This window comes from Mercenaria mercenaria, chromosome 18 (assembly GCF_021730395.1).
Source record: "Mercenaria mercenaria strain notata chromosome 18, MADL_Memer_1, whole genome shotgun sequence".
NCBI lineage: Eukaryota > Metazoa > Mollusca > Bivalvia > Venerida > Veneridae > Mercenaria > Mercenaria mercenaria.
Window position 1 is genome coordinate 20,959,936 of NC_069378.1, and position 144,179 is coordinate 21,104,114.

Genomic DNA, 144,179 nt, shown 5'->3' on the forward strand with positions numbered 1-144,179 from the left:
TGTTGTTACAATTAATAGCTTGTATTACTGGCCATAGGGAAAAATCATGACTACTTTTCTGTAGTACAACATGCATGTTATATCTAATTTTTAGGTGTATTTTTACCTACCCTACCTGGTAAGCATTTTTGTGTGGATTTTTTTAAAGATTAACTTTCCTTTGTTGTAACTATAAATAACTTATATTGAGACTATTTTTATAGTTGACTGTAGGGATAAGCTAAGACCCTTTTCAGTGGTACAACATAAATGTTACTTTCAATTTTAGGTGTACATGTATTTTGTTACATTCTGGCACTCTTATATAGGAATATTACCTTTTGTTACCTATGTTACTAAGAAAATATAATCAGAGGTTCTGTCAAATTCATTGAATTTCAGTTTGCGACTGTTTGTGACTTTTTGTCACTAGTGTTATATAGGGATGTTACCTTTTGCTACCAACGTTACAAAGAAAATAGAGGTTCTGTCAAAAATCAATGAATTTCAGCTCCTAACTGTTTCTGACTTTTTTGTAACTAGAGTTATATAGGGATGTTGCCTATGTTACTTAGAAAATAGAATCAGAGATTTTGTCAAAAATCAATGAATTTCAGTTTGTGACTGTCTGTGACTTTTTTGTTACTAGAGTTGTATAGGGATGTTACCTATTGTTACCTATGTTACTAAGAAAATAGAATCAGAGGTCTTGTTAAAAATCAATGAATTTCAGTTTGTGACTGTTTGTGACTCTTTTGTTACTAGAGTTATATAGGGATGATACAGGGATGTTACCTTTTATTACTTATGTTACTAAGAAAATAGAATCAGAGGTTTTGACAAAAATCAATGAATTTCAGTTTGTGTCTTTTTGTTACTTGAGTTATATAGGGAAGTTACCTTTTGTTACCTAATAAGTATGTTACCAAGAAAATAGAATCAAAGGTTTTGTCAAAAATCAATGAATTTCAGTTTATGACCGTCTGTGACTTTTTTGTTACTAGAGTTATATAGGGTTGTTACCTTTTGTTACCTATGTTACCAAGAAAATAGAATCACAGGTCTTGTCACAAATCAATAATTTCATTTTGTGACTGTTTGTGATTTGTTTGTTACTAGGCTTATATAGGGATGTTACCGTTTGTTACTTATGTTACTAAGAAAATAAAATCAGAAGTTTTGTCAAATAAAGATAAATTTTAGTATGTGACAGTTTCTTACTTTTTTGTTACTAGAGTTACATAGGGATGTTACCTTTAGTTACCTGTGTTACCAAGAGAATAAAATCAGAGGTTTTGTCAAAAATCAATAAATTTCAGACAGTTTTTTTTTACTTTCTGTTACTAGAAAAATGAAGGTTTGTTACTGGTCAGAAAATGTAGTTGCTGTAGGAGAATTCAAAAACCTGCCATATATGAGGTTTTGTGGACTTAGAATATGTTCTATATATTTTTTTCACTTGACGAAGTAGTACAAATATCACTTTTTTCAGACATCTTCAGCGAAAATGACATACTAATAGTTCAAATTATCCAAAATAATACAATCAGAAACCACATCAAAATCTTGTAAACGCTTTGTAAACACTAAGGTCTTGATTCGATGACTGTATAATCCTTTTTCTTGCCAAACAAGGAACAGTTACCGATCATTTTGAAAAAATCGTCACTACAGCAGTAAATATCCATTAATCAAGATGAAAATTCATCATTTGCTTTTAACTCTTGTCAAAAATATTTCCAGATGTTTAGAACATGTTTTTTTTTCTCAACATTTTCTCTCCTGAAAATTGTTTTGGTTTCACCGCGATTTTCACCGGAAGACCAACTCCGGTTTTTTCCATCCTTTTCGTCTGCCTCTCTGACCGTCATATATTCACAAATGGTGGATTCTGTCAAAACTATAAAAGTACAGTAGAGTTTTATAAAATCTGGGACATAGAATTCTTGATACAAATTAATTTTGTCCCTTTATCTGTCCGTTCATCCGTCCATCCTCTGTCCATCACGAAAGATACAAATCTAGATCCTTTATTAGTTTTCAAAATAAAAGTGTGTGTTTTTTTTTGTGTCAAGAAACGTGACTTATAGATGGTATGTTATTAGGAGAATATGCAGGTTCTTCAATTAAATTACAATACAATACAAACAAGACGTGTGTCAATACGACACAGGTACCCCAACTTCCTGTCATTGAACATGGTTTCTCGACTCTAGATACAATATAATTAAGATATGTGCAACAAAACTTTTAAGCACTTGATGTGTATTAAGGACTATAACTCAGGTTTAGAGGGAGGAAATCCAAAAAGGAACACCAGGTGCACACCTGTATATGCAATATAACAATCCTACAGTATTTTGTGACTCCTACAATATTTTGTAAAAAAAAAACCCGAAAGTCGAAATCAGTTTCGTGGAACCTCGTTGTTTCGGGAGAAAAACACAAAAGCTATGCTCCAAACGGAACACGTACATTTTAACTTGTTGTGTTTTAAGTTATTATTTAAGTCAAGGACATCCCCTAGACAAAATTCGCAAAACAGTAAGAAATAACACCGTTAGATAATTTGCAGGTAAAGTAGAAGGAACATACAATGATTTTGTAAAAGTTGACTTAGGTCCGATCTTAAAATGATACGGTTGACATCTCACAAAAAGAATGATCGATAATCCTCCTTTTGTCTGAAATAAACATCATATTTACAAAAAAAGCAAAAGACGTTATCGCATCTTTACTGGTTCTGCACCTTTTTCTTTTTTTTTCTTTTTTTTTTTGGGTGGGTGAGTGGGGGTGGCGAGGGGGTTAATGGGTGGGGGGGTGGGGGTGCAAATAGTTTATTATTGTCTGTATGAAAAGCATTTTATCATAATTGTTTACTGACGGAAATTGTTTGTTCAGACATGTCACGTATTTGTTTTTTTTATATTTTCCTTCATAGCCTTTTTAATGTTAATGTTAATGTCGTGTTCCGCCGGTTTATATGAATGTCAGTTTTATGTAAACTTTACTCTGCTGGCGGAAAGTGATTTTGCCTTTGCGACGTCCGTGCAGGCCTATCATGGTTTGCCACTTTGCTGTTCAGTTAGTGAAGTGTCAGTAAACACCCCTTCGAATAATAAATGGTATTACCCAAATTAAAACTAACCAGTTTATTTCAGAAATTTAGCAGGGTAAAGGTTAATACCGCAAGACATGTTTGATACACGTTGTTCGGCTAAAACGACACTTCATGTTTTCATATCTAAAAGTATTTTTAGAAACATTTCAGTCTTTCACTTCTTGATATACTCTTGTCTTGAAGGTTTGTTCACATGACACTATAAAGTAGAAACATTACAATGCTGAACAAGGCAAGAAAACAATGATCACGTGACTAAGACACGTGATCCAACGTTAACATCACACTATGATTCGGTAAGTCACACTTGGCTGAGCTACTGATATCGAAAGCCGTTGTCATTACAAGCTGGCCAATCAAACTCTGTGACGTTAGAAATAACCTCTGACATTTAACTATTATTTCCTAATTGAGGCGACTCTCTAACTGAACGCGTTCCGTGGATTACATATTACTAAACCCGAGGATGGTTGATTGATTCTTTTATTTGCTCCATTCTTAAAGAACATAACATATGTACAAACAGACAGACATATATCAGCAAATTTACATGTAAACAACTAAATATTATCGTTACTTTCAAATGGTTACCTAAACAAAAAAAAGGCCTAATAAACACTGTCAATAAACGCCACTAAAACCATGATCCGCAAGCGAATTGTTAATCCAATAAACGCCATCAAAATCGTGTTCCAATTTCACACGCAAATGAGCTAATGGATCGCTAATTAACATAAATGTGTCATTTAACAACACGCTAATGGAGCACACAATAGATCGCTCAATGGAACGAATAATAGATCGTATAATGGATCGCTTAATGGATCTCATAATGGATCGCTTAACGGAACGCATATATAATAAATCGCTTAATAGAGCGCTCAATGGAATGCGTTTCATCAAATTGATACATTCCTAACTACAGGCAGTTTTATACAAATCATTTGATAAATGCATGAGCTAACAGATATTCCATTTCTGTGGAATATGGATAGACAAAAAAAAACATACATTTATTAACTAGTTTCCATATAAGTAAGTATACAGGTCATTTGAATCAACATTTCAAAAACATTATGTTATACATTTAATAAATCTTTGAATTCTAACATACACTTATTTTATTGAAATCTATAAAGAATCACAACATAAACATGCATTTATTTATACTAAATTATGCATTTATTTATACTGAATTGTAAGTACATGTATTCAGAAAATACTTTTAGTTGTAAATCATAGAAATTACATAATATAACCGTAGCAACTAGAAGATCTGCTGTTATGGTACGATGGATGGATTAAAACCATATGTTTCCTGATAAAAGAGGAGAAAGTCTTCTGAATGGCTCTGTAAAGTTAATAACTCGCTTCAAAATCGCGATCCATTTAATGGAACACGTTCCGTTAGCTATCCATTTCAACCATTTCTTGATTGTTTCAATGGATCACTAATGGAACGCACTAACAAACACCAAAAAAAGCGGTTTTGATAGTGTTTATATGATGTTTTTATAGTGTTTATTAGAATTTTTTTGTTTGGGTAAATGAGAAAACAAACCCCATTGCGACCCTCTAATTATGCGCAACAAATTCACGAATCGAATCGTAATGGATTGACCGGGTCAATGTCTTATTGCCGTATATACTCAACTGAAAGTGGTAACAGATTTAATTTGTTGTTGGATTTAACAATTTATGTTAAATAACTAGCGTAAATACTTACTTGAGATCTTTGGCATTATAAAACAGACATTGCAACCAAAATTTTACAAGACGATCATTATATATTTATATAGATGTGCCCTAGAATGAACTTTTGCTATACTTTAACTTGTTTTAACTAGAAATTCAGACACAAGCTTGGAAAGTTTTTTTTCTGTTGTTCAATGATACAGCATTGAAAATGGTTGTATAAAGGAACTAAAAAGTACTGACCTGTCGGAACCAGCTTCAACAAGCAATATCCATAGGATGTAACACATCGAAGACGTGACTTAACTTCTACGGTGGATGATGCCAGGAATAGGTAGTCTTTGTCCGTGATAAGCTTTTTTATAAACAATGAACTGTAAGTCCTATCGCAAAATGACCCGCAAATCACCCCTATGACACCACCCATATTGTCCGTATAAAATGTGAAAAGTATGAACTTAGCTTCTTATCCTGGAGCATTGAATAGGTAACATGTTTAGATTACGGACACTTTAAATTTTATATACAAACGAATCTAATTTTGTCTTTTTGAGTGAACATGGCAACGTAACCCTGAAACTTTTAAGCTTGAAGGATAGGAATCGATTTCGGTTACTGAATCTTTACGTGTAACTAATAAAAGAGGGCACGGGGAAATCTGTTTGTCATTTTTGACTCCTTAAAAGATAAAATACAGGTTATGGTTATTGACAGAAATGGATTAATATGGATAAAACGTCTGAAGACTTTCTTTGGAAATGATGACGAAATAATTTTTTGCGTTATGTACATCCCTCTAAATAACTCTGTTTATTTTCATTCTAACGAAAAGAAGTATTTTTGAACTGCTAGAAACAAATGTAAGAAAACTCTAGCAGGATACTTTTGGGATACTGGGAGACTTGAAATCGCGATGTGACGTTCTCTCGATCTGGGCGTTATCTCTCCTTCTTTTAGTTCCACCGCGGCGCAGTGAGCTAAATTGGTTTATTGTACCTTTTGATGTACTGACTGAAATGTCCGCTGAAGAATTATGTGTCCATATGTATCTTACAAAATTGATACTGCCGCCTAGTTGTTGTGGAAATAGATGTCTGCGCATGCGCCGATGTTAATTGTGCTATTTTTAAAAGTGCCGTGGAAAAATTCTTCTGTAACGAAATTAAAATTTTCAATGTAAAGTAGTTTTAAGCATTCAGACATACAAATAAGCGTAAATAATCATTTGTTAAACGTTCGACCAAATCCATTACTCGACCAGAATCTGCTTAACCACCTTGGAGTACCAAAACGAGCAATTTACCCCCTTGTATATTGTAGTATCTCTGTGTCAGTATCTTTTTATAGGCTCGATTAAAAAAAGGGATGTATTGTTTCCAGCCTTTACGGAAGGGCATGCGGAAAAGATCGTGTCCGCTCAATATCCAGAGTTTTTTATATCAACACTAAATTATACTTATACATTCTGTAAATCGTTATAAAATCTAGGCCACGTTCGATAACTAGCAAATTCGGACTAGAATCTCTAGAGTATTGACCCTTGAATTGGTCAAAATTGCTGAAATTACAGTGTCCGCTCGATAACTTGAATAATTTTTATTTCATGTCATCCATGCTTATGTCGAAAATGTATTCCTTTTATATCTAGGCCAGGTTCGATAACTAGCCAGTTCGGGCCAGTATCTCTACAGCTATGGCCCTTGAATTACTCAAAATTTCCAAATGTGACAGTGTCCGCTCTGTTATTTGAGTAGTTCTTATCCGATGTTTCTTAAACTTGGTCACAAATTTGATGGGTATAATATCTATGACAAGTTAATCGGAATCTGATTAACCACCTTTGAGTATCAAAACCAAATTTTAGTCCCCTTGCATATTGTAGTATCTCTATGTCACTATCTTTTTATATGCTCGTTTGAAAAACGGGATGTATTGTTTTCACTCTTTACGAAAGGGCATGCGGAAAAGATCGTGTCCGCTCAATATCCAGAGTATTTTATATCAACACTAAACTATACTTATACAATCTGTGTAACTCTGTAAAATCTAGGCCAAGTTCGATAACTAGCTAGAATCTCTAGAGTTATGGCTTTTGAATTTGTCAAAAATACCAAAGTTCGCTCGTTAACTAGAGTAGGGTTTTTTTGTTGTCAACCATACTTACGTCGAAACTTTATTCCTATAAAATCTAGGCCACAGTTCGGTCTAGTATCTCCATAGTTATCGCCCATGAAATCGTCAAAATTGCCAAATTTGTCGGTGTCCGTTCCATTACTAACGTAATTTTTGTTTAATGTCAAGTATACATATACAGAGGATGTATTACTATAAATTCTAGGCAAAAAACCTCATTTTCTTTACGATATGATACAAACTGTCAATCTAAAGATGTTGTATATTTACTGACGTGTTTGTAAAAGATGCAATATGCAATATGTTGGGCAGACTTTGCAGCCGGTTTCACGGCGTATGAATAGCCATAAATTTGACATATCTAACTTTAAAGATGTTGGTTGCTGGTCATTTTAATCAAGATGACCATCGTATTGAGAAGTTTGTACCAAATATGTCTTCGATTATTGAACGCATACATACAGTAATGTATCAAATATGTCTTCGATTATTGAACCCATATATACAGTAATGTATCAAATATGTCTTCGATTATTGAACGCATATATACAGTAATGTATCAAATATGTCTTCGATTATTGAACGCATACATACAGTAATGTATCAAATATGTCTTCGATTATTGGACATATAAATAGTTAAAAACACAGTCTGTGTGATAATCAAATACAGTATGTTTTTTTCATCGAACAAACGTAACATAAAAATAATTATTTGCATGCGAGTATCGAACAGAAATATTAACAACTAAACGCATAATATATGTGTCCGATTATTGAACATAATATAAAAATCGAACATAGACACAAATCTACTGCCATAATCGTCTGTCCTTTTGTTATGGCACTACTGTTTTTATCATCAATCAAACGTTACGTGAAAATAATTATTTGTATAAATCCCGCAAGATAACTCAAACGATAACATGTTTGATAATTATGATATTTCTTCATTTAAACGTTTCAATACAGAAAATATTTTTGTATAACATTACAGTATGCACTTAACTTCTATCATTGACAACCTTTTTGAGTTCAACGATGCATGAGAACCATAACAATCAAACGATAATATAAACATGCTGTCGTTAAAATTATCGTGCGGGCGTAGTATGCGATAATCGAACAGAAATATAAACAACTAAACGCATATTGTCCGATTATTGAACATAATATAAAAATCGAACATAGACACAAATCTACTGCCATATTTTGTTACTAATGTGAATAGCGGAAAGAACGTCTACAAAGGCGTGCATACAGTGCGCTGTAAACGGGTATGAAACAGAAAAAAATCGACACCTCTTGCACAAAACTTGCAACATGTGATGGTCGATTTTTCCTCGTCTGTGTTCGACAAAGGTTTTTGATGACATATTTATTGTGTTTGTGTTTGGTAAACAGTTTGACTTTTCTCAGTAAATTTTCTCTATGATATACATCTATGTATAATTATAATTTGTATATTATTCCTGGACCGACCATAAATATATCCATGACTGTTTATGTTATTCTATTCAAATAAAGTCATAAGTATGACCGATTTAAATTCAGACACCTACACCGATCCTTCCTTCTTACATAAAAATAAACGTCCTTGAACGTGCACTGATTGTCGGGCCTATTTATGTTAAGATACCTGGAAAAATGGTGCAGTTAAACGTTTTTCACAGAAGAACTTAAAAATGTTAACGTCTATTTATGTTTTGATACCTAGAAATATGATTTAACGAGACTCGGTTTCGTCATTTGACATTTCATTTGACATTTATTGCAGGTAATCAGATGCATTTTCTTGTTGAAATATGATTAACAGCAATACCTTAATTATATTTCTTATTCAAAAGATAGTCTTCGCTGATAGTTTGCCGGAATAAAGCATGAATGAAATATTTGTTAGAATTAAATTATCAGAACCACTTCCATTTATAGTTGTATCACAAGGGCATAATATATCAAATCGCGTTTAATTTGATATTTCACTAACGATTATGTTTATTTGACCTCTGTGACCTTGACCAACATCTTGACAGCAATAGTTTTAATGAGGAAAAAACTTTTCCAATGTTTATGCATGATAACACCATGATTCTACATTAAAATCACTTCTAATTATCAGGGCGGGTAATCACGTGACTTTTGTTTATGATCACACTGTGTCCACCTTAATGGCTGCCCCCATGTACTAGAAGTTTTTTTCTGCAATTTCTCATTACATTTTAATTATATTTTACTGACCATGTTCCAGCCAACAAATTTCCGGTTCCAACGATGTATCATGTTGCTAGGTGAGTGTTGCCGTTTTTCCATTTACCTTGCAGAGATTTTCGAAGCGGTGATTTTTCTCTTGAAAAAGTGTGGTCACATTGAGACCCAAATTCCAAAAAATACATTTTATGCATTTTAACAGGTTTGTTGTTGGTAGGATTCGACTGAAAATGCACCGCAATCATGTAGTTTGCTTCTCATGCGACTTGTAAATGTTTATGCGTGTTTTGTATAATGTTCTAAGGATTCATATCTGAATGGTCACATTGTGTCCAATAAATTTTGTAAATGGTGCATTTAGAAATTAATTCCAATCTTGTACATAATAATTAGTCTTTTCAAGTGTTTTAGTGTAGCAATTCATTAAAGTAATAAACGTTCGAGCTTGTCACATGATGGCTAAAAGAAATAAAGTCAATTTTCCCCCAAGATAAAGTGTCATTTTCAATTTTCTATAGCTAGTTCCTGTTTTTACATCATTCTGGACCTACATTTGACATTTCGTACCATTTTCAAGGAAACATTTTGCATTTATAGAAATGTAGATGAGCCTTATTACACTGATTCCACGTAAGAGTGTTAAAATTGCCTAATTTTTTGTCGCTAAACCTATTGTACGTTGTATTTAGAATCTTTTGGAATCATTCTCAAACTGTTTTCATTCATGACCTACCAAAATTCATCATTATTGGCACATCAAATATATATTGTCACCAAATTTTACATTAGATACGTTACCTTCATCTGTTAGATTATTATTAAGTGAAACAAATGCGAAAATCTTATCTTTATTAATAATGTCCATCTATTACAGACAACATTTATGATGTGGTTTTAAAGTTTGATAAACAGTATGTTACTATAACAAAAGCCACATACATTATTGAATTATTGATGCATGATTTCGCATTCAGCACTCAATTTTTTTTCTACTTTCCCTTACGTGAGCAGAAGAACACTGATCACTTACATGAAATGCTGTAACTTTACGTACTTGAAATTGAAAAGGAAGAAGAATTTAGATGAGTGAAACCAGATACGTGATGAACAGATACGTTACAGAGATTTTAATTTCAGAATGACACATGATTCTACTTTTAGAAATACATAAGTGATAGAATCAATATCATATAATATCATATAATCACAAAAGGTATGTGATAAATGTTTCATAAACGAGGAGTATAACTCAAACAAATTGTTACAATCTGAGTCTGATCTTTGTGAGACCTCCGTAAAACATAGTGTAATCACAGATGCCGATCAGCCTATATACCAACTGAGAGATCTTAGACATCACGTATGGCTGTAAATGCACAAATTGACACCATTTATAACGTTCTTAAAATAATCAGATACGTTTACATTGGATTTTATATCGAAACCAAAGCTTTGTGTAAATCAATCGTTGTGGCAATTAATTTTTATTTTTAGCGGTCATGAATTGTTTAGTTTTCAATTATCAACACTTTTATGCAGTAAGTAAATCTGTTGTAAATAGTGACAGATACGTTACAAAATACCTCAGGTATTGATGCGTGCATGCGTACTGCACATATTCACATTATGTATGACTGAATTTGAACTGTGATATTGATAATTCTATATAATGATGTTTAAGCTGCTACTTGTGTTTAGGATCCAGAATTTACGTTACTATACTAAATGCCCGGCTGTCAAACTTATCTAACTTGATGTGGGCTTCAATGTTATTTCTTCCTTTAACACAAGAACTAAGTAAACATAAGCTAAGCTAGAAATGAAAAAGTAAGGCATGCATCCGTAGTTTAGTTTAAGGAATCTAAATATAACAAATAAAATGTTTTATTTCATTTATAGATGAAACTCAAAATCAGTCATCAAAAAAAGCTTGATAATAACGCATTTAGTTTTGGAATTTTCAATGCCATTAAATGAATACGCTTTAAAATGTATTTTCAACTATCACAGTGTGACTATGTAGGCTTTTGTACTTTTAATACTACAAGTTGTATTAAACTAGAAAAAATATTTTTCACCAAATTGAAAGATTATAAAAGTGATAGTTGTTGTAAGATTTTGACCATTGTTGCATTTATATTTATCAAATTCTAATATTGCCTGTACAACTAAGAGATGCCGTTTTCGTGTAAACTTCACACTTTTGGCATTTATTGCATCTATTCAGTGAATATCTGATAGTAATTCCATCACTTTCGCATCCATAAAGCACAGAACACATTCCGAATTTAGTAACGTATCTTGTTTAAGTGTCTAAATTCTTCTTCCTTTGCCATTTCGTTTACTTAATAATTTCATGCTAGTGAAATACGTATGGGCATTTCTCCAGTTTCTGTAAGGGAAAATAAAAAAAAATGATTGCTGACGGTTAAATCATTCAGGCATCATTAAGTAATGTATATGGATTTTGTTGTCGTAAGATACGGTTTATCAAAATTTAAAAGCAAATCCAAATGTTGTTTGTTATGGGCCATGGTAATACTTTTTTTTCAAACTTCAATAGACTTAAATATCTATACAATGTCTTATAAAGATAAGATTTTCACGTTTGTTTCACCTCCTTGTAATTCAACAAATGATAGTAACGTATATGATTAATGATTTGGCAACAATACATATTTGAATGCACGGACAACAAAACAGTATATATCAATAAATGCAGTGTATTTTAACCATCGCTCAAGTCTTAAAAAGTGAAGTTAGTTGAAAATATCACAAGTAAGTATTGCAGTGATTGAAAAGTAAAAAATATTACTTGTTGGACTTTACAGTTGATGGCACAGTGATTTCACTATTTTCAGTACAGTTATGCTTATTAGATTGATAATTATGTAATGCACTGCATTCTTTATTATTAATTTTGGTAAGTCATGCATTAAGACAGTTAGAAAAATAATACCAAAAGATTCATAATACAATGTACAAGTTACAATGTACAAGTTTAGTCAAGATGTTGAGCAACACAAAATAAGAAAATTTTACACTCTTATGTGGAATAAGTGGAATAAGTTTACATGTCTATACAAAGCCTCCCTGAAAATGCTACAAAATGTTAAGTATAAGTCCACAATGATGTAAAACAGGAACTAGCTTACAGAAAAATAGTTAAAAAAAGGATTTTTTCCTTCAGCCGTTATGTGACAAGCTCAAAGTGCTTCTGGATTACCTATAACGTACGTTTATTCCTTTAATAAATTGCAACACTAAAACACTTGAAAAGGCTAATTATTATGTAGATGACTGGAATTAATTTCTAAATACACCATTTACTAAATTTAATGGACACAATGTGACCATGACACAATGTGACCATTCAGACATGAATCCCTAGAACATTGTAGAAAACAGGTATAAACATTTACAAGTCGCATGAGAAGCAACTACATGATTGCGGTGCATTTTCAGTCGATTCCTACCAATAACAAACCCGTTAAAATGCATAAAATGCATTTTTTTGAATTTGGGACTCAATGTGACAACACTTTTTCAAGAGATAAATCACCGCTTCGAAAATCTCTGCAAGGTAAATGGGAAAACGGCAACACTCACATAGCAACATGATACATCGTTGGAACTGGAAAGTTGTTGGCTAGAACATGGTCGGTAAAATATATTAAAATGTAATGAGAAATTGCAGAAAAATACAAAAAACCTTCTATTACATGGGGGCAGCCATTAAGGTGGACACAATGTGATCATAAACAAAAGTCACGTGATCACCCGCCCTGATTATAGGTTATGCTTTACTCCATAGAAAAAAAAGATTTTTGCGCTTTCATCACTTCAAAAGATGCACTCTGAGCGTCAGCCTAGTGGCAGATTTTTAATATACTTCCTGTTGTCTATATTTCTGAGTTATTTTAAGTATCATACAACTATCGTTTACTTGTATCTGAAGATACTTGTGCTACTGAAACTACAATTCACTATCGTTACCCATTTTTTGTAAGATCTAAGTCTATCAAATATCGCATTCTTTTCTTATCAGTTCCTTTAAAAAATTTCCATGTATGCTATTTTTTGAAATCTGTATAATATGATACAAGTTTTTTGTTCATATTTTAAATATCATCCAACACGATATTCAAGTCTGTACTCTCAAGCTAAAATCTCTTTCATTACAATATATAAACAAATCTACGATTAGCGGTTCATGACGAGTTCCCATTTGAATACCAATTATTTAAAATGTAATGGAAACTACATATCAATCAAATCTATAAGAAGATCCTTTGGATACATAAACCAAGAAAAGAAAAGATAAAAATAAAAATAAAAAACAGAAATCAGTTTAATCGAGTCTGTACATGAGAAACACCTAACACCCGCTAGCACCGATTTAAGGGGAAGTCTAGAATCCATAAACATTGAATGGACCTCACGATCCAAAACGACCAGACAATATAACAACACAGAATATAACTAAATGGTACTGTCATACCAGAGATTATAAAATCTTCATTAATGTTTTCAATAACAATGGATAGTCCTTTACTTCATGTAATCATGTATTCTCGAACATGTAAAAGAAAATTTGGAATTTTTATGATTTAAATGTACATAGGAATTTTATGGGGAAAATCACACACACACATACGCGCGCGCGCATGCACACGCACGCACGCACGCACGCACGCACGCACACGCACGCACGCACACACACACACACACGCACACACACACACACACACACACACATACACACCGAAGTAATCTCCTACTTTATGGGGTGGGGGAGGGTGAAAGAGCTATTGTAGCATGCCAACCTCACATTTACTTTCAGTTCAACTTATCTGAAAATAATTCATCGCTAAGCTCTACCATAAGTGTCCAATTATCCGACAGAATGAAATGAGTTCTATTGATCAGTTTGAGGTATCAGTTTTCTAATGTACTCAAAGTAATTTGACAAGGTTATACTGCACGCTATATTTGTACAAACGATCTGTCATTACCAACTTTTAGTAACATCGATCTATCGGAAAATCGATAAATTTGCCGATTTAGACAAAGAAGGAAAAAATTACTTAAACTTAAATAGAAAAAGTTCTATTTGGAAATCAAAAATTCGATACCCCACAAATCAAAGTTTAATTTATTCCAGATATTATGAATATTTTTTAAAAAAATTATTTTAATATTTGGTTGGTCCTTTTTTACTTTAAATAGACCCACCTCAGTTCATATAGACTATGTAGGAAACGGGTCAAAAAACTGACTTTTTCAAATATAACAGATAAAATGAGATATTTTCCGCAAATAATCAAAAATTCGATACCCCTAAAAATGTAGAAAAATTATTCAGTTTTCGTTATGTGTAATTTGTTTTAAATTTAATTATGGTTTGTTTGGTCCTTTTTGCATTTTAGTGTGTACAGTGAACATTTCTTAAAAAATCCGGCTTTTTCCGCCGTTATCCGTAAGTACTCGGAAGCTGTTACGGAAAATATTGTCGTCTGCTAGCCTGACTTTGTCGGTACAAGTTGTTATAGCTCAAAGCCTATGAATTGTAGGCAACTTCACATTGAAAAAAAAACTGAGATTGAATAAGGCAAATTAAACCAAATTAATTGTTGAACTCAGAAACGCCGAAACCTAGATCTGCTGTCGTTTAAAATAACGCTATGGAGGATTTAGTGTTCAATTCGCATTTATAGAATATACAAATGCTTTTAATTTTCATCGCAAAAATACTTAAAGCAACTAATTCTCATGTGTTTCCGTAAAATATAGTCTGTCAGTAATAGAGTTCCAAAGTATTCTTAAGAAATATAGCAATGATTAATTTCCAGATACCTATATTACCTATATTATTTTTTGCCGCTGGTGACTTTTTTATTGCCGCGGCGGTCCGGGTCCGATCTCCGACGTGGTCATCCTTTTTTCTTCATATGGGATTTTTTAATAATTTTGAAACAAACAAAAAATCATTTTCTATTATTCATAATATGACCAAACTTTAATTTGAAAGATAGCCTTGATGAACTGATAATTCTGCTTCTTTCCGAACCTCCTTTGTATATATTATTCTGTATTTTTAAACTAATGTATGTTTTTGGTACATTCTTTAATAATTCGTTTAAAAAATTGTGATATCTATTATTTGTTTTAGTCCCAAGATTGCACACAATCACATCAAGCATAAAATAATTTAATTGTAACAAATATCTTAAAATTACCCTTTGACTTTTATTGTGTATTACAATACTGCCTAGGGGTAAACAGTATTTGTTCAGTGTTGTTTCAAGCCGGGTCATAAAAGATATGTTACCCCACTTACTACAAGTGTTGTAATATATTTCACTTTCTTCTGTCTTTATATAGTCTTTTCCCTTTATTTCAGGAACTTTTACTCCTATTTCATGAATCGTATGACAGTAGGAAGAATCAGTACAAATTTAGAATTCACATCGTTAATAGAGTTGTTCCGTAAATATTTACTGAGTAAAGATCTTGGCCCAAATTTCACGAAAAAACTTAAGTTATTATTTAGTTAAGTCTGCTATTCTGAAATTGAGGCTGATCACTACCAAATAGAATGTAAGCCTCCGCTGGTCTAGTCACAAGTAGTCCAAATATAAATAGTACTAATCTTTTTTCCTTTCCTAGTGCATTTTCTCGGCAGCAACGTGCTTACTTTTACCCTACCGCGTTTCAGTATGTATCACTTTGCATTCTAATGAAATCGGCATGTTCCTATCGCATGCTAGATAAAAATGGCGGCGTAAGAATTTAATGTCACGAAAAGAGAAATTGAAAGAAGCGAAAAGTAGTAAATTCAGCGGATTGTATTTAACGAACTGTAGTTTTCTTATATAAAAGTTAACACCCCTTTTTCTTTTTGTTTTTCTAAAGTAGCGATCTAGTTCTTTATGGGAATATAAGTGTCTGAAAATCTGATATGCTAGAAAATGTCGAAACACCGTTATGAAGTGAGTGGATTTTATATGAAATAAAGAACAGCTGGATTTAGTGGTGTTCAGCCTATAAGGGGCAATACATGTTATTTTCTGGAACCCCTCGAAAATGAATGGAAATGCCATTAATCTATTCTTTATGATGTAAAACGGTAACAAATGGCTGAAAACGCTTAAATTTCTTGTGTTTTTGGAATTTAGATCGAATTTTCGACCAGGTGGCACTATTTTGGTTCGTTTTAGGACCTAGTAAATGTCTTTTCTCGCATTTTAGCACTTCAGTTGTCTAAATAATATTGAAATTAGCATGTTTCTGAATGAAAATGACAAACATCATAACGATTAAATGGATGTTAAATGTAAATTCCACGAATAAGGTAAAATTAATTGAAATATTGCTTGCACAGGGCTAAATTTTGCATATTTTTGGGGATGGGGGTGACCTGTAATGAATTGTCATTTCTCTATATTTTCTCAATATTTGGCACCAAAACAAAGCAGAATCATTGTGAAATAGGTGTACCTTGAGAATGAATGCAAATTCATGGAAAAATCAAACAAAAATTTTCTCTTATAGGCTGATCACTACCAAATAGAATGTAAGCCTCCGCTGGTCTAGTCACAAGTAGTCCAAATATAAATAGTACTAATCTTTTTTCCTTTCCTAGTGCATTTTCTCGGCAGCAACGTGCTTACTTTTACCCTACCGCGTTTCAGTATGTATCACTTTGCATTCTAATGAAATCGGCATGTTCCTATCGCATGCTAGATAAAAATGGCGGCGTAAGAATTTAATGTCACGAAAAGAGAAATTGAAAGAAGCGAAAAGTAGTAAATTCAGCGGATTGTATTTAACGAACTGTAGTTTTCTTATATAAAAGTTAACACCCCTTTTTCTTTTTGTTTTTCTAAAGTAGCGATCTAGTTCTTTATGGGAATATAAGTGTCTGAAAATCTGATATGCTAGAAAATGTCGAAACACCGTTATGAAGTGAGTGGATTTTATATGAAATAAAGAACAGCTGGATTTAGTGGTGTTCAGCCTTGAGATATTGATGAAGTTATTGTTATTTAATGTTGATTTTTTCCTGTAACGATATATTTATAGTTAAAGTATAAGTTATGGTAGTAGTATTTGTCAGCAGTACTTATTCAAGTCACGCAAATATGATATTTCTATTTAGGCTTAATCCTTACCATGATAAATTACAATAATAAACTTGTCTATCTTTCAATTTGGACAGTACAATTTATTATGAAAAGGGTGCATACCAAAAAGTTACTGGCTGAATGGCAGACAGTGCAGATGATGATCAGTCTGCACATCCGTGCAGACTGAGCATGATCTACACCGATCGCAAAGGAAGAACCAATCGTGTCCAGCATGGTAAGGGTTAAGTATTTCCTTTTAAAAGTATAAGTCTTATTTCTATACTTCTTTTTCTTTAAAGCGACCGGCCTCCAGATCGTTTGGCAACAAAAATACTTTTTAGATACCTTGAAAAAAATGCTATATTTCTTATGAAGGCTTCAAAACTTAATTACTGACAAACTTTATGTTAGGGAAATACATGAGAATTTGCTGTTTTTACTACCTTTTACGATAAAAATCGAAAAGCGTTAGTGATTTAGAATTTTGAAAATATTTTAGAAACAAAAGCTCATATTCTAATGTTCATAATATGTGAAAGAAAGCGCGTATAGAGGAAGTATATACGCTTTCTAAATATTTTAGATAACATATTCATATTAATGAATATTTATTTTATTTACAGACAGTTTCTTGTGCGTAAATATTTCTTTTCTGTACATAGATATATGTTAGCATGATGTTTCATGTATTAAAAAGAAAGTAAATTTATGTGCCCGATGTATAAAATGTAACGATTTCTAAATATTTTAGATAACATAATCATATTCTTAAATATTACTTTTATTTGACAATTAATACAGTATTATATAAATTTTCGACTTGTTCCAATTTTCACTTTAATAATTATTAAAACTTCATTCAGGTATATCGTTTAGCAAACCGCCCGCCTGTAAATGCATCAGATAATGACCAAAGCTGTTAATTATCGATTTTTGCCCCCGTGTTACTACAACAACAACAATTAGTACGGAAATCAACGAATCCGTCCGGTAGCGATGATATTGGATTATTGGTTTTATTGATTTTTATGATGGGTGTAGATCTGTCCCGCTTTATCGGTTTAGAGATGTTACTAAAAGTTGGTAATGTATGAACTACCTGGGACTACAAAAATGCAAAATTCCATACATTCAAAGAATAGTACTATGAATCAAAAATGAAACTTAAGTCTAGGTAAACATCTAAGTCAACAAGCTAGATATTAGTTGAATAACAATTCCCTGAATTCAGGGAGCAGTACTATGATTTGAAATTGAAACACAAGTATATTTAAATTTTGGTCAACAAAACAGTCATTTACTGAATAACAATCACATGAATTCAGGGAGCAGAGTAATGATTAAAATTGAAACTTAAATACAGGTAAATCTAGTTCAACAAGCAAGATATTGAACAACACTTCCATGAATTCAGAAAGTAGTACTATAAATCAAAATTGAAAATTACTTAAATATATATAATCTTAAAATACCAAGTATATTAAGGTTAAAAGGCGAAATATTTTAATGCATTGGATTTTGGAAGCAACAACAACTATATTTTTCAGTTCCAGTTGGTTTTTTGTTACCGGCCTACTTTGCGATGCATGGCTTCTATGGCTGTTTTGGGGGTTCTCTGTGCTTCCGGAAAATCTACCCTTACCTTCTATCATTTGAATCTTTAAAATTCTTATTTTGAATTAGTTGTTTCGGCGCGTATCCCTTAGTACATGCGTGTGACTGGATTTGTTCCGATTAGATTTATTAAAATAATATTACGTTGCTTTTTATACGGCATGTACTTCTTTCTTTGATATTACCCTGAATTGAGCTCATAAATAGCCATAATTTTAACGTATCAGGATGGTGAGCTGTAGCACAAGATCCGTTACTCAATCTTTCAGGTTTACTCTGATTTTGTTGAAATTAGTCCAGATCATATCATCTCTTCTTGATTGGTGAAATCGCAGTCTTTCGGTTTCGCCTTGCGGGGATAACTTTTATTTACACTGTCCTGTGACTTTGAAACATGGTGGAGGTAAAATTGAGGTTAGGTACACCATAAACCGGTTAAAGCTCCACAGTGGTGGTTCTGCCACTGACCGTTCAAAGGCGGTGCCCCACTGTATGCCTTTATTTGTTTGTTTTGTCCTTGTACGCGTGTGCGTGTGTATGTGTGTGTGTTGGTCGTGTGCGCGTCCGCGCGCTGGGTTTGCGTTTGTGGGGACTGTGTTTATAAAACGTGGCTTTCCCTGTTGGATATCCATCCTTGTTTTATTTAATAATTGAAGACATGTCACACAAAACGTTTCATTTTCTGTATTCTGGGTATTCTGTTGTATAACTGATACCATGCAAACACTGGAGTCTGTACTGGACATAAGCACTTCCAAAACGAGCGTTAACTGTATTTGATCATTTCTATCATCAATGGTCACAATGAAATATACGATCCTTTGCCACGTCATACCAAAGACGTGAAAAATGGTACCAGTAGCTCCCTTGCTTGGCGCTCAGCATTATAAAGGAAACTGGCCTCTTCCCTCATACACTCGTGGCGATGGATCTCATCAGGAATGAGGTGATAAGAGTGATAAATATAAGTTATAATTATAATAAAGTTCTATAAAAAACGAATACATGTTATGTCTGTTTTGTTTCATGTGTAAAAGAGGAAGGAACTGTGTGAGAATCTGACGAGGGATGGAAATGTTATATGTAAAAAAACATATAACACCAGCTGTCAGCGGGTCGTATTTAACTGAAATTTGTCGAAATTAAAGCAAATTAGTATATACTTATTGAGTCAATCGGACATTAACGTAGAGCGGACGCAGTGGTCCAGTGGCAACACTGTCTGACTAAGAAACCGCAGTCATGAGATCAAGACCCTACTCCTCAAAATATAAATTACTAATATTGGAATAAAAGTCCCGAGTATGGGCGCTTAACACTTGGAACGCTAACGAATAAGTACGCATTTTTGGAATGTTTCATGTATCATGCACTTTCCTCTATATCAGATCAATAACAGTCCTCTGGAAGAGATGCCGTGGGAGCTACGAATAAGATTACACGCACACGCACACACGCATGTGTACATATGGACAGTTCTGACAAACTTATACAAGTGTTTCTATTTGAATGAAATGTTCGACTGTTTTAACATCATTCATCCTTGGTAATGTTATCATTCAGATATGAAGATAAATATATCGGTCGTAGGGGCTCGAAATAGGGTAGACACTTCACAGATATTGTACAAAAGCTAATATAGTCTAAGTTCTGACTGGGAAGGTTCAATCTTGTGTACAAATTAGTTTTGTTTGATGTGTAATTGATAAAAAATACGGTCAGCAAAACAAACAAGAGCTCTAATTATGGCATTTCATCATGGAATGATGCATATATTCATCCGACCTGGACAGCTTTCAACCAGTCTCAAATATCATTAAAGTTGGCTACATTCCGATCATACAAGCACCAGCAAATGACATCGACACATTAAATACTGTTTTTCAGAAGTGTATGCATATATCAGAAAAACTTGGACAGGCATTTTCAGTTACAACTGTAGACCAGGCTCTTTACTTGAAACATATGGATTTGAAACGGGCAGTACCTGAAGAAAGGGACAAGCTTATACCTAGAATGGGCGGTTTACATATACCAATGAATTATTTGAAAATAATAGGCAAACTTATGAAAGGGTCGGCATAGTTTACATGAAATATGGATTGAATCCAAATTTTTGGGTCCTATAGCCGCAGATCAGATCTTGGCTGGAAAACACTACAACATGGGAATGGGGGCTCATAAGATAACAAAACAGGTTTCTGAACATTGTTTCTTCCACAATTACTGAATTACATTGAAGAGAGATACGTCAACTTACAGGGGACAATAATGGAAATGAGGTATTCTGAGAGCATTGACAATCTCGTTGCTGAATTGGGAAAATGGCAACTTTAGTGGCCACTTCGACAATTTTGTTAAGAATGATCAAATTCCTAACTTCTGGTTGACACACCTGAAAATGGCATCAGTGCTTCTGTTGTTCACACGAGCTATAAGGGATGGTCTTTGGGATCTATATCATCTGCCTAATGATTCAGAAGTGACAACACTTTGTGGTAACGAAGTCAAACACGAAAGTCAATCAGGTGGATCCTGATCAAAGCCAAAAATTGCTGAATTCAACTGGGAAGAAAGGTGTATGAATAATTAGTGTAACGAGAACCCCTACAGCTTTGACTAGATGGCCTTTTATACAACCTGAGGTCTCACAGAAGCCTTCTGACCGAGTGTATGCACAAAATCAATGAGGAAGAAATACCTGTGCACAAAGAAACATCATAGTGCAGGCAAGCTGTGGATAAAAAAAACAAGCTGATGAATCAGTTCTAAATATGTTACAAAGATATAATGTGGCTGATTCACATTTGCAAGGTGAAAGTTGTTTGCTGACTGTAGTAACTAGAGACATTGTCATTGAGACCGTAGAAAAGTCTTTATTTTCTGCCCCACAATTAGGCCAGGAACAAATCGATAATTTTGCATCGTTTAGTGACTGCACATAAGACAGACAGAAACGTTAATATGGAGGAACTACTAAAAGAAAAAGTTAGCTCGCAAAACTGGCAAGAAATCCATATTGTTAGATGCATTTGTCAAAGACACTAAGATGAGTGACCAAATAAACACACAAGGAAAACTTGCATATGTTGTGGATGGCCAAGCGTTTGTCTGAAAATAGAAGAAAACACAACATTTGGTCAGTATGCTGATTTATATGTTAATGCAGTTATGATTAAAGGAAAAAAAATATGAAAGAAACGATGTAGTATTTGGCCAAAAATGGGACTATGAAAGCATATCATAAGGTTCAAATATTTCTGTCTACATTACCTTCGGAGAATAATATGATAAACTGTTTATGGATTAAGCTTATGCTGTAAACTGATTCCAAAAATAAAATTGTAGTATTGTATACAACAATAGCTTTGCAGTTATAATCAACCTTATTTTAATAATAATTTGGCAAAAAATGTCATGTTACAGAAGTTTTAATTTTTGTTCCTCTTAAGTCACACGTTTAAATCAAAAACTATTTTACTTTGAAAATTGTTGTTTATTTAATCTATTTCTATGTTACAAACTACTTTGATAAAGAAACCCACATATTTTGGAGTAATTATGATACTGTTACATATTTATATTAAAATACCTTAATTTGGCGACCATTTTGTTTTCTGTCACTGTGACCTATAGAAAATTATTTGTCCGATATATACATTATATATACATATATTGTTGAACTCCGCTTACCCAAATCATATGAACAAGATACTAACAAAATACCTGCAGGTACCTCTCACATTTATTGAAATCCGGACTAGACTAAACATTGTAACATTGTTTAATATGCATGTTTTTCACATTTAAGTGATACTATAACAGGAATTGTATGAAACCAGTTCATAATGTAATGTAATGTAACAAAATGATCACTTCAAACTGAATGTATATAATAATTCATTAAAAATCACTCTTTATTGAATTTTCGGCCACCTGGCCTTTATCAAAACATGAAAAGTCATTGATACAGCTATGTAACATCCATTTTATAATACTTGTTTTGTCTCAATGAGATTGGATTGAGACAAAACAAGTATTATAAAATGGATGTTACATAGCTGTATCAATGACTTTTCATGTTTTGATAAAGGCCAGGTGGCCGAAAATTCAATAAAGAGTGATTTTTAATGAATTATTATATCTACTTCCCTATGGAAGATCTTTGAATGACTATACTGAATGTATATATTTTCAAATGGTTATTTTGGGCCTTATAAATTAGACATGATAATATAATTTCCACAAACTATATAGCTTACGAATAGGGATAAATGATTGTGTAAATGATTTGAAATTTATGGAATGAGTTAAATTTTAATCAATGTTTCAAACTATATGGTTCTGTACAGATCATTACCTCTAACTTATGTGAGTTTGTCTTATACAACACTGTCCTATGAATAGTATTCATTCATCTTTACTTTGGCATTGTTGCTACCCGTCCCTGTCCACCCTACGACAACCATAATGTACATGGTTCCGATACGGTAAAGCATGTATTGGACAGATAAGTTGTGTGTCAAGGTGCTGTTCGTTTTCTAAAAAAAATCTGTTATTTTATGATATACTGCTAAACCTTAAACGATTACCTATATTTCATCAATAAATGATATACTGGCAGTGTTTTCGGATGACAATAATTAAAACCCTCGTGCTTCGTACCCCTGATTTAATTATTACGCATCTAAACTCTTGCCTTTATTTTTTGCACTGAGAAAAAAATAGGTATCTAAATCAATTTATGGCCTTCTAAATGAAATTATCTAACTTGATACTCATCGATATATTTTATATAGTAATGACTATTATGTCAATATTTTGAAATAACGATACGTCACTACGTCTTTCGACACAAAATACCATTTTAAAGGTCGAGAGTTCGACAACCCGTTCCACAATTTATGTGATTAACATTTGGTAAGAGTCCCGTTCGTGGGTGCCAAAATACAACAGACATGCTCAAGAACCAGGAATGCTTCTGGAATCGGAGCTTCTGTTGTATATTGCGCTGTCCTTCAACAGAAATGTTACTAACAGTCTTCAGGAATCGCCCATATAGGTTACCGGTGGCGGCTAAAAATTTATTACAAACGAACTTTCTTCAGTTACGAGTGACATATTTTGCTTTAAGAATTGATAATCTAACGGAGCTAACTCATCGGAAGTCCTCAAGTAGAATTTTAAAGAGTTTGTTCCCCCTCCCCCACCATCCCCAAACCAAACTACCATTTGCCTTGAGTAATCATAAATTATTGTTAATATCACACAAGACATATATAGATAATATACATTAAGACATTAATATTTAGATGCATATATATACAACAGCAAATCAACAGTACATACTACAGTACATACATAAAAATACATTCGGTAACTTTGCAATGGTGTGATAATACAAAAGGGTTAAACCACAACAACATTACCAACATTAGAAATCGGTCCGTCCCATTGTGTCAAATTTATATTAGATTAAACTAAATGGCGGATTTTTGTTTGGACTAAAATAAAAAAAAAGTGCTATTAAACAAAATATAATTTTCAGATATCATTTTCCTGTGACATAGACCTCTGACCTGACTCGTGTGCGCGACATATCTCTCATCAAGCATAATATTTGCGAAAGGTTTCATTGGACGCCAATTAATTGCTGACTCACTAAGATTAAATCAAAATGCCTTTGAAATTGACGCTAGAGGTATAGGCCTGACACCTGCGCGTGACACTTACCATTATGCTTAAAATTTGTATGGTGAGTCGTATAGCTGAGACACGATGTATTTCAGACAGAAAAACTATCGAGCTAACTTAATACAACTTCCGGGAGCTTTTAGGAGGTCCAAGCTTGAATAAAAATTTTCGGGTACTACCAATATATGCTTATGTGTATTTTGTCTTACCCCAAGAGGATTTATTTAAGTTCGTAACTTTATAATAAAGACTCAAAATTTTGTCCGAAAGACCCAGCTTGAACAAATTTGGTAGAGAACTACTAATACGTGGTGAAAAGAAAAGATTTTTTTTCATTTGATAAATTGAATAACCTGATTTAATACAAAAAAAAGATTTCTTTTTAACGAACAAAGAATGCATAATTCACTAAAATTTTGTCATAACAGATCTAGATTTTTATTTTAATGAAATAACACTTCGTTGAAACGAATTAAAATCTTTCGTTAAAACAATGTTGGGTTATTGCTCGTGTGGATTCCAACATAATAAATGGTGGTGGTAATATAATCAAAAGTATAGGTCAAACTAACTTTGACACAAAGACGGATCAATGTTCAACACTTTGACACAAAGACGGATCAATGTACAATACGGACAAATGTATAAACGAGGAGGCTATGAATAAATACTTGCAATTCTTTGAAACAGTAATAGGTGTGGTTTTGTGCCAAATACTTGTTTGTATTTCTATATGACATATGCAGTTCCTATCTTCCAAAAATTTTCTTAAGCAAATCAAATAGAAACATTCGCCTGCAAGACTTTCTTCCTTTTCAGTTTAAAACATTATTGTTGTTTTTTTCTCTGCGTTGCCTGTAACGAAGTGACGAGACTTATGCCCTACAATTAAATACATGTACACACATATACAAACTACAACTGCGTTGATGTATAAAAGAATACATTTCCATACTTAAACTGAAACGTCATATTCATATTGAATAAATGTCAAAGATAAACAATACATGAGTGTCATTTTACTGTATTTGAAAAGGTATAAGGCTTATATCTACAACTGTGCTTGTACTTCATAAAATCGCATGTAAAACTCGATTATCAATCTGATTGTAAAACAATAAAATTTTGTTTGGTATTTGTCTTTGCAAGTACGAGTCATTTATCTATCTATACTAGCGGTAAGTCAATAATTTTCATTAACGTATTGATCTTATTAAACAGTAACTTTATGACATATTTGTCCTGTTTTATTTTAAGCTATCTCTCAAAACTATATGTGATACATGTTTGAATCAGGTTTGGTGTTTTTGTGTGTGTGCATAAAAGCAAATAAAGCATTACGAAAAATAGTTAAAATGTTCGATAATCGTTTAAAGTTTATAAAAAAAAATGTATTTTCGAAATATATCAGTCTAGAAATTCGACAAATATAGTTTCACATTAACGGCTGGATTAAGTTATATTTGCACCAGCAGTAAGGTATATTTTCAGATTTTTTATCAAGTTCAGAAATATCATTTTACAAACGGCAACATACTACAAGCTATTTCAAATTAATTATGTAAGACTTATTCATAACAATCTCTTCTAGATAGTTCATAGTTGTTTAAAGTGGCATTCTGCCACATTTTTATACTCTAATTAAACAATTCAATATATATATATAAATACTAACACTCCTTAGAAATCTGTATTCAGCAAAAGCTGTTTTTATATAAAATACATTTTCTTTTTATTGAAGAAAACTTTGATTTTCCAACACCTTTTGCTTAATTTTATCATTTCGTGTTAATTTATAACTTTAATGTTGTAATGTTATGTATGGTAATAAAATAGGACTTAACTAAAACAGAACCTCTAAAAGTACATGAACATGTGGATTATAGCAAAAACAGATAAAAATAAAAAACAAGATTCAGTTAATCATATTACAAACTTACTAAGTGATGTTCAATACTGTGTCGACTATGACATGGAACAAATAGCTTAAAGAATATGATACAAAATCTGTACTTTGCGTTCATTGATTATGTCTGTTCATTACTTTATCAAAACAACAGAACCAACACCACCACGACAGTCCAGATAGATACGGTTTCTGTACCTGTTTTGTGGGCGCCACTTACGCAAGCATTGTTATCTCCATTAACATCTCGTTTCTTTCTGATGTTGCAGTGAACACTTGATTGCCCGTCCAGGTAGTAAACATCATAAAATATACTTTCCTTCACTGGACCTTTCTTTATCAGAAATACATTTGTAGATTTAATAATCTTTTCACGCTCATGAGGCAAAGCCGAGTAGTTTTCAACATTCACTCCGTACACGTCTTCTATCGTAAACAGAAATCCACATTTGACAAAATTTTCGGCTATAGTTTTATCAAGACTGGTACTTGTAACCTGATTAAAACGATATTCCTTTCCCGCAATTGGACGTGTAGCATTAGGGCATCCCCTATATACTTTGTCATAAACTTTTTGTCCAAGAATGTCGAGGCCTCTGTTAATCAAGTCGCCGGCTTTTCTCCAATAATGCGTGTCTACTGGATAGTTATTTCTCATTTGTTCGTTCAGAGTGCGATAGAAATTTCCCCCTTGTGTGTATAAGTTTATGATAGCAATTGCGTATTTTTTGTCCCAGTTTTCGCTGCTAAATTTATCCATTTTTAGTTTTGCTTTATTTATACCGTTAACATCTTTGTAAAAAGTGTCCCCAAATAAACGCTTTACTTCACCTGAATAACCGTCCTCCTCTGAATCTGTAAAAATATATTGGTGTTATTTCTAAGACACGGAATCCGTTTTATTAGAAAAATGTTCTAATGCATATTTTATAATGTTTTTCATTCCATGAAACAACTTATTACTAAGCTACCGTGCTATTGGAATGCATTTATTCTATAGTATTAAAGATAAGAAGCAAAACGAAATACCAGATGTTACGCTATCGATTTAGTGCGATGATACGAAGGTTAAGACACGACAGTAAGATAGGACGATAGTGATAAAGCGTTGACACGATGATAATGGGGCGAAGACACGAAGACGAAGACGCGATATCGCGATGATACGTTAGTGATAGAACAATGCAGCAACAACATAATGATGAAGGCCTGATATTAGTTTACATAATTTCTTTCTGCTATTGCTCTGTCAACATCGGGTTATCGCACCATCATCTTCGGGTTGCCACGGCAAGAAAGATTTTGAGCACGGACGACGGAGGAATTCGAACTTTACAATCGTTGATTATAATTTTTATAATTAAGGCGGTTTACCGCCTGTACCCCGCTACACACGTTTTTCAATTATTGAATGAAAAAATAAGTAACAGCAACTAGTTTTTATGTATTTCCATATGTAAGTAACTAACTTTGAAAGACTCCATAGTAAATATAGCAATAATTTTCTAAAAAAATACATTTATTATTTTGGTTGCCGTACTATCTGGAAGACAGTGCCTTTAAACTAACATGCACGATGAGTCTCTAGTATTAAATGAAATAAGAGAACCAGAACTCTGCTAACAAGACTAGTTATTTTGGCTATTGTGTAATTTAATCCCTTTTTGTTGGTTTAAAAACATAGTTCAATACTACTGAACTGACCTAAATAGTTACCAAACTCATCTGAGATTCTTTGCGCATAACCAACTCGAGCTAAAAAATAAAGACTCTAATGTACGGTGTTCCGTTAGGGCAATCGCTTCCTCTCTAATAGTGGCCGTGTTTTAAGCGCGAAATAACTATGGTTTTACCATCGCAATCTCGCACTTCTCCGTCTTGGCTTAGCGCTTTGCAGTTTATACATCACTTTCTGTAGCAATGCGCGTTGTTCGAGATCATAACTGCGAAGCGCAAAACCACGATGGCGAAGCCCAAGAACACGATGGTGAAGCGTAAAATTATGAAATTTTAAGATTTTGCGCTTCGTCATCGTGAATTAACGTTTCACCATCGTGAGTTCGCACTTTGTTCATCCGAAGGCGATATGCGAAGCGCAAGATCACAATTGCTTAGCGTGAAATAATTCGTCGTAGTTATCTCGCGCTATACGTATTGCTAGTGTAAGCGATGCAATACGCGCCAAGAGCAAGACCCCGATTGCGAAGCGCATGATCAGGATGGCAAATTGCGAAATAGTTTTGCGCTTCGGAGTCATGATCTGAAACTTCGTCATCGTAGTTTCGCGCGCCGCTGTCATGATTTCGTGCTTCGAGCACGGCCACTATCAGAGAGGAGGCTACTGCCGTAATGGGACACCGTAGTAATGTGTTTATTGTGTTAATAATACAATGATCTCTTCAATTGTTTACTTTCCTTTTCGCATGTCAGACAGGAAGACGATGACACGATGGTGACCAAGTGATGGAGCGATAAAAAGACAGCATGATTATGATTGTACGCTAATACGATGGTCGTGGAGTTATGACTATATTACGCAAACTAGCATTGATCCATCACCATTGTGATATCACGCATGTATCATCCTGTCTTCGTTCCATCACCATAGTGCCACCGCTCCATTACCGTCAAGGTATCTAAGTAATAAAGTTCACTTCACTCTGACGTTATCTGCATCGTTTACTCCGGCCTTGCAAATAGAGTCCCGTTTTTATAAATATGTCAGATGTATATTTTTTGAAAACTTTAAAATATTTTTCTAAGAGCAGAAATGTAGTGAATTTTACAGTCAGAACTAAACTGTAGTATATACTTCAAAATGAGATCAGATGGGTTAATTTGATTAATAAATCACATTGGGTGTTATTGTTTTCTTTTCTACCATGTTCAAACTACTCCATTATGCAATCAATGTTTGGTAAGTTGCGGGCGGGGGCATTAAAATTATGTGAAATGAAAGTAACCTGTAATAAGAACTAACAAATATAAAAGAAATCGAATAACACCTGTGTTATGTAGTACATTGTTTCAATTATAAACGCAAATAGCGTAAGTATCGGTACATATTTTACCGTGGAAGCATGCTGACATATATAAGGAACCCAATTTCCTATAACAACAAGTGAATGAAGTATAGCCATGCAATACGAAGTACCCAACTGGAAAGCACATAATTTTCTCTACTGCAGTATAACATAATGAACTAATATCCGTCAATGATGTCTAAACAATATTGTACTATATATACAATATGTTATAACAAAACACTTAGATTAAAATTTGCATACACAAAAACCTGCAGTCTATATATATAAACGAGAGTGCCTGATTGTCACAATATACACCTGTCATAACAAATTTCTTTACACTAGCACCTGTATTTTCATATGGACTTTTTTGACAAATAATTAAAAAAAAAGTTATAATATAAGTTTTTATATTAACAACAAAGGAAAGTTAATCCTAATAAAAAAATTCTATATAATATAAGTCCACACAAAACTCTTTGTAAGAGAGATAGGTCAAAATACAACTAAAAATTGGATGTAACATGCATGTCGTACCACAGTAAAGTGGTCTCAATTTTTCCCTACGGCCAGTTATAAAAAAGTTATAATATTAGCTATTTATAGTAAAAACAAAGGGAAGTAATTCTAAAAATGAGGGTGTTTCGTGGTGGGGAACATTTGTGCCAAGTTACATCGAAATTCCTACATGCATGAAGAAGAAATGCTCCGAACAAAGACATTTTTGAATTTGACCTTTGCCCTCAAAGTGCGACCTTGACCTAAGACCTAAGGACCAGGTTATTGCGCATGACACTCCGTCTTATGGTTGTGAACATATACATCAAAATCCCTCCATACATGAAGATGAAATGCTCCGGACAAAGTTATTCTTGCATCTGACCTTTGACCTCTAAGTGTTACCTTGACCTTTGATCTAGGGACCTGGTTCTTGCGCATGGTACTCTGCTTCATGGTGTTGAACATTTGTACCAAGTAATATTAAAATCCCTTAAAGGATTGTTGAGTAACAGACCTGACAGGAAAAAAAGCCCTTTTGGCCTTTGACTTCCAAGTGTGACCTTGACCTGTTAGCTAAAGGCCCGGGATTTGCTTATGACACTTTGTCCCATTCAGGGGAATGTTGTGTCAACTGATATTTAAATCCTGTTTTGCATGACAAAGTTATAGACCGAATAGGAAAGAATTCTATTGACCTTTGATCTCCAAGTGTGACCTTGACCTAAACGCTAGGCTTCTGGGTGTTACCATTACACGCCATCTTATCATGGGGAACAGTAATGCCAAGTAATATTGTATATTTGTTATCCCTTGATGGATAACAGAGTTCTGGACAGGACACGAAACAGATCCTGTTCATGCCATGTTAACATTTGACTACCAAGTGTGACCTTGACCTTTAAGCTAGGGGTCTGAAAGTTGTGCATGGCATATTGTCCAATTATGAGGTACATTTGTGCAAGTAATATTAAAATCCCTTCATGGATGGCAGAGTTATGGACTGGACAGGGAAAAATCCTGTTGACATTTGACCTCCAATTGTGACCTTGACCTTTAAGCTAGGGGTCCAGGTTTTGCGCATGACACGTCGTCTCGTTATGAGAAACATTTTTGCCAAGTAATATTAAAATCCCTTGAAGAATGACAGAGGTATAGACCGGACGCGAAACAGACTCTGCTCATGCCATGTTGACATATGACTGCCAAGTTTGACCTTGACCTTTGAGCTAGGTGTCTGAAAGTTGTGAACATTGTCTTATTATGAGTTACATTTGTGCCAAGTAATATTAAAACCCCTTCATGAATGGCATAGTTATGGACCGGACAGGTAAATAGCCCTGTTGCCCTTTGATCTCCAATTGTGACCTTGATCTTTGAGCCAGGGTTCCGGGTTTTGCGCATGACATGTCGTCTCATCATGGGAAACATTTGTGCCAAGTAATATTAAAATCCCTTGATGAATGACAGAGTCATGGACCGGACACTAAATTGCGGACGGGCAGACAGACGGACGGGCGGAATGACGGAATGACGGATGGAAAAGCGCATTCCTATAGTCCCCGAAACTTGTTTTCAACCAGAAGGGGGCTAATAACAGATCGCTGAGGTCGAACAACTGATGTGTGTTTAAATATGTACATAATACAGTAATTATCAATCCCTGTGTCTATTGATTGTGTCCATCTGTTGAAATATTTTCTATTTAATTGAACTATCCTTTGCTTATTAATAAGCAGGTTACCAGAAACTTTTTGAGGACTGAATAGAAAGTAATGCCAATATAAAATGCTTTTAGTAGTATGTCATTTGCCAGCATAGTTTCCTCTCTCTCTCTCTCCCTCTCTCTCCCTCTCTCTCTCTCTCTCTCATTCATTTAAATGGAATGGCTTTTTTGCTGATATTTAAAACGGGTAAACAATTTAACACATTAGTTTCATTTAGTATTTAACGTTATGGCTCAGGTATTCGGAAGAGCATCACACTGGCTATGATCAATGAAGACTATCCTCCGGAAATATGGGCTCATGTTTATACAGATGGATCAGCAACATGCGCCATTAAAGATTGAGGAGCAGGAGTTTTCATTCAATACCCATCTGGCAAGAAACGCTACATGCAGCAACAGGAAAACACTGCAGCAATTACAAGGCGGAGTCTGAAACACTCATAAAGGCCGTCTCAATGGTTGAAGACTAGGCAGAAGAAAGATCGTCAGTCGTCTTTCTCACAGATGCACTGTCTGTCATGGAAGCTCTGATCAACAATAAAGCTCCGAAGCTAGCCAGGAGAATGCAGAGCCTGAGTATAACTTGCAAAGTAGCACTTCAGTGGATTCCATCCCATTGTGTACTTGCAGGCAACGAAGAAGCAGACCCACTGGCTAAGCTAGGAGCTCAGTCCGAACAACCAGCAACACCTGTAAGCTACAAGGAGAAAGTCACCATCATCAAGGCACTAACGAGACCAAGGATAGTGGAAGATGCTTTCCATCTCCTCGATCGGTCTGAACAAGTGTTGCTGGTCAGGCTTCGCTCAGGGCACAACAAGCTCAATGATCACATGTACAAGAAATACAGACTGGCACCTTCACCAACTTGTCCATGTGGTGAGGAAGATCAGACTACGGAGCATATATTTCAGAGATGTCAAAAGAATGACCAGGAGCGAGCTGCGACTTGGCCGATAGATACCTCAATCCGCCAGAAACTGCATGGAGGCAATGAGGATCTGCGGCAAACCACAAAGTTTCATCGAGGCTATTGGTCTGACAATGTTGTTGCGAACGAAGAAGAAGAAGAAGAAGGCTCAGATAATTAAATTCTATAAAGAAAGATAATTCAAAAAGTGAGCTAGATAGACTCATGATTTTTATACACTGCAGTCTTCTTCAATGGTCTTGATAACTGTGTGAAATTTCAACAAAATCGATTGGATGGTATTGGAGTTCTTCTTTGTATGAAGTTTGAATAAATTTCATTATCACTTGTAGATATCGTATTGATAGTATTTATAAACTGACATTGTCTCAACGAAGAGATAAATTTCATGACCTTAGACCCTTTATTTTAGTCATTTTTTCTATTTCACATGTTCTATTTTAGCTTTGCATAAACTCTAAATGACCAAAAATAGTTTGATAATACATCTGGTGTACAATTTTCAAGAAAAGATGCGAGTACATAATCATTAAAATAGAAGTTACACAGAAAATTTCATAGCATGATCTTTTGACCCCTCTAATTTACATGAAACATTGTTATATTTTTTTAGACAACTATCAAAGTAATCGAGAAGGTTCAAGCTTCATCCGGGCATTAACATACCAGCCCTCATTGGATGATTTCTAGGGCACTTTTATCGCTAAGACCACCTGACTATAATCTGTACTCAATAAAAAAGGCATTCAAGTTTAAGAGAATAAAGGAGAAACATACACTTAAGTTATGAAATATTAAAACTGTTGGAAATATCAAAAGAAAACTAAAAGCTAGGTGTCCAACTCATTATAGCATAATTTCACACAAACTGCTTAATCTTATAATACTATTTCAACAAGGTGTGTCTAGCAGAAAAGAACAGAAAATAGCTTTATTAACCAAAGCCTTTATGAATAACAAATAGTGTCATGGAATTGGAAGAAAATGTATTCCAACGATTTTGGTACCAGTTCTAATAAAATAAATTTCATAGTTGGAAAGAGAAACAGCAACAACAAGAATAAATCAATATAGCTTGTCAAAAAAACATATTCTGGAAAAATATTACAGGCAATCAGGTTTATTTGATTCGAAATAAATATTCATTGATATGCTTCATGCTTGACAACTTTCGTGTAAATGACAAGGCAAAAACGTACAACAAGTCCTTTTAACTAATTATTTAAATCCAGCATTACATTTAAATTGTAAAATCTGGTCTTCTATATTTCCAAGCACAACATTTTTCATTCTATATACATTATTGATCTCTATTGCTTCAAAAGAACTGTATCTCATGTCTGAATTATGACTTGAAACATGTTTCTTAAACCCCTTCTCTTTTTTATCATTTGTGTTGTTGCTTTTTCCTTTATGATAATTTAGCCGCTAAATAAAAATGTCAGAAGCACACCAGTGAAACAACTTAAATAAGTATATGCTCATGATGCTGTCCGTTTAAATAAACCTAACCTTAGCTGAGTTCATTACTGAGCCGGTTATCACACAGAACATATCAATATAAGAGAATATGATATTAACTGATCAGCGAAATTCAATATCTTTTCACTGACAGAACAAGAAAACCAACGCCACATTGGCAGCTCAGTGTAATACAATCCACTTTAAAAAAATCATCTCTTCCTACATATGATATGAACTGAGAAGTAATGTAAATTTTACCAGTTCTCACAAATCCAACATCACACAACAGAATGCACACTGCAATCAGCGACCGAGATAACATTTTTTACTCATAGAGCACAACAAGAAATTAGCAAAAAGTGAACTATCGCGTTTAATAGGAGGGCATTTACATTACTTCAACACGTCTGCACGATGCACTGGGATATTATCATCATGGCTAATAATAGGCGTTATTCACTACCTAAGGCCACACCAAATTGATAAGTTGTTCATCGGATTTTTTTCTGAAAAATTTGAGGCGGCGAGCGAAAAAATAATTTAAATATTTTTTTTGGTTTTTGAGAAAATCAGGAGCGAGCGAAGAGCGAAGAAATATATTTGTCTTCATTTGTTTCTCGACTGACTAATAAAAACCTTAAAATAGAATGTATAGCCCTTTTAAATTAAAAAATAAGTCCCCAGGGATTGAATATTTACTGCTATGAAAATGTAGCATTCTTAGCTAACTTTACACAGTTTTTGATACATCATATATCTATGTGAGTGTTACTAGATCTATTAAAGCTTCTGATTTGAAACTTAGAACAGTTATTTACTGTCAAAGTCTACACCAGGAGAAACAATACTCTTTATTCTGAATCTAGACAGAGTTATGCCCCTTTTTAACACAGAATGTTTTTAATTAAGTTTTATATAATGACCAATAGCTCTGTACTTTAATAGCTTCTGACTATTATGCCCCTTTTACTGGCAAAGCTCTGATTCAGAAAAGTCGAGCATGATATCTTATGTACAGCTCTTTTTCTAACTTTAAACTTTCATAACATATTAAATTTGTTGAAACAAAGTCTCAATTAAAGTCTGAAATGGAGATTAACGTGCATAAACATTAGTCCACTAAACGACTGGAAAATTTGAAAATCAAAACTGTTCTGAAAACAACTCGTAATGTAAATTCCTTACCCCACCAACTTTCGTATGCAAATGCTGATCATTTTGACATGAAAAAAACAGAAAACAGATAAGTGACATGCATCAATAAGTATTTACCCTTACCAAAATAATGTAGATTGATGTTATCAAACAAATTAGTACGCTTTTCTTCATCTAGATTTCAATGAAATAAATCGATTTTTGGAGAATGAAATTTGGTAAACATTTGAAGAAAATGGCGTAACTGCATAAAGGGGAAATAACTTTAATCCAACTAAATATAAGTGTAGACGATGTGACGTAGTATGTATTTATTATTTTGATTAAAATCCATTTGAGAACAATCTGGGACTGGAATTTTAAGCATTTATACACTTTTACGTCCGTAAAATGTAGCGCACCAAAAAAATTTGGATCGATTTTTTTCAATGGGGCGAGCGCAAGCCAAAAACAAAAAAAAATTTTTTTTTGTGTTTCTGAAAATATACGAGCGGCAAATCCGATGAACAACTTTTTAATTTGGTGAGGCCTAAAATAGAATGTATCGAAACTGGCCAAAAAAAGCTACTTTTGTAAAACTGCAATAAAGGAGCATTCTCGTATATTCTTTAGCCTGTTGGGTATGTATTGAATATTAATACAAGTTTCGATAATTTAATGGTGATTTACTTCAGCATACTCAAATGCAAAAATTGCTTTTGCCATATGATGATAGGTAAGTTTTATACAAATTAAGGTAAATAAAGTTTAACTTTCCAAACGTCCACCGTTCAACCAACCCTTAAGCATGTCACAACCTTTCCTCTCCAGACTACTGCCTTTGTTTTGCAGTATTCAGGTGTAAGTCATTCTAAATATGTCTAGGGGTTGTTTGATGTCAATTTCATGACTAAAATGTATTCCTTCCTTGAAAAAATATCGGTTTCTTCCAAATTACATGCAAGACATCCTGAAAGTTATATAAATAAAGCCAAATTGAATTTTGAAACTTTACATTGTCTAACATGGCTGAAATTTACTGTGTAATATAGCCTATGATAACCGTTTTGACGATAAATTCAAAGCTAGTCAAGATTTTTTGAAAATTTAAAAAGTTTCTATTGTTATCAAATAGGGGTTCGTTGAGTAAGTGATCTACTATATATAAACTATATTGTCTCAAATTAACAGAAAAAGTGCAGAAAATAATCTTGTTACGGAAATGTTAATTGGGACGTGTTATTCAAGCGTTCAAAGTCACCCGGATATAAATGATATATTTCAACTTAAAACACACATACATTTTTACCCAATGACACAACCGACACGTAAGAACTGAAACTAAAACTGATTAACTGAAACTGATTAAATTAAACTGAACCTGACTAATTTGATAAAACGCCTATCTTTATACAATGACATACTAGACAGCGTTGTACATTTAATTCAACAAACCTTACAAATATAAATGATGAAAATTAAAAACTCACAAAAATTTAAAAGCTAACACCTGCTGCTATCGCATATAAAACAATTATCAAAAACATTTTAAAATGCAATGAAGTCTCTAAAATACAGCGTCTTAAGATATTGTTTGAATATATCAAGTGGTTCACTTTCACGCAATGATAACGACGGTTCATTCCACAGTTTTGGACCAATAGTACAGAAACCACTATCATTAAATGTTTTGCACTTGTTGCATGGAACAACATAACGCCATTCAGAATTTTCTGACGATCGTAAACCTTGTCCACTAGGAACATGGTATGTAAGCAATTCTGTTAAATACATAGGTGCTCCGCCAATGTGACAGCTACACATTAAAGAAAGAATCTTCAACTCACTCCTTGCTTTCACCGGCAACCAATGTAAGTCATACAATGCTTGTTTGGAACTGTCAAATATCCTCCTGTTAATCACAAGTTTTGCACACATGTTTAGAATACTTGCATCTGACGCAATGGTCCAGTGGTCCAGTGGAAACACAGTCTGACTATGTAACAAAGGATCGTGAGTTCGAGTCCCCGCTTCTCGAACTAAAATAACTAGTTATGGGATAAGATTACAGTGTTTATACCTGACACGCCAAAGAACCAGGAAAGCTTCTAGAATTGGAGCGTAATCACCACCTTGCACTATCCTCCAAATTTAAAACTAGAAAGCCTTCTTGGGGAATTGCCCATATGGTTTTTCGGTGACGAATATAAATACGCTTGCAAACAAACTAATAAAGATGTTGAGTTAAGGAGTTACAGTTTCCGCTTTAAAAGTTAACTTTGTTTTTTTAATGCTGAAATTTTGACGTAAAATTTCATTGGTGCTTAAGGTCGAATCGCTAGTGGCCATTAAATATGATAAGCCAGAGAGGTACAAGTGATAATACGAAAAATGTATGCATATTTGCAAGCTCGAAAGTTGCAGCAAAAAACTTTGTTATCAGTTGCAAATTAAGGCAAGAAAAGGAGCGGTGCGATTGCATTCGTTGTAACCCGCTATCTACGTCCATGATCATACGAACATGCAACATACAATGTACTTATGTACCGCCTTTTTCTTTTATAGTTCCGATATGGTTTTGCCTAAGTTAAAAAAAAGAACAAATATAAAAGGACATTTGAATTTTAGTTCACAATATTTCTTCTTGAGTTCATTGAATTGTTATTTAAAGATAAATCACTTTCAGGGCCGACAAGCAGATAAAGAATTAGCATGTAGTATAACCTTGAGTGGTAATACAGATAGTGTATCATTTATCTTGCACTTTTGACAACGTGCAACGGTATACTATCAATTTGCCAATATAGTAACAAATAAAATGGTATAGTATGGTGGCATATTTCTGCCAATGGATAACTAGGTAGGTATCGCGATACTTGAAAAAAATTATCTTGATAAAGCGTTGAAGGTTCAACAGTCGAAGGTTTCCTTGATACATTATTGGGATAATTTACATTGTCATCTCGATTCCTTCTGCGTAAATGTCCACAGCAGCTGCCATTTATTAGCTGGATAGCTATTTCAATATTTTTCAGAAATTATCATAACATTTTGCACTTTTCTGAAAAGTCTCAATAGTATGGTGGCCGGTAGCGTCCATTTTAAAGCCGCGAGAAATTTTACCGTCAGTTTATAAAATGTCGCGGGCAACTTTCAAATCCGCGAGATTTTATGTCGAAATTGTATAAAATATCGCGGTCAAGAGAAACTTTCGAGTTTTTCTGTCCCACTTCTGTGGTAAAATGTCGCGAATTACGGACGAAACCGCGACATTTTCAGTCTATAAAGTAGATTAAGCCATGCAAACATATTCTTATTTTAGGTAAGTCGATTTTAAACATGTAAGCATCGAGATTTTATGCCGTAAAACGTCTCTTATCAAAAGTCGCGGCTTCTTTAAAAAAAAAAAGTCTCGGATTTCATACCCGCGACATTTTATAAAAATGCGAATGCAAAGCGTGATTCACCCGGAGTAAAACATAGTTACCCTCGACATTTTGTAGAATTTCTACTAAAATTGCAAGAAATGTCGTGGATTTTCTTTCTGTTTCTCGACTTTTTATAGACTGTCGGGGGATAAAATGTAGAGTCAAACAATGGACGCTGCCGGCCACCGGAATCAAATTTTTCCTTGCTGTTTCCAACCATTATTATAAAATATCGCGGTTTATATGTTCCACGCGACATTTTGTACGATTTTTACAGAAAATCTCGCGGACTTGTAAGTTGCCCGCGACATTTTATGCACAGACGATAAAATTTGTCGCGGGTTTAAAATGGCCGCAACCGGCCACCATACAATAGCCTAAGGTTTCCTGGAAATAAGAGCACGATTATCTAGAAAAAAATAGTTCGATCATTTTTTTTTTTTTTTCAGAAAAAAAATGCAGGAAATTTCCAAATACTATCGTGATAGCTACCAAGCTACTTGTGGCAGTTCCGAGAATTGACAGTAAGTTTTTAATTTTACTCCTTTATGTTATATCTGATAACATTAATTGCATATTTATGATAAAATAATTTTGCCATTTTTGTAAGCATCACCCTCACTGGAATGACATTTTTTATAATTATGACATTGATAGATATGGTTTAATAACAAAATCAAATTACCATGTGTTCACTATACTTACATTGTAAAGGGTTTAGGGTCGCATCGGCACATTTTTTGGCCATATGGCGACTTACTTTAATCAGTAACGTATTTTGGAAACATTGTTTCGTATGTATTTCCAAAACACAACAAAAATGGGCTATCACTTGTACATTATTAAAAATGTAAATACTGCTGTACTGTACACTATACCTTTGGAAGCATGGGCCGCAAGCAAGTAAAATAATCCAACCAAGTTTGATTTAATCTGTTCATAAAGGAACAAAACAGAACAGAACAGAACAAACATTTTATTAAGAGCACATCGACATAAACCAATATAAATAATAGCATGATCATGAAAATAATGGCAACAATGGTAATATGACAGTAACATAATGATAATCAAATTGATGAGAATGTTTAAAATTTAAAAGGATTACTTGCATAGAAAATAATACTTCAGTTACATAATTTTATAAACATTTTACACAATCATGTCAAAGGGTCAGTATGCTAAATCCTATATAATTTGTTAATTGTATACTCTATTCGTATTTCTTTATTTCTTACACTGAGTTGCACATTCTTCTTGTCAGATGCTTCTTTTTGAATTGTAAATGTTCATTCTTATTAGATTAATATTTAATTCTTCATTTCTATTTACTAATTCTAATCTGTAAGTTGTTTTGTGTTTATGCTAACTGATTCATCCCATTTGCTCTATACTACGCTATATTCTTAATGACTAAATGATGAAGTCAAAATCTTCAATACTGCTGAAATATGGTGTTCATGCTATCACAAATTACTTTAACCAATAAAAACCTGTCAAATTGTCGAGTAAATATTCTGATCTTTCTGATCGTATGTCAGAGCTGCTGGTGCACCATTCATTATATGTCTTTAGAATGTATAATTTCTACATACAACACAGCGTTCCAACAGGACATTCCAACTAAGCCAAGGCCTATAACGCCGATGGGGGAGTCTTATTTTATTTTCTAGAAGATGTGATTGCTAATGAGACCGTTTCGAAGAACTTCTTATGAATTTGGCATTGCCTTATACATAACGCTGTAATATAAGACTAACTGACTAATAATTAAGATCGGAGCTTTCATCTCCATATGAACATTTTGAATGCAGTCTGTGTAGCCAAGGGCTGGATTACTTCATTCACGATGCTCATGAATGGAACTTTTTTGTACTTTGTACAAGTGCATTAACTCCTTTTGAACTTGATAGGATTCTAAGATTTTCAGAAGTGTACTTATAACTCTGGTTACGGCTAAACTTGCCCCAAAATGACGCCCCCCCCCCCCCCCCCCCCCCACGCACTCCCCACCAAAAATAAATAAATAAATAAATAAAAACAACTTTGTCTAGTTTCCATTGTAATCATAATTTTCCACTGCCATTAGTAGTAATAGTATTTCAACTTCTATACTTTTTGCTTAGTTAATGAAAGTACTAAACATACTTTTCACACTTACTTAGTATCATTTTATCAAACCTCCGAACTTTTCAAAATAGTTTATATACATTAAATTAATGGTACAGTTGAAAAAAAACGTTTGATAGAAACTTTTATTTCCAATTTCCATTGCCAGTTTTTTCAGAATACGTGTGTGCAAAGAATAAGTTCTAGCAGGAGACATAGGGCATCGAAGATTATGATTAAGCAGTGTACTGTACTGGTAAAAGTAGCCACCCAGTTTGAAGAAGTTTTACAGTGTTCCTAAAATATGACAAATTTACAAATAATTTAATAGCATATTAATGTTTTCGCTTGATTGTTAAAAATGTGCACACCATTTACAACACTGATTTTAATTCAAAGCTTGCAGTTTCCACAAATGTAAACGACCAGAGCCACTTTAAACAAACAGTCAAACAGGTCCTATCTTGGCATATGCTTTATAAATTAACCTTTTGACAGAGTTCGAGAACCATGAAGGTGAACTGTATTTGTGTGAAAATGAATTTTTATGGTGCCTCATGCTACTTCTGACTTTTTTAAAACTTGTGCATGTATTTAGCAATTATTGCACCTTTCAAACTTTTCAAAACTTCCCTGTTGTTGTATCAGTCCGATTTAAATCACCTCCCAAAACCCTGCCTTACTAAGATCGTGTACTTCAGTCAAATTGGTTTTATATACATATAGTACAATGATATTAGTATGTGCAATGCAGACTCAGCGTTAAATGTACCTTAGTAAACTATCTATAGTTAGTGGCTGCTATAAATGAAATGTTAACTGCACAAAATATTATTATAGTCAACGTTTAAAGTGTTCATTTCATTTTTTGAAATGGTTTAGGTCTCAGGTGCTTACCATATACGTAATAAGGTTGCCTACACTACATTAAACATGAAACATAATTACCATATAAGCATGTGTGTCTCTGAAGAGTACGGTCATCTGCGATGTGCCTGATGATGTGTTGATTACTTAAAAATGTTAATTTGTCTATAAATAAAGAAAGAATTGATAGTGTTTATCATATTAGAGTGGAAATGACCTGTGATAAGCTAAACTACAGTTTAAAATTTCACATATCACGGCAATGATACCTTGTGTGTTATTAACAGTCAGCCTCTAGATTATCAGGCAGAAAGTTTACATGTAAGTACTGGTTTGTAACACCTAACACAATCAAAATCATAACACATTACAAACTAGATACAAAATAATGCTGATACACTTGCAATCCTGTTTATTTATCTAAACTGCGAGTTTGTCATAGGTAGTCTCCAAGACAGAAACCCTCCAGTTACTCTCTGATCATACAATTCTATCATCCTCCCGAAGTAACTCATCCTGTTAGAATTCCAACAAATGTTTTACATGCATTTTTTCAATACTTGTGGGGCCCTTTCTACAAATTCCTAGCAAAGAAGCTAAACCCATCACAGGTAAGCGCCACAAAAATAAAGTACATTGTACTTACAACTATCAAAAGATTCTATCAAATTAAACGCTAACATAAAGGTTTGAAAAGCCTACAGCGTCCACCCACAGAAGTCAAAAAAAAATATACAGTCTTCCTTAGAGCAAGGAAAAGTAATTCAGGTTGAGCACCCACCTTATTCTCCTGATTTAAGTCCCTTGAAATTTCCCTATGTCCCTTGCTAAAGATAGAGCCCGCAGAGTAACGCTTTGCCATTAGTAGTGTCCTTGGTTCTGCATTTTTCAGTGTCACAACAGTATACCAAGGGGAGACTACCTAGCAGCGTTTAGGGCATAGATGACAAGACTCAAAATGTGTGTTTCTGTGCAGTGACTATGAAGGATTGACGTGAAAATTGTCTTTAACTGTCGATAATTCCTGCAAAATTATAAAAAGATACTTACTTATTCGTGTTGCCCGGTTAATGAAAATCTGTTGTGTTATTTACTTTCTTCTTCGTCCTTCAGTTTCTCACGTTCCTTGATATTGATTCTTCTCAGTATTCCACTCTTTTAAACATGATGGTAGGGGACGTTGCTGTCTTTTGAAATTAAACCTTCCATCATTAGCGGCGAGCTCCGTTTTTTGTTTTAATTCCTGTTTAACTGCCATCGCCCATTCTGCTTGCAACTGTTAGCCGTTTTGTTTTTTTTTTTTGTTTTTTTTTTTGTGTTTTTTTTTTTTGTATTTATTTTAATACTAAATACGTATTAATTAAAATAAATCTTTTCAAGATGTGTGCACAAAAAGACTCGTTTGCATTTATTTTAATATATAATATCGTCGTTGTGTTCACAAAAATAGTGGACTTATTCTAACCCATTTTTGGAGCTTAGAACAAAGAATCGGTCGGTACACTATCGAGTCAGGTGTTCTTATGATTAGTGTTTACGCATGTATCCGACCTACCCTAAATTTTTGGCCCGACCCTAAATGTTTTATGGCATTGGAGAAAAACAACACTCTTTTGCTTTAAACGTGGCCAGTGCTGTTAGAAACAAACTTACTGATACTCTAAAGGCATAATCTCCTTATTTGTGTATTTTGTTTGACACAAAAATAATTTCAGAAAAGTCCCACTTAATTAAAAGATCCCCAAAAAAAAAATACCGACCTAACTACCCTATTTATTTTTTTAGTATGTTGCCGGAAACAAACAATTCGTTACGGCCTAATGGGTCGGAGTAAAAATAGGAAGGGGAGTGGAACTGATAAGGTCGCCTCCAGTAGTTATGACTTCCTGTCATTCCCCTAAGACGCCATTTCTGGTCTTGTCCCTGTAGGTCACTTCTTACGTGATTTTCTATCATTTAACTGAGCCTGCCGGAATTGAAGTTAAGGGGATCTAAAAGGTTGGCGTTGCCGACAGTGTCTTCCTTCCTCAATTACTCCGCCCTGCTCCAAACACATTGCACTATCTTAACAATGCAATTACTTGAAATTTCTGAATGTACAATAATGCATTATGCAGTTGAAAAAGGGGTGTATGTCTGAAAACTAAGGATGGTTTACAAAATGTTAAAACAAATGATATTTTGTACTTTTGTTATCTCTTACTCATCACTTGGGTGTGTCAACATTAAACTAACGATTACACCGTTATTGCTAACTCGACTATTTGGACAGATTTGTATCTAAGGTTAACATGTTGTTTAAGATAAAACTAAAAAAAATAACCTTGAAAGTACAAAAATTCGTTCATGACCTTCGTTTTTGCATGAAGATTGTCATCATATTATTAGGAGAGCGTTTACTAACGTACAAACAAATGATAGCTGATAAGAACCGCCTTAACAAATTGAAAAAAAATATATATAATTTCACCTAAGGATACTTATAGCGGAGTATATTGAAGATACATCAAGCAGTTCAAGAGAAGAAGGCGACAGAATGGTTGTTTCTATTTTTTAACTCTAGCAGCAACAGAATGAAGACAAATTTAATTATTTGAATTTAAGAAAGGCCTAAAATAAGATGTTTTGAAGAAGTTTGGTGAACATCCGTCATGAGAAGGTGTAACTTTTGACCAGTAGTCTTAGAGAACATGTTTAAGTACAACCGTTGAGGCAAGCCTGACCATTCATCTAAACAGCTTGCCTCGGACCCATGCATTAACTGAGCCAAAAACCAGTTTTCATTGATTTGGAGAACTGAATATATCCAAAATTTATTAACATTTGTTTTAAACATTTAGGTAAAAACTCTTATCAGTAACTTGTATTGTTATTCAAACTTCAATTTTTGAACCCATTTACGCTTCATCATTCATGTCGTGGTTGACCACATGGTCTTATGTTGTTATCATCTCAAAAGATTTATGCAGAAGAACGAAGGTCAAAATATAGGACATGAAGAACTATCTAAAAGACAAGATTTTGTACATGTGTTTCAATTCAGTCTACCCTTTATGAACATAAATGATCACAAATGCATTTTTTCGCTGCAGAAGCACATAGACTGCTTAACCAACAGAGCTAACATATGTATTCCTATAGAAAAGCCAAAATCCTGAGCATCTTGATAATGTTTTTCAAGATGACTTAATACGCCTTATCGAATTCCCCGTGCATTGCACTATTTGCATACGATTTATCAATCAATCAGGGAATGTAATCCTTTTCTAAATTCATAATTTAAGTTTATATCGCCTTGTTATTTACTTAGACTAAACACGAAGAACAGAAATAAATGACACGTTAGAATTTGCACGACAATGCGGATGAGATCAACTGAATTTTTAAATGTTTATTTAGGTTTCTTCTTTATCATAAACTTGATTCGTAATGGAATTGTTAGGGAAACATTATGAGCGAAACAAAATATGAGAAAGACATGTCTCTCCAACGTTCTATATAGACACTCCCTATATACAAGAATATATCAAATGAAAAAAATGACGATTGATTACATTTTAAAAATGTTTAGAGACGATAAAATTTGAACAGGTTGACCAAGCTTATCATGTTCCTTTCAAGGTGTAGGTGTGACAAGATTAACTGTTTGTCTAAACGTGCACTTTTTGCACATTAGTGCAAAAGATAATGAAAGTCTTAATATCGTTTGAGATAAATCAAGTTTGAATGATTGATGGGTATCCTATGAAAATATTTGGCAATGCGATATAATCAATTTATCTAAATCATTATGTCTATTTATTTAGTGTAAGATTTCTTGTTGCTAAAATAACGTACTCCCTACTCACACGCACTACATCATGTCTAGATCTACAGTATCAAAACATATTTTATGAAGAGAATGTACAAGGGGTTAACATACTAAATGGTGTAATACAGGTTAATTCATATTGATTTGAAAAATATGTTTAAACTAAAAGTGTATGAATCCATCTTCATAGTCATTTAAAATGTTACATTTTCGTACAAGTATCGTTATGAAATACTGACTGATGAAGGCCAAACATATAAGTTCATCTTCCGGAGAAAGTGGATTTTTAACATCGCTATACTCGTTTAAACAATTATGGATAGGCATGCCTTTGGACTAGCAAGCCTTTGGACTGCTAACCCTTCTGACCATCGGGCTGTAACCATTTAAAGAAGTGGATGATACATTGAAGGTTACTGAATTCTCAACTCTGGAAATGATTTATGTATTTTGTTTGTTTCAAATACTATAAACCATGTTTACTGCTTTTAGATACGTTTGACTTCTAAAACTATTAACATTTTTTACTGCTTTTAGATATTTTTAGTTCTAAACCTTTTAACCGTTTTTATTGCTTTTAGATACTTTTGATTTCTATAACTATTAACCATTTTACTTCTTTTAAATACTTTTGATTTCTAAAACTTCCTTCTTATACATTTATGTTTATGTCTTTAGCTGATGGTATTTGTAGCTGCATATATATATAAAAGTTAAAAATAAATAGGTTTTATAAATTTATGCCGACGTTTTTGATGCAAGATATGACGTTCTTGTACGGATATCCCAAATCTCGGGAAAATACTGGCAGGGCTTTCCTATACTTTTCACAAATTTTACAATTGTATTTATGAATAATGTAGTAAAGTATTGTAATTGTGTATGCATAAAAAGTTTGTGTTTATGCCAACGTTGCTACATGCACCCAAACTGTACTCAGATGACGCCATTCGAGGGTAATTTTATCAAAGGAAAAGCACAGTACATATGGACGTATTTAAAGGTCAAAGTACTTATCAACTGCAGTGTAGAAGCTGAAACTTGGTATGTTGTTGTAACGTCATTCAAATTTCTGTACGTACTAGTGCACTTAAAGTTACAATATGTGACTTTCTCAGTACGATTTTACAATGTCATATCTGATATAAAAATCTGATTGGCTTTAGATTTGATCATGTATTAAATAGAGCTCCAAAATGTGTTGAGGTACGTACTTCATTATATCATTTTAGCTCAGCTGAACTTCATTACTTTGTTTAGGGTGAACTATTAGAGTAGGCGGATAGTTTGTCATCCTGCATCAACATTTTGCTTAAACATCTCCTCTAAACCTACTAGTCAGAAACATCCTGGCATGGATCAAGTTGGTACAAATGGTTCAGCTTGCTCCCTTTTAGGGGCTGCCGGAGCTAAAAATAGAAGAAAATATAAGCAGCCTCTTCTCATGAATCGCTTGATGGATTTCTTCATCAAACTTCGTCTGCAGCACCGTTATAAGGTCCTCTCCAAATATTTTTCAATTTGGGGGGGGGGGGGGGGGGGGGGGCAGTCGGCCACTTTTAGGGGTCACCTACCTTTACCTTTTATATTTTTCTCTTGAACTAATTGACGGGTCATCAAAATTTGTCCTCTCTCAATATTTTTCAAATGAGGGCCATTGTCTCTCTTAGGAGCTTAAAATACAAATGCATGCCTTCGAACAATTTCGTCTCATCAACCACAGTATGGATCTCCGTCACACTTGGTTTATGGTATCATTATAAGGTGTTCTCCCAATTTTTTCAAATGGGGACAGTCTGTCCATTTTATTTGTCATTAGAGCTAAAATAGAAAAACATTTAAACAACTTCTTGTTATGAACCCCTTGATGGATCTTCATCAAACTTTGTCTTTGGAATTATTATGAGGTCCTCTCCCAATTTTATTCAATGGGGGCACTTGGCCGCATAAAGGGGTTACCAAACAAAAAATATTTTTTATCTTTAAATAACTTTAAAATGAACTGCTTAAGGGATGTTGGCCAAATTGCTCATACGAAAGATCTAAAGCTCACGGTCTTCCTTAGATGAGCAACTTAGGCCCAGATAGGCCTCTTGTTACAAAATGAAAGTCTTGAAGCGTGTGCTTTGAATTAAATAGGGTATAGCTGTGACCGAAATATATTGTCGTCAAGTGAATACCAAGTAAAATATTTTAATGAGTGAACAGAAAATATTTTTATCTTGCATGTCAAACAGATTTTCCTTTTATTTTACCCATTTTAACTTGAGCTACCAATGAAAATTCTTTATTTAAAATAAGGCTGATTTTAAAAGGAAGTGTCATTACAAATGTATTTTGAAAATGTATTTTCTCATTTTCTTGTTAACTCATCTTGCACCTTCCTATATGAGCTATTAAAAGGTTTTACAATACAAAAGCATAACATCATGTATAATTTTTCATTTCAGTTTTTCCTCAGCTGTTACATACTCAGATGGATGATTTCAATGATGCAGCATTGCTTGATAAGTTTGAACAGGCTAAATATATCTATAGGTAAGTAATAGTATATTGTCTTTTAGTCTGGCTACCGACTAGATAATCTTTTTCTTTCTTTTTTCAGAAAAAATAATTCTGTTATATATTCTGACTTCATCAGTCTTGGCTCTGATTATATATTATCGTGTGTTTTGAGAAGAAAATGGACAAAATTATACAATCTTTGAATAACCTCAAGAGTTATCTCCTGTGAAAAAAAAAAACACGGGGTCTGAACACAGACTAATTATCTTTGTGTTCATTTTATGCCTACACTGTCGAGGACCCGCAAAGTATATCGTGCTTAAACTGTTATCATTCGGTAACACTTTCTTGTGTTCTCAATTCCTACAGTTTCGTTTAATTTAAATGAAACTTGGTATACATGTACATTATCAGCATAAATGAGACTTGTACATATTAATGTGACTATCTTGTGGGATTTCATTCTTAAGTTATGACATTTTTATACTTTGAAATGTTACAACTTACATTTCTCATTTGTATATTCAACTCCTCCTACAGTTTACATGATCAGCATACAGCATAATTTTAATAACTTCCCTTATCAAATGCTATAGTAAAACAATTGCAAGTCTCTCTCTCTCTCTCTCTCTCTCTCTCTCTCTCTCTCATATGTATATAGTGAGTTGCAAGGAGTTAATGATTTAACAGTCCAATTAAAACACTATTTTAAGTCGTGGGAACTAAATGTTTTAAAGTCTGGTGCCACTAAATGTTTAGGTCAGGGGGGATTAAATGTTTTAGGTTGGGGGAGCTAGACGTTTAAGGTAAGATGCCACGAAATCTGCTGTGAGGCATCAAATGATTTAACGTCAGAGCGAAGGTTCAAAGGTAAAAGGTGCCAACACTGTTTTTTATTAGAAATGACATTTTTGTGAGTTTTCAAATACTCTATATGTCTGGAATATGTGGTGAAATTTCCGTGTTTAAATCAGTCCTTATTTGGGGGAAAAATAGAAAAAATAAATTGAGCTCACTTTATTTAGAGCAATTTGTTACAAGTAAAAGGTTTAAAATGTACTTGGTACCGTCATATCAACAACATTTCAACCGTTTTCGTTGGGAAAGGGTGCCATCTTTAGTTGGAACATTTTATCAGTGAAAATGCGGTTTGAAGTAACTACATTGGGGGAATTAAATGATTTTAAGTAAGAGACTATTAAATGTTTAGTTCAGGAGGAATTGGATGTTTATAGTCAAGGGGAACTTAAAATCAGAATTTAGCCTACTTTCTGACAAAAATTTAAATTTTGTACACAATATGCAAATGATATACTAAGTTTTTTCTTAAAGATGTACGAGCGTTCTTTTTCAGGATATCCACCATCTTAAAAAAAAATCTTTGAAACATTCTTTTTAGCAAAATTTTTACCAAAAATAAGTACTAAATCTTCAAAATACGGCTAAGAATGTACCATTTAACCAAACAGATTCATCTTGTTGCGAAAGAAAAATGCCACCCTTATCTTTTTGGCCTTAAGGTTATAACACACTAAATAGTTGTTGTTCTTTATTCTATATAAAATCGACCTAATTCCAATGACCGCAGCACACATCAGGACTCATTTTAAATGTCTGTAACCTACATATTTTCTTGAAGAATATTGTCAGTACTATACAAACTGCAAAATCAGCTGAAAAACGAGACCCCAAATTATACTAGTGGTATATGATCTAAGTTTCCATGAAAAATGTTGTAATATTGTTATTTCATTATTATAATGCTACCTACATTTCAAGCATAGATCTGTCATGTAATGTAAGCAAACAAATTGCAAAGAAAATAAGGAAAATAGCTCTACAGAGCAAAAAATCTGAGGACTATTTGTATCCGCCATTATGCGACTACCATTTGTTTCGCGCCATTTTTCTTTTTAGTGTCTGTATGCCTTAATTTGATGTAAGATGCACAATGGTGTAGAGGTCGGTAATTTCAAATATCTAATTAGGTAGATCAGGTTTGGTTCTCGTATTTTTCTGACTTATATATATAGTGATAAGCTACAATTGAAATATTGTTTTTCTTCCCATTTGAAGCATTTCTGTTTGTCATTGAAGCGGCAAAATATTTTTTTAAATCTTAACATCAGAATTGTTTTGTAGGTTTAAATACGTTTTTTTTTTTCTTTGAAAAAAAAAAAGCGTGGGGTAATTATACATGTAAAAATGAAAGAGATTGGTTAGTGACATTTATAATTATATAATACTGATATCACCGCGTGTATTCATAGTATCCTGTAAGACCTCAAATCCCTATAACATTATGTGGAATATTATATGTTTCATAAAGTATCCCATTTTTTTTCAATTTTAATTTATTTCAGAAATGCTTAAACAGTGGGCGAAGAAAATGCCCAATAAAATGAAAACGAGTGCATTGACATGAGCTTTTAGAACTGCTGATATTTGTCTTTGAAACTACTGTACTTCAAGCTCACAGAATATGAAAAAAGTCTTAATTATAGAAGAAAAAAGATCCTTTATCCTTAAAATGGTGTTATTATTCAATTCTGATCAGAAAATACCAGCTTTAATAATGTATAACCTGTTTTTTTCAGCGTTTCCTGCCTTTCACTTCTTGAGAGACTACCCTTGTCTTGAAGGTCAGTCTTTAGGGTTGATTGTAATGCAACGAAACCAGTATGGACTACTTTCGAGTGGGCATGTTTAGAGCTGTATTGTCAGTCAGTATAAAACAACAGGCGATAGGTCATAAATTTATGCGCCGCAGTTGGTCGCACATTTGCCGCAGGACCGCAGATGTCCAACACGTCGCGAAATAGAGATGTCATCTGGATCGAAAAACCAAGCGTCTACATGCGTTACTAATCATGTTATGAATTGTTTACATTCCCAACACAACTTCGCCGGGAAATTTCAATATAGTTCACAGAAATGCAGCTAATAATTTTAATTTTCGCTACATGTTTTCTCGTTGCTGTATATGGTAAGTAAAAGGTCGCATTTTTAACGCAAAATAAGGAGAGATCAACTTTTACTTGGATAAGTAAAAACGAGCAGTGTAGAGCACAGACACATGCCCTGGGGTCTGGAACCCCCCCCCCCCCCTGGAACCCCCAACCCCTCCAGCCCAAACTACTACGCGCCTGTGTATATTTTTATCATCATCATCGTATATCCAGACCCAAACTGTAATCACACAAGCAATGTTAAACTTATTTGAACTAATTTGAAAATAGATAATCTCTCACTAAGCTTAAAAATACACAAGATATAAATGTTCGCCAGAAATATTTCGCACACCCACCTTGAAAAATCATAGAATGTTTGGGTTTAAGTTTTTGATAAAGTCAAATATCTCAGTTACTATCAAAGCTTTTGACTTGAAACTTAAAATTGTTATTTACTATCAAAGTCTACACCAGGAGAAACAATCCCCATAACTCTGTTTGAATTTAGACAGAGTTATGCCCCTTTTTAACTTAGAATTTTTTGGTTGAAGTTTTATATAATGTCCAATATCTCTGTTACTTTCAAAGCTTTTGACTTGAAACTTAAAATAGTTATTTACTATCAAAGTCTACACTATAAGAAACAATCCATATAACTCTGGTTTGAATTTTGACAGAGTTATGCCCCTTTTACTGACAAAGCTCTAATTCAGAGTCAAGCACTGAGAAAAGTCGAGCATGCTGTCCTACTAGTCGAACTAATCCGACGTATACCATTGTTTTATATTGTGACGGTCAAACTGTAAGCGGTGGCTGCAAAAGTCAGAAATTAAAAAGCAGCCACTCAGTGACAGTAAGCTTGTCTAGCTGTCCTACGGACAGCTCTTGTTTATTGATACGAATATATATCGCATCGATCATTCCAGCAAGCTACTGTACACAGCCCTATATACTGTTCATCACTGAACTGTTTTGAAGTACTGCTGAGGGAAGTGCCATGAAAATTATTTTATCATAATTTTCTATGTATAATTATTTTATTTTTGGTTTAAATGAAATGCAGGTTAGAAAGACATTTGAAACATTTGAGATTCTTTAACAGTATGATGAACTGTATATAAATATACAATAACTCTTGTGCTTGACAGTTTTGGTTATATGATGATGTTAGTGACTTTAGATAAAGTCTTTGGAAGTTGCATTTATAACTGTATAGCTTGACCCCCTAAAAGCTGATCTTGACTCTTGAGAATCTGATTTTGACCTTTGAAAATTTAGGCTGAAGGGTCAATGACTCTTGAGTTTCAGAACCTACCGAAAGTCCCTTGCAAGACACACTGAGTTGCCTGATCACGTCCGGTGTCTGCAGGCTCTGGCCCTGAGGAAAGACTTGTCCATAGACCTTATTCTATTATAAACAGGATAACCGACAAGGCAGTTTGTTTAACTGTACTTGAATGTTTTGTCAGTGTTTTCCAGTTGCAGAATTTTCTTCGTTGAGATGGGACCCATACATTTGAAAGTTATGAGTCACCAGGTCTAATTTTTTTTCTCCAAAATTATCACTGAGCCACCGTGTTGACTCTGCACTGTGGTTTGACTGTTATTTCTTCTGTTTGAAATTCTTTACATATAAAGTCAACAAAAAACCCACAACTTTACATTTAAATGCTTCTTTAAAAAAATATTCATAATTTGCCGATGATAATAAAAAAAAGACAAGGTAGTTCTCACAACAATTTTTCAAACAACAGGAGTGGATTGAACCCAATAGCAATGAAAACGCCTGCGCATGCCAGGACCCCGCTCTTTCTATCAGTTTCATGGATTTTGTTTTTTTTCAGTGTCAAGCCAGGTTCAAACCACTTCCGTAGACCAGTTGAAAAAATTGCATGAGAACTACCTTGTCTTTTTTATTAACATCGGCAAATTCTGAATATTTCAAAGAAACATTTAAATCGAAAGTTGTGGGTTATTTGGTGACTATATACTGTAAAGAATTTCAGTTAGGAGAAAGAACAGTCAAATCCTGGCAGGTAGTCAACATGGCAGCTATGTGTCCAGCGGTAGAGTACCTGTGGAGCAGACCTTTGTCCAGTCTGATTCTATAAAGATACCTCTAGACAAACCTATCGAGGGTTGTCTAGGGGATGTGGACCTCTTTTTTTTCCAGGTATTATGGAATTATTTTAATTTTGTTGAAATGAAATATAGAATAAGATTTAATCAATGTTAACCTTAAACTTCAGTCAAACTGTTTGACAGATACCAGCATTTACCCGATTGTTTTTTTCTTTCTTTAAAAAATGTGTTTGAGCGACTGACACCTTACCACTTGGCACAAGACCACCATTGGTGACAAATATGGGCCAGGATGGCATTATAAGAATAACTGTCTGCCCTAGCAAATATTATGTTGTGTCTCCATCTTTGTAGATATTAGAGAACAAATTGTAATAAGTAAGTGAGTTTGTTTAATATGCTGTAGAACTTGATGAAAATATATAAGTAAGAACTTTACTTAGCAGCTGGATATTTTAGATAAATATTTAAAAAAGTAGAGCTACTTGAATAAGTCAGGGTTACATTTCTCCTTTCTGTGAACATTGTTTTAAATTCGCTTTTAATATTATCTATATTTATCTAGGTCTTTTGCTTATTATTTTGAAAAACAGTTTTAGACAAATGTGCCAGACTCATTTTTTATTACATTTAACCTTTAGCAGGCTGATTGTGGTCTGCTCAGTCAACACATTTTCAGTGAACACCCCTTTGAATAATAAGTGGTACTGCCCAATCTGAATGATGGACCAGTCCATTTTAGAAATTTAGCAGGGTAAAGGTTAATACCGTACATTTTTTTTACTTTTCAGGGAGACTGGATGATAAATTCCACAACTATGACATTGTGAAGGATGTCCAAGTACATACATTATCAAAAAGAGAAGTTGCTGACAGTCTTCACACTAAACGTTTAAGTTTGACCGCATTTGGACAGTAAGTAAACAATTTCATTCACACAGTGATTGATAGTAAGTGGTATATTTGTTTGAATGTTATGTTTGTTTTTTGTTGGGTTTAGAATACACCAACACAATAGGTGACTTTTCCAGCTCTTGATGGTGGAGGAAGACCAAAGGTGCCCTTCCGAGCGTTGTTTCATGCATGGGTGGGAACTTGTATTAGAAGACCGCCTTAGTAACCTAGTAATAGATCACCCACTTAGAGTGCAGGAGGTCGTGGGTTCAATCCCTGGCCACGTCATACCAAAGATGTAAAAAATGCTACAAGTAGCTTCCTCGCTTGGCGCTCAGCATGATGAGGATAGTGCTGAGACGGTCTTCTAATACAGGTTCCCACCCATGGTCAGCCAGGTGTTAGTATAGCGTGAATGGGTGGAGTATCATATCATGTGTCTACAGCGTGATACTGTAAACCTAGAATTGTTTTCGCGCTTTTTAAAAATTAGTGCCTTTCGCGGGTAGTAAATTTCCGTGAAATTAAATAGCCGCGAAAAACTGTGATCAAACAAAAACGCGAAAGATTCAAGCTTCAGCTTATATAGATCATTATAAAATGGTTCTGTGCTGGATATTAATAATTCATATTCTAGTACCATAATTGTATAACATGAGTGCACACATCCACATTATTTCAATTGATTTACAATTTATTTATGAAGCAACATCATTTTCAATATCGATCTGTCAGGCAAACAGGGGATAAAAACCAAAACAATTTGGATCTATCGAACGACATATACATGCAATTTGCAGTCGGCAGCCAGTACGATATATTATTTGGCACAGTATTTCATATACTAATTGTTTTATAACTATAATCAGTGGGATCTCATATCTTTGATTTAAAAAAAGCTTACCTGTACAACTATTAAATGTTTATTCCTATACATGCTTATTCATAAAATAAAGCTTTGTTGCATGTAATCCAGATTTTTTAAAATACGCAAAATGTCTTTTTTTAACCACTGCAATGAAAATTATATGTGATAAAATTACAGTGTACTTTATAAAAAATATTTTTCGCAGGAACTTCACTTTGGAGTTAAAGCCCAGTCTTGACCTGTTCAGCCGTGACTTTTCAGTCACAATCATCCACAGTGACAATTCTAAGGAGGTTCTCCGAGGGTTTGATAAAAGCAATTTCCTATCAGGACATGTTGTTGGTAACTATTTTTCCTTATAAAGGTTCTTGTTCCTACTATAACGTGATATTAAATAAATTTGTCTCTGAAAAGGGGCTTTTGGAGATGTTATTGTGTATAATTTAAGTTAGGAAAAGTATAGAGAAGATAGCAAAGAGTCCCTGCTCGGATTGACAACTATTGCTTTATTTTTATGTTCCCCAAAACAGAGCCGCCAGTTCTTGCCCGAAAAATTTCTAAGCAACCACTTCTTGGAATTTAGCAAAATTTCATAGGGGATCTTACTATCAAGGAGATGCACATATTATCTTCCTCTTTAAGGCAAATGATTTTTCACTGAGTTATTTCCCTTTGATTATTCAACATAGATATACTATAGTACCATTTCTTGTCCAGAGTATTCTTCAGCAACCAATAGATGGAATTCATGTAAACATCATTCACTCTCAAGAGGAGATGTGCATATTGTTATCGTGTTCCTGTACATTGATTTATCACTGAGTTATTGCCCTTTGTTTTTGAACATTAATATACTATAGCACCATTTCTTGTCTGTAATTTTCCTCAGTAACCCTTGGCAGGAATTCCATGAACCTTCAGAGGAAGCTTCACTCTCCAGAGGAGATGTGCATATATCATCTTCATGTTCCAGTTGGATGATTTTCATTGAGTTATTGCCCTTTGGTTATTCAACATTAGTATACTATAGTACCATTTTTTGTCCAGAGTATTTCTCAGCAACCATGGCTGATATACAGCAAAATTTCATAGGAAGCTTTGCTTCCATGAGAAGATACATATATCTTGTGCACACTTCTAAGCAACTTCTTGCTGGAGTTCTAAGAAACTTCTTTGGAAGCTTCGCTACTTAGACAAGGTATTTGGCAAGTAGATGAATTCCACTTTTGTTCTTTAAGTATACAGTAATCATATTTTAGGAATATCCATCAGTTTAACCATTATTTTCTTGTAATTTAACAGTTACAGGTTTTTATGATACTGTAAAAGCAGAAATTTTTGCGAGGGTTTAATTTTTGCAATATTTGCTAGGTCCTACATCTCGCGAAAATTAATCCTTGCGTAAATATTCACCATTAGTATAATTCAGATTCAAGAAGCATACCATTTTTACAATGTCGTGAATATTAAACCTAGCAAATATACTCAAAATTTCAAATTTGCGTAATTATGACCCAGCAAAAATATGTGCTTTCACAGTAAATATGTACAAATGTTTCGTATAGTTGTATTAATTATGCTAGTACAGTTTTGACATTAAGTTGGCTCTGGAGTCAGAATTGTTCATTGCTATTGCTATACATGTGTGTCACAAATGACTATTCTGAGTGTAAAACGCATGACTTTTCTTGACAGCTAAACTTTATATATATATAAAGAATGTTATTTTGTGCTCTTCTCATTTGAAAATCTGAAAGACTGATATTGAAGTGATTTTTTATCTACAGGTGAAACAAGATCTCGGGCAGCAGTCCACATTGATGAGAATGATGTAGTTACAGGGGTTTTCACCTCAAACGGGGAGGAGTTTACACTGGAAGTAAGTTTATACTAAGTTATTTAAGCTTGATTGTGATTAAAAGCTTCAAGCTTACTTGAACTATTCTCAAGTCTGGTTCCTGTAAAAACCAGCACTGGTGTCATATGAGAAGGTGAGGTCATGACACCTGTGGGGCTCGAACCCATGACTCCAAGGTGGATCAACCAGCACTTTCCCCACAAGACCACCACTGGCACTGTAAATACTTCTTTTCCTGAGGAGCAGATTTCTAAATACAAACTCGGATGTAAATTACAGCTCTTTCTAGACCTTTTTCAAACTTGTGTGGAAGAATTCTAAGATTTCTCTTACTGAAAATACATCTCCTCTTAAATCACTGTAAAGCTTCACAATGGTTAGTATGAAACGCAGTTGCACATTTCTTGCCATGCTATTTTCTTTGATGGAGTTACAGTCAAACCTGTCTATAAAGACCACCCTTGGGAGAGCCAAAATGTGGTCTTTATTGGGAGGTGGTATTTATTCACAGGTGAAAATACACTGTAAATGTTAAAAATGGGAAACAAAACATGTGGTCTTTAGAGCCAGGTGGTCTCTGTTCAGAGGTGGACTTTAACACTAGGTTTGACTGTATTGCCAATTGAAGAATTTTGAATTATGAAACCTCGTCAGCACATCTACTAAATTGCTAGTTTGATAGTAATGAAACTTAACTGCAGAGATCGGTACAAAATGCATGTTGACTTTTCTTTGAGGTATTGGTTGGATTTGGATGAAACAATGACAGTCACTGAAAATTATAAATACTTATTCATAAAACAAAACTCTTTGATTTTCAGTATACCTTTCTCTGTTCGCAGTGAAATTTACTTCAACATTTCTCTTTTCCTGAAAAAAAACAATGTGTCTTTCATAGATTAAATGCATGGAGAAACATCTGTTAGTTTTTCACCCTTCTGGTTATTCTTGAACTTATTTTGCAGCCTCTGATAAACCATTTAGAGGAAGAGGATGAATTCCATTCAGACTCCACCATGATAGCCTACAGACGAACAGACATCAAATCTGATAGGTAAGAGGGATAAAAAATTACGAAAAAAAGTCAAAATTGGCATAAGAATTTTTTCAAACTGTAATTTTTATGTGGCAGAGAGAATGAATCACAGTACTACTGTGAAATCATTTAAATTCGCTGGCATAAAATTTCGCGCAAACGTGAAAAAGGACTGTTTCGCGTGGGCATTAATTCACGCATTTTCAATTTATAGATGAAAAAATAAAATTAATAAATGATATTAGCGCGGTCTTAAATTCGCGCATCGGTTCTAGCGTGAAATACGCGAAAATTCGTCCTACGCGAATAAAAATGATTTCACAGTGCTTGATTTATAATTATGACTAGATAAAAGAAGGATGAAAGCAAGAAGTATGACTTTTAGAAAGTATCTAAACAATGAACTATGGTAAATCTGACTGTAAAACACAAGAGGGCATTGTTTAATTTCTGATTCTGCCTTTGCGACCAGTGCAGACCAAGATTAGCCTACACATCCGATCGGTGTAGGCTAATCATGGTCTGCAGTGTTCGCTATTCAGTCAGTAAATTTTCAGTGAACACCCTTTCGAATATTAAATGGTATTGCCCAAATTGAATGATAGACTAGTCCATTCTAGAAATTTAGCAGAGTAAAGGTTATAAATGCTTAGTAGAATATGATGGTACAAAGGATGTTGAACTTCTTCCATCCGAGCAGTAATAAACTGGTCAATGTCCATTGAACAGTCTGTGCATCCACCCTGCCCTTAACAGACCAATCAAACCATACTAGAATGGGGCAATGATTTTACTTTTAACTCTATAAAAGATGGCAACATGAGCATGCTCCAAAGAATTTGCTCACACTGCAGTATGGTAGTTAAAAATGATATATAAAGCATATCTGAAAGGTCTGAATAAATTAAAAAGACTTCTGCTATATATTGTTTAGATTCTGGTATGCTTTTTATGTAAAATAGAAATAAAGAGTGTCATTATTTCTTGGCCGCTACAGGTATGTCAGTGTTGAATTTAACATGTGTTGTTAGAAGCAAACATGATCTTTTTTATTGAAATCATTGACATTGTTAATCATTTGAGCCGTGCCATGAGAAAACCAACATAGTGGCTTTGCGACCAGCATGGATCCAGACCAGCCTGCGCATCCGCGCAGTCTGGTCAGGATCCATGCTGTTCGCTAACAGTTTCTCCAATTCCAATAGACTTTAAAAGCGAACAGCATGGAGCCTGACCAGACTGCGCGGATGCGCAGGCTGGTCTGGATCCATGCTGGTCGCAAACCCACTATGTTGGTTTTCTCATGGCACGGCTCATTTAATTTTGTAGGCATAGAATTCCATAGTTTTGCTAATAATTGCTATTTCATTGGGATATGAACCCACAATATGGATATGAATTCATGGAATTCAACTTTAAAAGATTAAAAGAATGGGAATTATAAGTGTTTGTTCGAATTTGATTTGAAATTCATGGATTAAAGGCAAAAACAAACCTCATGTGAAAATAGTCCCGCATGAACATTTATGATGTCACAGTAAATAAAATTAGAGATAAATATTATTATATATAAGTCAGCTGTAATATTCCTATATTTTCAGTGCACCACTGTGTGGAGCTGTCCAGCCCAACGTTACAGAGGACGATTTCGATGAAATCAAGTTTGAGCAGTTTGATGAAGGTAATTTGAAAAACATGGGAGGATATTCCTGTTTCGTCTCAGAGCAGTATTCTGAATTCCTGAATACTACTCTAAAAATTGGTATCATTGGAATAATGTAGATAAGAGCCATGTTTTTATCTGCTTTTCAAATCCTTATTTGAGCTTCCATACTGGAATGATACTTCGATGTCACTTTCTTTATCAGCATGTTTTATCAAGTGACTGCTATTCCTGAACCAGATTTCTCATAAAATAACCTTCATACATTTAGAAAAAAAGAGAACACCAGTCTTTTGTATACCTTTGACTTGAACATTTCTGAATTACCTAGAATTGCCAAAGAAGTACACAGATGTAGGTACAAGACTATTATATAAAGAAGTTATCTTAAACTTTCCATAACATAACTTTCAAGCTGAGGTTTTACTAAGGCAAAAATTTCAGACAAGAATCCCACATCGGTTATAAAATTTAAAACTTTTTAAATTGATTGCTGTAGTTGTTTGTCAGAAGTAAATGATATTTAGTTTGTAAATACTACATAGCACTCTAGTTTTATGTTGTCTGAATGTTTATTTTAACTATAGATCCTGCTCTTCAACATTTATGTCTATATCTTTCTATAGGTCACCTTTCTTTATGGTATTACATACTATTAAAGGGTCCTCCATGGCCTAATGGTTACGATGGCTGACTTGGAATCACATGTCCCCTCACCCTTGCTGATATGTGTCCTAATGTGTTGACATAAGGAAGCAATTCAGTTGGCTCTGTTCTTTTGTATTTGAAGAGGTGACTGGGGTCTTTTTTTCCACCATTAAAGCTTGACCTGTGTTGATATGACTTTAAAAATTCAAAGAAAATAAAGAAAAACAGAACAATCAAAGCATTTTATTATAACATATATAGTCTTAATATTGTTAAAGCCATGTATTGTGTGGGATATCAGTTCATCAGATATGCTTGTTTCACTACTATCTTGATATATGTAACCATGGTTATATATCATTACATTGCATTTTCTGATAGGGCAAATGTTTTTCAGACTCACACAGTAGAAAAAAGAGACAAACAACAGCTAAAAAGACATGTAAGCTGATGGCTGTAGCAGATTATAAATTCTTTGCACATATGGGACGAGGCAGCAAATATTATACGGCTAATTATATTGTAAGTTTTATAAAGACTTGCAGGGATTGCTCAGCAACTGAGTTCCGGTATTTTCTTATTTGTCACCAGCTACTGTTTGCTTGATTCTTGAATTTCAAGCAGGAATCTTTAGAGTTGTTCTTGTTTGGTAAACTGCATTAAGTCAGTTATTGGATAACTTAAAGGCTGATCATGGTCTACACTGATTGCAAAGGCAGAACCACTTGCTAACAGCATGCTTAAGGTTAATTGATAACATTGGGGCCATGCAGCCAAGGTCACAGACACGGACACTTACTGTTTTCATGTAAAATTCATTCATTATTTCTGATACTCCATAAACTTATTTGTGTATTTTTCCAAACTACTATATTCAGATGCTCATCTTGAGGTGAGTCCCTTCAAAATGCAAAAGTTACAGTGACTAGTTACCAGAACAATTTGTAGCTATTGCACAGTACTTAAATTTGAAACTCAGTATTGAATATGCCTCGAGTCAGGTGTGACATTTTGTGGGAATGTGTGTTTCTTTAACACAACTCTTCTTTTTTAAATTGAGAAATCTCTTTCATATGTCTCAGACTGTAAGCAAAATTAAACAAATAAGGGTCATTGAGTTGTACACAATTTAAATTGTTATAAATACAAGTGCAGTCTGTGAAGTATATAGAAAAGCTCTTTATATGTGTATAGATAACACTGTCTTTTAGATTTAGATATTGTATCATATAGATAAAATCTTTTGGGTTGAGAATATTGTATTAATGTAGATTGTACCATTTTTTGGGTTGAGATGTTGAAATAGTGTAGATGGCACCATCTTTTGGGTTGAGATGTTGTATTAGTGTAGATTACACCATCTTTTGGGTTGGGATATTGTATAGGTGAAAATGATAAGTACAGACAAAATTGTTGCATTGTACGAAAGGAGAAATACTAAATGGTATATAAATCTGATAAAGTTTAATTTGTTATGATTATTTGACCATTGTTTTTCAGTCTGAAATCATCAATAGAGTGAATCAGATTTACAAATCAACTGGTTTCTCATCTGGTTCCGGTTATGGATTTGAGTTGAAAGGCGTAAGTATTGAAGCATAATTTAATCCTTTTAATTTTTGATGTTGTTAAGCACCAAAATATTATAATTCAGTGAGTATGATTTTTTTTAAGAATCTTTCACTTGTGTTAGTTAGACTGGGACAATCTGACTGGAGGGTAACTGTTAATGTGGTAAAAATGCTTGAGTTACCAGAGAGCAGGATATTCCCGTCAGCACTTAATGACATTGCTAGTCTGACAGATTCATTTCTTACATATCATATTCTACAAATAATAGGAGAAATAAATATAAAAAATCAGTTTCTTTGAATCACAGTTGATGTCTCCCACCGCGAGTATGGAAGCATATTGATTTTGTGCTGTCAGTCTGTCTGTATATCACAAACTCCTCTGATACCACATTTAGGCAGACCAAATTTCATAGAAATGATCATTGCTAAGTCTTTTGTAGACTGGTCCCCTTATTCAGAAATAGTTATAGAATAGAACTGTTTTCAGTATCCTGTTTTCTCCAGCAGAAAGTGGAGGGATATAGATTTAGCATTGTCCGTCCGGCTGTTTGTCCATCTGTGTGTCCGTTCATCTGAAATTGAAAAAGGTTATAGTTAAAAAAATATTTTAACTAGAACCACCAAACCTTAAATAATTATTAATTAGCAGATGACCTTTGCTCACATATAGTAATATCCCCCTTGACCCAGTAAAAGCTGAAATTCCCCCTTGATCTGGTAAAAAAATGAGCAGTTTTGACTGTATCTTAGTATCAGGATTTTTATGAAACTTTACACAAAACTAGATCACTGTACAGGTGGTAGTGCATGCACAATTTTCATCAGAATCTCTTTAGTAAGTTCAGAGTTATTACCCTTTAATTGTTTTACAACATAAAAATGTAATTCATAGATGGATCTCCATGAAATTTAACACAAATATAGATCACTATAGGGCAGTTGCACATTCACAACTTTCATTAGGATCTATTCTGTAAAGTTATTACCCTTTAATTGTTTTAAAATTCATAAATATATTTTGAAATTAAAACTCTTTCAAAATAATGAGCCATGCCATGAGAAAATCAACATAGTGGCTTTGCGAGCAGCAAGGATCTGCGAAGTCTGGTCAGGATCCATGCTGTTCGCTTTCAAAGCCTATTGCAATTAGAGAAACTGTTAGCGAACAGCATGGATTATGACCAGACTGCGCGGATGCGCAGGCTGGTCTGGATTCATGCTGGTCGCAAACCCACTATGTTGGTTTTCTCATGGCACGACTCAATTATAGTCCCCTTATTCACAAAACAACATATTCAGTGGGGGATATAAAGTTGTTATTATTTGATATGGTGTATAAGCAGATGGATCTGTTTTACTTCACAGATGGTAGTTCATGATGGACCAACTACAGTTACGACCGATAATTCATATTTGTATAATAGACAGAAAACAGACTGGGGATCAACTGAACTGCTGCAGGTTAGTTTAAAGCAGCTCTCTCATTGATTTTTGGTAGAAATAAAGTTATTTTTTAAAGGTGGTCAGTCACATTTGATCAGCATTTTATGACATTTTTCAGTTTTCTATATTCTGTTAGAGGTTAAATATTTAAGGAACAAAAAGACCCATAACACAGATTTAAATCCCTATTGGAAATGTGTATTATATTACTCTGTATGAAATTTTGTTATTAGCTCCCTTTGAATTAAAAGCATTTAAAAAGTGGTCTATTTCTTTTGATTTTAATACAATTTCTAGTTTAACATTTGCATTTGATAAGTAGCAAACCACGGAATATACCATCAGCAGCTGTTTGGCTTGTGTATATAGTGGTAACTGGCCTATAAAATTGTTTTTTCTCCAGGGGCTTGGTAAAACCACGGAATATGTCACAGGCTACTTATTTGCTTATCTATATGTTTGTAACTTACCAGTACAATATATTTTTGTCGAGCCCGCTTGCGGTGAGCTCGACTTAGTCGCCACTTTTGGCGGTTTGCTTTATGTGCGTGCGTCCGTCCATCCAATTTTGTCCGGACCATAACTTTGACATGCATGGAGCAATCTTGTTTATATTTGACATGAATGTAGGGTTAACGCACGTTTTTTTGTGTAACAACATCTGCAGAATCCCAAGGGATTGGTTGGTGCACGAGCCCGAGGGATTCTGCAGATGTTGTAGACTAGCTCCTAGACTATGATATATCTTTTTACATTTTTATGATTAAAATAGTGAACTGAGCCAGTCTATATCCTATGTCCAATATCATGATAATTTCAACATCATTCCTCTGTGAAAATCTCTAAAATAGACTGGCTTTTGTCTCTATGAAATTGAATTCATCAAAAAAAGGAAAAATGTAGAAATATATTTATTATCAGTCTAGTGGCTAGTCTACAGATGTTGTTTCACGAAACAAACATGTGTTATCGCTATTCTTGCATAAAACACAACTAAAGTGCTGGAAATATCGAAAAAACAAGACTATTCAGCTGACATTAGCCGATCGAAGTCGGCCATTTCAGGTTGTTATGGACACATGTTTTATTTATGCATTTCCAGGGCATACAGAAACAGTGCATATTTTATACATGTTGAACAGACATTCTTGTTGTGGTAATTTCTTTAATATTAAATATATGTAAAATAAGCATGACTCCCCCTTTTTCCGATATATCGGTAGGAACTTTAGCTTTAGAGGCTCGGAATTATGAAAAAAGGGCATACACGGCATCCTGTCTTTACACAATTTGCAGGTGAGGTGCTGACAGAACACAATTCTGCTTGGTTTAAATTAATAGTCTGTCCCTTACGCTTTTTAAATGTAAATATTATCGTTTAATAGAAACTGGTATCGATACCTATATTCTTCATATCGTTAAAAATGAAATCTCTAGGCCTATAACTAGAAAATTTTGCTTTGAACCCCACCCCATCGCGATCAAAGTTTGATAAACACAAAAATTTGAATTTTTCCAACATCGATATAATCAACTTAGATTGGATTTATAAACTCAAACATGGTTGGTGATATCTACAAATAAATTGAAAAATATATATTAAATACCTTCTGTTCATCAAATGTTCATTAACTATGGAAAAATCCTTCAAACTTTATGCTTCGTCATGTTTATGCTTTACATTACACACCATCACTACATCAGTAGACTGCATAGATGTGTAAAGTAGACACAAACATTTTTTAAAAGTTTTAGTGTAAGATTTAAAGTTAGCATGTCAACTTCCTCGACTCAAATTAATTTGGAAAACGAAATTGTATTTTTGTAAATGTTGTTTACCTATCATTTTCAGGGGTTAAATCGCAGCGTGTAAACTTACTTTGAGTCAAATACTCGTAATAATACAATAATAAGGAACGTCAATTCAGTAGTGTATCAAGAGAGGTAGCGCTTATTACAAGTTAAAGTAAAGTTAGGTTGAAAAATGATATTTTTTATAAAAATGCAGATAAAAAGATTTCATAAATCTCGGACCTTTCGACTTCGGCCAAAATTGATTCGGGATCCATAATTTGCTTACGTTGGACCCGCAACAGCATATTCAAAACGTTCACCAACAGCGCGTGCTCACGAGAATCTTCTTGTTTGTACACGTTTTTTCCCTGTTTGTGCATGCCCGAAATCGGCAAAAAACAAAGGTTTTATGCAAGAATGTTAACCTCAATGAGAAGGAGTGTCATGTGCAAACCCCATGTTCCTATCTCAAAGATCAAGGTCACAGTTGGAGGTCAAAGGACAAATTGAAGAATGAGTTTGTTCGGAGCATTTCTTTTTAATGCATGGTGGTATTTTGATGAAACTTGGCCTGAATGTTCACCATTATGAGACAGAGTGTCATGCGCAAGAACCAGATCCCTAGGTTTAAGGTCAAGGTCACACTTAGAGGTCAAAGGTCAGATACAAGAATGACTTTGTCCGGAGCATTTCTGTTTCATGATTAGAGGGATTTTGATGTAACTTGGCACAATTGTTCACCATCATGAGACGGAGTGTCCTGCGCAAGAACCTAGAATAACTTCCCTTTGTTGTTACTATAAATAGCTTATATTGTAACTTTTTTATTACTGGTGGAATGGAAAAATCAAGACCACTTTTCTGTAGTACAACATGCATGTTACCTCCAGTTCTGAGGTGTATTATAACCTATCTCTATTGGTAAGGATTTTTGTGTGGACTTAGATTTTTTTTTGCACTCCCAGTCCTTTTGACAGCTGGCGGGCTCGACATGTTGCCTGTGGGCATCTTGTTCTCCAAGCATTTGGCAAAAGCACAGAATATGGCACCAGCTAATGTTTGGTAGTTGTTTATATTTGTAACTGACCAATAAAATTCCTTTTCTTTCCAGGCATTTGGGAAAACCTCAGAATATGGCATCGGCTACTGTTTGGCTCATTTGTTTACAGCCGAACCAATGCCAAGTAGTGTTTTGGGATTAGCATACATTGCTAACTCAAGGGTTGGTACAGCTGGAGGGATCTGCTCCCCAAGTGAGTTCAGAGTTACTGTGAAATTATTTAATTACATGGCCATTAAAGGGCTATTTCATGTGGGTAGGAATTTGAAATTTTCAACTTTCAAAGATAAAATGCATTGGAATTTTGTTCGGTCATTTCGGATTTAACCCTTACCATGCTAGGCACGATTGATTCTGCCTTTGCGACCAGTGTAGATCATGATCAGCCTGCACATCCATGCAGTCTGATCAAAATCTGCACTGTTTGCCATTTAGTCAGTATCTTTTTGGAAGGCACTCCTTTAAACAGTTAATGGTACTGTCCAAATTGAAAGATGGACAAGTTCATTATAGAAATTAAGCAAGGTAAGGGTTAATTTTGTGGATTGATGCATTCAGGCAATGCACAAAAATTAGTCCTCAACAAATGTTAATGTTTGACAGAAGTGTCTTTGAGTTGGCCAAGTTTCACAAACTTCTAATAGATGAAGTCTCTAAGTTGTCAAGATTTGACTGTATTTTGTATTTTAACCTTTAGCCTGCTGGCGGCAAGTGATTCTGCCTTTGCGACCAGTGCAGACTAAGACATGCAGGCTGATCATGGTCTGCACTGTTTACTATTCCGTCAGTATATTTTCAGTGAACACCCCTTTGATTAATAAGTGGAACCAAAGTGAATGATGGACAGCCAGTTCATTTTAGAAATTTAGCAGCGTAAATGTTAATGAGTGTGAAATATGGTTGCTATCTTAAATGACAGGGTCAGTACAATGTAATACTGGACCAGTATGAAAACACACATTTATTAAGATTGCATTTTAGTGCACTGGACCACTTAGTGTTAAATGAGATAACGTAAACATGTATTTTGACACACTGTAAAGGATGCTGTATAGCAATTTTTTAGTTCAATGGTTGTTTATTTGTAAAGATATGATGATGAACTTGTTTTTTTTTCAGCTCGGTCTACTAATGGAGTGACTTCCATTTACAACATTGGATGGACTTCGTCAAAGAACGGGGCAGGATCTACAGTCAGTTTCACACAACAGTCTCTTGTCACTGGTCATGGTATGTCTCTTGCCTTCTGTTGTCTCCATGTTCGGTGGAATGCAAAAATGTTAAAAAATATGAAATTTCTATAAAGCTCACAGTTCTTAACCATGGTTAACATACTAACCTTCAGCCTGCTGATGGCAGATGATTCTGTCTTTGTGACCAGTGCAGACCAAGATCAGTGCAGTCTGATCATGGTCTGCACTGTTTGCTATTCAGTCAGTAAATTTTCAGTGAACACCCCTTCGAGTAATAAATGGTACTTACCAATTTGAATGATGGACCAGTCCATTTTAGAATTAGTAGGGTAAAGGTTAAGATGTTCACTGTTCGTCATTGAGTTTGTGTATGTACTCCTGTAGATCAAACATGTACCTCAGTGCTTACATGTACATAATTTTCTTCAAGAACATAATATTAACCCTTAGCCTGCTGCCGGCGAGTAATTCTGCCTTTGCGACCAGTGCAGACCAAGATCAGCCTGCACATCTGTGCAGTCTGATCATGGTCTGCTCTGTTCACCATTCAGTCACTATCTTTTTGGTAAACACCCCTCTAAACAGTTAATAGTATTGTCCAAGTTGGAAGATGGACAAGTTCATTATAGAAATTTAGCAGGATAAGGGTTAATGAACTGTCCTCCTTATAGAAATGTAACATAAATCCAACTTCATAAAAGTAATTGACAGTTTCCGATATTAACAATGTTACATGTGATGTTGCCTGGGTAAAACATGTAAATTTTGGTTCAAATTAGTGAAAAGGCATAAAATAAAAAGAGAAATTGTTTGATTTGCATATAACATTAAACTATCTTTCTCTGATGAATTCCAGATCTTACATTTTTACTTGTGATATCATGAATATTGCATCTGGTATCCAACGACTATGAAAACTACTGTGAAATCATTAATAATCGTGGGGGACTAATTTTCATGGATTTCATGGCTGTGTCAATCCACGAAATTTAATCCCAACGAACATGTAAAATTCCCATTCATTTTATGTTCAAAAGTTGAAATCCACGAATTCATATTCCCATGAAATTGCTGTTTTGACCAAAACCATGAAATTTTATGCCCACAAAATTAAATGATTTCACAGTATTTTGATTACACATAGAAGCAAATAAATATCCTGTATAAATGTATTAACATTTACAATTTTCTTCTTTTTCATGTACAACATGCAGAGTTTGGTAAGTATACATTTTATCTCAGTTATAACCTTATTAGAAGGAGATTAGTTGAGTTTACTTGATACCAATTTTTCTTATGTTTTTTTGAATTCACAGCAGAAGCATTGTATATCTACCCAAATAGTTCAAGCTGTTTTAATTCATCAACGATATGGCTATTATATAATAATGGATGGGGCTTATTTTGTCCATATGTACATGTTGGACAATTTAAAAATTTTATTTGGAACTGCTGGTAAGAGTTGAGAATAATTTTACGTGGTCATACCTGACAGAATGATGAGCCTCTACCAGACTTACAGACATCATTTTTATTTGTTGAAAAACATGGTTGCCACGTGACCTGTTTGAGGCTTGAAACTGGGGCAAGTGATACATTGTGGAACTCAGTTTAACAATTAAACTTTCTTTCACAACAATCAACATCATATTGATTATATAAGTATGGGAACAATCTGAAATAATCTATAGATTTTTTCTTATTTGACAGGACATAGCTGGGGAAGTGAACATGACCCCTCAGGCGACTGTTCTCCGGGAAGTATTTTAGGGGACGGAAAATATCTAATGTATGCATACTCTGTCACAGGAGAGGATCCAAACAATGATGTAAGATTTTGTATTGCTTCGTTTTCAGAAACACAGGGTACCTTGTTTGTTTGTTTTGTCAGCGTTAATGCTATTTTAGTGCAGTAATTGAGTAATAATAGTCATAAAATTTGTATATACTTGAGTAATCCAGTAATCTTGTATCCAGTGTGGAGGTTTTTAGATTGAAAGTCTATTTACCTACAGCAAACTGTATTAAGTGTTATGTGCTAAGTTTCTTATACATTTGTTCATGTGAATATTAATTATCACTAAGTTACTTGATGTTTTTGCCACATTAAACAGCATTTTCTTTTGAATTTGGAGTCATTTTTGCAGTATTTCCCAGTAAATTCAGGTATTATCCATTCCCGCCCCTGGGAAATACTGGCCTGAGTTTTACCAATCTAAACATAAGAAAAGAAAAAGAAAACCAGCTGAGTACCACATGAACTGTTGTAGGTAGTCCAAGTAATTTAGCCATTGGTGCTCAAGCAGTGTTATTCTGTAGATATTTTTCATGAATACATCATGTTTTATTTCAGGACTTCTCTAGCTGCAGCCGTAGTTCTATAAATGCTGTGTTAAATAACAAAGCTGCCTCCTGTTTTGAAGGTAAGACTTTTTGTAGTCTCTTAACCAAAGCTTCTGTACACATGTAGGACTTTTTGTAGTCTCTAACCAGAGCTTCTGTGCACATGTGTACACATATTCATGTACAGTGTTGTCATGAGACATTTAAAAATGTGGTTTGTTAGTCTGAAGTCTACACAGCTAAGATCGTATGGCATCTTTATGGCGCTTTGATGATCATGGAATATCATAGGTGTACCTCCTGAAATTTTTATAGGTGTGCATGGGCATCCAGATATGTTCTTCCCTTGAAAGAATTCTGTCAGGCAGGCTTAGACCGAAAATGCTTGGGGTCTAGTGATTCAAAATCAGTGAGGTTAACCATTCCATTAATGTGGAAACCAACATCTACAAAATCAGTAAATATGTAATAAAACATGATACTGCTGAAAATCAGTCCAAATAAAAAAAAAAAAAAAAACAGTTTGTTTTACTGTGGATTTGGTAATATTTTTGAGTGTTGTACTTTTTGCCCATATTTGCAGATTTCATGACAAGTAGATTTAATACAAGTGTGAGTATTAGATAAAACTTTGTCCAGATTGCAACTTTTTAACTATAGGAATATAAGACGGCTAAATATGAAATCATGAATTCATGAAATGAGCCGTGCCATGGGAAAACCAACATAGTGGCTTTGCGACCAGCATGGATCCAGACCAGCCTGCGCAACCGCGCAGTCTAGTCAGGATCCATGCTGTTCGCTTTCAAAGCCTATTGAAATTAGAGATACTGTTAGTGAACAGCATGGATCCTGACCAGACTGCGCGAATGCGCAGGCTGGTCTGGATCCATGCTGGTCGCAAAGCCACTATGTTGGTTTCCTCATGGCACTTCTCAATTGTAGCCAGTTTACAGTATTTTACTACTACTCAACTTTAATTTGTTTTCTAACAGTTGCTTCAGAGGAAAGTTTATGTGGGAACAGTCGTATTGACGCTGGTGAGGAGTGTGATGAAGGGTTGCTAGGGAAACTTGGGGGTGGAGACTGTTGTACCACTACTTGCACATTAATTCCAGGGGCTCAGTGCAGGTAAACATGAACTTGCTGTCATGTGTATTTTCTTTTACTCTCAACTCTCCTGTTCTGATTACACTTTAGTATGTTTTCTCCGGAAATTCTGAGAAAGTTATTATCCCCCGCCAAAGGCGGAGGGATAAATTTTTGCCGTTGTCCATCCGTCCGGAGCCATATCTAGGAAGTGGTTGGGAATATTTAAATAAAACTAAATGTACATGTTCACCACAATAGGGAAATGTGGCCCATCAAGTTTCAGTCAGATTGCCCAAGTAACACCAGAGTTATGGCCCTTAGAAGTTTCTAGTGTTATCTATATAGGGTACTATAAATATGGCAATTTCTGCTTCATAACTTGTGACATATTTGACCTAGAACTATGAAACTTAAACTGAATTTAGATCACCTTAATGTGGTAATGCACACACAATTTCATCAGGATCTCTTTTGTAACAGAGTTATTGCCCTTTAATTGTTTAAAAATCCATATACTTATACATAACAAACTACTGTAGGCGTACATTTATTAGCACGGCAAAAATTCAGCGCAAACGCAATTTTTGGTGAAATATCTAATTAATGAGCGGACATGATTTAGCGCTCTCGCGAGACCGCTAATTTCTAATTTTAGCGCTGTCCGAGATGAGGCTATCAGAGATTTACGGAGATTCACGAAAATATTCAGAAATAAACTTAACCGTCGGCAATTTTTATGTAATGTATTTCTGCTGTAATTATGCGTCATACTGATTATGAAATCAACTTTTTTCACTGTTGGCGGGCTAAAGAAAGTAGGATTTATTTTAAATTATTTACTTAAGTGTTATACCGTAAATCTCTTCTTGTATTTAATTATAATAATTTGCGTGTTATATATTCTGTATACTAGTTATAACTGCTGAAATAAAACGAGATTGTCACACATTTTAATCATTGAATCTCCTTTGTCCTACATGCATTGTGTCTTAATACAAACGTTCACACCTTTCCGTAAACGAGCGACTGCAACAATGGACATGCCCGAAGGTGATACGGAAACCGATAACAACTTGATCAAATGAGAAAAAACACAAACTACAAGCTTAAATATTTTATTTTGTATGATGATATATTTAAAATTATAATATGAACAATAAACAGGAATATCATACGAACCTTTAAATATTAGCAAGCAGTGTAACTAGTGCAAACAGTCAAGAGTATTTATTTGCAAAAGTTCGAAGAAAACATCATCAAATGAAAATGTACATGAAAATGCTTGGACGAATTAATGCGCAGACATGAATTAGCGCACGTGCGATAGCGCTAAAAGCGCTGTTATTAGTACACCGCTAAAATAAGTAAGCCTACAGTAACAAATTGGTAGAATTTTATTAAACTTCTTTCATTTTTTCCCATGGACATTTATTATAAACATGTGAAGTTGTGTTCCCACACCCAGTCACCCCCACTGCCCTGGTCACCCCTCCCACCCGCCCATCCTCCCACAGTTTTGTTTTTTCATTCCTTTTTAATAATTTTTTTCAAACCTTCCATAAGTATTTATCAACATGCAAAGTTGTACCCTCCCCCCACCTCACTTCTCCACCCAGTCATCCCCACCACCGCGATTATGCATCCCTCCCTCCCCCCACAAATGTTTTGTTTGTTTTTCATTTTTTATTTTCTATCAATATTCATTATCGAGATGTGAAGTTTTGTACCCTCACCTGGTCCCCCACCCCCAGTCACCCACCCCCCCAAAAAAAAACCAAAAAAAATCCATTCCTTTTAAAAGACATTTTTCAAACCTTCCATGAATGTTTAACTTCGTGAAGTTGTAACCACACCCACCCACCCCGCCACCACCAACATTCCAGATTTCTTACTTGATTGCGCTCTCTTAAGGACATAGTCCAGGGGTGGAACCTAAAATATCACCACAAACGTGCAGTTCACTGCAAAGTAAATGTTTTTACAGATATGAATAGCAGAGACATTTTAGTTTATGATCCGACTGATGACAAATTGTCATCTTTGGGCAATTCTCTGAAATCAAGATGGCGTCCAAGATGGCCGCCAAATTGATCAAATCTTAATTTGTATAATGTATCTAAGGTAAAATGTAAATTAATCATTTTAGAATGACTTATTTATGGATAAATTGAAAGATTTTATATAATTTATCAATTACTTGATATATGAACGCAATTTAGTCAAGGAAATTATAAATCTTATGGTAAATACGAGAAAAAGATTAATAAAATGGTTTGTATGACGAAAATTCGTAAATTTTAAATTTTGTATACGTCATAATATGGAAAAGAAATACATCAGTTTCAGGAATGTTTTTGTTAATTAGATCTATAACTTGTTATCTTAAAACCAAGGCAAATGTAGGTAAAAAGAATAATTATCAGTCTTGTATATGCTATTGATGCAAATTGTTCGTTCATATCCATGGACAATATCTGCTGCTAAACGCAGTTTCCAAACCTTCAAAGTTCAAATGAACTATGATATAATGTAGTTTGTTCATTACAACACACGCCTAATTAGTTTGTTTGTAACAACACACGCCTTCTCCACTTCATGCACAGAACACAGTGCAAGAGAGACGTGAACTAATACAGCAACAATGCAAATTGGAACAAGGCGTCTCGCTCTCACATTAACACCTAATCAATCCTAGTACATCCTCAGGTGCATACTGAATTTCACTTGGCAGTAAAATTGGCACCAGTGATTACTGTTCTTCGTCTTTGTTCCACTCATAATCGACTGGATCAAGTGCTGGAGGATCAGGATCAACTGCATGTTTCCACACACACGCTTGAAAGTGAGCTCTTTTCATGTTTTCCCGAATGGACTCAGTTGTTGGAGGAAGTGTTTCGATCTTTGGGGCAGAAACTGCTGACTTTCCCACTTTTTTTACCATACTTAAATCCTTGCATTTGACATTGTGTTTGACTCTTCCACACCATTACAAGATGAAATGAAATTTGTTGATTCTTTAACAACCGATGGAATTTACTGTGCATTTCTTTGATTGCTTTTTGTAACGTTTCCAATACCTTGATAGCATGGCACAGCGTCACATCCAGATAGTGCATGAACAGCTGAAAGTTAGAAACAATATCTGTTTTGTTATCCCCTTTATAGTGGATTCTTTTGCGACCTGGACCACTGTTGAACAATTACATTATCAGCCTCTGCATGTCTTCATGTCGTATCTTGACACTGTAATTTCAGTAGATATTTCGTCTTCTCCTGTAACGACCAACTTACGTCATACACCTCTGACTGAGGGAGGAAATGATATGTTCTCAGAAGATCTTCGCAAATAAGACGTGATGAACGAACAAACGGACGAACAGTTAAAAACTAATATACCTCCCCTCGGAGGCATAAAAAGATGCCATAACTGAGCCAAAATCCATTTCCTATTTATGTAATCTTGCCTCCATGTATCCCGTTATATAAGTCAATGGCTCTACTACTGGCTTGTTAACCAATCATGAACAATAGTGATAAAGCCTATAGGCAGAAACCAAATGGAAGAGTTTGAAAATTGGCGGCCAGGGTCATTTCACGAAACAATCAAGCGATCAGTGAAGACACAGTGAGTAAGAAATCTCTGAATACAGGTGAGGAACGGTTGTTTGACACAGAGTTGATTTACACCAGAGTGATTGGTTAACAAGCCAGTGGTAGAGCCATTGACTTATATAACGTTTTGTCCTATGAATTAGCACCAGTTCCAACAGCCATGTCTGGGAAAACGGGTAAAAAAAAGTCCTTAAAGCAGATAGAAAGTGTGGTAATAGATGGATCAGCGGTTTGATACACCGTCAGTTGGCCAAAGACTGGTACTGTCAAAGACTATTGATGGAGTTCAGAAAATACATCGAAAGAAAGCTGACTGATTACAATGTGTACCTCATTTTCGACAGATACCGTGACTAAAGCACGAAAAGTGCTACCAGATCAGATTGTGCTGAGAAAAGACCAGTTGTGCCTACTCAAATACACAGACTGGGCCCGGGAATGGAGATACCTCCACAAGGCGAGGTCCTCACAGTTGCAGAGAACAAGAGGAAGTTGATAACCCTTATTTGCGAAGATCTTTCCAAGAACGTACCATTTCCTCCCTCAGTCAGAGGTGTACTATGTAAGTTGGTCGTTACAGGAGAAGACGAAACACCTACTGAAATTAGAGTGTCAAGATACGACACAAGCCATGAAGAGGCTGATAATATAATTGTTGAACAAGTGGTCCAGGGCGCAGGAGAATCCACTATAAAGGGGACAACTATCATAGCTGATGACTCAGATGTGTTTATCCTTACACTATATCATATCAGGAAACAGAGAATAAAAAATCGAATTACAGTGGAGTCTCCAGTGCAGGGAAGGACAGTCATCGACATAAATGCAACTGTAGATGCTCATACAGATATTGTTTCTGAACTTCCAGCTATTCATGCACGATCTGGATGTGATACTGTGCCATGCTATCAAGGTATTGGAAAGGGAAAAGCAATCAAAGTGCTCAGCTCGAAGAAAGGCACAGTAGATTCCATCGGTTACACTAGGGCAAATATGATGATGATGATGATCCTCGAACAGGCAAAAGGAACGGTTTGGACGGCATTTAACCAATCCTTTATAAAATTAGAGATATAGCTCCTTAAATAATACATTTCATTTGTGCAAACCATTTAAAAGCTTGTTACTTCTAATATATAAGCATATTTGAAACATATTTGAAACTTTACTGTTGCTAACTTAACTAAATTTAGGGTGAAACAAGGTTCATATTTTCTAAGAGCATGTTTACATTTATTTTTTAAATGGCATAACCTAACAAAGGGAAGCTACTGTTCTGCTACTAAACATTTACAAATCTTCTTCATTGAAATATGTATAAAATAGAAGTTAATACTTACAGGTAAAAAAAAACATTGACTTTTATGCATTTGTTCATTTAATAGATAAAATGTGCAAATATGATAATTATAATCATTTGTATTTCATGTTAAGGTAGAACCGCGGCCTTGTTTTCAACCATTATTATATCATAATATAGGACAATTTTGAGCACTGAATAATATTTAGATTGTGTATAAGCTGTTAAGTAATACAAGAAAGATAAATAAGTTTCATATTTTAAATTTTGTCATTATTTTGTATTCATACGTGAGATACCAAAATAAAAGAATTTCAGCTTTAAGTAGTGAAGCGGTTGTACCTTAATTTAAGGTAAAATATCTCATAATTATCTAACAATCTTAGTATTAAAGGTTTATACATGCATTTTATAAAGTTTTTGTGAAGTTTGATGTTCTAAATGAAAACCAAAGGCATTTATCACCAACTAGTATGTCCTATAAACTGGTAATCTGAGTCGTAGCCGCCATCTTGGACGCCATCTTGCATTCTGAGAGTTGCCCAAGGATGACATTTTGTCATCAGTCGGATTATTAACATGCATACCCATACCTATCATAAACTGCAAAAACATTTACTTTGCAGTGAAATGCAAGGTCCATCTGGGGTTCCTCGAGACTAACATCTGTTCTTTTAAGTTCAAATGTACATCTTAAACAGTGACACTTAGTGCCAAACTACTCGAATACAATATTTCATTCTAGTTACACTTCAAGCTCACATTTCAAATAACTACATATAATTCTAAAAGCTAAGCTTATTACACATTAGTCAGGATCAACATAACATACATCTATTAGGTACACTTAAAACATCCGTTTTCTGTTAAATTGTTCTTGACTAATGAAATTATTTGCTTCTTAGTAACATCCTTAACTTTTTGTCGGGTATATTTTTTTGCCATTCCTCACCACAGACCCTTTCGCCGGGGGATACCAATTCATCAAATTTGTTTGTTTAGGATGTTTTCTTCTAAAATCTTCAGGAAGTAACTTTGTATGTTTTTTGGGCTGTAACCCATGACCCCTTTGTTTGTGCGGGCAACACCTGATCCACTAAACCACTGCTCCCCTTCTCTTATATTTCAATTAAATCTTGTTCTTAGTCTTCTTTCTTCTAAATTCTTGAGAAAATAAATTAACATTGCACATTTTTTATCCAAGATTTGATTCATTCTTTTAAACTATAATTGTTTTATTTTTCAGCCCAGCTAATTCTGCATGTTGTGAACAATGTCAGCTGGCATCAGCCAATTTTGTGTGCCAAGGTGATATTGACGGATTATGTCAAAATGCTTCCAGATGCAAATATCCTTTTATTAACTACTTTATTAAAACATAAAAAAATTAAACTTATGTAAATTGGCACATAGTAACACTGGTAAATTTTTATCATGGTTATGAGCTTATCATTGTAAGATAAAAAATAGTTGTGTATAGTGTTTGAATGTTCTTCAGTTTGTTGTATGAATTTTTGCAGTTATGGGACTTGTTTTGATCATTTTTTACTCGTTTCCAGACAACTCATTCTAATTAGATTTTTTGTTGGATTTTGCTTAAACTTGAGCAAATTAATCTTAGATAAAATACTGTTGGTAGTTTTCAGTTGGAGAATGTTTTAAACAGTAATATAGTTTCTAAATAACTCTCAGTGCAGTTGCCATTTGTTGAACTACATGTATAAGTACAAACTCAAATTTCTTTCAAGATTTTTTGAAATATGTAGAGGTCACTGCAGTTTCCAATGTATAAGTACTTTATTCTGGTCAACAAATATGGCATGAAGGTGGATAAACTTTACATAATTATTTCATAGCCTTTTTTAGTCGAGTTTACAGTCACACAACACAATTTAGATCATTTTTATATGTTTAACCCTTATCCTGCTAAATTTCTATAATGAACTTGTCCATCTTTCATTTTGGACAGTACCATTAACTGTCTAAAGGGGTGCTTACCAAAAAAGATACAGACTGAATGGTGAACAGTGCAGATCTTGATCAGACTGCATGGATGTGCAGGCTGATCATGATCTACACTTGTCGCAAAGGCAGAATCAATCGTGTCCAGCATGATAAGGGTTAAGCTGTGTTTAAGATCACCTGGCTCTAAATAATGTTAATTTCATTTCCAGTTTTAAGTGCATAATAATAGACCACCTGTAGATGAAGATAAAGACTACTTTTTGGTTCAGGAAGCATTGTATTTACATACTGATTAGGCTATGGTCATATTCCTGTGACTATTCTGAACATTCTGCACACAATCTAAGTCAATGGAGTGAAAAAGAATAGTGTTCTGGAATGATTAGAATGTGTGTAGACTGTTCGAAATGAAGCACGGTGCAGACAGAACAGTTGTGATAAATATTTGAGACAATGGAAAGCAGGTCTTGGGGTCCTATCAACTGTGGATAATTTTAGTAGTGCTGGGTACCAGAATAGAACGGTGTACTATTTATTCCTTTGACAACAATTAGAAAATGTTACTGTTGAATTTTTATAACATTGTTCCGAGTAATCAAAATGTCTGTAGTAGTTTTTCCTTGACTGCTATCACTGGGGTTAGTTTTGACTGCCCTACAGCTCCAAACAAGCCTGACGGTACACAGTGTATAGAAGGGTATGTAGTTTAATAATTATTTAAACTTAATGCTGTTCATTGGCTTGGAAATATCAGATATCCTCCTAAACAATAAAATCATTTAATTTCGTGGGCATGAAATTTCATGGTTTTGGTCATAACAGCAATTTCGTGGGAATATGAGGTCATGGATTTCAACTTTTGAACATAAAATGAATGGGAATTTTACTTGTTCGTTGGCATTAAATTTCATGGATTGACTCAACCACGAAATCCATGAAAAGTAGTCCCCCACGAATATTAATGATTTTAGTTAAAGTAAGTAAAACATGCCTGGAAATGCTCTCGAAGAATGTTAATGTTATTTATGGTTTGAAAAAGTCTTTTGAAGTTTTTTGATATATGAACTTTCATGATAAATACTAAATGAGCATTTTTTCTAAGTTTCGGGCAAATTGCTGATATAAATATGGAGGCAGACTCCTTTAAGTAGTCAAAATTTTAGCAAACGTTAGGCAGAGATAGAGTTTCTATATTTATATGCTTATTTCAATTACAGAGGATTTTGTCAAACTGGTGTTTGTATACCATTCTGTGAATACATGTTGAATACCAACTCCTGTGTCTGTGATACTGGTAAGTTACATTTACCCCTAACTCTGAAAATGAAGTGGCATATTGTTCTGTATATGTCGGTCAGTTGGGCCTGGTCAGTAAATGTAAAGTTCTGTGGCCAGTGGCTGTCAACTTTCATAGGATAATTGCCAGTGATAAGTAGATGACACCAACTGTTTTTGTAGTAAGTAGGTCAAAAATCAAGGTCACAATGAATGTATCAGGGTCACAATGACCTTGAGAATGAAATGTATTTCCTCAATGGCTAAAAATGATTTGGCCTGAAGTTTTCAAACTACATGGATGATTGCCTGTGGTCAGTAGTTGACCCCTAATGTTTTTTTTCTTGGGAGGAGAGATGGTGGTAGTGGTTGAGATAGTCTTGTGGTAGAGCTTCTGCTTTGAGTGCAGGAGGTGGTAGGTTCGATCTCCGGCTGCGTCATACCAAATACGTGAAAACTGGTACCAGTAGCTCCCTTGCTTGGCACTCTGGTTTCTCTCATTCCTCGCTGCGATGAATTCCATCAGGATTGAGGAGCCGAGAGTGTTTAATATAAGTTGTAGAACTTGCTTCGCAGTCGACCTAAAATAAATTAATATATACTAAATAGCTGAAAATTAACCAATGTTATAAAAATTTTCGTCCAGTAACTTTATATAATAATTTTCAGTTTTATTTGTTGTAGCTTATTTTATGTATCACTTATATTTAAGTGGGTGTATAAGGTCTTTTCATTCCACCAGACAGTTTTTTAGTCTATTCTGGTGTAGAATACAGGAACAGTGGTGAGATGACTGATGAAATCAAATGTGGTGATAAGCTGTACACAAACATGTAATATGGTTTTTAAGTACATAACATAAAATATTAAACAAATAATATTTATTTCACAGAAACAAACATTTTTGAGTCGGCTAAATGCTGTCAAGCGTTAGACGAGTCCTTGCTATCGCCCGATTTCTCATTCTTAAATGGCCTCACAACACAGCGAAGTGATGTAGTTCCATTAGATTGTCTCTAATTTCAAAGAGTTCATTGATCGAATGAAGTTCATTTATGTCAATCCTATTTGCTATGACCAATATACGATGTAATCTGTCACATTTATGACTTGTAATTGTGCAATACTCAAATAAAGCCACGTATTTTCTTCCGCGGTAACTCATTAAGCATAAACACGCATAACGATTCTGTGGGATTTGGTAATACATTTGCGCATATGATTATGGTGACGAATTTTATGCCCTTTTGTCACAAAATAGCAAATATGATGTTCACAAATTCAAATAAAAACTGCATATTAACTTATTAGCCAAATTATCCATTTGTTACCCTGTCTGTTTCAAAAAATAATCTTTAAAATCATTGCGCAAATAACAAATTTATTGCGCTGTGCATTTTATGAATTGCGCAGGCTTACAAAGCTTGCGTAACATCCAGCGAAAGACAAAATATAGTTCCAGAACATACTTCTAGCAGTGTTCGCGTTTTCTGAAAATTTCACTGAGTCCCTGGGACTCAGTACTCCCAAACATGTTGAGTCCCAGCCAAATATGGTTGAGTCCCAGGTTTTGCGGCTACAATATTGACAAATGTCCATGTTTCACAATAAATAACACCTCTTCTTTAACTTCATAAATGCATTCCAGTTCTGATAAGAGGTATAAAAATATTGGAATCTACAAAGTTACATCAAATATAATGGGTTTGACCAGCTAATAGTTACTTTAACAGGTTTAAGCACTAGACTAAGATTTTACGGAAAAAGTCACTTCTTTGTTTAAATCTATTAATTTTTTTTCAAGCCTATCAAATTATAAAACAAACCAACTGAAAAGATCAGTGGATCTGCTTTCTTGTCCTTGTTAATCTAATTTCTCATTCTTGTGAATTTATATAATGTGATTACTGACTGTAAATTGTAATTCTGAGTATTTTTTCCAGTTAATTTCCTAATCACTGCCAAAACCAAACACCTTTTAGTTAGATCTATGAATACAATTTCAAAACAGTTTGATCATTTCATATTCTAAAATTAGCCCAGCAAAAAATAAATCAAGCTCCTAGTGCAATGTTTAGTCAAAACAAGCAATATTGTACTAGAACTGACTGTGTGAGTTAAATACAGTGTGCCCATACCACGTGACTTTGACGTCATTTTATGGCTAAGACGGCAAGCCAAATTCCGTCGATTCGATTCTTCAAAGTGGCGTAAGTTCTTTATTTCTTGATCAAATATGACCAAATAAAGCACAGGCTAAGGAAAAAAGTGAGTACTTCACTCACAAGTAAACGGTTTTATCAACAGATGAACAGTTTTGGCATGAAAACGGGAAAACTGTTTTGTTTAGAGAAAATGAGCATGGTAAGACGGCAAGCAAGGGCCCTTTTTGACAGAAAAACGGATGATTGTGCACATCAGAGGTGTCGCACGTATTACCGATTCACAGGAATTTAATGCCGACTCTGTGGGAGGCCTTAATTGACAAAAATGTAGCAGGATTATTTAAAAACTTTTTAAAAATCCAAAATGCGCTAAGACGGCAAGTCCGCTAAGACGGCAAGTCATTTTTTATAGTAATATCGTCTATGGAGTCGCACTTCTCTACAAGCGGTCATTGGATGTTTACCAATAGTAGATCATTCTACTTCTTGTCAAAACTATAGGAAAACATCAAAGAACCGTTATATAAGTGAAGTCATATGATGTTTTGAACTACATTGTACGTTATATGCTTTTTTTTTTTTTTTTTTTTTTTTTTGGTACAGTTGCTAAATTGTGAGGCTTAATAGATAAATTAAACGAGAATTATGATTTGCTCTAGCAGGATTGGCATATAAGTGAGAACTGTTCTAGAAAGGTTAAGAATTCAAAAGCTACACATGTATACCATCTTGGATGTACCTCTGCGTGTCGGTCTTTGGATTAAAGTATGTTATAGCGTTTCGAAAACTAAAGAACAAATATACAGTTAGCAGCAGGCAACAACAAATAATACACATTTTTGATCTAATCAAAACTACTTTATATGTTCACAAGTCTGTTGTACATATAATGTTTGAGTGAATGTTTTCTTGACAAATCGTTATGTATTAAAAATAAGGCTACTTATTAAGAAGAGTCATTTTGTCGACTTCCACAAATCAAAAACACAATTTTCAGATATATAGAATAATGTTTTGACAAATAAGAATCTTATTCTTAACTCAGTCTATAAGCAAGAAGACATGCTTTAAAAAGTATTTCTATGTAGCTGTGTTCAAAGTATTGAGTAGAAATAGAAATAGTGGAAACTCCACAGGTCGTTCAACACAACAAAAACGAAAATGTTGCAGGCTCGGTTTGATTGAGCCTGTTCATGGATGGTAGTGGAAATGCATGCTACCGTCCACGCCCTCTAGCCCCGGGTTGAGCAGAACTCAACATTTACACATGCTAAAAGTACAAAAAGCAATTTAGTGACATCCGCAGATGTATTCAAACTATGATGAACATGGAACCTTCAATGATACACGTGTTGAGGCTTGTAATTCCATGAAGAGCGGCGTTTGGTCCCCAGATAAAATAGAGGGTTTGCCCCAAACGGGAAAACAATGGGCAGAACTAAACAAACTGGAATTTAGGAAGGGGATCTGAGGTTATGGAGCCTGCGTATCACAGGAACAGTCAAAAGACAAAATTAAAAAGCAGGCACCATATCCAAGGGGTGATTAAACAATACCCAAGGCTATGAAAGCGGGAGTATTGGAACCACCCACAAATACACCAACTTTCACAATTCTTGGAGAAAGGGTTGTATAATTCTACACATTTCTGCAAAATCAATTTCTTGTTTAGCCGAGCCTAATAAAATAAAATGTACTGATGTCACGACTTAAGTAATCGTGACACCAAAACATTAAAAATGTTGCAACCCTACTTCTTTAATTCATGGGTTGTTGTCTTTAAACTCCACTACCTTGTTAAAAATGTTTGTACAAACGACCGACCCTGCTACAACAACAGTAGAAGTCAGTGGGGTCCGCCAACTGGAAACTAGACCTGTATCTACCCCAAGATCCTGCTGTTTCGACTTCCGTGCAGTTTTGAGATAAGAAAAAGAACTATACACATGAAAATCATCGGGAGAAGACGCAAATGCCCCGTTGATATGCTTTGATTCAATTTTGCTTAAAAGAAATCAAACAGTTTCATTTATCGGGCACACATACTTAGAAACTTCACATCAGGCAAACACCAACATTTGATATACTAAGATAAGATTTATTAATTGAGTCGGAAAGCCAAATTACAAGTAACATTAGCTCTGATGAGATTTTTAACCGACTATAAATTCTCGTTATGTACTGTTTTGATTTTATTTTGCTTCATAATCTATTTTAAAAACTCTGTAGCTTTTACTCTGTTTTATTTACGTTTATCAAAATGACAACTTTCATGTAAATTTTTCAATTCAATAACAATTATAATTATCCGGAACTGATGTAATGTTATTAAAAGTCATAGTAAAGTACCCCTAACATCTAAATGTATTCAGGATTTGCAAGGAATGTCAATTATTTATCTTGTAAGTATTAATATAGGTTATTACATTAAATATCGAGACAAATAGGTAAGTTAACCAGACGTGTACTTGCAGCACGACCATTTTCCTTAAAGCCCTGCTCCCGTCCTACCTTTCAACCTTGAGTTGTCACTGAAAAAGCATGAAAATCCTGACTATGAACAGTGACGTCTGTCAAAATAGAGTCTATTGTATATGAAATTCTATATGAAATACCTGTGGTTTTGCGTGCTAAAGGTTGGCACGTGGCCGTTAACTGTTACCTATTGTAATCATGGGTTGCATACACACAAAAGAATTTGAATAGCCGCGGAGCAGGGCTTTAACCTGTAACGTGTAGCTTTCCATGTAACAGTGGAACACTGTAGCAATTAATATACTACAGATATAATTATTTATAAAAAAGAATTTTAAACAAATATTTGACTCAGTTTTGCATCAGCCTTACAGAGATATTAAAACGATAAAGTAAAATGTAAAATAATAAATAATATGAATCGGTCGTTATAAAAGCTGTACAAAAATAAGGATAAAGTAAGAATAAAGGGAAGTAATTCAGAAAGAAAATCTATTTTTAAATTAAATAAAGCAGTTTATCATTTAGCTTACTCCTACACAGTGATCTCCCTTGTCATTCGAATCAGGACAGGTAGAAAGAATCGCATGCAGATCTATATCCTATACAACTAGAAAAAATTATTAAGATCATATGCTGTTTTATTACTGACGAGTGCATTATGTATTAAGCCTAAACTAGAGAAATCTCTCTTATACGTTTTGAACTATTTTTTTCACGGCATATTTTCATGCGTTTCGGTCACGTCTGCGGTTTTTCTGAATTGTTTTAAAGGAATACACCTTCGCTTTTCAACTTAATCATGCTCGATGGATCAACATACATAAAAACATAATTTTAATACGAAATGACGCATTCTTTAACCTTATTGTATTTACATATGTATGAAAATATCAACCGACTGTAGAACAATGTTCAGAAAACATCAATAAGAATATCTGTCGATTAGCCCGAAAAAATGGGCAAAAAACCTTACTGCGGATTAATCTGTCTTTCAGTGAAAATGGTTAGTCTGATATTTTTGCAAGCTCTGGAATACGGTAATTATAGGCCTCAACCACTTCGTGGTTTCAACCTAAAAATCAATTTAGCAACATCCGATGATGTATTCATTCGGCGATGCAATGATAGTGTGTAATTCCACCAAAAACGGTGTATGGTCCAAAGTTAAAATAATTGTTTTGCCTTAATGAGAAAACAGTGAGGATAAACCGTTCATATCTCTTTTGCCCAGCACTAGTGATTCAAGGAGAAGATGAAAGGTGATCAATGAATGTCACTGAACTTTTATGTAAGTGTTCATTGAAGGTTCCATGTTCACCGCCGTTTGAATACATCTGCGGATGTCTCTTAACTGCTTATTGTACTTTTAGCATGGGTAAATGTTGAGTTCTGCTCAACCCGGGGCTAGATGGCGTGGACGGTAGCATGCATTTCCACTACCGTCCATGAACTGGCTCAATCAAACCGAGCCTGCAACATTTTCGTTTTTGTCGTGTTGGGCGATCTGTAAAGTTTCCACTTTTCTCTATTTTATTTCACAAGCATTGATGAAACATAGTAAAAATGTTACTGACGGACGGATTGATAGAAGGATGGACGGCCTGTAACCACGGAAGTGTTGAATTACGTAAGTTGGTGCAACCAGGTATATCTAATAAAAAATGACTTGCCGTCTTAGCGGACTTGCCGTCTTAGCATATTTTGGATTTTTTAAAAGTTTTTAAATAATTCTGCTACATTTTGTCAATTAAGGCCTCCCATAGAGCCGGCATTAAATTCCTGTGAATCGGTAATACGTGCGACATCTCTGATGTGTACAATCATCCGTTTTTCTGTCAAAAAGGGCTCTTGCTTGCCGTCTTACCTTGCTCATTTTCTCTAAACAAAACAGTTTTCCCGTTTTCAGGCCAAAACTGTTCATCTGTTGATAAAATCGTTTACTTGTGAGTGAAGTACTCAATTTTTTCCTTAGCCTGCGCTTTATTTGGTCATATTTGATCAAGAAATAAAGAACTTACGCCACTTTGAAGAATCGAATCGACGGAATTTGGCTTGCCGTCTTAGCCATAAAATGACGTCAAAGTCACGTGGTATGGGCACACTGAAATACATGCCATCATGACATCAGCAGCAGTGACGTCACACAAAGGGTAACACGGTCCTTTTGATCCCCTAATGTGGGCACACATCAAAAGAAAAAGTTGTCAGTCATGTTTAACCCAGTTTCTGCAGCAGTTGTCAGAAATTTGTGTAAATTTCAGTAAGGTTATTTTCGTCACAGAAAGTGTCAGTGATATGTTTCTAAGTTCGGAGTAAAATGATTCAAATAACGCGGAATTAAGGAAATTATTCAAGGTAAGATAATTTTTTGAAAAGTCAAAGGAGAATGTACAAGTTAATGTAATATAGAGCGCTCTAAATCCCTACTGTTTAGTTGATCAAATTAAAGGTGTCAGCGACCATTATAATTGCTTTCAAACTTCTCTGTATCAGAAGACAGAGGCGAAATTATGCCATGTGTATTCGAGTAAAGTGTCAACATGCTGTACCACAACAGGCTGTTAGTGGATGAATAACAAAAATTCGGCGACTTGAATTTCACTCATGTCGACCTCTAGCTAAAGCCCTGCTTTGAAAAATAAAACCAGTGTTCGCGTTCGCCGGAGACTCCATCTTACTTTCGGTTTGCAATGCAAGAAGTACCTGGACTGTTTCCATATAATTTACATTGATAAGTAGAGATTTTGATCAGTATGCTAAACCAGTCTGAATACGTCACTGAATGACTACAGGCTACGTCACTCTGTGTTATTTTTAGAAAATAATGCTGCTGAAAATGAAATTGGGATTCCGACATCGTGATTAGTATTTGTTGTCTTTAAATTAAAACATTCAGTTCCGTTTTTACTTTGCGTCCCATGTACGCAATGGTCTTGAAAAATTTGCGTACCAACCAAATTCGTTGCGTATTTAGATACTTTTACGCCGTAAACGCGAACACTGCTTCTAGTATTTTATTGAGTGGGTACCTCTGAAAGCATTGGAATGTCTCTTGTCAAAGAGTTTACCACATCGATGAAATTAAATTATGACAGCTTCATTTTAAATGACCCGAATAAGATATGTGCAGTACGTTAATTCTTCCGCGAGACTTCGCGGATGAATCCTAACTACATTCTGGACACTTGTCGGCGAACACGCGTGACCTGTTTATAACAATGCTTCTACGACTTTGCGTGGGTTGAATTTTGCAGTCAGTAAACGGATAAATTATCGGAAGAAGAAGCTCTTACTGGTTTGTTTAGTTACTACTGATATTAAAAATGATTTTATTTCTTATTTTTCGAGAAATAAACAAATCGGCGAAACATTAAATTGTATTTTCTTGTAGTTTTTGAAATCGAAAGTAGATCGTCTATGTTTGGCTGCTTTGACGAAACGAAACAACTTTTTTATGAAAAGATTTAAATAAGAGGTAATTTAACCGTAAACTTCAATGTCAGATACTGCCAATTGCTGCTAAATGTCTTCGTATCATCACAATTTGTAAAATATATTGTTGAAACTGGAGAAAAGTGTAATCGTATCCGGATATAATATTTTGGGTAAATAATGAGCTGTGTTATGAAATTTTAACATTCAAGTAACATACATGATAGATATTATTGTAACAGAAATGATTCTAGAATTTATTTTTATTACACCTACATATAATCTATATCGGACTTATATTCTAGTCCTGAGGCATGATCTGAAAGTAAAACAATGAAGTGACAGGCATACTTTGGATATTGTAATACTAGAAAGAATCTAGGTAATATTTAGAAATTGAAACAGAAGATTTTCAGTTAAAATCGCACCAAAGGCTGTATCAAGGGTCTACATATTCAAAAATTTCTTGTGGTAATACCCCAAACGCTACTTGCAGGAGGGGGTATCCTCCCACACCCTTCCCCCATATTGCCACTTTACAGTTTGATACATTTGCCCTTCTACCACCTGCCGCAACGCCCATTTCAAAATCTGACTGCAATTTAAAGAAGAAGACAAAGGGAGGAGGCCAAATACTGAAAGGCCCTGATGATTGCATGGGTACCTTAGTTGTTCCACACCCACCCTGCTACAGACCACGTAAAAATGGCTCAAACATTTTTCTGCCCAGTTTGGGCCTGTCTGTCTACATGAATCAAAATGGATAATTGAAAGTGGATGGACTTCGGGATAACAGACATGATTTTTAAGGGGTTAACAAGTCTGAAATAGAATAAATGATAGTTTTAACTAAAAAAGAACTGCATTTATTAATATCGATTACACTATATATTGACACTCAGCAACATTTACATACATGTATCTCTAAACGCAAAAGTAAGTATACTTTAAATTGACATCACTTATAATATGATTGAACAATACCTAACATATGACCAGGCTATCGCCAGGCCCATTATAATATCTGTAAAATATCAGTTCTTTCATCCATCCGTAACAAATTGTATGTGGCAATCCGCGCTGTAAAATTTTAATATTATAAATTGTCATATTCAAATTTTATCATGTGCGAATATATACCAGCCGATAATTGCCTCTTTTGGCAATGCCGGAGGCAAATGTTTACTGGAAAAATGTATAAAGTCATGGGCAGTACCTTAGTGTCAGCTGTCAAATTGTAGTTTGTACTTTCAACATTTTTATTTCGCGAACCACTCTTCAATTTTAGAGAAATATATTGGGTTTAAATACTTGTATAATGTCAATCAAAGTTTTACTAGGCATCGACCGAATGTTCATTTCATTTATTGTAACAAAATCTCTCTTTAGTTGGGGAAAAAAACTAAAAACAAACTGAAACTGGTAGACTATACTGTCAGTACATCAATCATTAGCCGACTCAGGCCCTTCAGGCCTTTGATTTTAACAATGGCAGAGTTGTTGCATCATTTGTAATTTTTTCCAGTTGAATCATCATGTAAGAGATGTTGTCTAATAGATGGGCAGTGCCAAGTTGAAGGCTCGTATCTCCTCCCTGATGGAAGATCATGCATACAAGGTTATTGTGAGCAGGTCAGTTTCTTTCCGTGTTGAGTGTTACAAAATTTGTTATATAACTTGTTTATAATGTTATCTAAAGTGGCGTAATCACAGATAGAGTGAGAATTTTCATCACCTTAAAGGGCTTGCAGCTTAATGTAGAAAGTGTTATCCTACAAACAGAGACCTAGTAAAAGAAGTGACAAATGTTTTGTATTGCAATACTTTTAAACCAGTTAAAACACTAGTCAATGGTTGCTACAATTAATAAATAATATTTCACATACAGTCAGACCTGTTTTAAGCAGCCAGCCAAGGGAGCAAAACAGTCTGGGTGCTTAAGGCAGGTGGTTTAACCCTTACCCTGCTAAATTTCTAAAATGGACTGGTCCATCATTCAATTTGGGCAATACCATTTAATATGCGAAGGGGTGTTCACTGAAAATTTACTGACTGAATAGCGAACAGTGCAGATCATGATCAGACTGCACAGATGTGCAGGCTGATCTTGGTCTGCACTGGTCGCATAGGCAGAATCACTTGCCGCCAGCAGGCTAAGGGTTAAATCTGAACAAAAGTTCAAGTTACGAAGTTAGCTGACTGTTTGCTTTAGACGAGAGGCTGCATAATAAGTGCCAACATAGAATATGGAGAACATGTAATTGTACTGAAATTGCTGATTGTCAGACAGTTCCATTAGATGAATTGAAACAGGTCTTTGTTCGTCTTATATATAGAAATTTTGTATCTAATATGGGGGCACTGTTTTTCCTGGTCGCTACAGACAGGTCGAAGTGATGTTACCATGTATTATAAAATTAAACATGATATGTCATATTGGAGTTACAGATAGATTATTTGTACCCACTCACCCCCCACTCCCCTTTCAAAATTTCTTGGGGTTATTTGGCCTTGTTTGACAAATTTGGATATGAAATGATGTGCTGTCTGCAGACATAGCACTAGTCAAATGTATTATCCTCAATGTGAATGGTTATCACCTAAATTGTGACTTCCCTTATCAATCATTTCACTTTGTTCTTCAGGGTACCTGTGTCAAGGTGACAGTTGATCTTGTTGAAAGATTGTGGGATCTGATTGATCAAATCTCCATTGATTTGATAGGTATTTATATGAACTGCATCATGAGAAAACCAACATAGTGGCTTTGCGACCAGCATGGATCCAGACCAGCCTGCGCATCCGCGCAGTCTGGTCAGGATCCATGCTGTTCGCTTTAAAAGCCTATTGGAATTAGAGAAACTGTTAGCAAACAGCATGGATTCTGACCAGACTGCGCGGATGCGCAGGCTGGTCTGGATCCATGCTGGTCGCAAAGCAACTATGTTGGTTTTCTCATGGTGCGACTCATATGATTTTTTTACATGCTCAACTTTTATTTGTTCAAGGTAGTGCACCAATATTGACAATTGATCATTTTATTTCGATTATGAGTTCTACATTACGAGATGATCGCATATACAATGTGTTGTGCTGGAAAAGCTATATCAACAGTAAAAAAAATGACAAAACAGAATACAAGAATATCTAATTATATTGAACTTGTTGATACCAGGCCAACTACCTTCTAAAGATTGATCTGATTGTTCAGATTGTGTGCAATTGTTTTGACTTTTCTTTTTAAATAAGTCATTTAGTCAGTGTGGTGGTTACAGAATTTTGCAGTGGAATCCAGTATAGACTTCAGACTAAAATACCAAGATGAAATGGGCAGGTAAAATTTTACAGTACCTGATACTGTGTAATTGTATAGTATTTGTTGGTTTAACCTGCAACTGCTAATTGAGGACACAGATTTGCAGATTTCAAATTTAAAAAGATAAATTTAATGTTTATGTACTGTCAAGATTTAATTGTCTTGGAGGGGTTTTATATCTAACTTCCATTTACATTAAACAGATTAATGCAATTACAAAAACTTGTCTCCCCCTTACATTTTGATAATTTCGCAGTATATAAATTATACCTGCATCTCATTCATAATGTCTCTTTTTAACTAAAAGCGAGTATTTACTTTGTGTAATTTTTGACAGTATCACACTGTCTACTTCAGCATTGAACTGTGACTTTTGGTATTATCTAACACTAAAGTCGAGGAAGCCATCCTTGAACAGAGACGTGGGACTAGCGTTTCCTCCTTTATACAGACATCTCCTCCAGTCATGAAACCTGACCAGGTCACATGACCAGTAGTCACAGTTCAGTGTTGAAGATGACAGTGATACTGTAAAAAATCACACCCAGATAAATGTGGGCTTTGAGTCAAAGAAAAAAGTACTTTATGAATCAGGCAGATGATGGAAACAACCTTTATAGTTGCATTAATTTGTTTATACTGATTTAAACATTTATGTCATACCTGCAGCTCATTCAGCTTTATAATTTCAGTTGAAGCCTTCAAAACCAATATGGTGGCATGCGTAACAGGATTTTCCTTGGTTCTGTATATCCCGATCTGTATCGTAGTTTGGTGTATTGTAAGTGTGTTTCAGTCCATCTTAATTAACCTTTAGCCTGCTAAATTTGTAAACTGGACTGGTCCATCATTCAGTTTGGGCAGTACCATTTATTATTTGAAGGTGGTTCTACCCAGGTGCCCTCTCGTGATGAAATAATGCACAGAGGGGTACATGGGGTCTTCCTCCACCATCAAAGCTGGAAAGTCGCCATATGACCTATAATTGTGTCGGTGCAACATTAAACCCAAAAAAATAAATAAAATAAATTATTATTTGAAGAGGTGTTCAAGGAAAATTTACTGACTGAATAGCTAATAGTGCAGACTATGATTCCATGCAGGCTGATCTTGGTCTGCACTGGTCACAAAGGCAGAATAACTTGCCGACAGCAAGCTAAAGGTTAAAACAAATACATTCTTAAATACAATTTGACATTGGATGCCAAACCAAGCTTGACTTTCATCTATGATTATGTTGAACATGCAGTATTACCTCTTCTTATGACACCTACATAGAGTAGATAACCTCTTCTAATTAGATCCACAAAGAAAAAATAACCTTTTCTATTCACAACTATGTAGAGCAAATAACATTTACTAATGAGACCTCTGAAGAGCAAATTACCTCTTCTAATGACAACTACATAGAGCAAATAACCTTTACTAATGACACCTCTGAAGAGCAAATTACCTCTTCTAATGACAACTACATAGAGCAAATAACCTTTACTAATGAGACCTCTGAAGAGCAAATTACCTCTTCTAATGACAACTACATAGAGCAAATAACCTTTACTAATGAGACCTCTGAAGAGCAAATTACCTCTTCTAATGACAACTACGTACAGCAAATAACCTTTACTAATGAGACCTCTGAAGAGCAAATTACCTCTTCTAATGACAACTACGTACAGGAAATAACCTTTACTAATGAGACCTCTGAAGAGCAAATTACCTCTTCTAATGACAACTACGTACAGGAAATAACCTTTACTAATGAGACCTCTGAAGAGCAAATTACCTCTTCTAATGACAACTACATAGAGCAAATAACCTTTACTAATGAGACCTCTGAAGAGCAAATTACCTCTTCTAATGACAACTACGTACAGGAAATAACCTTTACTAATGAGACCTCTGAAGAGCAAATTACCTCTTCTAATGACAACTACATAGAGCAAATAACCTTTACTAATGAGACCTCTGAAGAGCAAATTACCTCTTCTAATGACAACTACGTACAGCAAATAACCTTTACTAATGAGACCTCTGAAGAGCAAATTACCTCTTCTAATGACAACTACATAGAGCAAATAACCTTTACTAATGAGACCTCTGAAGAGCAAATTACCTCTTCTAATGACAACTACGTACAGCAAATAACCTTTACTAATGAGACCTCTGAAGAGCAAATTACCTCTTCTAATGACAACTACGTACAGGAAATAACCTTTACTAATGAGACCTCTGAAGAGCAAATTACCTCTTCTAATGACAACTACATAGAGCAAATGACCTTTACTAATGAGACCTCTGAAGAGCAAATTACCTCTTCTAATGACAACTACATAGAGCAAATAACCTTTACTAATGAGACCTCTGAAGAGCAAATTACCTCTTCTAATGACAACTACATAGAGCAAATAACCTTTACTAATGAGACCTCTGAAGAGCAAATTACCTCTTCTAATGACAACTACATAGAGCAAATAACCTTTACTAATGAGACCTCTGAAGAGCAAATTACCTCTTCTAATGACAACTACATAGAGCAAATAACCTTTACTAATGAGACCTCTGAAGAGCAAATTACCTCTTCTAATGACAACTACGTACAGGAAATAACCTTTACTAATGAGACCTCTGAAGAGCAAATTACCTCTTCTAATGACATCTGTGAAGAACAAATAACCTGTTCTAATGATGTCTACAAAGAGCAAATAACTCCCTTTTCTTTACATTTATGCAAATTATGCCTGTGTAAGACAGGGTTTTTCCTACCAGAGGGACAGCGTGAAATGAGAAACAAAGTGTGAGCAAGGTTTCTTATCCATGCTAGCCAGAGCGTTGAGAAAACCACTTTCGTTCACAGGCAGACTTGTAAGATGTCTTTTCTTGCCTATCACATTCAAGCAAAGATCACGATGACAATTAGGTCTTGGTACTTTCAGACATCATGTATATAGTTTATGACATCACTAAAGTGCATACTATTTTACGCAAGGTTTATTGGAATAACTATCCCTAGCACTTGATCAGACATTTGTATACTTTCCCCACTAGGGAGGCAAGAAATATCAGTCTTTTGCAGTGGGATTTGCTCTGGAAAGGTTTAAAGTTGCATCAGTTTCAGGTGGTGACTTCTGTCAACTGCCCTATTTAAATAAGACACCTTTTACATATTTTTATTGCTAGTTGGTGTTTAAACAACACAAGTTCCAATGGCACAATAAAAAAATTATTAACATAATGATCTTTGGCTGCGCAAATATGATAAATGATAACTGAAGTACTCATGAATATGTACCAAGCTGATGTACTCATGTATATGTACCGAGCTGCGGTGGCCAAATGATAACTGAAGTACTCATGAATATGTACCAAGCGGATGTACTCATGTATATGTACTGAGCTGCGGTGGCCTAATGGATAAGGCACCTGCCCTGCAATCGAGAGGTCCAAGGTTCGAGCCCAGTCAGAGGTGGGACTTGTTACTGAAAAGAGACCGGTTGGTGAGCCGCCAGCTAGTGTAATAACGGTTACCGATTGCCTACCTGCCTGGTGCCTGGCATTAAAAAAATAGGAATCGGGAAGTAATGCTGTTCTGTGTATGTAGGTGTCTCATAAGCCAACTTGGCTGGCGCTTTCAGTAGGGGTGACACAATAATAAACAAACACTTTACTTTACTTTGTGAAGTTATAAATGCCTAGAGCACATGTTTATTATTTCCCATCAGAAAATGATTTGTACCTGTAAGAGAATTGATTGAAGGAGATGTCACTTGACTGTAAAGATTTTCTGTTTAATGTAGGACAAGAAGAGGAAGAGAGATTGGAAGAAAGAAAATTCTGTACATATAAGAACTGTAAGTATATTCTCTTCATCCTCAGAAATAATATACAGGCTTTGCATAGGTAGTAATACACCCAAAGCCTCTCTTAAATGGTAGAGTCAGTTGCCTTTCATTGCTGGAATTTTGCACTTTTTTTTCAATTATTGAGAGCAAGTCATTCGCAAAATGGACCTACCTTAAGTGTATATTTTTCACACATGAGCACATAATATTTATTCTCCAAGGGCAAAAAAAATATTATTATACCCCTAAGATACAAAATATAATTATTGTAGCTATATTGGAGTCATGCATGTCTGTCTGTTCATGTGGAGTGTCTGTTACATACAGTCTAAAGCACGGTAGATTTTCATAAAACTTACATCAATTGTTTACATCACCAAGACAATGTGCAAAGTGCACAACCCAGGACACTAGGTCCAAGGTCAAGGTCACAGAGGTCAAAGGTCAGATAGTTTACTGCGTGTCTGCCTTGTATTGTCTTAACCACTTTGAAGATTTTCCTTAAACTAATATTAGTTGTTTACCTTGCCAATATTATATGCAGAGCACACAACCCTGGTCACAAAGTCCAAGTCAAGGTCACACGTTGAGGTAAATTGTGAAATAGCTTTACTTCATGTCCCCTCTATATCTTTTCAACCGCTATGAATATTTTCATTAATGTATCATTAATTGTTGACCTCATCAAGAAGCACACAACCTAGATACCAGGTTTAAGGTCAAGGCCACACTTTTGGTCAAATAGATTAATTTTGTGTCCACTCCATATTGTCTAAACTCCTAGGAAGATTTACAGAGAACTAACATTTGAGTACCTCACATTAGAATCGCACAGCTCCGGTCACAATGTCCAAGATCAAGATCACACTTGGAGGCCACTGTTAGCTGAAATTTATGTCAGCTCCATATTTTCTAAACCGTTTAAAACTAACATCATTGATTTACCTCATCAAGATGACAAAGGTCACACTTGGATGTCAAAGGTCAAATAGATTAACTTTGAGCCTGCTTGAAAGATTTTCATAAAACTATTATCACTTGTTTACCTTATCAAGATGATATGCAGACTACATGACCCATATCACGAACTCCAAGGTCAAAGTCACACTAGAAATTAGTTATCAAAAAGCTTACATATATCTCCTAAACCACTAAAATGAATTCCATGAAATTAGCATCAATTGTTGCATAATCCAGTCATTTGGTTCAGTGTCAAGGACACATTTAGAAATCAAAGGTCAACGATTTAAATCTGTGTCCGTAATATTCTTACCACTTAAAGGATTTTTGTAAAACAAATCATTTGTTGTTAACCTAATTAAAACAACTTATGAAGTGCACAACATAGGTCAGTAGTTGAAGGTAAAGGTCAAACTTTAAGGTCAGAGGTCATGATTGCAGCATTTTACTTTCCCTGTATGAAAGTGGCATTTAGGGGTATTAATCGCCTTTAGTGATAGCTCTAGTTTTAACTCCTGATAATACTATTAATGTCAATTGATAGATTTTGTATAGATAAATTCAAAATTCTAATGTTGACTTGTTTCAGGATCGTGGCCTTTCTCATGATGAAGATAAACGTCCGATTGAAGCCAAGCCAAGCAACAAACCGAAACCGTCAACCTTAGACGCAAGTGACCTGATGAATCACAATTCATACCAAAGACCCAATAGCAGAGGGAATCAGATACAGCCACTTGGCCGCAAACCAACCAGTAGCCTGGCTTAATCATTTTTTAGCTTGCCTAAATTTTTTTTAAAAATCTACGCGGTATTGTCATCACTTGATTGTCAGCGTTGGTTAAAATTTTTGTTTAGATCCGCCTTTTCTCAAAAACTATAAAAGCTACAGCTTTGAAACTTTGCACACTTGTTTATCATCATTAGGTCACTATGTAGACCAAGAACCATAACTCTAATTTGCATTTTGTCAAAATTATGGCCCTTTTTGTACTTAAAAAATTTTAGTTTCTGGGATAAAAAGTTTTATTAGGTCCACTTTAGTTTCTGGGTTAAAATTTTTGTTTAGGTCCACCTTTTCTCAAAAACCATAAGAGCTACAGCTTTGAAACTTTGCACATTTTGTTTATCATCATTAGATGACTTTGTAGGCCAAGAATCATAACTTTGATATGCATTTTGTTAGAATTACGGCCCTTTTTGAACTTAAAAAATTTGAGTTTCTTGGTTAAATTTTTTGTTTAGGTCCAACTTTTTCTCAAAAAATATAAGAGCTACAGCTTTAAAACTTTGCACACTTGTCTCTCATCATTAGATGACTGCGTAGGCCAAAAACCATAACTCTGATATGCATTTTGTCAGAATTATGGCTCATTTTGTACTTAGAAATACTGAACTATAACTCTTTTCTTACATACTGTCCAGCACTTTCAGATGAGTGATGGCACCTGTAGGCAGTACTCTTGTTTAAGTATTGTGATAACATGACTGTACAGGTATTTTACCATATGCATTGTGATAACATGACTGTACAGGTGTTTTACCATAAGTATTGTGATAATATGACTGTATAGGTATTTTACCATAAGTATTGTGATAACATGACTACAGATATTTTACCATAAATATTGTGATAACATGACTGTACAGGCATTTTACCATATGCATTGTGATAACATGACTGTACAGGTGTTTTACCATAAGTATTGTGATAACATGACTGTATAGGTATTTTACCATAAGTATTGTGATAACATGACTGTACAGGTATTTTACCATAAATATTGTGATAACATGACTGTACAGGCATTTTACCATATGCATTGTGATAACATGACTGTACAGGCATTTTATCTTAAGTATTGTGATAACATGACTGTACAGGTGTTTTACCATAAGTATTGTGATAATATGACTGTACAGGTATTTTACCATATGTATTGTGATAACATGACTGTACAGGTATTTTACCATATGTATTGTGATAACATGACTGTACAGGCATTTTACCATATGCATTGTGATAACATGACTGTACAGGCATTTTATCTTAAGTATTGTGATAACATGACTGTACAGATATTTTACCATAAATATTGTGATAACATGACTGTACAGATATTTTACCATAAATATTGTGATAACATGACTATACAGGTATTTTATTTGTATGTGTGATAACACAGCTGTAAAGGTATTTTACCGTATGTATTGTGATACCACTATTACCATGTATCATATGTGACTTATTTATATATTTTTCAAATTATCTGTGATAGATTTATATCAAACTTCACAGTGTTTTTTTTTCACTGTACATATCATAATGCCTTATAAGTTATAACTAATTTTTATTATTTTAGAATATTTTATACATTTTTGAGAAAGAAAATAGTGTTGTTTTATGGTATATTTGGCAGTAAAAAAATCTAAATTATAAAAGTTTAAAGTGTTTATGGGGGTGGGGGTGAGACACTGATAATATTTTGTTTCTTTTTGGGGTATATTGGATAAATTGTCGCCAGTTCTTTAACTTTTTATTAGCACATAAGAAATCTTTATTAATACTTTATTGAGGTACGAGGTATAACAGATTTCAGGTATTTGTATTTCTTGCTTCAGTTTAATAGAGGTTTACAATTATTGCCCAATTTTTAATTCAGGTCATATGATATTTTTTTAGTAGGGCAAAGAGCCATTTTGTTGTGTTAGTGAGTGGGAGGTTAGAAATGTTTTTATATTCATCAAGGCATTTATAAATTGTGTATACAGACAAACTTTGTTCGCTCGAACTCAACGGGACAAGCAAAATGTGTTAAGTTATTGGTAGTTCGAGCCATCGAGAAATATATGTTATATAGATATTTTGCTGGGACTTGATGGGGAGTTTGAGCGAAGGGTGATATGTACAAATTACAGAGTTCGAGCAAACAAAGTTTGACTGCTGTATTAGAATTGGGGGGTATAACATGTGTTTGTAAAAGTTATTTCTACTTTATTAAGGCATACCAGCTGTCCTGTACTCTAATCGGGATCAGGGTAAAGTGTATGTTTGTTAAGTTTGTTTCATACTATATTAGGGTATAACAAGAGTTATATTTTTACCATACTACTGAATCTCAGATTTACTCATTCCACCTACTTATAGGGCGTCTTTTGTTTGCGGATGCTAATTTTATTATATATCATACACACTTATTTTCAGTTGACATCAGCTTTTTTTGCTAAATCGAAATTTATATATGCATAACTTTTCATGCTAGTTACCGTATTTGTTATACAACAGGGTATTATTTTTTAAATGTTTACTGCAAGTTAAGAGAAATGATATTTTTATGTGAAGTTCTGTCATGCAGTATTTTTTTGTTCAACGGAAAGTTAAGGCACTATCCAAAGTTAAAAGAAAACTTTAAGCCATTTATACATAAGATAACAGAGGCTGAATGATTTGATTATCGGTATTTATATCTTGGAGTCCATATTAGGGTGTTTTTTAAGTATTAATTTAAAAAAAAAAATTTCATTTCTCTCCAGAACTTTATTGACTATGAAATGATGATTACCTGTTGGTACTCAATTTAAAACCTTCATTTAATGTATTGTAAAAATGTTACATATATCTTTACATTACAGATGTCATATTTACGTTACATATGACATATTTACATAAAAACGTAACTTCTGTTTTACTTGTTTGCTTGTATATGTATAATGTGGAAAGATGGGTAAAATTAACTCTTTTAAATAATTGCTGGAATTTTGTTAGTGCTGATCTTTTTTGGTAAAGTAACATAATAATATTTTTGGTAAAGTTACAAAATAGTAATCTTTGGTCAAGTTATATAATAATTATGTTTATGTTAATTGAAGTTCCGAGGGCTTTTTTTTTTTTAGCAAATTGTACCTGTAAACTAATTATCTTGAAACATAAATATCATTGCCAATAAGGTATGAACTTATGATATGAAAATGAAAGTTATATATTTACCAGTTTAAAGGTACATGCTTTCCAGATTTATGTATGAAATAAGCAAATTCTTTCAATTTTTTGTTATCATAGGTAAAAAGTAAAACTAAAGTCATCCAGTCAGTTGATGGCACTTAATTTCTACATGCTCTTGTGTAGTCTGTAAGATATGTAGAAAATTTATTTACTGAATTAATCACACAGTAAAAATTTGATATATGTTTCTCATAACCTATCACTGTAAATAATATTGATTTATGATGTACACCTCTGATTGCATTGTTTCTTTTTGTACTTGTTATGAAACAGACTCATTCAAAAGTTCAAAATCTGATAGATATTTTTATTTCTTAGAGACATATCAACTTCATAAAAATAAAAACATTCCTTATCATTATATCTTCTTCTTACGTAGGTTTTTTTTGTGTGTTGTTTATATACAGTATTCCATTTTACATACAATATTTGTTACATTAAGTACTTTTAGTACAATTAAGCATGTAAATTATATTTTGCTCAATCAAACATATATAGTGTTTGTTGCAAAATCAAGCGTACATAGTATTTGTTGCAAAATCAAGCGTACATAGTATTTGTTGCAAAATCAAGCGTACATAGTATTTGTTGCAAAATCAAACGTACGTAGTATTTGTTGCAAAATCAAGCGTACATAGTAATTGTTGCAAAATCAAGCGTGCATAGTTTTTGTTGCAAAATCAAGCATGCATAATATTTGTTGCAAAATCAAGTGTGCATAGTATTTGTTGCAAACTCAAGCGTGCATAGTATTTGTTGCAAAATCAAGCGTACATAGTATTTGTTGCAAAGTCAAGCATACAGCATGGTACTTGCATAGTATTTGTTGCAAAATCAAGCATACATAGTATTTGTTGCAAAGTCAAGCATACAGCATGATACATGCATAATATTTGTTGCAAAATGAAGCATGCATAGTATTTGTTGCAAAGTCAAGCATACAGCGTGATACATATGAATAGTATTTGTTGCAAAGCCAAGCATACAGCATGAAATATGCATAGTATTTGTTGCAAAGTCAAGCATACAGCGTGATACATATGCATAGTATTTGTTGCAAAGTCAAGCATACAGCATGATACATGCATAGTATTTGTTGCAAAGTCAAGCATACAGGATGATACATATGCATAGGATTTGTTGCAAAGTCAAGCATACAGGATGATACATACGCATAGGATGTGTTGCAAAGTCAAGCATACAGTGTGATACATATGCATAGTATCAAATTTGTTGCAAAGCCAAGCATACAGCATGTTACATGCATAGTATTTGTTGCAAAGTCAAGCATACAGTGTGATACATATGCATAGTATTTGTTGCAAAGTCAAGCATACAGTGTGATACATGCATAGTATTTGTTGCAAAGTCAAGCATACAGGATGATACATATGCATAGGATTTGTTGCAAAGTCAAGCATACAGTGTGATACATATGCATAGTATCAAATTTGTTGCAAAGCCAAGCATACAGCATGTTACATGCATAGTATTTGTTGCAAAGTCAAGCATACAGTGTGATACATATGCATAGTATTTGTTGCAAAGTCAAGCATACAGTGTGATACATGCATAGTATTTGTTGCAAAGTCAAGCATACAGTGTGATACATGCATAGGATTTGTTGCAAAGTCAATCATACAGTGTGATACATATGCATAGTATTTGTTGCAAAGCCAAGCATACAGCATGTTACATGCATAGTATTTGTTGCAAAGTCAAGCATACAGTGTGATACATATGCATAGTATTTGTTGCAAAGTCAAGCATACAGCGTGATACATGCATAGTATTTGTTGCACAAAAAGTTTGGCTTCAGTATTGTACTGACAGCGCATTTCCTGCAAGCCATTATCATATTAAACACAATAATTTGATTGGTCCAAAAAGATACATGCATAGGTCCTTAAAAACATAGCATACATATTGACCAAAACATAAGTCTACATCTATAATATTGCACAAGAAAAATATAAGTAAAGTATATGTAATATGTTACAATAAAAAAAGACACTGTGAATCAAGTTTCTATTTTTGTAGATTCATAAAATAAATACAAAAAGTTCTGTTAAGTATTTTCATGAAGTTAGACTTAATTGGCCGGGTTTTCGAAGAAAAATCCGACTTGTAGATTAGGTCTGTCTGTGCGGATGGAAATAATGAGTCTCATGTTAACCTTTTTGTTCACTCAATATCTGGACAAGTATTTCACCTAGGACCTTGAAACTTCATAGGTATGTTGGTCTTGATGTGTACATGACCCCTATTGATTTTGGGGTCACTGGATCAAAGGTCAAGGTTACAGGGACCTGAACATTAAAAATGGTTTCCGCTCAATATCTGGACAAGTATTTCACCTAGGACCTTGAAACTTCATAATTATGTTGGTCTTGATGTGTGCATGACCCCTACTGATTTCAGGATCACTGGATCAAAGTTCAAGGTCACAGGGACCTGAACATTGAAAATTGTTTCCCCTCAATATCTGGACAAGTATTTCACCTAGGACCTTGAAACTTCATACATACGTTGGTCTACTATTGATTTCGTGGTCAAAGGTCAATGCCACAGGGATATAAACATTGAAAATGGTGTTTTTCTTACTTTTATTTTTTTTTACCTATTTATTCCTTTTAATTTAATTTTCTGCTTGTCCATTTCTTTTTTCCCTTTTTCCTTAAATAGTGCTTAATAATTTGGAGGTTATTTATTGTAAGCCTTTATTAGAACTTTAACTCCTTATCACCAATCTCAGAAAATCCGACCAAACCGCCATCAGGCATTAGCTGTTTGATTACAAGTAACACTGAAGACAGTTGCAGTACTTCCCCTTTGTTTACATGAATCCTCATTTGTCACCAGTATGTTCTGTTGCGAGCTGCACTGTCATCCTGTTTCAATGGTTGAGACAAATCAAATGATATTGTTTCTTTATGGTTTGAATGAACTGATGCTTAAAAGTTTGTCTTTTCTTTTGAGCTGCTTTGAAAACTGTATGTTGAGTCTGAAATGTTTCTGCATTATTGTTTTTTGCTTAGCGGGTATTGCTAAAATCAAAATGCTGATCACATAGTATTGCCATTAATGTTAACACTTAACCATTGCTAAAACTTTTTAAATCAAAACAAAGCTTTATATAGTATAGATCATATATTTTTACATCATTTATTTGTTGAAACAGGAGTAATCATATGAAATTACAAATTGTCAGATGTATGTATTTATATATATTTAATAGTGACCTTTTCCTGAATTTTTATTCATACAGATTTTTTCGACTAATTAAAGAGAAATATGTACAAGTTTTGCATTGGGTGTATTAAACAACATTTCTCATTGTCTGAACTGTTAAACCTGTATTAAACAGGTAGTCTAGGGAGCGACACGGTCAGGCTGCAGATGACAGTTGGCTGCTTCACTTAAGTTGAAATCAGAACAAAAATTCAATTTAGAAAGTTAGCTGACTGGCTGCTTAAGACAGGTGGCCACTACGACAGGCTGAACTGTATATATTCCTCGACACAAAGCAAATAACTGTTTTAGTACAGACACATTTACCTTGAATGAACAGACGTCACAACCAATATAGAAATTTTAATAACAGGACGAAAAATTATTGTCTCGAGTCTGACATATTTAGTAATACCAGAGTATTCATTATTACTAATTCTGTAAAAAATGGACACTTATATTTTTAGCTCGACTATTCAAAGAATAGTCTAGCTATTCTACTCACCCTGGCGTCGGCGTCCGCGTCGGCGTCACTCCTTGGTTAAGTTTTTGCATGCAAGTACATACAGCCATCAATTAAAGGCATATAGCTTTGAAACTTATTTTTTCTTTTTCTAGGTCAATTACCAACCTCTCTGGGTCAAGTCCCATAACTCTGACATGTATTTTGAGCAAATTATGCCCCCTTTTGAAAATTTTGGTTAAAGTTTTACATGCAAGTTACTATCTCCAAAACCAATGCAGATATTGATTTGAAACTTCACATGTGTCTTCGGGGTTATAAAACTAGTTGATAGCAGCAAGTCCCATAACTCTGACTTTCATTTTGGCCAAATTATGCCCCCTTTTGGACTTAGAAAATTCTGGTTAAAGTTTTGTGTGCAAGTACATACAGCTATTTCTAAAAGGCATATAGATTTGAAACTTATTTTTTCTTTTTCTAGATCAATTACTAACCTCACTGGATCAAGTCCCATAACTCTGGCATGTATTTTGGGCAAATTATGCCCCCTTTTGGACTTTGAAAATTCTGGTTAAAGTTTTACATGCAAGTTTCTATCTCCAAAACTAATGCAGATATTGAATTGAAACTTCACATGTGCCTTCGGGGTTATAAAACTAGTTGATAGCTGCAAGTCCCATAACTGATATGCATTTTGGTCAAATTATTCCCCCTTTTGAACTTAAAACTCTTTTGATATTTAACCTTTTTGGGTAATATTTTCCTGCTTCTGGGACAATATTTCGAATAGTCGAGCTTGGCTGTCTTACGGACAGCTCTTGTTTCTCTTCAATTTAACAGCCCTGAAAATACTTATTTATATTGTACATAAAATATACATATTTTTTGGTTTGATAATAATCCAGAGTAATAGAAGTGATATTATTTTTAGAACTTGTATTAAATTGTTGTTTAAATTAGTTTCATGTTTACTTTTTTCAGTATTTTTTGTGTGTGTCTTATATATTTTTATGCCTGTTTCTTTAAAGCTTGCTATATTTTTCAAAATTTTAATTATAATCGTTTTTAAATAATAAAAAAAAAAGAAGAAAAAAAAACTTGGTAATTTTTTACTAGAATCTAGGAACATTAAATTGTTTGAATTTCTGACAAGGAAATGTTTAAAAACTGTTTTGAAGATATTTTTCTGTAGTCATAGTATTTTCTCTGTTTGCAGTAAATTTTGAAAGCAAACTTGCCCATAAGAACAATGAAATTAATATCAGTTGCATTTCCTTGAACAATAAAATTGTCAGACATTTGGGAAAATACCATGATACTTAATGCAGCCTCAGTTGAGCGCATAGTTCTGTTAAAGAGATCTGAGTATAGTTTGATATTATTGTTGGTTTCTTTCTGTATATTAGAGATTATATAAACAGGGTATAATTTTGTTGACCTTTTATTTAAAACAGCTTCAGTCAGAACTGAGCTTTATAGATTTTATTTATTGAATAAAACACAAAACTTTTTAGTATATTTAGAATAAGGTTTTATGTCATATTTAGAATAACTTATTTATTTCTTGTAAAAATTTGATTAGGGTTAGCTTCCCTATTTATGATTAGTGACATTAGAAATTGCTTTATACTCCATAAGAACTTTTTTGTTTGCTATGTTTGGCATGTCTAGTGGTATATAGTTCTTCATAATGATAAACACCATTTTATTTCATACCGGGGAAGAAAGGTGTAGGCAGATGCCTGAAGGAGTGATGGTTTCAATATAAACACTCCAAAAATGTTAACATTTAATTTTCCATCAGTTTAGAACTTCAGTTTACTTTGTAAAAGATACAGTGATAGAAGGTCCTGTTTCATATATCTTACACTATGTGTATATCGTGATAAAAATGTGTATACATGTTTATCATTCCAAGAAATACTTTTTTTTTCTGGTGTTGAAGGTATTCTCGAAGTACAGGCTTTATTGTTGTTGTTTAAATCATTTATCTTAAAAAAAGGAAATCATTTAGTATATAATTTTAAGCATTCCTTTGTTTTGTGCCAAAAAGTGTTTAATAATATTAATGAGCCGTGCCATGAGAAAATCAACATAGTGAGTTTGCGACCAGCATGGATCCAGACCAGCCTGCGCATCTGCACAGTCTGGTCAGGATCCATGCTGTTCGCTTTCAAAGCCTATTGCAATTAGAGAAACTCTTAGCGAACAGCATGGATCCTGACCAGACTGTGCGGATGCACTATGTTGGTTTTCTCATGGCACGGCTCATTTATGTATTTTTCTGTTTGTTTAAAAATAGACATAAAATTGAAATTATTCTGAAATTATCAGGAGTGATAATGGAAGGGAGGTACAAGTTGTCTGTGACTTGATGTGGTTATATAAATTAATTAATTCTGATTGAACAGTCTCAGAATGTGCATAAAAATATGATATTTCACACTGAAAAAGTCAAGTCAGTCTGGCCAATATTGGTTTATATACTTGTACAATATTATTCATTCATTTAATAGCACTGACATGTCTTATGCGGTTATTGGCAAAAAAGCATAACCCGTGCACTAGTTTAAGTTGAGGCCTTACGCAGTTATTGGCAAAAAGGCATACCCCCTTCACTAGTTCAGGTTGAGACCTTATAGAAGACTTAACCGGTGCACTAATTTAGGTTGAGGCCTTATGCTGTTCTTGGCAAGAAAGCATAGCCCATGCACTAGTTTATGTCTAAGACTGATAATACTCACTGAAAGCATGTCATTGCAATTTCTTGTAACTTTCTGTTACTGGAACATCAAGGAATGCAAACTGGGAACACTTCTGGTTATTGCCGTGGGTAACAGGATTCGGTCATGTACAGTTTGTTACTATTGTATCGTGGTTAAAAATTGTAAAATATATGATGCTAGTTGTTTTAACATTCATTTAAGAAGACTTTCGAAATTTGCATTTACCTATTGTATATATATTTTTATATAGTTCTTTGTAGTTACCATTTTTAAACATTTTTCAGTTTTCATTTTCCTCTTTATCAGCAATGCATTTTGACACTATGTAAATAAGAAATATTTAAATATATTCAGAAAAAAAATCATATGTGCTTACTAAAATGAAATATAAAGTATATTGTTGCGAGTGCACTTTTTATTTAACCAGCTAGAGATTATATCATATTGCTCAAAATAGACGGATTTCTTTAAACATTCTACTGTTTATATACTGAAATGCTTTTAAAGCACAAAATAGTTTCAAGTTCTGCCAAACATGAATATTTGAAGTAAAAACAAAGTTGTTTAATTTTTAAATCATAAATGTAAGAAACAAAGCAATTAATTTTAAGTTTATCATCACAGTTTTAGCACTTATTATCAATGTTTCTAATTTACAATGACTTTGATACTTTACATGACGTCAGTATTAATGGAAAGACCGTCCATCTAAAAAAAACAACTTAATTTAAAACATTGACGATGAAAATGTCAACATTTTTCATTTCAGGGCAGTTTGACCACACTAACTGATTTTTTAAAGAAAGATGTTCTAGCTGTGCTAATGACATAATATTTTGGTTAATACGTATTTTAATGTTTTGCTTAATGTTTTGCAGTTTTAGCAATTTTGTTATACACCTAAATAAGCATAAATGTAGGATTGAAAAATGTAAAAAAAAAATCCATTTTGATAATAAATTATGCTCATTTGTACAACAGATGAATATAAAGTCCTTAAATTTAACCAAAAAAAATCGGCAGCTATGTATTTAGACAGTATGTCATTAAAAAAGTATAGGTTATAATATAATGCTGCATATTTAGAAAATTTGAATCAGAAGCTATAAATTAATTCCTTTAAGTTATGTAAGTATTGTGTTACAAAGGGTTTCAGTATATATAAACTTGTATTTGCTTATTTAGATGTACATATATTAGAATATTTGAATGGTACATATTCAGACACTTGTATGTCAAACTTTGAGCGCTAAAACAAAACGAAATAGGCCTACAAGATGGTAAATATTTCTTATTGTAACATATAAAAGGCTGTATTTCTTTTGTTTTCATTGAAAGATCGAAATGATTCAAACATCAATGAAAAAATAACAGGACATTAAATCAATAATGCCTCACCTCTGTGGATATAGAATTCTTCCTTATGTGGAGTTTATCTGGTAGCTGGCTAAAGGTCAATAGAAGTCCTTGAGTCCGCCCATTTAGCTCAGTAGGAAGAACACAAGACTAACTAATTTAATAGTGGCATTTTCAGTCCATATGTGAGGTGACTTCTTTCCAAAACTGAAGACATACTCATATCTGAAATCCTAAGGTTTGTATGTAGAAAATTGAAATTACTGTTTTGGAAACTTTGACTTTGTTTTACAAAGAATTGTACACAGTTGAAAATGGACAGAACGAGTCATCTTGGAATATTGTTCAAAAAGAAATATAGTGACATAAAGCATGTCAGGAAACCTGCTGGAATTACTGTCTACGCATTTAATTCCCAAAATATGTACTGCTGTTTCATATTAGTTTTTCTAGAATTTGATAATAAAATAATATTAAAATATGTGAGAAGTTTGTTTTGAATTTTTACTTGTCTATGACAAGAATCTTCATGTTACTAGTCAGTTCAGTCTGCTTGAAGTAAATTAGAAGCAATCTCAACCCAGTGACAAGGATGCACATGGAACCATTTTTTTTTTTTTAGGGTTGGATTTAACGAAGCACCGACACACGATAGGTCATATGGCGACTTTCCAGCTTTAATGGCAGAGGAAGACCCCAGGTGTCCCTCCGTGCATTGTTTCATCACGAGCGGGTACCTGGGTAGATCCACCTACCTTCTGTAAGCAAGCTGGATGGCTTTCTCACATGAAGAATTCAACGCCCCGAGTGAGGCTCGAACCCACATCGATGAGAGGCAAATGATTTCAAGTCAGCAACCTTAACCACTCGGCCACAGAGGCCCCGCACATGGAACCAGTCTCTAAGAAAACCACATTATATACTAAGCTTGGTCACAGTATCTCGTATCAAAAACAGAATTTATTCTACTGTTCATATACTAAAACACTTTAAAAGCACAATATATTCTTAAGTTCTGCCAAACATGAATATTTGAAGTCAAAACAAAATTGTTTGTTTTTGAAATCATAAATGTAAGAAGCAAAGCAACTGATTAGTGTATCATCAGAGAACTTCAGTCGGACTGAACTGACCAGTAACATGAAGATTCTTGTTATAGACAAGAATACCCTATATAGTAAACATTATATAAATACTAGGGTAACTCGTTGCATTCCTCAAGCAATTTCACTTAAACTTGTACAGCCACCTTTCCAAGTCACAATCGTTATTATTACTGTGTTTACTAAAATACTCCTAATCACATCCATGCATGTCAAATGGTCCGGACAAAATTGGATGGACACATGCACATACACCAATCCACCAAAAGTCCAGACTAAATCCAGCTCATCGCAAGCGGGCTCGAAAAAGCCAGAGTACCGCCCTTACCAATACAGCTTAGCTCTGTTGAGCTGTCCAGCCTTACCATTACAGCTCAGGTCTGTAGAGTTTTTCCAGTGCAGGTACATGTACAGGGCAAGTTCTAGTGAGGACACCATATTGCTTTACCCAAGCAGGTTATACAACAAGGAATCCAGGACTAGATGCCCAAGGGCAACATGTCGAGCCCACCAGCTGTCTAAAGGACACGAAACTCTGTCTCACTGAGACAAACATTTGTGCCAAATACAACAATTATGTCGGGTTATTTTATAATCCCACATTCAATGATGAAGTTATTGTCCCAACAAGGTCAATTACAGCCATGTTTGACCTTTAAACTCCAAATGTGACCTTAACCTTTAAGATATTGACACGGGTGTAGTGCACGACACACCGTCTCATGGTGGTGAACAATTGTGCCAAGTTATTTTAAAATCTCACAATCTGAATGACAAAGTTATTGTCTGGACAAGGTCAATTATAGCCATATTTGACCTTTAAACTCCAAGTGTGACCTTGACCTTTAAGATATTGATGCCGTAGTTGCACGCAACACACCATCTCATGGTGGTAAACAATTGTGCCAGGTTATATTATAATCCTACATTTAATGATGAAGTTATTGTCCAGACAAGGTCATTTATAGCCATATTTGACCTTTAAACTCCAAGTGTGACCAAATTATACCTTTAAGATATTGACATGGGTGTTGCGCGCAACATGCCGTCTCATGGTGGTGAACAATTGTGCCAAGTTATTTTAAAATCTCACAATCTGAATGACAAAGTTATTGTCTGGACAAGGTCAATTATAGCCATATTTGACCTTTAAACTCCAAGTGTGACCTTGACCTTTAAGATATTGATGCCGTAGTTGCACGCAACACACCATCTCATGGTGGTAAACAATTGTGCCAGGTTATATTATAATCCTACATATAATGATGAAGTTATTGTCCAGACAAGGTCATTTATAGCCATATTTGACCTTTAAACTCCAAGTGTGACCAAATTATACCTTTAAGATATTGACATGGGTGTTGCGCGCAACATGCCGTCTCATGGTGGTGAACAATTGTGCCAAGTTATTTTAAAATCCCACAATCAATGACAAACTTATGGTCCGAACAAAGAAATCCGGACGGACGCACTGACACATACACCAAACAGCCATTTGGACAACTATGTCTTCGCTCCCTTAAGGGCTCGACAAAAATTGGTTAGGTCAAGTGATCACCATATATAACTGAATTACTGTTGAAAATGGTGTTAAACCAGTAAACAGCTTAAAAAACACAAAACAAAGATCATTAAAATTTATATAATTTTATTTACAACCCAGTAACAAAAATAATTTTAGATAAATTAACAGCAATCAAACATGTCATCATCATGGAGCAGATACTCTTAATGTTAATTAATACAATTCATCACTTTTTGACAATAAGTGATATAAACAGCTGCAAGATACATGTAGTAATATACACATACTTACAAATATATAAATATACTACAAGTGATCTTATACAGATAAAACCTCTATTAAACAGCGACAAAATGTAAGTGCTTAAAAATGTCAATTCAGGAAATCAGATGACAGACTTGTAAAAGTAAGTAGCTGCTTTCAGGTAAATCTGCAACTGTATTGGCCACTTAGGAATTGTATTTCTGTAAATTTTCACACAAAATCTTTGCACAAAACTGTAATGATTCTAAAGGAGTGCCATTTGTTCCATCCATGAATACCGACCCTCAACTACCACTGTATATATTTACATGTCGTCATTGTAAAATATCTATTATAAATACCCAAATAACATGAGCTTGTCAGGAGACAATGTGCTTCACCATTTTGATGCTTGATAGTGAAATGGGGCATATCTGAGGAAGACCTTCTAAGTATACAAAAGTAATAAAATTCATTAAATATTTTTTGAGTTTGAATCCAATTTGTTTAGTAATAACAGTGCATCAAAACTTAAGCCTGCAATTATAAGTTAAAAGTGGCATAATTAATGAAATATTTATGCCCGAGTTATAGCCCTTGTGTCATATGCTGTAGGTGATGATGAAGATTAGAACAACTATTTTAAGTCTGAAGTAAATCCATCAAATAATAACAATGCACCAATACTTTAACCAAGCTGTGGGTGTTGATGCAGGGGCAAGTAGGAAAGCTCTCCATAATAAAGAAAATACTTCCTAATCTTCAGCTAAAATTTGTGTCGTGTTGACATGAAAAAATTCTATAATTAAATTATGGCACTCCTGCGAAAAGAAAAGAATACTACCAAAGCTTGGTGCAAAATGGCTGGAAAAATTTCCTTTATTTAAGGTGACTTGCAACCACTTTGCACTTTACTCTAATATACTATTACAGTCAAAAACCACTCACTTGAGCATTGGTTGCTTGTGGTACCAAACTAGCTAGAGAAATTATTTGTGTGGTCCCCATACATTTTCCTTGTATCACTTGAAACAATGGATAACTCAAGCATTTTACTCATTGCCTAGCAACCGCAAATTGTTGGTATTCAACTGTATTTCTATCAAAGAAAAGTATAAATATAATATGAGCTGCACCACGAGAAAACCAACAGTGCCTTTGCAACCGGCATGGATCCAGACCAGCCTTCCACGCAGTCTGTCAGGATTCATGTTGTTCGCTTTCAAAGCCTACTGTAATTAGAGTAACCATTAGCGAAAGCATGGATCCTGACCAGACTGTGCGGATGCTCAGGCTAGTCTGGATTCATTCTGGTTGCAAACGCACTATGTTGATTTTTCTCATGGTGTGGCTCATATGTACACAACTTCATGGTGTTACAGTTCATTTGTACAAATGACACCTTTAGAATGGCTGCAAGCAGTATCACAGTTTTATGGTGACAGTTGATTTATACAATGATAATTTTTAATTTGTAGTAAGCAGTTTCACAGTTTTATTGTGACACAGTTCATTGAATATACAATAACTTGAAATGGTTATAAGCAGTTTCATTTTTATAGTAACACAGTTCACTTGTTCAACTGGCTGTAAGCAGTTTTATGGTGACACAGTTCATTTAATATACAAAACCACTTAAAATGGTAGCACGCAGTTACACAATTTTGTAGTGTCAGAGTTTATTTATACAAAAATTTGCCTAAAATGGTGGCACGCAGTTACACAATTTTGTAGCGTCAGAGTTTCCCTCTACAAAAATTTGCCTAAAATGGTGGCACGCAGTTACACAATTTTGTAGTGACAGTGTTTATTTATACAAAAATTTGCCTAAAATGGTAGCAAGCAGTTACACAATTTTGTAGTGTCAGAGTTTACTTATACAAAAATTTGTCTAAAATGGTAGCACGCAGTCACACAATTTTGTAGTGTCAGAGTTTACTTATACAAAAATTTGCCTAAAATGGTAGCACGCAGTTACACAATTTTGTAGTGTCAGAGTTTATTTATACAAAAATTTGCCTAAAATGGTAGCAAGCAGTTACACAATTTTGTAGTGACAGAGTTTATTTATACAAAAATTTGCCTAAAATGGTAGCACACAGTTACACAATTCTGTATTGACAGTTTATTTATACAACAATTTGCCTAAAATGGTAGCAGGCAGTCACACAATTTTGTAGTGTCAGAGTTTACTTAAACAAAAATTTGCCTAAAATGGTAGCACACAGTTACACAATTTTTTGACATAGAGTTTATTTATACAAATATTTGTCTAAAATGGTAGCATGCAGTTACACAATTTTGTAGTGACAGAGTCAACTTATACAAAAATTTGCCTAAAATGGTAGCACACAGTTACACAATCTTATAGTGACACAGTGTTTATTAACAAAAATTTGCCTTAAAATGGTAGCATGCAGTTACACAATTTTGTAGTGACTGAGTTTACTTATACAAAAAATTGCCTAAAATGATAGCACGCAGTTACTCAATTTTATAGTGACACAGTTTATTAAACAAAAATCTGCCTTAAAATGGTAGCATGCAGTTACACGATTTTGTAGTGACAGAGTTTACTTTTACAAAAATTTGCCTAAAATGTTAGCACGCAGTTACACAATTTTGTAGTGACAGAGTTTATTAAACAAAAATTCGCCTTAAAATGGTAGCAAGTAGTTACATGATTTTGTAGTGACAGAGTTTACTTATACAAAAATTTGCCTAAAATGGTAGCACGCAGTTACACAACTTTGTAGTGACAGAGTTTATTAAACAAAAATTCGCCTTAAAATGGTAGCATGCAGTTACACAATTTTGTAGTGACAGTTTATTAAACAAAAATTCGCCTTAAAATGGTAGCATGCAGTTACACAATTTTGTAGTGTCAGAGTTTACTTATACAAATATTTGCCTAAAATGGTAGCACTCAGTTACACAATTTTGTAGTGTCAGAGTTTACTTATACAAACATTTGTCTAAAATGGTAGCATGCAGTTACACAATTTTGTAGTGTCAGAGTTTACTTATACAAACATTTGTCTAAAATGGTAGCATGCAGTTACACAATTTTGTAGTGACAAAGTTTACTTATACAAATATTTGTCTAAAATGGTAGCACACAGTTACACAATTTTGTAGTGACAGAGTTTACATATACAAAAATTTGCCTAAAATGGTAGCAAGCCATTACACAGTTTTAAGATGAAAACAAAAATTTGCCTAAAAATGGTAGCAAGCAGTTACACAGTTTTACTCTGAAAACAAAATATTGCCTTAAAATGGTAGCAAGCAGTTACACAGTTTTATGGTGACAAAACCCAGAATAATATTCCTGTGATGTTTCATAGTCCTAAGTCAAATACTTTTTGAGATACATGCGACACAATTTTAGAACGTTTTTATGCAGTTTTTACTTTGTCAACAGCAATAACTCTGGTCTTGCTAGATATGAGATCCTAATTAAAACATATGTACTGACACAATTGCTGAGAAACAGTTCTGTGAGATCTGATGAGATCTGCATGGCAGGCACAAATCTGGATTGATGGACTGATTGACAGAAAGACAAGGGCAACTCTTAGTGCCTCCCCAACCCCACACCAGAAAAAAAATGCGTAAGGGGTAACTATAAAATATTAATCTAAAAGCAATGAATAATTATGTCTTTCAAATGTTGAAAGTATTATGTGAAGAAAAAATATCAAAACTTTTGATTTCAGTGAAAATCAGCTTGAAGCAATGCTTTGAAAGGCCAGTTTGCTATTTTGCCAACAGAGTCTGGAAAAAGTGATTTTTTCAGATTCTACTTTCAAATGGTTGCTTCAAACACTGTTGAAAGTGGACAAGCCACTTACAGCTATAATAATATCACCATTAAATTCACTGATGCAGGACCAGGTGAGAAGGGAATACATAATTGTTTCCTGGTTCCTGAATACAAATGCTACTAATGTCACTTCATTTGAACATGGAGATGATAATAAGCCCAAGTCCAAGTCTGGTTTGGAAGATGAAATTGCATCTTTTATTTCTAATGCAAACTAAGATCTGAAACGGCAAATTTAGTATTATTTACATACACTCTGAAACTGTGTTTCATAAGGAAATTGGACAAATGCTGAGCTCCAAATTTAGAGATCTTGTTTGCTGCACAGTGGTAGATGAAGTTCATATGACATCAGAAATCAGGAGAAGAGATCAGTTAATAGCTCGTATTATATAAATATCTGGTTTCATGGTATTTTAGAATATTGCTGTACCGCAATGCAGTAGACCTAATTGTTGTTAAAATGTCATGTTTTCTCAATATTTGACTATTGTATTATAAGACCTTTTTTAACCCTATTTTCAGTTTAAACCATTACACACTTGGATCGAATGAAGATTAGAAACATTCCACACCTCTTGTGTTGGTTTGCTTTCACCAATTAGGGCAGTAAAATGATGACAGTATTAAAGGCCATATGGCAAACTTTCTAGCTATTCATGGTGGAGGAAGACCCTAGTGGCCTCATAAGGCATTATTTTATCATGGGCGGGTTGTACCTGGGTTGTACCCTGCAACACTCTGTAAGCCAACACTCTGTAAGCCAGCTTGATGGCTTCTGCATTTGCACATGAAGAATTCTGCTCCCAAAAAGAGGCTTGAATCATATTGCTAAGGGGCAAGTGATTTGAAGTCAGCAACATTAATCTCTCGACCATGGGGCAAGCATCTTGGTGATATAATATTCTACACCTGGCCCTTACTGCAACAGCAAATTGAGATGCTACAAGTGCACAAGGGATACTAACAGGATTCTGGCTAATCCAGACTGGCCAAATATCTGTATTGAGAAGAAGAAAGACAAATATGATGCCAAAATGAGTAACCCACGAGATAAAACAGTAGAAAACAGCGTTGTAGATAGCGTGCGTAAATGCGTATTTTACCCTTAAAAAATAACGCGATAAGCTCATTTGCTTTCACCAATTAGGGCAGTAAAATGATGACAGTATTAAAGGCCATATGGCAAACTTTCTAGCTATTCATGGTGGAGGAAGACCCTAGTGGCCTCATAAGGCATTATTTTATCATGGGCGGGTTGTACCTGGGTTGTACCCTGCAACACTCTGTAAGCCAACACTCTGTAAGCCAGCTTGATGGCTTCTGCATTTGCACATGAAGAATTCTGCTCCCAAATAGAGGCTTGAATCATATCCCTAAGGGGCAAGTGATTTGAAGTCAGCAACATTAATCTCTCGACCATGGGGCAAGCATCTTGGTGATATAATATTCTACACCTGGCCCTTACTGCAACAGCAAATTGAGATGCTACAAGTGCACAAGGGATACTAACAGGATTCTGGCTAATCCAGACTGGCCAAATATCTGTATTGAGAAGAAGAAAGACAAATGTGATGCCAAAATGAGTAACCCACGAGATAAAACAGTAGAAAACAGCGTTGTAGATAGCGTGCGTAAATGCGTATTTTACCCTTAAAAAATAACGCGATAAGCTCATTGTCTGATTTTCTTATGTACCTTTTACGCAAACTCTGAAGAACTTACGCTAACACTAAAATTTGTTTTCGTAACAAAAGTAAACAGCCGATTCGAACTTCCACTAAATAAACTGATCAGCTATCGATAAATGCAGCCTTCTTTAGACATCCAATTTCTAAAACCTGTACGTTGTCTAGGACTAATCTATGTCTTCTGGACTCAACGCACAATTCGGTCTATTGGTTTTATGAAGACTTTCAAGCGCTTACGTGTGTTGTCGTTTTGCATAATGAATTACAGCTTGTTCAAAACAACTGAAATTCGACACTTTCTTTGGGTCAGAACAACGTGTTTAGAGTAGAGCATTATAGTTGTGCCTATTATTAATGAATTGATGACTGGCATTTTTAAAAGATAAAGCACATGTTTCAGTAAATCAGACTACGATCAGGTTGGATTCTGGACACTTCACCGATTACGTTGCATAGCAACAAAAACAAGGTGAAAGTAGGCGCCATTTTGTAAAGAGAAAGCATTGTGTGTATCAAAGTTGTTCATTGTTTTTATTAATTTTAAGTGATTGTATGGAAAAAAATAAAAAGATGTCAAAAACTTGTAGTGTTGCAGGATGCACCAGTAATCATTTGAGAGAGAGAGAGAGAAATCTTTCGTTCTTTCAGTTTCCTGATGTGAAATTGAACAATGATTGCCGATTTCAATGGAGCCGAGCATGTGGCAGACAAAAATCCTTACGGCTCTGAATGGATATCAACTGCAAAATATATTTACATTAGCAGTCAGCGCAGCTTGAGGTTGTGGAAACAAATGACGAGGTTGCAGAACCATCTCACATGGAATCTTTTTTTAAAGACCCTGTTGTGCTGGGCAAGTTCAAGGAGGTTTCCTTAAATAGGGCTGTAAGCTTTAAAAACCAAACACGTACAAATGTATATATGTAATGAATGATATAGAACTATGTTATTACAAATTCTTCTGTTCCTATTGTCCTTTACGATAGCTGAATTACCTCCCTTCACAAAACGAGCATCTGTTGTAACTTCCGGGGATTAAATCAGTTCAAAATGTTGGACATCAATAAAGAAATCATTGAAGCATGTGCAAACAAGAGCACCACCTTGCAAGTGCTGACACTCATCTGATTTTTTTTGTATAATAGAAATATTGTCCAACCCATGATTTTCTAAGTCTAAAAAGGGCCATCATTCTTGCAAAAAGCAGGATAGAGTTATGTTTCTTGATGTACAGTGTCCACTTAAGATGGTTGAAAACTGTTGCAAGTTTTAAAGCAATAGCTTTGATAGTTTATGAGAAAAGTTGACTTAAACATAATACTCAACCAAGAAAATGATTTTCTAAGTCCAAAAGGGGCAATAATTATTGAAAAAAGCAGGATGGAGTTATGCTGCTTGCTGTACAGGGTCTGCTTATGATGGTGAACAAGTGTTGCAAGTTTCAAAGCAATAGCTTTGATAGTTTAAGAGAAAAAGTTGACCTAAACATAAAACTTAACCAAGAAATCTGATATTTTCTAAGTCCAAAAGGGGCCATAAATCTTGCAAAAAGCAGTACGGAGTTATGTTTCTTGCTGTACAGGGTTAGCTTATGATGGTGAACAAGTGTTGCAAGTTTCAAAGCAATAGCTTTGATAGTTTAGGATAAAAGCTGACCTAAACATAAACCTTAACCAAGAAAACTGATTTTCTAAGTCCAGAAGGGGCAATAATTCTTGCAAAAAACAAGATGGAGTTATGTTTCTTGATGTACAGGGTCTGCTTATGATGGTGAACAAGTATTCCAAGTTTCAAAGCAATAGCTTTGACAGTTTAGGAGAAAAGTTGACCTAAACATAAAACTTAACCAAGAAATCTGTTATTTTCTAAGTACAAAAGGGGCCATAAATCTTGCAAAAAGCAAGATGGAGTTATGTTTCTTGCTACACAGGGTCAGCTTATGATGATAAACAAATATTCCAAGTTTCAAAGCAATAGCTTTGATAGTTTAGGAGAAAAGCTGACCTAAACATAAAACTTAACCAGGCGACGCCGACAACCACTCAAGTGATGACAATAACTCATTTTTTGAGCTAAAAATGACAGCTTGGGAAAGTTTAAAGTCATTGAGTTGAAACGTTATTTAGCGAATCACCAACAGAATGTGTCTGGAGTTAAATCGGAGTTGATAGAGCGTGTTAAAGGGACATTTAAGCTTGGATTTAAGTTCGCAAAAAATCCAGGACAAAGAAGAATTTGAGCAGCATCAATGGGATAAATTTTGTACACCGCAGGGTGAAACCATTCCCCCACCCAGACTGTTTAAACAACTGGAAGAACACTTACAAGACCATTCCCGACTTTAATGAAAAGGAAATCTACAACTACTTAGTCCTGAAAATGAGGTCAAAAAGACAGCTGGAATCACGGGGGTTCCTCGAGGATGGTCACGTTCAAAATGCTGAGGTAAGAAAAAAATGTATGACTAATATTTCTGCTATGTTTGTTTGTTAAACAATTTACAGTTACACTTTGTGAAATCAGTCAAACAGGTATGTTTTACCCGAAGAATTATATTCTCCAAGACAATGGCTAGGTAGACAAGCTTACTGTTGCCGAGTAGGCTACTGGGGTCTGGTAACCCAACATAGATTTGTAGTCTGTAGGTCTGACTTTTCAGAGGTCCGGTTGACTTTAGTCCAACTAATCAGACGTGATCCTAAGAAATATTGATATTTTTTTCATATGGGCAATATCCCTGCTTGCGTCAAACACTCGAAAGACCAAAATGAAATTTTCAACGCTGACTATATGTAGATAGGGTTTATATGCTGTTGCTTTATGTAAAAGTTCTCAAATATTATAATATCCAAAATCAGAATTTTCTGGCGATTTAAACCTATGTTTGTACTGTTGTACTGTACACAAGTGTTAAAACCAATAACTTTACAAGACTTTGTATTGCAATTTCAGATTATCTTCCATTATACTGGTCCTTCCAATGTTTGACGTTTAGTAGATTGCCTGTCACATGAAGATCGAATTATTTTGAGTACGGTCACCTTAAATATACACTGGCAATATAGTACATAAATTTATAAAGTATACATATGAGCCGTGCCATGAGATAACCAACATAGTGGCTTTGCAATCAGCATGGATCCAGACGAGCCTGCACATCCTCGCAGTCTGGTAAAGATCTACGCTGTTCGCTTTTAGAGTCTATTGCAATTAAAGAAACTGTTAGCGAATATGGTAATTGATTGCATATTACTACTTTTTAGAACAAGATATTGCTCATTATATATTTTCTGCCTTTTTAGAACAAGATATTGCTGATTGTATATTTTCTGCCTTTTTAGAACAAGATATTGCTGATTGTATATTTTCTACCTTTTTAGAACCAAATATTGCTGATTTACACAAAATTAAACACTGGGAATGGGAGGTGCCCAAAAAATCCAGTCTGCTATTGACAGGTACATTATTTTAAGGTATCCAAACCTGTCTGATATTTAAATTCTAGCTGAAGAGTTATTTCAAGACAATAAAATATATTTTCTGTTGCTGCTTGTTTATGAATTAACAAAACTGGACCAATTCATGTGCGTAAGAAGCATTTTGGGATTGCTAGTCATGACTAGTTTGAACACATAATAACTGATTAAACATGCATGTACTAAACATGACTGATGTATCTTTGTTTAACTATTAACATGGTACCGGTACATTTACCCCTCAGCCAACGGGTAATATTTGACATTTTACCTCCATACTGTGGGAAGTGGGGGTATAATTTACCTACCTAGTCAAACACATTAGACTATTTACTAAATCGAAGCACAAATTATGGTGCACTGTGTTGCTTTTGGGTGCAACAACAAAAGTGATGATGGAACGAAAGGGTTCTCCCTCTATACGAAGGTCAATAACTTACATAAAAAATGGATGAATAGTTTGAATTCTCTTAGAAGTGTTGATGGGAAGTTAGTTCCATTTGTTCCAAGTAAGACCTCTCGTGTATGTCCATGACAGTTTTGTTTATTCACCCAGTGTTAAAACAAGAGTGCCAGACTGTCACAAATTATACATCTCATCGAACTTGGCCTTATTCAAGGGCCATAATCCAAGAGTGCCTGGGGTGATTTGGCTGCTTATCAAACTCAGCGGAGATATTATGCCAACAAGCATTGTCAGCAAGTTTGGTAAAGATAAGATGAAACCTGTTTCACTTAGAGAGATGACAAGGCTAAATTCGCAGATTTCAAGTAATTCGAGGGTTATAATCCAAGAATGCCTGGGGCGATTTAGCTGGTTTTCGAACTTGGCAGAGATATTATACACACAAGCATTATCTGCAAGTGTGGGAACGATTAGATGAAAGAGCAGGCAAGGCTAAATTCGCATTTTTGAGTAATTCAAGAGCCATAATCCAAGAGTGCCTGGGGCGATTTTGTTGGTTATCATACTTTGCCATGATATTATGCCAAAAGACATTGTCAGCAAATTTGGTGAAGATCTGAAGAAAAATGTTTGACATAGAGAGCGGACATGCTTGTGGACGCCGACGGCCTGCCCGCCATGGTTTTGACATAATACGCACCACACTTTCAGAGATGGGCGTATAATGTTACTTGTCTGTGCTGTTAATTAAGTACAATACTTTGGATATGACAGTATCTTATTGCAAGAAGGACTCCATGAGTTGATGTAGTAATTTTAGATACTCAGTGTGGTTTTAACCCTTACCATGCTGAACACGACTGATTCTGCTTTTGCGACCAGTGTAGATCATGTTCAGTCAGCATATTCATGCAATCCGATCCTGATCTGCACTGTTCGATCGCCTTTCAGTCGGTATCTTTTTGGCATGCACCCCTTTTAATAGTCAGTGGTACAGCATTTTATATATTTCCTTTGTTTAAAATATTTGTCAGGAAGCATCTTTTCATCTATTATAAAGCTTGTTTTTGGTCTCTCTTTAATAAGACTGTTTTCATGTAAATACCATGCTACTGTCATTTTCAACCTCTGTTTTGTTTCATTTTGTACCATTTTAAAAAGGTGTTTTGTATTAACCTCACAGAGAAGACTGGGCTAGACCTAACTGTGCTGCCTCCATAAATAAAGTCTTTATTATTATTATTATTATTACAATCCAAATTGAAAGATGGACAAGTTCATTGTAGAATTCAGTAGGGTAAGGGTTCCGACTTCATCTCAGTGTTGTTATATTTTCTGGTCCTTCGGGATCATTGATTTCAACTCATTTAGATTTGAAAATTGAATACTGCTTAAGCCGGTGCTAGGGGGCGTGGGCAGTGTTGCATTTTCCATTACTGCTCATGAACAGACTCAATCAAACCGAGTCTGCAATTTTCACTATTTGCATTGTTTTCGGTGCTTCCGAAGGATCTACTTTCCAGATTTTATTTACTTCACAACAGCCGGTGTTAAGTGCTGTGTGGCGGCCGTAAAAAGTCGCCCCGACTTCATCTCAGTGTTGTTATATTTTCTGGTCCTTCGGGATCATTGATTTCAAATCATTTAGATTTGAAAATTGAATACTGCTTAAGCCGGTGCTAGGGGGCGTGGGCAGTGTTGCATTTTCCATTACTGCTAATGAACAGACTCAATCAAACCGAGTCTGCAATTTTCACTATTTGCATTGTTTTCGGTGCTTCCGAAGGATCTACTTTCCAGATTTTATTAATAATATTCTCTCAAGTAAGTGTGCAAAGTGATCCTCTTCTGTGGTGGAAAGAGAATTCCTTTTACTGTCTATTACTGGCAAATCTGGTTAAAAATCGCCTGTTCATTCCTGCAACTTCAGTACCATCAGAACGTATTTTCAGCACAGCTGGAGATGTTGTTACTGCACAGAGGGCCAATTTGTCATCTGAGACAGTTGACAAATTGCTTTTTTTAACAAGAGCTGTCCGTAAGACAGCGCGCACGACTTTTCTCAGTGCTTGAGTCTGAATTAGAGCTTTGCCAGTAAAAAAAATTCTAAGTTAAAAAGGGACTTAATTCTGTCAAAATTCAAGCCAGAGTTATGGGAATTGTGTCTCCTGGTGTAGACTTTGATAGTTATTAACTATTTTGAGTTTCAAGTCAAAAGCTTTAACAGTAACAGAGATATTTGACTTTTAACAAAAAATTCTAAGTTAAAAAGGAGCATAATTCTGTCAAAATTCAAATCAGACTTATGGATATTGTTTCTCCTGGTGTAGACTTTGATGGTAAATAAGTATTTTAAGTTTCAAGTCAAAAGCTTTGATAGTAACAGAGATATTTGACTTTATCAAAAACTTTAACCAAAAATTCTAGGTTAACAAGAGCTGTCTCCATCATGAGGATGACACATGCCCCCAATGGCACTTTGAATGAATATATAGTTATGGCCGATGTTAGAGTTTAGGACCTTTGACCTACGGAACTGGGTCTTGCACGCTACACGTCGTCTTACTGTGTCACACATTCATGCGTAGTTATTTTAAAATCCATGCATGAATGACAAAGATATGGACCGGACACGCCCATCAATGCACTATCATGAAAAATGACCTTTAACGTCTAAGTGTGACCTTGCCTTTGAGCTATGGACCTGGGTCTTGCGTGTGACACGTCATCTTACTGTGGTACACATTCATGCCAAGTTATTTGAAAATCCATCCATCGATGACAAAGATATGGACCGGACACGCCCATCAATGCACTATCTTTTAACGTCTAAGTGTGACCTTGACCTTTGAGCTACAGACCTGGGTCTTGTGCGTGACACGTCGTCTTACTGTGGTACACATTCATGCCAAGTTATTTGAAAATCCATCCATCGATGACAAAGATATGGACCGGACACGCCCATCAATGCACTATCCTTTAATGTCTAAGTGTGACCTTGACCTTTGAGCTACGGACCTGGGTCTTGCGCACGACACGTCGTCTTACTGTGGTACACATTCATGCCAAGTTATTTGAAAATCCATCCATTGATGACAAAGATATGGAACGGACACGAAAATTGCGGCGGACTGACAGACTGACAGACGGTTCAAAAACTATATGCCTCCCTTTGGGGGCATAAAAAGGGGCATAATTCTGTCAAAATTCAAACCAGAGTTATGGGTATTGTGTCTCTTGGCGCAGACTTTGATTGTATATAACTATTTTGAGTTTCAAGTCAAAAGCTTTAATAGTAACAGAGATATTTGACTTAATCAAAATTTAAAAAAGTTAAAAAGGGGCATAATTCTGTCAAAATTCAAAATCAGAGTTATGGGGATTGTTTTTTCTGGTGAAGACATTGATGGTAAATAAGTATTTTAAGTTTCAAGTCAATAGCTTTGATAGTAAAAGAGATATTTGACTTTATCAAAAACTTTAACCAAAAATTCTAAGTAAAAAAAGGGGCATAATTCTGTCAAAATTCAAATCAGAGTTATGGGGATTGTTTCTATTGGTGTAGACTTTGATAGTAAATAACCATTTTAAGTTTCAAGTCAATAGCTTTAATAGTAACAGAGATATTTGACTTTATCAAAAACTTTAACCAATGGCGACGCAGACGCCGGGGCGAGTGCAATAGCTCTACTTTTTCTTCGAAAAGTTGAGCTAAAAAAGAACTCAGTTTGAAGCAGTGCAGTATTGCAAATGCAGTAACTTGCAGAACATTATTGACTTTAAACAGTTCCTCACACATATATATTCCTTTCATTAAGTTCTAGTTTCTGTGTTTCTAGTCACGAAATCCTCATTTTTCTAGTCAAAATGTTGAGATTGATATTTTGTTTTACAGTGTTTTTTTCCCACCAATTTGGGAATGGGGCCAGGGCCTTTACAATTGGGAAAAATGCGTCGAAAAATGCCTAATTTGGGAATTGTTAAAACTAATATCTTCTGTTAAAATGTCACATTAAGAGAGAAAATGGCCATAATTTATCATTATGCATTAATTTAACAAAATTAATGGTCTGTGTTTCAAATGTTTATAATTTTAGTCTTGTTTGAAAAGTTGGGGAAAAAAATATAATTAACTTTGGGAATTTTAGCCTTGAAATTGGGAAAAAAATATACTATTTTCCATTGGGATTGGGGGCCTTCTTTTGGCCCCAAATTGGCTAGAAAAAACTGTTTTAGTTCATGTTTACTTTCTACAACTAATTTGAAGAGGTTTACAGTAATAAAAGAATCTCCAGTCATATCTATTAACTAGTCATATCTCCGGTTCATGAAGCAATATATTGTGGTACGTATTGCAATACAACAATAATGTATTGCAATATATCGTGGTACGCTTCAGGCGTATCGTGACACCCCTAGTCATGGTAAAGATTCTTCAAGGTAATTACTGAAATCTGTTAAAAAATTATACAGGTGGTCCAAATCTCTTTGCTGTAGCTTCAAAAACAAGAAAGTAGGTCAGTAGGTCAGGTTTAATAATATTTAGGATCAGTATTGAAATCTGTATCCAAAGTTCTACATGTGGTCCAAATTTCCATGCTGTATATTCAAAAACAAGAAAGTAGGTCAGAATGTCACGATTAAGACTATTCAAGATGAGTATTGAAATCTGCATAAAAAATATAATTATCCAAATTTCTATACTGTAACTTCAAAAACAAAGAAGTAGGTCAGCAGGTCACGATTTCAATAGGTCAAGGTTACAGTCAAGTGACCCCTAATTACTTGGGGTCATCAGGTAATTATAATTGAACAGTCTAGGAAATATGATCAGATAATTTTTAAAGTATTTTTTCCTATATAACACATACAAGTGACCCCCGGGGCAGGGCCTCCTTTCACCCCAGGGGCATAATTTGAATGATCTTGTTAGAGAACCACTAGGCAATGCTACATACCAAATATCAAAGGCTTAAGCCTTAAACTTTCAGACAAGAAGGTTTTTTAAAAGTTTTTTTCCTATATATGTCTATGTAAAACTTGGGATCCCCTGGAGGGGCCTCTTTTCAGCCTAGGGTCATAATTTGAATAATCTCAGTAGAGGATTATTATGCAATGCAACATACCAAATATCAAAAGCCTAGGCCTTGTAGTTTCAGACAAGAAGATTTTTAAAGTTTTTTCCTATTCAAGTCTATGTAAAACTTGGGACCCCCGGGGTGGGGCCTCTGTTCACCCCAGGGTAATAATTTGAACAATCTTGGTAGAGGACCACAAGGCAATGCTACATTCCTAATATCAAGGGTCTAGATCTTGCGGATTCTGATGAGAAGATTTTTAAAGTTTTTTTCCTATATAACACTATGTAAAATTTGGGACCCCCGGAGTGGGGCCTCTTTTCACCCAAGGGGCATAATTTGAACAAATGTCATAGAGGACTGTGGTTTTGGACAAGAAGATTTTCAAAGATTTTCCTATACAAGTCAATGTAAACCATGTGACCCCCAGGTGGGGCCATGATATTTGACCTAAGGAGGATCGATCATAATTTGAACAATCTTGGTAGAGAACCACTAAATGATGCTACATACCAAATATTAAAGCCCTATAATCTGTGGTTTTGGACAAGAAGATTTTTAGTGTGTTTCCTTTCGGCTGCAAGGGTAACCAGAGTTCTGCATGGAATTCAATTCTTTGAACAATATTTAAAGAGTAACATCCAAGGAAGTAACATTCAAGGAACATCCCTGTGTGGTTTCGTCAAAATAGGCTTGGTGGTTTAGGACAGGGCAAGTAAACGAATTCCCAGTACAACATAGTGGGTTAGAAAAATGAAAACCTCTGTACAATGTTACAGTTTATACTCCAAGGCAACAGTGCGTATGAGAGGTAAAGGAAACTTTGTATGATTCGTTATTCATATTTTCATGTTCACAGTACCCGTACAGATCATTGTTCAAATTATGCAAAAGGATCTTATGCTGTTCTTCGGCAGGGCAATTGTAGGAGCAAATGTTTGGGTACCCCTTCCCCCCCCAGTTAGATATGGCAGAAGTTACTGGAAATTTCAATACGGCAGGGCAACTGTAGAAGCAAATGTTTGGGTACCCCCTTCCCCCAGTTAGATATGGCAGAAATTACTGGAAATTTCAATACGGCAGGGCGACTGTAGGAGCAAATGTTTGGGTACCCCCTCCCCCCAGTTAGATATGGCAGAAAGTACTGGAAATTTCAATAAGGCAGGGCAACTGTAGGAGCAAATGTTTGGGTACCCCCTCCCCCCAGTTAGATATGGCAGAAATTACTGGAAATTTCAATACGGCAGGGCGACTGTAGGAGCAAATGTTTGGGTACCCCCACCCCAGTTAGATATGGCAGAAGTTACTGGAGCCTTCAATACGGCAGGGCGACTGTAGGAGCAAATGTTTGGGTACCCCCCACCCCCACCCAGTTAGATACGGCAGAAGTTACTGGAGCCTTCAATACGGCAGGGCGACTGTAGGAGCAAATGTTTGGGTACCCCCTCCCCCCAGTTAGATATGGCAGAAGTTACTGGAAATTTCAATACGGCAGGGCGACTGTAGGAGCAAATGTTTGGGTACCCCCTCCCCCCAGTTAGATATGGCAGAAGTTACTACAGCCTTCAATATGGAAGGGCAACTGTAGGAGCAAATGTTTGGGTACCCCCCCCCCCCCCAAACATACACACACCCCAGTTTGATATGGCAGAAGTTACTGCAGCCTTCAGTACGGCAGGGCGCCTGTAGGAGCAAATGTTTGGGTACCCCCCCACAGTTAGATATGGCAGAAGTTTCTGGAAATTTCAATACGGCAGGGCGACTGTAGGAGCAAATGTTTGGGTACCCCCCACCCTATTTAGATATGGCAGAAGTTACTGGAGCCTTCAATACGGCAGGGCGACTGTAGGAGCAAATGTTTGGGTACCCCCTACCACAGTTAGATATGGCGGAAGTTACTGCAGCCTTCAATACAGCAGGGCGACTGTAGGAGCAAATGTTTGGGTACCCCCTCCCCCCCTCCCCCAGTTAGATATGACAGAAGTTACTGGAGCCTTCAATACAGTAGGGCAACAGTAGGAGCAAATGTTTGGGTACCCCCACCCCAGTTAGATATGACAGAAGTTCCTGGAGCCTTCAATACGGCAGGGCGACCGTAGGAGCAAATGTTTGGGTCCCCCCCCCCCCACCCGAGTTAGATATGACAGAAGTTACTGGAGCCTTCAATACAGCAGGGCGACTGTAGGAGCAAATGTTTGGGTACCCCCCACCCCAGTTAGATATGGCAGAACTTATTGGAGCCTTCAATACGGCAGGGCGACTGTAGGAGCAAATGTTTGGGTACCCCCCACCCCAGTTACATATGACAGAAGTTACTGGAGCCTTCAATCCCCATTTCTCTGGAAGTTGGATGTCCACCTCTACCATGCAAAAAAGCTTGCCAGTTCGAACCCTGATTAGATGAGCAGGGCCTGTCTCACGGGGCCAAATATCTGCCCATTCTCAATGCCAATTAAGCTCCATTTTTTACCAATTTGAAGCAAAAAAACTCCCAGTCATAAGAAATAATTCCCAACTGAAATGAATTTTGATTATTCAAAGAAAAGTTTTGCTCGGTAATAAAATCAAATAAATAATTGTTGGAAAAAACAACTATTAACTATTTTTAGAACAGGAGTGTTATTTCCAGTTATGCAATTGCGCCATTTTCTTCCAATGTTTACCAAATTAATTTGCTACTAAATCGGACTTATTTCATTAAAAATTGGATGATAACACACACTTATTTATTTGATAACATCAATCTACATTATTTTGGCTTGTTGGTCAGCAGTATGAAAGCCCGACAAATACTCCTGGCCACTCCCCTCCTGAAATGGTATCTCGATCACGGTATGAAAGTGACCAAAATCTACCAAGTGGTCGAGTACCGGAAGATGGCCTGTTTCGACTCCTTCGTAAAGGAAGTAAGTGACGCCAGCGAACACACAGTGAAGTTGATCGGCAATAGCGGGTAAGTTTATTTCATTTTTTTCTTTATTTAGTTTGCTTGTTACTTTTCATGGTCAGATATTTTTATATTTATTTATTAAGTTGTAATGAATTTATTTAATCTAAAAGTTATTTTAAAATAACTTTATTTACACATTACTGTATTTTAACATTTTTTTTTCAGTTAGTCATGGACAAGACTAAACATCGTAACATCTATTACATGGAGGGGGAGAACAAGCCGTGTTTCGAGGTTAACAAACCTCAGTTCAGACAAACTACCTGTCTGGACGAAGAGGATCGATATTACGAGATCGAGTCAGTCAAGCAAAGATTCAAACTCGATCTCCCCATGCAGCTGGGGTTTTTCATATTGCAGTACGCCAAGTTGAGGATGCTGCAATTTTATTACGACCTCCTGGATAAATACGTGGACCGCTCCACCTTCGAATATCTGGAGATAGACATGGTGGGTCAATTTTCTTTATTTGAAATTGACTGATGTAACGCATGACCTAATATTGGAATATTATTGTGTTGTTCATATCTATTATTTCATTTTTTGAACATACATTTTCTTTAAATCCTTTCAGGACTCCGCCTATATGGCTTTATTGGCGTCGAGTCATCAAACCCGAAAAGCTGGAGGAATACCGACATTGACTCACGGGACTATGCCATGACGAGTATAATCCCGTTGGAGATCGCTCGTTCCCCAGAGAATGCTGCCAAAAACACACCAAATATGACAAGAGTACCTGGTCTCTTCAAAACTGAATATGAAGGCGAGATGATTGGTCTCTGCTCCAAGACCTACATCGTCAAAAACAGTGAGCAGGATTTTAAATTCAGTTCCAAGGGTGTGTCCAAGCGCCTGGTCAAGGAACCCCTTAACATCTTCAAAGAGGTCCTGAAAACTGGAAAGCCGATGTTTGGGGAAAATAAGGGGTTCCTCGCCAGGAATAACAGGGTCTATTCCTACAATCAGACCAGGTGCGGATACTCCTACTTTTATTGCAAACGGCGAGTGTTAGACAATGGTATCCGTACAGAGCCCTTGGACATTGTTCTGTGTACTAAAATGAAGAAGCCTGAACCTATGCTTTAAATAGAATAGTTTTAGAATTATTAAAAAAAAAATGTTTATTTGAAAATTGTATATTCGTAAAAATTGTGCATTTTGAAATTTTATTTTAAAGAATTTTGTATATTTTGTGAATTTGTATATTTTAAAATTTTATCAATTTTCTTTTTAGAGCTAACTAGTTTTATTTACAGTTTTCGCTGCATTTTCTTCAAATTTCACAGAACTAATCAATATTTTGCCAGGAATTGTTGACTGACTGAAAACACACAGGACAGTTCTCCTGAACATTGTGGATGACTGCCTACATATATATTTACTTTAAAATTTCATTCTGTAAGAACTCATATGTGTCACAACTGTTACATGAAAACTGCTATGCTGCTGTGCTTACTGTCTGGTCATTACACCTAATTGATAATTATCAGAAATATTGAAGTGACAAAAGATTCCGACGTTGTTCCAACGACCAAAGTCCGACGTCGCTATCCCGACGTTGTTCCAATGGCTTTACAGCGACCAAAATCCGTCGTCACTATTCCGACGTTGTAAAAACGTTGGAGCAACGGCGAATTATTTTGACTAGCAACATAATATGCCTCGTGCAGAAAACCTAGGATCTGTTTTTTGATCATGGTCTGCATTGGTCACAAAGGCAGAATCACTTGTAGCTAGCAGGCTAAAGGTTAATGGTAAACTGTTGTGAAACTGATTCAGAGTTGTTTACATCTAAAATGCAAGACAGTAAATTCTCAAAATTTATTTTATGCATGGGTGTACTACTGTTGTGTGGGCTTAAAATGTAGATTATTACAAAGTAGCTCTAATTTGAAATTTTTTGCTGTTGACAGGTTTCCATGTTGTCTGCTGTTGGAAGAACATCTCTGAGGGACTGTGAATAGAATCTTTATCTTCTGCTTATATACAACATTTACTCATGGGCCTGTGGCACAATTTCTAGCTGTACAAAATATGTGTGAACTTAACTAAAACTCGTCTGAATCGCGTTTCACAAGCATTTTTGTGCATGTTTTAAATTTAGAAGAATGCTTTAAGAGAATGAAAAATAATGATTATGCAAGAGTTGTATTTGTCTTGTGTCAAGTTTTTGTTGAGCCCACTTGCGGTGAGCTCGATATAGTCCGTCTGATTTTGTCCGGACCATAACTTATACATGCATGAACCGATCCTGTTTATATTTGGCATGAATGTTTACGTCAGTGAGGTGTGTCATGCGCAAACCCCATGTTCCTGTCTCAAAGGTCAAGGTCACAGTTGGAGGTCAAAGGTCATATTGAAGTTTGTCGGGAGCAGTTCTTCATGCATGGTGGGATTTTGATGTAACTTGGCATGAATGTTCACCATTATGAGACAGAGTGTCATGCTCAAGAAACAGGTCCCTAGGTCCAAGGTCACACTTGACAGCTATTGGCTTGACATTCTGCTCCTTGGCATACTTGTCTTATTGATTTAATTTTTAGTGATATAGATTCATATTGTACCTTTTTTAAACTTTTTATCACCAAATTCATTCTGTTTCACAGGTTGATGACAGTGAAACTAATGACCATGTTAACATCAGTGGAAAAGCAAACCGGAAGAAGAAACGACAACATAGTTTTCCATCTTGAAGGGTAAATATTTAAGAAATTATATTTGATAATACTTACGTGAGAACGTGTTAGTAAGAATAGTTATTCTAGTGTTTGAATGAACGTGTCCAATGTATTCAGGGCTCCAGAAGTTTTGAAAATTTAATAGGTCCGAAATGAATTCACGACATCGGTGCTACCCCACCCATCGTACTACCGTATAAACTTTGTGATAAAGAAATTAGTATGTCATGCATCTTAAGTTACCATCTAATAAAAACAGTCAGTCAGTGTTACATGCGATTGTTACTTTGCTTTTTCTGAGAAAATACTTGAAAGGATAAAACTGCCAATTCATTGTTTTCTTGGTACTGTGTACCTAACTGCCCCGGCGAAATGTTTAGTTATTCTTCATGAAGTCTTCATGAAATATGCATGAAGTCTTCAAGAAGGAACTTCATGAAATCTTCATGAAGAAGAAGTGAACAGAAAATGGGACATAATCATAAAAAATTCATAAAATGCAGATTCATGAATTTTTTATGAAGTTGAGACTTCATAATAAATTCCTAAAATCAAGCAGTTTGTCCTAATGAAAAAAAGCATGAAGATTTCATGATGTCTTCATGCAGAATAACTCTTAATAAATTCAAGAAACTGTCCCTTCATGAATACTTCATGCAGAAAAATTCTTAAGCAACTTTAATGAAGAAATCATGATTTTTTTTGTTCACAAATCTAACGTCCCATTTTCTGTTCACTTCTTCTTCATGAACAATTCATGAAGAAATATTCATTTCGAACTTCATAAAACATTGAATGCTTGTCTTCATGAACTCTTCATGAAGGTATTCCATTGGTATTTAAATGGTATACCAGTGGTAGATTTCACTGGATTCCACTAAAAGTTTACCGCTGGTATAACAGTGAAATGCCACTGGCATACCGGCAGTACTTCACTGAAATACCCCCTGATATTTCAGTGGAATACCAGTGGCATACCTGATCTTTCAGTGGAATACCAGTGGCATACCAGCAGTATTCCACTGAAATGTTGACGGACGCACGACACACAACTGGACAACTGACAACGGACATTAAGCGGTCACAAAAGCTCACCATGAGCCTTTGGCTCAGGTAAGCTAACAAAAGTGTACAAACTTTGCATTGTGCTTTGTGACTGCATAATTATTCAAATTACAGAAGAACAAAAGTATATATTTCACTTTTACTTCACCCACCTAAGGATAACTGAAACAAGTACTTAATCGAAGTTTTATTAAAACATTGAAATTTGACAAGACGTATGTGTCCATGTCAGCACAGCCTCTTTATTCCAGCTTGACTATTTGCTTCCTAACCTTGTCATTCAGGGCCTTTGTGACTCTTTCCCATCCCTCCTCCTTTCCATGTGTATTGAGATGTGACCTGTAATGTGAAAGAAAGAAGAATGTCTTGAAGGAAAATTGTATTTTGATCTCATACCCTGCTTAAGGGGCCACTGTGGCCGAGCGGTTAAGGTCGCTGACTTAACCCTTAGCGTGCTGGTGGCAAGTGACTTTGCCTTTGCGAACAGTGCAGATCAAGATCAGCCTGCACATCCATGCAGTCTGATCATGGTCTGCACTGTTGGCTATTCAGTCAGTAAATTTTCAGCTTTTAACAGTTAATGGTTCTGTCCAAACTGAAACATGGACAAGTTCATTATAGAAATTTAGCAGGGTAAGGGTTAAAATCACTTGCCCCTCACCAGTGTAGGTTATAGCCTCTCTGTGGGCATTGAACTCTTCATATGATGAAGTCATCCTATGGCTTACAGAAGGTCGGTGGTTCTACCTAGGTGCCCGCTTGTGATAAAATAATGCATGGAAGGCACCTGGTGTCTTCTTTCACGGTCAAAGTTGGAAAGTTGCCATATGACCTATAACGTTAAGGCCACACCAAAATGTAGTTATTCATCGGAACCTTTTGTGGAAAAAATGAGGCACGAACTAAAAATAATTTAAGTATTTGTTTTTGTTTTGAGTGAAGAGGAAGAAATATATTTCACTGTTTAAAAAAGAATGTAAAACCTTTTTACATCAGAAATAATTCACCTGGAATTGAGAGAAGTTTTCTTCTGAAAACACTGGTACATTTTGGGTTTTGTTACATTTTGACCGGCAGACAGGCACAACAAAAAGAATTAAATCATGGAAAGAGGTAGTAACATTGGCATACAGTATCAGTAATCAAATCATGTATGGTTTGAAATTACTGTTAGAAAATATGTAACATACAACAATGCACAATCATGAAATAGATAATTTACTTGAATATTTAGTAAAAGATTTTCGAAGTTTCTGATAAAGTGAAATATCTAATATATGTTACTACTAAAGCCTTTGATGTGAAACTTAAAATAGTTATTTACTATTATATCAAATCTACACCAGGAGAAACAATCACCACAAATCGTATTTGAATTTTGACAGAGTTACACCACTTTTTGTGCCCCCCTCCCCACAAGCAATTCAAAACATGTGCTTGCATCATTTGTTATTGAGCGTCGAAAATATATTTTTATGCCCCCCTTTGAAAAAGGAGGGGTATATTGTTTTGCAGATGTCGGTCGGTCTGTCGGTCGGTCGTAATGTAGACCTATCCGTTTCCGGATGATAACTCAAGAACGCTTGGGCCCAGGATCATGAAAGTTGATAGGGAGGTTGGTCATCACCAGTAGATGACCCCTATTGAATTTGAGGTCTGTATGTCAAAGGTCAAGGTCACAGTGACCCTGAATAGTAAAACGGTTTCCGGATGATAACTCAAGAACGCTTGGGCCTAGGATCATGAAAGTTGATAGGGAGGTTGGTCATCACCAGTAGATGACCCCTAATGATTTTGAGGTCTGTACGTCAAAGGTCAAGGTCACAGTGACCCTGAATAGTAAAACGGTTTCCGGATGATAACTCAAGAACACTTGGGCCTAGGATCATGAAAGTTGATAGGGAGGTTGGTAATGACCAGCAGATGACCCCTATTGATTTTGACGTCTGTATGTTAAAGGTCAAGGTCACAGTGACCCTGAACAGTAAAACAGTTTCCGGATGATAACTCAAGAACGCTTAGGCCTAGGATCACGAAAGTTGATAGGGAGGTTGGTCATGACCAGCAGGTGACCCCTATTGATTTTGAGGTCAGTATGTCAAAGGTCAAGGTCACAGTGACCAGGAACAGTAAAATGGTTTCCAGGCAATAACTCAAGAACGCTTGGGCCTAGTGTCAGGAAAATTGATAGTTAGGTTGGCCATGACCAGCAGATGACCCCTATTGATTTTGAGGTCAGTATGTTAAAGGTCAAGGTCACAGTGACCCTGAACAGTAAAACAGTTTCCGGATGATAACTCAAGAACGCTTAGGCCTAGGATCACGAAAGTTGATAGGGAGGTTGGTCATGACCAGCAGGTGACCCCTATTGATTTTGAGGTCATTAGGTCAAAGGTCAAGGTCATATTGGCCAGGAACAGTTAAATGGTTTCTGATCTTCTTGTCCAAAACCATAGGGCCTAGGGCTTTGATATTTGGTATGTAGCAAAATCTAGTGGTCCTCTACCAAGATTGTTCAGATTATTTCCCTGGCATCAAATATGGCCCCACCCCTAGGGTCACATGGTTTATATAGCCTTATATAGGAAAAAACTTTGAAAAACCTCTTGTCCAAAACCACAGGGCCTAGGGCTTTGATATTTTGTATATGACATCATCTAGTGATCCTCTACTAAGATTATTCAAATTATTCCCCAAGGGTCAAATATGGCTCCGCCCTGTGGGTCACATGGTTTACATATACTTATTTACAGTGTGCATATAATTTCTGTTCCTTGTGCAATTACTAAATGCATCAAGGGGGGCATTTTGTGTTCGACGAGCTCTTGTTCAAATCACATTTTTGTACAGAGAGAAGGAAAATCCTTTTGCTATTTAAATCGCCACATTTGGTTAGAAAATGCTAAGTAAATAATTATACAAACTGTTATACTGTCGTCTGTAGGAGCAACAGTGGCGTCATCACTTTGGTCAGCTGTGGATCATTTTGGTCTATCTCAGATCATTTTAGAATAAAACTAAAATGCACATGGCCACCTGTGAAATAAATTAATAATTGCTGTCTCACATCCAACCAAATCATTTTACATGCTGGAAAGATAAAAATATGCTGGAATTTTACTGGAAAGATAAAAATATTTTCTCGATTATGTTGTGTCCCTGTGACTGTCATATGGTTTGACAAAAATATGAATTTGCTTCACAATCACATTCCAGCGGTCTGCAAAACTTATATTTTGGCATTTTGTTTCCCTTATTAAAGCAAATATTCATGCCGAGAAATAAAATGTTTATCTTCGTCATGAAAGTGTAAAAAATGCTGTAATCCGTAACCCTCAGTGTAGGAACTGGACCTAATAGTTATTTAAATATTCAAAACCACTTGCAGCAAGTTGCTATAGATGTTTTCAGACGGACAGACGTACAAAGCCACACGATACATGTACCAATATAAACCAATCTAATCACAAACGTTAAAGCACGGCATTGGGTACGAAGTGGTCTGTGTACGCGTGGTAGCCCAGAACTTACTTGCAATTATCAACGAAGGATGCCATTTTCCCTGGAATTTGGTATGTATGCAATCGCCAGGCATGTCATTCTCTAATCAACGCAGATGTGCTTACAATCGACCACCGCTTCTCACCAATCCAATAAACCAAACATTTTTCGGGTAAATTCTGTTCAGTAGCCATTTTTCAAACAAATTCCGCCAAGAAACATGCGCGGTCGATTTCGGGTCGCACTAAACTGCTGACGACTTAGCTGACGATATGGAATATATAGGAAACTGCTGACCACATAGATAAAGAAGGATTATCGAAAACTGCTGACCATATAGACAAAGAAGGAAAATCGATCCACCGTGAAATTGCCTTTGGGATATTTAACAACACAAAACAAGTGTGAAAGTATGATTATAAATTAAGGGTATATTTTCTTTTTATTAAAGGTATTAAAGTAATAACAAAAATGCTATTCAAAGGTACTGTAATTTATTAATTAAGAAATGATCTATCACTTATAAATATTTAATATCAAGAATACGTAAAATGTCTATCAAAATTAAAAAAAATGTGTACATTGTGAAATACAAAACATAAATATATATATAAACTAATTTTGTATTATATTGACGGAAATTATACAATATATCATCACATATCTCTGTAATCATTGAAATTTTTACTTAAAGTAAGTATTTACTCATATTTCTAAAGTTATTACTATATGACAAACATATCAGTTAAACTTTAATTAAATCATTCACATGAATCAAAGAAGTATGAATAATTCTTTACATGAATACATAAACAACAAAGTAAAATATGAACACATTATATACAAACATGCAAAATTTAAGATATTATTAATGAAATATCTACGTTCTTTTATCATAATAATGATAATAATATTAATACGCAATATCAAAAACACATAACATACATTTGGAACATATTCTATGTGACTTAAATTAGAACTATGTATATTGTGCTGCAAAACTGTAAGACAATTCAATATATAAATATATATATTATCAGTGTTGTATAAGCAATAATAATACATTATATTACACAGATCACAGGAATGATTGAATTGTTTATTTGAAGTTCAAGTATATTACATAAAAAGTAAATATGAGCAAATTATATACATATCTATAATGATGATCTCTGATTCATATTGAACATTGTACGTAATCATTGTAATCATATGTTAACAGACAGAACAAACAATTCTACGTCGGCATGCGAAACATCTGCAGGCGCCTCCACACAGTGCTTGTGGTACCAGCGTGAACATTTGTCACACTGGACTTGATCGCCTAAGCAGGCGGGTAGGTTACAAATACAGTAATTTTCTATCGAAATAATTTTCTGCAGTTTTTACGACGAGTGCTTAGAGTCTTTTTTGTTGTTGGAAATTCCGACATTGTTTCGTTTTCTAGACAAGAGATTAAATGTTGTCTTAGTTTAAAGGGATCAAATATCAAATCAAAACAAAGTTTCTGCTAATACAGTATGAGGTGGCATAAGCCACAGCAAATAATCCACAGTCGATTGAATTGTCTTGTTTTTGGACCAAAGGAACTGTTATATCAAAACCCTCTTCATTTTTTCCATAAATCTGTGAAAGCTGAATTTTGAGGCCGTCTGGTATAATTCTGTCATTTGGTCTTTCTTTTGCCTAAACTGTCTATCAAATATATACTATCATTGTGTTGTATAGATGTTACCCAGTGATCCTTATGATTATGATGGATTTGACACGAAAACTTTTCCTTCGCTGGCTGGAATGGCGTAAAAGTTGTCCAAATTTTTTTTATTGTCGTCGAACTTTGGAACTTTTTCGCATAACTGCAAACCGCGATTTTATTTCAAATTGTTGCCTTAAAAGTTTACTTACAGCTTCTATATGTTGTGAGTGTAACTTTCCGTTTTTGTCATTTATAATAGTTTTATCCTTATCTGTAAGTTTTAAATTGCTTATCCAAAGGTTTTGTTCTTCTTCTTGAAGGCTGTCGTCACGGCGGTCGCTTAACTCTATCAGTTCTAAATTTTCATCTATAGTTGAAAGCTCATTTAACTTAGGAATTTTACTTTTGCTATTATCAGGAGAGGCAAATCGCAGCTTACGTTTTTTATCGCTTGAAGATGATTTAGGAGTTTTCATAATTGATTTCGGAGTTGATGCGTCGAACAAAGACCGCCTGACGTCACTACATGTTTCTTGTTTGATTTCCGTTTTAAGCGTTGGTGTAACTGCCGGGCCCGGAGTGCTTGAAATATTTTTATTTCCACTTTTTAAAACAGAGTCTGGTGCCGGATTTACAATAATGTCATTATCGTCTATGTCTCCTTTTCTACCTTTTTTCGTTCCACATTTTTTACTACTTTTGGGTCTACAATTGCGCCGTAACTGAGTAAGATTATATACCTTTTTATCATCTGGCAATGTCATTCCGATTGCAATCATGGCTGAGATGATATGATAACACCGGGCAGTTGAAGGACATGTACACTTCTCCTTTGGGAATAACGTTACTGAGTATTTGGTGCCGTTTGAGCCTTGGACCATAAAAGCGCCCATCTGTGGAACAAGAACAATATTATTTTCTTCTATTACCTTTATTGCTAAGGCTTTTTGACTGTTAGATTTTGCTTCTGGTTTGCGCGAGACATTTTCTATTTCGTCACTGTTATCTTCAGTATTCTGATTCATTCTGATGCCTGAGAGTTCTCCTTTTATTAAATCTATTAATCTACTAGGATGACAAACGTTCTTGGGTAGTGATACAGTGTCAGGATCAAGTGACGCGTATTTATAATTTGGCCGCAATGTCCATTCGCTTTCGCCACAGAAGGCACGTATTAATTCTGGAAGCATATTTCCTTGCATGTAATATAAAAATAACACAATCTCATCTATTGCCTTTTCTTTGATTTCACATTTGCCTCATAAACTTTTTTGTCGTCTTTTGTGCCGCCATGTTTTGAAACCCAGAATTTAATATCGCTGAAAACATGATTCCAACAATTAACAACAGCAGCATTATCTAACTTTGATTCAAAAGCACCTATAATTCCCCTTTCTCTGTCTGTAATAAACAGTCACATTTTTCGAGTTTAAATTTGGTATTTGCTTACACAGGATATCAATGAAGCTTTCATGACACGACTGATATTTTCTCTCATGTAGCATAAATGCGATAGGCAGTACTGGGATTCTCTTTAAAAGTGGGGATGTTGAACTGCCACCGCGGAAACATAAAAATCACCGAGATTAAAAGTTGTATCGTAGAAAAATTTCTAAATGCGAGTCCTTTAACTGGATCAGTTTTTTAACTTCTGGAATAATTCCGCATTTCCTACAACTACTTCTAAATCCGGCGTTGTTTTGATACTTATTATATATCCATCTAATTGAGTCACTAATAAATGTAAGGCAAACATCGCGTCATGTGACAACTTTTTATTGTTTTGAACACTTTGTTTTAAGTTTTGCACTTGTTTTAGGTTTCTAGGAGCAGCAACACCCCTCAGTTTAGACTCTGGTGACTTTTCTGATCTCATTTTTTCTAGGACCTCGTTAGGATTATCTTTTGTTGTCACTTTAGTTTTAATTTCTGCTACGACTGAAGGTTTAGTACGTTTGAACGGTCTAGTATTACGCTTTCTGTTTCCATGCGGCAACGATTGATATGCGCTAGAGCTACCATAATAGGCCAAAACTGTTTTACCATTATATCCATCTGATATAAACCTAAAGACGTGTTTTTGAAAGTCGCCACTGACAACATTGTTATTTCTTATTTTATAGAAGTGTCTTTCAATTATTTTCCCTTCGACTTTGTACTCTTTCCTTCCATTATGGCGCCAGGTATACCCATCCGCTTTCCAATCATCTTTCTTGTTAGCATCTCCCGAGTCGCAGTATAAAAACACGCTTCCTTCTTTAGGCTTGTAAGGCGGATCTTTCGTAGTGCTGCTAGGCAAGTTTGATTCCAGAATGCAGGACGCTTCTCCGTAAGATAATACCCTATCAGTGGACGAAAACACTGGTGTTTCAACTCCGCCCCCAACGAGATTTGACGACACATCGGTATTCAGATAATACATACATTCATTTTCACACAAAACAAACTTATCACTATTGAAAAGAGTTTTTCTACGACAACGCTGTGATGAACTAGTTGAAGGTGTAACTCTTGGCGAGGAACCGTTACCATGGCGACGACTTGTAGACTGTAGGTAAGTAGATGATCTTCTAACCGACGCAGGTGCAGGTGCTTGATACCGGCCGTTTGATAGTGGAGCAGATGGAAGATCACGAACGGCTTCGTAGACTCTCTGAAAAGGATTAAATATAGAAAAATAACTCGTCGGCTTGTAACAGTAGAAATTCTACAAGGTTTGAATCGAGCTGGAGTTCATTTCACTTACTAGGCCATTTTCGACGAACAGTTCACGTAGTGATTGATGTAAAATTTGATATTGATAATAAACAGGTAGTCGCATTTTTTAAAATATTTTTTTAGAAAAAGACGCAATATAGCTTTAACATGACATACCCTGTTTTCTAAAGCTCTCTCAACCAAAAACGATTGACCACCAACAGAACCCGACGAGGCTTGTTCACCCGACTTTCGACGTGAAGACGACCGACGACCTGTTTTACGACTTGAGTACGACTTGCGACCTATCCTATGAACCTTGGACCAACCATGGGATTGCTGATGATCGGACGGTGACGGTTGATTTGGTCTTCCCGGAGGTGCGATGCACGTAGCCTCTGGCTCACGACTCGGAGAATACGTGGGTACGGAAACTGCCGGTACGGACTCCATTGCTGTTTCGATGATGTTGGCCAACTTCTCAGTGCCTTCGATATTGAGGTGTAGTCCATCTCTCCCCAGAAACCGACGAGCAGCGCCTGAAAAAATATACATGTTAAACACTTATAATTCCGTAGTATTCAGTTATATAAAACTGTGTATGTGTAAAGCGTTTATTATTTCATCATAGTATATATGTAAATAAAATTGCAAATGTTAAGCATTTATCTTTCTATAATGGTACATATTAAGCATTTATCATTATATCGTAATATACATTTTATAAATCTGTACATGTTAAGCATTTATTATTCTATCGTAGCGAATGAGAGATTAGACAGTAACATTTTAATTTGTACTCACCAAATAAAGAGTGAAAGTCCCACTGACTGATAGTCTGGAACCAACTGGTAGACTTAGAAAGCACGTGCAGCATGTTGTTGACTTCAGTAGCAACAGCATTCCAGTCGTCTAGAAACACAGTCTCTGCAGTTACACGGTCGGGGGTTTGCACTTGGAACAAATCGCGTCCCCTTGGTAGGATCTCGGACACCAGGACTGTTGTACTGCAATTTATAAATTAAGGTATAAAAAGTATTTGTATGGATTTGCTTAGGTTTCTCGTCCACAAATTCCTTTCTTCAGAGCGACTTCAATTTTTATCAGCATTTGATTATTGTTTTTAATTTCTATATGCAGAGAAAATGTTATTATCCAGTAATATATAACAAAGTTATTCTATCTAATAAACAGGGAGTTTGTAAGTAACTCACCTCGGAGACATGGTGTGCAGACGGAAGCTTAGTCTCTTGATATCTTCTACAATTTGGACAGCTGGCCTTCTACCGATGTCATTAGCGCCGATTACCAGAGCAATAACCTGAATAAAAAAAAAAAACGGTAATCGTACGCTTTATAGCGCTATATAAGATATGTGAGAATTTGCTGACCACAAAAAACTATCATATGTACAGGTACATGGCCAGTCAGCAGTTTTACTCTACGTTTAACTGGTCAGCAGTTTTACTCTACGTTTAACTGGTCAGCACTTTGCACACATTAAATATATACAGGTACACGGCCGGTCAGCAGTTTTACTCTATATTTAACTGGTCAGCAGTTTTACTCTACGTTTAACTGGTCAGCACTTTGCACACATTAAATATATACAGGTACACGCCCGGTCAGCAGTTTTACTCTATATTCAACTGGTCAGCAGTTTTACTCTATATTTAACTGGTCAGCACTTTCTAGCGATATCTCATTTACGTGAAACTGCTGACCGCATAGAAATACAGAGAATAAAAATATACAGGTACACGGCCGGTCAGCAGTTTTACTCTATATTTAACTGGTCAGCAGACTCTATGTTTAACTGGTCAGCACTTTGCACACATTAAATATATACAGGTACATGCCCGGTCAGCAGTTTTACTCTATATTTAACTGGTCAGCAGTTTTACTCTATGTTTAACTGGTCAGCACTTTGCACACATTAAAAATATAGAAATATAGAGAATAAAAAATATACAGGTACATGGTCGGTCAGCAGTTTTACTCTATATTTAACTGGTCAGCACTTTCTAGCGATATCTCATTTACGTGAAACTGCTGACCACATAGTAATACAGAGAATAAAAATATACAGGTACACGGCCGATCAGCAGTTTTACTCTATATTCAACTGGTCAGCAGTTTTACTCTATATTTAACTGGTCAGCACTTTCTAGCGATATCTCATTTACGTGAAACTGCTGACCGCATAGAAATACAGAGAATAAAAATATACAGGTACACGGCCGGTCAGCAGTTTTACTCTATATTTAACTGGTCAGCAGACTCTATGTTTAACTGGTCAGCACTTTGCACACATTAAATATATACAGGTACATGCCCGGTCAGCAGTTTTACTCTATATTCAACTGGTCATCAGTTTTACTCTATATTTAACTGGTCAGCAAATTTACTCTATATTTAACTGGTCAGCACTTTGCACACATTAAAAATATAGAAATATAGAGAATAAAAAATATATAGGTACATGGTCGGTTAGCAGTTTTACTCTATATTTAACTGGTCAGCAGTTTTACTCTATGTTTAACTGGTCAGCACTTTGCACACATTAAAAATATAGAAATATAGAGAATAAAAAATATACAGGTACATGGTCGGTCAGCAGTTTTACTCTATATTTAACTGGTCAGCACTTTCTAGCGATATCTCATTTACGTGAAACTGCTGACCACATAGTAATACAGAGAATAAAAATATACAGGTACACGGCCGATCAGCAGTTTTACTCTATATTCAACTGGTCAGCAGTTTTACTCTACGTTTAACTGGTCAGCACTTTGCACACATTAAATATATACAGGTACACGCCCGGTCAGCAGTTTTACTCTATATTCAACTGGTCAGCAGTTTTACTCTATGTTTAACTGGTCAGCACTTTGCACACATTAAATATATACAGGACTTTCTAGCGATATCTCATTTACGTGAAATTGCTGACCACATAGAAATATAGAGAAATGGTCAGCAGAATTTACAGTTTCAAACTTGTACAGAATCAGTCAACAGTTTCAATATTTAACAGGTCAGCACTTTCTATATATGCATATCGCATTTGCGTGAAATAAGCTGACCACATATAAACAGAGGAAAATGGGTCAGCAGAATTTACAGTTTCAAACTTATACAGAATCGGTCAGCAGTTTAAAAATTTCACAATATTTAACTGGTCAGCACTTTTTAGCGGTATCGCATTTACGTGAAATTGCTGACCATCTAGAAATGGTCAGCAGAATTTTTGTTTCACAGTTATACAGAAGCGGCCAGAATATTTCTCTGTTAAATTTTAATGTCTTTGGAAAATGCGAAGGTGCTTGGTAAGATAGTAGAGTTTCTTAAAATAAATGATGATAGGTAAAGGTAGATTTCTCGGAAGCACAGAGCACCAAAAAGCCACGCAATATATATAGATATATATACTTAAAAATAATACCACATAACTTCACGAAAATTGTTATATGTGTTCTTTTCATGCATTTAATGAGATAATTTGTTTACATGTTTTGTCAATATCAAATGTAATGAAAACATGCAGACAACAATCCAACCGTTTTTGCGGTCAGCAGTTTGTCAATAGTAAATAGGGCTATGTAATATGATTTACACTTTATTTAACCGGTCATTTCTGTATCAGTTTATTAGCAATGTTAATTTACATAGCTATACGGTTCGAATGACTTACTCTTTTTATCTATTTATTTTGTGATCATATACAAAAAAAATAAATACACGACAGTTAAGAGACATTCTTCATAGCATTCATTTATTTATTCTAAGAGTGCATTAATCCGGTACTACATGTGCAAATTAATGCAATTAAAGATCTGTGGATTACAAAAGCATGCGATGGCCCTAAGCTAGTGTACTTCTTAATTAACAAGTTTATTGGTGTTATCGATAAGTGTGAACAACAAAATACACAGGGTGTCACTACGTTCAATTCTGTAATGATTAAAAGCGTTTCATAAAAAAGACCATAAAATATCAAAATGATTTTTAAAAGTATGCGAATCATTCAATATAATTATGTCCACCAAATTAATGCAAGCCAAGACTTTGATGCAATTTAGTGTCTTCGTTCTTTAGTCAAGTTAAACATGTTATCAAGAAATGAAATAGTTCTGCTTGAGCATACGTACATCAGTAAGTACTGAAGATTAGCACCTTCGTGTTCATCCAATTAAGGAAAAACTTGTTGATAATTATCATTTTAGATGAACCCCATTTAAATGTGATAGCATACTTAATTTAGTCGACAAAGTAGTCTATTAATGATTTGTGTCACAAAACTAGCAGTCATGTATTACCTTTGTATGAAGCAATTATTCATTTTTAGCCATTCATAGGCAATAAGAAGTTATGCTAGTCAATATTACAATTCAATCTTATTCAAATTTTATACTTTTCAAAATGCGAGCAGTATGAAGGCATATGTTATATGCTTAGAAATCTCTTATAAAATACTTATAATTTCTAGACGGCTGGCATACATAAAGCGGCAACTGTCGTATTCATGTTGGCAAAAGAAATATAGCTGACGTGACATGCACTATACATATATTATGTAATCTGACTTACCGATTTCGATGGTACCATTTCATAGAATTCAAGTGTATCTTCCATGAAATCACGCACAGTAAATCCAGAGTAAGAAAAAACTGGACAACGAGCAAAATTGTCCAAGTATTTTGTCTGAGAATGTCCAACTATCATAGCCATTATGGATTTTTCAACAAAGCACAAATTCACACAATTAGAAAATAATATCACAAATCAGTAATAGTATTCCAGTCAAATATTCATATGAATTGAACATATAATATACAAACATTAATTTTCTATGACTTATATACTTACCATTTCTACTCAAAAGTATCAGCTTGTCCGAGGTGGTGAAACAAAAAGTATACGATCAAAGGCCAATTTAATAACAATTAGAAATAGATTAAAATTGTATCTTAAATATTCCGCCGACAAAATATCTTATTTTCACTGTTTGTAGTTTGTATATAATTAAATAGTTCAAAGACTAAAAACATTAAATAAGCACAAATAAAACATGTGTAACATTGTTTGCAGTTTGGCCAATTTGCCGCTTACTTCAAATAATAAAGTGATTGCATTTATTTTCACTTCAAATTTATTTAAGAATAATTAATTATTTATACGCATTGACCAAACTTAATTTTCTATAATTATATACAATTGGATCACACACTACAATACGTTAATAATATAAATGATTTTTTTTTCGCATTATATAAGAATATGAATTACAGCTCGGTAAAAAATATGGTTAAGATCTATTTTATTTAAAATATTTATACAAAATAAACTATTCTGCGCTCACAATAACATCAGTTTAAACACCTGCATAATTATACTAGGCTAGACAATATCGATTTTATTATCCTTCTTTGTCTATATGGTCAGCAGTTTCCGATACCCTTCTTTACCTTTGTGGTCAGCAGTTTCCTATATATTCTATATCGTCAGCTAAGTCGTCAGCAGTTTAGTTTGTTCCGTCGATTTCGGTAGTTTCCGGTATTTTCCCGGAAATCTCCGATTCCATTTATTGCTGGTTTGTATCACTTAATTATTTTGTTTTTCTTTAATTAATGCTATTTTG

General features: G+C 34.9%; 3 protein-coding genes and 2 long non-coding RNA genes across 6 annotated transcripts in view; 2 read left to right on the forward strand and 3 right to left on the reverse strand.

Annotated features, from left to right (window-relative positions):
* Positions 1-22,932: 22,932 nt before the first annotated feature.
* Positions 22,933-34,544, reverse strand: LOC123538745 (uncharacterized). 2 transcript variants are annotated; one of them, XM_053529991.1, is made up of 3 exons: positions 34,385-34,544; positions 28,183-28,233; positions 22,933-27,333 (listed from the first exon to the last, which is right to left on the reverse strand). In XM_053529991.1, exons 1-3 carry the CDS (start codon positions 34,446-34,448, stop codon positions 26,621-26,623), a joined length of 828 nt encoding a protein of 275 aa, XP_053385966.1. In that variant the 5' UTR covers positions 34,449-34,544; the 3' UTR covers positions 22,933-26,620. The 2 variants fall into 2 exon arrangements, with proteins under 2 accessions (XP_053385966.1, XP_045178982.2); XM_045323047.2 differs by lacking the exon at positions 28,183-28,233.
* Positions 34,545-50,745: 16,201 nt separating this feature from the next.
* On the forward strand, positions 50,746-98,737 carry LOC123538949 (ADAM 17-like protease). The gene is made up of 22 exons (XM_053529696.1): positions 50,746-50,966; positions 53,805-53,928; positions 54,981-55,117; positions 56,563-56,654; positions 57,599-57,687; positions 59,271-59,350; positions 60,378-60,502; positions 61,481-61,564; positions 62,920-63,015; positions 65,903-66,044; positions 66,971-67,081; positions 68,755-68,873; positions 69,398-69,467; positions 70,383-70,518; positions 76,638-76,739; positions 77,991-78,053; positions 78,574-78,650; positions 88,232-88,338; positions 89,352-89,430; positions 90,715-90,803; positions 93,817-93,870; positions 95,411-98,737. The coding sequence occupies exons 1-22, from the start codon at positions 50,915-50,917 to the stop codon at positions 95,588-95,590; spliced, it is 2,208 nt and encodes a 735-aa protein (XP_053385671.1). The 5' UTR covers positions 50,746-50,914; the 3' UTR covers positions 95,591-98,737.
* Positions 98,738-127,509: 28,772 nt separating this feature from the next.
* Positions 127,510-134,327, reverse strand: LOC123535130 (uncharacterized). The gene is made up of 3 exons (XR_008368394.1): positions 134,176-134,327; positions 133,569-133,680; positions 127,510-130,983 (listed from the first exon to the last, which is right to left on the reverse strand). It is a non-coding gene; the product is annotated as an uncharacterized LOC123535130 (long non-coding RNA).
* A 3,150-nt stretch (positions 134,328-137,477) lies between these two features.
* Positions 137,478-140,214, reverse strand: LOC128550498 (uncharacterized). The gene is made up of 4 exons (XM_053529697.1): positions 139,753-140,214; positions 139,343-139,545; positions 138,716-139,077; positions 137,478-138,494 (listed from the first exon to the last, which is right to left on the reverse strand). Exons 1-4 carry the CDS (start codon positions 139,761-139,763, stop codon positions 137,478-137,480), a joined length of 1,593 nt encoding a protein of 530 aa, XP_053385672.1. The 5' UTR covers positions 139,764-140,214.
* Positions 140,215-144,133: 3,919 nt separating this feature from the next.
* Positions 144,134-144,179, forward strand: part of LOC123551203 (uncharacterized) — a 3,978-nt gene continuing 3,932 nt past the window's right edge. Inside the window, exon 1 of the long non-coding RNA XR_006686364.2 lies at positions 144,134-144,179. This exon is cut by the window's right edge and continues 216 nt beyond it. This is a non-coding gene — a long non-coding RNA (uncharacterized LOC123551203).

What these genes read in the sequence shown, in the direction of transcription:
- LOC123538745 (XM_053529991.1), bottom strand. Translation starts at nt 34,448, where the DNA reads ATGTTATCTCGGTCGCTGATTGCAGTGTGCATTCTGTTGTGTGATGTT. An exon ending in TGTTGGATTTGTGAGAACTG is followed by an intron (nt 28,234 to 34,384) that starts GTAAAATTTACA and finishes TTTATTTTTTAG; the next exon opens with CTCGAGTTGGTTATGCGCAA. An exon ending in TGAGTTTGGTAACTATTTAG is followed by an intron (nt 27,334 to 28,182) that starts GTCAGTTCAGTA and finishes ATATTTTTACAG; the next exon opens with ATTCAGAGGAGGACGGTTAT.
- LOC123538949 (XM_053529696.1), top strand. Translation starts at nt 50,915, where the DNA reads ATGCAGCTAATAATTTTAATTTTCGCTACATGTTTTCTCGTTGCTGTA. An exon ending in CAAAATGCTTCCAGATGCAA is followed by an intron (nt 76,740 to 77,990) that starts ATATCCTTTTAT and finishes GACTGCTATCAC; the next exon opens with TGGGGTTAGTTTTGACTGCC. An exon ending in CTCCTGTGTCTGTGATACTG is followed by an intron (nt 78,651 to 88,231) that starts GTAAGTTACATT and finishes AATTTTTTCCAG; the next exon opens with TTGAATCATCATGTAAGAGA.
- LOC128550498 (XM_053529697.1), bottom strand. An exon ending in GGACTTTCACTCTTTATTTG is followed by an intron (nt 139,078 to 139,342) that starts GTGAGTACAAAT and finishes ATATTTTTTCAG; the next exon opens with GCGCTGCTCGTCGGTTTCTG. An exon ending in AGAGAGCTTTAGAAAACAGG is followed by an intron (nt 138,495 to 138,715) that starts GTATGTCATGTT and finishes AATCCTTTTCAG; the next exon opens with AGAGTCTACGAAGCCGTTCG.